The 144,179-nt window shown below is 51.3% G+C and overlaps 1 protein-coding gene and 1 long non-coding RNA gene across 2 annotated transcripts; both read left to right on the top strand.

The window, feature by feature from the left end:
• Window positions 1-6,757: 6,757 nt before the first annotated feature.
• On the top strand, window positions 6,758-91,695 carry LOC133356722 (dual serine/threonine and tyrosine protein kinase-like). The gene is made up of 14 exons (XM_061574365.1): window positions 6,758-6,926; window positions 37,009-37,173; window positions 38,394-38,839; window positions 43,287-43,983; window positions 45,902-46,137; window positions 46,745-46,828; window positions 47,937-48,113; window positions 49,002-49,131; window positions 71,276-71,435; window positions 74,234-74,366; window positions 81,683-81,796; window positions 82,629-82,767; window positions 85,893-86,027; window positions 86,729-91,695. The coding sequence occupies exons 1-14, from the start codon at window positions 6,758-6,760 to the stop codon at window positions 86,875-86,877; spliced, it is 2,934 nt and encodes a 977-aa protein (XP_061430349.1). The 3' UTR covers window positions 86,878-91,695.
• A 37,852-nt stretch (window positions 91,696-129,547) lies between these two features.
• Window positions 129,548-141,087, top strand: LOC133356645 (uncharacterized). Its single transcript, XR_009756879.1, has 3 exons — window positions 129,548-129,712; window positions 133,733-133,938; window positions 140,947-141,087. It is a non-coding gene; the product is annotated as an uncharacterized LOC133356645 (long non-coding RNA).
• The last annotated feature ends 3,092 nt before the right edge of the window (window positions 141,088-144,179 follow it).

Here is a 144,179-nt window from a genome sequence, read left to right on the forward strand (position 1 = left end):
AGCACCCTGAAATTAGTCTAAAACAGCTGCAAAAGTCCAGGCCAGAAAAAAACGTTTTTTAAATCCTTTATATTAAGTTCACTTGCTTGCTTGCTTGCGCGCTTACGACCGTGCACATCTTTCGGTCGTTTTTTAACCCACTTCCTGTGATCCAATCGAGCTGACATTTTGCACACATACTCGTTGTGCGTGACAATTTATTTTGTGAAAATTTTTTTCCAAAATTTTCCACTTTTTAGGAAAAATTTTTTTTATTTAATTTAAAATACCAATGTGATAAAAATGAAACTCTTACTCAAGAAAAACAGAAATGAATAATTAAATAAAACCGATGCCACGCATATAAAGAATTTATAGTGAAAAACTCAGTTTTTACGGGGTAATTTTTTTTTGTTGTTGACCAGTGATATCATCCACTAGGTGGAGACACTGATTCGGGTGTTGAGTTTTGAGTGCAGTGTCCACAAGCCAGGCTCCGTCCGACCTCGTGGTGCTTTGTTGAGTTTTAAGGTCCACACGACGTACAGTCGTTTCAATAATGGCATGGAAAGTAGATTCATATTCGTGGCTCTTTCGGTAAAGTCACGTAGAAGGGAAATAATAAAAACGTCGTGAGAATTGTATCTTAATATGTTTTATTTTTATTACTTTATTATTTCCCTTCTACGTGACTTTACCGAAAGAACCAAGAATATGGTTAGAAAATATTTACGTTCATCATCCGTACATTTATTTCTCAGAACCTTGTTGGGTCAGCCAAAGGGGGTACTCGGTTAAAACAAAATTCAACAAGGGGAGTAACAGAAGCCAAAATGAAGATTGAGAACCACTGATCTGGACAATATGGTTATTACTCTTTGGTTCTTTCGGTAAAGTGACGTATAAAGAGAAAATAATAAATTAAATACTAGCATACGACGTTTCGATTGCAACACAAGCAATCATCATCAGGTATAAATGAAAGAGAAAACAACCCTAGTAAACTTGGAAATATAATACAACACAGAGAGTCGGCTAACATAACAGTCAACACCCTACCTGGTTGATTACGTTCTTCCAGATAATGCTAAATTTGAGAGAGATATAAAACACAGAACCAGAATCTATATGTCTCCGGTTCTGTGTTTTATCTCTCTCTCAAATCTAGCATTCTCTGGAAGAACGTAATCAACCCGGTAGGGTGTTGACTGTTATGTTAGCCGACTCTCTGTGTTGTATCGCATTATATTTCTAAGTTTAATTGGTTTGTTTTCTATTTCATTTGTACCTGATGATGATTGCTTGTGTTGCAATCGAAACGTCGTATCCTATCATTTAATGTATTATTTTCTCTTTATACGTGACTTTACCGAAAGAACCAAAGACTAAATTTCGATTTAAAGCTTTCGTGACTGCAGGGATTCATCTTCTTGGTTCTTTCGGTAATGTCACGTAGAAGGGAAATAATAAAATAATAAAAATAAAAACATAATAAAATAATTCTGACCTGAGGACGGCTGCTTGCGTTGTAGCCGAAACGTCGTGAGAATTATTATGTTTTATTTTTATTATTTTATTATTTCCCTTCTACGTGACTTAACCAAAGAGTAATTCCTGCAGTCACGAAAGCTCCAAATTAAATATGGTTATTGCCAGTGAACGTGGATCGTGGGACCAACAGCTGACCCCATGTTTCCTGGCACTGCCATTTGCATCGGGTGCAAGAGCACGCACACTTAATAAAACGATGACCGTTTGTTCGGTCGCCGCGTTTAAATGAAATAAACTCTCCAGTAGTAGGAGTAGTAGTGGTGGCGGTGCGACTGTGGTCATCCAGAACAGACCGTACACACACATAATGACGCAATCACGACCCGAAAATACAAAAGGAGACATACTCTTAGGTTTTTTCGGTAAAGTCACGTAGGTAAAAATAAATAAAGAATAAAATATTAATATTTAAAATAATAGAAGCAATAATAGTAATACAATTTTATTATTTTATTTTATTATTTCTTCTATTATTTTTATTATTATTTATCTTTTATTATTATATTTTTTTACCTACGTGACTTTACCGAAAAAAAACCCAAGAGTATGAATCCTTGCAGTCACGAAAGCTTCAAATCGAGAACAAAAGGAGACGTCACAGCGATGATGATGCGACGACGCCGCTGGATCGACCACGTGACAGTGAAATTGTAGTTGTTGCTCGGAATCTACAATAGCAGCCGTACGAAAGAATAAGTTTAATAATAAGAAGAGTGAAATAAATAAATGCACACTCAACACATTCGTAAATAAACCACCGTGGCCCTTAAACGGAAGAAAAAAATGTTTGCGTCAAAGTTTATTTGGAGGGGAGGGGAGATTTTCTGTTGCGGTGAGACCCACGTTTTTTTTCCCATTTCCGTGACACAATGTTCGCATTACGCCCGGTCAAATATCCCGCTTGAGGCCAGCCTACATGTATGCGTACGGTCAGAAAGAGTTGTATTTAAAATTTGAAATCCACGTTGGGTCAGTTATGTTAAGTGAGGAAGTTACGCAATGCGTTCGCCTCTTGTCGCAGGGGTTTCACGGGTTAGAATCCGGCAGGCGGCCCTGGTTAATACTGGGCGCAACAGCGACTAGGAGATGTTAACTTCCTCGCCTGATATACAGGAGGTCGTGGATTCGATCCCGACCCTGACGCCTGCTGTGTATTTGGAGTTTGCGTGTCTCTCTCTCTCATCATCATCACAGTGGCTAGGAGATGTTAACTACCTCGCCTGGTATTCAGGAGGTCGTGGGTTCGGTCCCGACCCTGACTCCTGTATATTTGGAGCTTGCGTGTCTCTTTCTCTCATCATGATCACAGTGGCTAGGAGATGTTAACTCCCTCGACTGGTATTCAGGAGGTCGTTGGTTCGATCCCGACCCTGACGCCTGCTGTATATTTGGAGTTTGCGTGTCTCTTTCTCTCATCATCACGGTGGCTAGGAGATGTTAACTACCTCGCCTGGTATACAGGAGGTCGTGGGTTCGGTCCCGACCCTGACGCCTGCTGTATATTTGGAGTTTGCGTGTCTCTTTCTCTCATCATCATCACAGTGGCTATGCGATGTTAACTACCTCACCTGGTATTCAGGAGGTCGTGCGTTCGATCCTGACCCTGACTCCTGTATATTTGGAGTTTGCGTGTCTCTATCTCTCATCATCATCATCACAGTGGCTAGGAGATGTTAACTTCCTCGCCTGGTATACAGGAGGTCGTGGGTTCGATCCAGACCTTGACGCCTGCTGCTGCATATTTGGAGTTTGCGTGTCTCTCATCATCATCATCACGGTGGCTAGGAGATGTTAACTACCTCGCCTCGTATTCAGGAGGTCGTGGGTTCGATCCCGACCCTGACGCCTGCTGCTGCTGTATATTTGGAGTTTGCGTGTCTCTCTCCCCCTGGAGCCGTGTGGATTTTTCTCGGGGTCCTCCAGTTTTTCCTCTCCACATTTCGAAACATGCTTTCAGAGTATTTGGCTGCTTTACAGTTCCACATGATAAGCATGCAAACAAACCTCCTCTGGTAATATAGCCATTGTCTTCGTTAGCATGTTTTTTCCTTACAAGTTCGTGTAGTTAATAATGTAGACCAGCGGTTTCTTAACCTTTAGTGCAGCCTGCACCGTTTTGGTCCTTAGAAAGGGCATCCCGCACCAACCCCACCCCCCCAGGGATTGCGTGCACCCCAGGTTAAGAATCACTTGCTTAGAGAATTAAATGGGGGAGGGGAGGTCACAAGACATCTGGACCATCCTGTACCAGAGGTCGCAAACGGGTTTTGATTCCTTACCCGTACCCGGCCGCACAAGGGTCGCAAATGGTACAGCAAGCGTGCTGTGACGGTTCCGCCTGAAGACGGAAGCTTGTGTTGCCTCCGAAACGTCGTGATTTTTATTTTATTTTACTTTTATTAATTTAAATTAAAAAAATTTACCTACGTGACTTTACCGAAAAAACCTAAGAATAGGGTATCCGTTCCCTACCCGTACCCTACCCGAAATGAGTGACAAATGGTTACTCACCAGTGACTCACGGCCTACCCGTACCCGGCTGCACCAGGGTCGCAAACGGCTACCTGTACCCCGGCCGGGTACGAGTAGCCGGGTATCGGGTAGGGTACGGGTATCGGGTACCCGGTTGCGACCTCTGTCCTGTACAAAACAGCCGAAATAATTTAACCAAAGCCCACAAACCCCGCCCCCATCCCCCAGTTAACCCACAGCCCCTCCCCCCCAAGGCCATCTCGCCCCGCCCACTTCATCCCGCTGAGGTTTCCCAGATAAAGCCTCACCCAGTGCAGCCCGAAAGCGAAAAAAAAAATATGGGGCCGTCCATAAATGACGTCACGCGATTTTAGACGATTTTTGACCCCCCCCCCACCCCTCGTTACACGGCGTCACAAAAAGTCAGCCCCCCCCACCTCAAATATGACGTCACAAAGCTCTGCCCCCCTCCCCCCCCCCGAAAACCATGTTTGCATTTTGAAAATAAAACATGCTTCGAATCGCTTTAAATAATTGTCATTGTAGTGCGTATTTAATGTGGCGCTGCACTCTGATGTTGTAGGAGAAAACATTTATTTACAAGTCTATTTAAGTAAGTAGAACGTGTTGTCTATATTTATTTAAAGTTGCGCATTTTGATGTGACGTCACATTTCTCAACCCCCCCCCCTCGTCACACATCGTCACAAATGTCTGACCCCCTCCCCCAGGTGCGTGACGTCATTTATGGACGGCCCCTATGGTAGAGGGGACGTTTCGGGCAATGGCCCTTCGTTTGGCGCATTATGATAGAACACGGCAATAATTACACCTTTAAAACGTCTCCTCGTGAAGTGTGTTTATTATCACGTGAATAGTTACCTAGTATTCGCTCTCTACTAACGCATACAACCTCAAATAATTCAAACGTATGAGTGTATGACTAAATAAACTCAATTCTAGATTTGAAGTTTTCGTCACTGCAAGGATCCATGGCATCGGGTGGGTGAAAATAAGAATAAAAAATTAAAATAAAATAAAAAATTAAAATAACTAAATTAACGGGCGCAACACAAGCGTCCGTCATCAGGTTTCACCTACGTGACTTTACCGAAAGAACCAAAGAATATAAAACAGGACCCTGCGGGGTGGGCTGGTAGGAACTAATAACCAAAGAATATAAACATAATGTATTATTACACTTGTTTAGCCAGGAAAGCCCCACTGAGTCTAAAGGTTTGTAGGGTCCTGCCAAGTGTTTGCAGTAGGGGGCGATGTTGCTACACCTAATCGGACGATACGAAGGGAGAGTTTGAGGCCTAGTTCTAGGCTTTAGGCCTAGCTGGAGGCTTTAGGCCGCTGTGAGTTAATTTTTAATTTAAATGTTTTAATTATTAATGTAAAAGCTTTAAATGTAAATGTTTCTATTTTAAAAAAACATCAGGGAATGTAACATTGTAAAACATTAACTCCCTTTCACACACGCGGGGGTATGATACGAAGGGAGAGTTTGAGGCCTAGTTCTAGGCTTTAGGCCTAGCTGTAGGCTTTAGGCCGCTGTGAGTTAATTTTTAATTTAAATGTTTTAATTAAAAGCTATTTAGGGAATTATAAGGGAATGTTGCACTTGTTTAGCCAGGAAAGCGTCACTGAGTCTAAAGGTTTTTGTAGGGTCCTGCCAAGTGTTTGCAGTAGGGGGCGATGTTGCTACACGGACGGACGGACGGACGATATAATCTATTGTAGGCGGGTTCACTTCGTTCCTACCAGTATAAACTCAATTGTATTCAGAGACACATTGTCCAATCTCCCCCGCCTCTCTCCCTATTGCCCCACCCCTTTTCCCCATTGTGAAAAGAGCTTTACAGCTCATCGGATTCCTCATCTTGTCTAAATTCTAATTCTGAGTCAAATTGATCGCGCCCCTCCCCCGACTGCCCCGCCCCCCTAAATTCCCCCCCCCCTTTATTGACCACACCTCCCTCCATTGCCCGCCCCCCCCCCCCGTATTGCCCCACCTTCCCCAGCGCCCCGCCCACTCATTAGCCCACCCCCCTCCACCCATTGCCCCGCCCCCCTCCACCCAGTGCCCCGCCCACTCATTACCCCGCCCCCCTCCACCCACATTGCCCCGCCCCCCTCCACCCATTGCCCCACCTTCCCCAGCGCCCCGCGCACTCATTAGCCCACCCCCCTCCACCCATTGCCCCGCCCCCCTCCACCCAGTGCCCCGCCCACTCATTACCCCGCCCCCCTCCACCCACATTGCCCCGCCCCCCTCCACCCATTGCCCCACCTTCCCCAGCGCCCCGCCCACTCATTAGCCCACCCCCCTCCACCCATTGCCCCGCCCCCCTCCACCCAGTGCCCCACCTCCCCCAGCGCCCCGCCCACTCATTGCCCCACCCCTCCTCCTACATTACCCCGCCCCCCTCCACCCATCGCCCCGCCCACTTCCACCCATCGCCCCGCCCCCCTCCACCCATCGCCCCGCCCACTCATTACCCCGCCCCCCTCCACCCACATTGCCCCGCCCCCCTCCACTCATTACCCCGCCCCCCTCCACCCATTACCCCACCCCCCTACACCCACTGCTCCACCCTCCCCATTGCCCCACCCCTCATTACCCCGCCCCCCTCCATCCATTGCCCCGCCCACCCATCGCTCCGCCCCCCTCCACAGCCCCCCCCCCCCCCCTCATTGCCCCGCCCCCCTGCACAGCTGCCCCCCCCCCCTCCCGAGCCGCCCAGTTCATGATGGCGGACGCGTCGACTCGTTGGTTCGTCGCGTCGCCCGCGCTGCTCGCCCAGGAGCTGGCGCGCACTTTCCGCGCCTTCGGCCGCCTCAAGCAGCACTTCCAGAACAACCTGCAGGAGACGGAGGAGTACTTCGCCGAGCTGCAGGACTGCGGACACTACGACGAAGGCGAGTGCCGAGTTTGCCGAACGACGCCGCCGCAGTTCCAATTCGCGGCTTTTTTTTCTCCATTTTTTTGCTTCGCTTCGAACGGGGGGGGGGGTGGCCACGCCCTCCCTTGAGATTTCCCAGTGCAGATAAGCGTGGCATTACCACGCCCATTGGACGAACGCCGCGTCACGTGGGCCGCAGGGGCCAATGGCGCGAGGGGGGGTTGGAGGGGGGGGGGTCGAGCGCTTATGCGAGCTGGGAAATATGAACGGCACCGGCGATTGTAAACAAACTCCACGTTACTCCGTAAAGAATATGATAATTGTTTCGAGATTTGAAGCTTTCGTGACTGCAAGGATTCATATTCTTAGGTTTTTTCGGTAAAGTCACGTAGGTAGAACATCAAAATTAATAAAAGTAAAATAAAATATTTTATTTTTATTAATTTTGATGTTTTACCAACGTGACTTTACCGAAAAAACCTAAGAATATGATAATTGTTTTTTTTACCCTTCTATTTGGCAATAAAACTGACACTTTTTTTTACAAGGAGTCATGTTTGCATAGACCACAATACCTGCGGTCATAATGCAAAAAAAAACACAAGTCAGTGCACATTATCAGAGTTGTGTTTTTTGTTTGCATTATGGCTGCAGGTATTGTGGTCTATGCAAACATGACTCCTTGTAAAAAAGTGTCAGTTTTGTTGCCAGATAGAAGGGTAAAACAATTATAAACCTCCACGTTAGTTTATTAACGCGTAAGTCGTAGCAGCAGTGGTGGTGGTGATGGTTAGTCGGGCGTTTTGCGATCAATATCATCCGTAATGTAGGCAGTTTATTTCGATTTAAAGCTTTCGTGACTGCAGGGATTCATATTCTTGGTTCTTTCGGTAAAGTCACGTAGAAGAAGAAGGGAAATAATAAAATAATAAAAATATGAAACAATAAAATTCTCGCGACGTTTCGATTGCAACACAAGCAATCATCATCAGGTGTGAAAACCACAGAAAACTTTTTCAAATTGTCTTGCATTTTTTTTTCTTCAAATGTTCTTGCTGTGGTTTTCACACCTGATGATGATTGCTTGTGTTGCAATCGAAACGTCGTGAGGATTTTATCGTTTAATATTTTTATGATTGTATTATTTCCCTTCTTCTACGTGACTTTACCGAAAGAACCAAGAATATAGGTGGTTTAGTAAAGGTTTTTTGTCACGTAAACAGAACGTGCCCATTCGTTGCGAGGCACGGCAACCCACAACAACCCACAACAACCATTTGCGTGTTGGGGGTTTCTCTCTCTCCGCTGCTGGATGACGACCTCACCGTGCCCCCATCGATCACCCTCTCGGCTCGCGCGAGGTCACACACGTGTTGTGTCCCCCTTGCGATTAATCGATGTGTGCGCTTTAATCCGCTCGCTACGACTAATCGATGTGTGCGCTTTAATCCGCTCGCTACGATTAATCGATTTGTGCGCGTTAATCCGCTCGTTACGATTAATCGATGTGTGCGCTTTAATCCGCTCGCTACGATTAATCGATTTGTGCGCTTTAATCCGCTCGCTACGATTAATCGATTTGTGCGCTTTAATCCGCTCGCTACGATTAATCGATGTGTGCGCTTTAATCCGCTCGCTACGATTAATCGATTTGTGCGCTTTAATCCGCTCGTTACGATTAATCGATTTGTGCGCTTTAATCCGCTCGCTACGATTAATCGATGTGTGCGCTTTAATCCGCTCGCTACGACTAATCGATGTGTGCGCTTTAATCCGCTCGCTACGATTAATCGATGTGTGCGCTTTAATCCGCTCGCTACGATTAATCGATGTGTGCACTTTAATCCGCTCGTTACGATTAATCGATGTGTGCGCTTTAATCCGCTCGCTACGATTAATCGATTTGTGCGCTTTAATCCGCTCGTTACGATTAATCGATGTGTGCGCTTTAATCCGCTCGCTACGATTAATCGATGTGTGCGCTTTAATCCGCTCGCTACGATTAATCGATGTGTGCGCTTTAATCCGCTCGTTACGATTAATCGATTTGTGCGCTTTAATCCGCTCGCTACGATTAATCGATTTGTGCGCGTTAATCCGCTCGTTACGATTAATCGATTTGTGCGCTTTAATCCGCTCGCTACGATTAATCGATTTGTGCGCGTTAATCCGCTCGTTACGATTAATCGATGTGTGCGCTTTAATCCGCTCGCTACGATTAATCGATGTGTGCGCTTTAATCCGCTCGCTACGATTAATCGATGTGTGCGCTTTAATCCGCTCGCTACGATTAATCGATGTGTGCGCTTTAATCCGCTCGCTACGATTAATCGATGTGTGCGCTTTAATCCGCTCGCTACGATTAATCGATGTGTGCGCTTTAATCCGCTCGCTACGATTAATCGATGTGTGCGCTTTAATCCGCTCGCTACGATTAATCGATGTGTGCGCTTTAATCCGCTCGTTACGATTAATCGATTTGTGCGCTTTAATCCGCTCGCTACGATTAATCGATTTGTGCGCGTTAATCCGCTCGTTACGATTAATCGATGTGTGCGCTTTAATCCGCTCGCTACGATTAATCGATTTCTGCGCTTTAATCCGCTCGCTACGATTAATCGATGTGTGCGCTTTAATCCGCTCGTTACGATTAATCGATGTGTGCGCTTTAATCCGCTCGCTACGATTAATCGATTTGTGCGCTTTAATCCGCCCGTTATGATTAATCGATGTGTGCGCGTTAATCCGCCCGCTACGATTAATCGATGTGTGCGCTTTAATCCGCTCGTTACGATTAATCGATGTGTGCGCTTTAATCCGCTCGCTACGATTAATCGATTTGTGCGCTTTAATCCGCCCGTTATGATTAATCGATGTGTGCGCGTTAATCCGCCCGCTACGATTAATCGATGTGTGCGCTTTAATCCGCCCGTTACGATTAATCGATGTGTGCGCTTTAATCCGCTCGTGGGTTTCGCTTGGCGCGCGGTCGAGTTGACATTTGTCGATGGTGTGAAGAAGAAGAATAAGAAGACGGCAAAGACGACTCGATGCGAATTTTGTAAATTTTACGCGAAAGATTACGAAACTAAACAAGTTACTAAGTAAGCACCCACCCCCCCCCCCACTGAGCTTATGTTGTAGCTATTTTTACAGAAGACGACGACCTGGCTGTCACAAATGATAGTTCCACGAAGTTGGCGGCTTATTATCATCATCACGTGAAAATGTAAGCAACCAAATTAGTCTGAACGCGTGATAATGTGGAGGGGGCGCGGGGGGGAGACCGGAGAACCCAGAGGAAAATCCACGCGACCGCGGCGAGAGAGACACGCAAACTCCAAATATACAGCAGCAGCAGGCGTCAGGGTCGGGATCGAACCCACGACCTCCTGCACACCAGGCGAGGTAGTTAACATCTCCTAGCCACCGTGATGATGATGAGAGAGAGAGACACGCAAACTCCAAATATACAGCAGCAGCAGGCGTCAGGGTCGGGATCAAACTCACGACCTCCTGCATAACGGGCGAGGTAGTTAACATCTCCTAGCCATCGTGATGAGAGAGAGAGACACGCAAACTCCAAATATACAGCAGCAGGCGCCAGGGTCGGGATCGAACCCACGACCTCTTGCACACCAGGCGAGGTAGTTAGCATCTCCTAGCCACCGTGATGATGATGAGAGAGAGACACGCAAACTCCAAATATACAGCAGCAGCAGCAGACGCCAGGGTCGGGATCGAACTCACGACCTCCTGTATAATGGGTGAGGTAGTTAACATCTCCTAGCCACCGTGATGATGATGAGAGAGAGAGACACGCAAACTCCAAATATACAGCAGCAGCAGCAGGCGCCAGGGTCGGGATCGAACTCATGACCTCCTGCATAACGGGCGAGGTAGTTAACATCTCCTAGCCACCGTGATGATGATGAGAGAGAGAGACACGCAAATTCCAAATATACAGCAGCAGGCGTCAGGGTCGGGATCGAACCCACGACCTCCTGTATACCAGGCGAGGTAGTTAACATCTCCTAGCCATCGTGATGAGAGAGAGAGACACGCAAACTCCAAATATACAGCAGGCGTCAGGGTCGGGATCGAACCCACGACCTCCTGTATACCAGGCGAGGTAGTTACATCTCCTAGCCATCGTGATGAGAGAGATAGACATGCAAACTCCAAATATACAGCAGCAGGCGTCAGTGTCGGGATCGAACCCACAACCTCCTGTATAACGGGCGAGGTAGTTAACATCTAGCCATCGTGATGAGAGAGAGAGAGACACGCAAACTCCAAATACACAGCAGCAGGCGTCAGTGTCGGGATCGAACCCACAACCTCCTGTATAACGGGCGAGGTAGTTAACATCTAGCCATCGTGATGAGAGAGAGAGAGACACGCAAACTCCAAATACACAGCAGCAGGCGTCAGGGTCAAGATCGAACCCACGACCTCCTGTATACCAGGCGAGGTCGTTAACATCTCGCCGCCGCAGCACCCCATGTATGGTGTCATCATAACCAGCTGCCATTGTTGGCCGAGGGATCCTCCGTTCCCACGCCGTGCGAGTTGCGGGTCGGTGAAGGCTGGCGAGCGCTAGTCGTGGGAGCATAGAGGTGGCGTGCAACAATTGTTTTTGTTGTTGCTGTATTGCACTTGCGTGGCTGCTCACGCAGCACGTGAGCCTGCAGAGCCACTGTGGCAACCTGCCTTGTGCGTGCGTGTCGTCTCCAGACGGCGTGTGCAGCGGTTAGCGCTACGCTGCGCTACGAACCCGGCCACCCGAGTTCGATCCCCCCCCTCTCGCGGCCAACAGTGGTGGCGATTGTCTGAACCGGTCCTGGGCCTCCTCCCCTAGGTCGACTCGGCCTCAAATGAGTACCTATTGCGGTGTGTAGTCAACATCGCCACTGGGGACACAAAGGCGGCCGGGCGTGGTGGTGGCGGCCACCTATCCCCGTTCGCGTAGCGTTCAGGGCTTCATAGGTGCTCGCTAACAGCACTTGCCCCAACAGTCTGTTAAGGCTACCCGGGGGATCTCTGTCTCCCGACGGAGCGCCATGCAGGCTCAAAACTACTTAGCTTGCGACAACATCTCGATGGGGTCGGGTGGCACCTGCAGTCAGTCAGCCCCATGGCACCTGCCGAGTCTGACCTGTGACCTTCCTGCCAGCGGGCGTTGGACGCTTCACCTGCCCTTAAAGTGCACATAGCCTAGCACGAGCGCCGTGGATGACGTCACCGCCACTTAGTGGCGAATGGCGATTGTTGTTGTTGATTTGGTCATTTCTTGTATCGGGGAAAACAGACACGACCCTTGAGGCTTGATTCATGATTCATCGCAGTGATGCCGTGGTTGGTTGGGGTGACAAGTCTGTTGACGGAGGACTGACTCCCTCCGTTGTTTCTGGTCATTGCCATATTCGTCGGTCAGTCTTTAGACTCGGAAAGATCACACCGCCACTGTCGTATTATTATCATTCTTCACCGGCATGAGACTTCCCTGAAATGTGTTCTCATCGATTGTTGATTTCTTAGCACGTGTTTAATATTTCACCAGGCTCGTGTGTCTCGTGTGTTTTTTGTGTTAATGATTTGCGCCCCAGGTCTCCTTTACAATCCGAGATTTGTTGCCAAAAGGACTTTCACCCACTTAAACCGTTTTCTCTGGATTATACGGCGCTCTGGAAAGTAATCCGCAGCCCAAACTTGTGCGTTATGTTAATAAAGTTAGACGAATCTGGTCTCCCACGCAGGCACATCTTGTAAGACGCACTCCCCAACTTTTTGTTTACATTACAGGGGAAAAGAGTGCATGAGGATGCACAGAATCCGATGCTTAATTGCACCGTACATTATGCACCTGGGGTTGTGGCAGTGGTGCAGTGAGTGGTTAGCGCTCAGTTCTGTGAACTTGAGAGTGGAAGTGGATGCTAACGGAACGAAGTTGACAACTATGAAAAGATAAACGAGCAGCTAAACTTCAGAGATGTTGTGTCAAAGCAAAAGAAAAGTGAATGCATTATCTATCTCGCGAGGAAATCTACAGGAGCATCACAAACTCAAGGTGATAAGTGAGATAAAATAATTGACGAAAGGTCTTACGATGGAACCGGGTGTCATCGGGAAGGGGCAGTGTAAGCCTGCTGAAGGTTACTTGGAAGTGAATTCAAACGAGCGTAGCTTAATGTAATCGAAAGTAGACAACTTCCTAATAGGTGTCACAGTGTAATTTTTTAAGACATAATATAAAATTTCACAATTTGACAATTAGCGTGATATTCTTGGTTTTTTCGGTGAAGTCACGTAGACGGGAAATAATAAAAATAAAACAATAAAATTCTCACGACGTTTCGATTGCAACACAAGCAATCATCATCAGGTGTGAAAACCACAGCAATACTTTTTTTTAAAAGTGGCATGTTTTTTTTTCTAATTTTCTTGCCGTGGTTTTCACACCTAATGATGATTGCTTATGTTGCAATCTAAACGTCGTGAGAATTTTATTGTTTTATTTTTATTATTTCCCTTCTACGTGACTTTACCGAAAGAACCAAGAATATGAATCCCTGCAGCCACGAAAGCTTTAAATCGAAAATTATTGTGATATCAGTTTCTCGTGACTTTGTAATTCACTTCACATTTGTATTAGATTTTGTGTGCGTTGCTGCACTTTTGGTACGAATTTACATTGATTAAAAGTTATTCAACTACAGTTCACACAATACATCCTTGCCATGAGTCTCGGTGGCTAGGAGATGTTAATTACCTCGCCTGGTATACAGAAGGTCGTGGGTTCGATCCCGACCCTGACGCCTGCTGTATATTTGAAGTTTTCTTGTTCTCCCTGTGGTCGCGTGGATTTTTCTCGGGGACCGTCGGTTTTTCCCCTCCATATTTAGAGTCAACGTCACGCATTTAGAGTATTTGGCTGCTATACATTTTCGCTTGTTAAGCCACTTAGTTCAGCTATCATTTGTGGCCATGTTGCTTCTGAAAAGAGATATATAGCTCAGTGGGCCTTACCTGGTAACATAGCTTCAGCATTGCTTCTACATACTATTTACATTCCCTCCCTTTGTTAATGCTACCCCCTGCCCCCTCCCTTTGGTGCTGCTGATCCTGCATAATGCATGGGCATAATATGACTTTGAACCCCCCCGCCCACCTCCTACGCATTTCCCATGAATATGCTCAATTCCTCTTGATATGCACATTCTTTTGTTAAGGCGCTCTTCTTCCACCTCCAACGCAGCTTATATATAAGCTCCTAGCTTGGCAGTGTCTCATTCTTCACCTGAAGACGGCTGCTTGCGTTGTAGCCGAAACGTCGTGAGAATTATTTTATTATGTTTTATTTTTATTATTTTATTATTTTATTACTTCCCTTCTACGTGACTTTACCGAAAAAAAACCAAGAAGATAGTTTCATCAGTTGAATCATTAGAACTCATGATGCTTATACTTCGATTTAAAGCTTTCGTGACTGCAGGGATTCATCTTCTTGGTTCTTTCGGTAAAGTCACGTAGAAGGGAGGACGGCTGCTTGCGTTGTGGCCGAAACGTCGTGAGAATTGTATTTTATTATGTTTTGTTTTTATTATTTTATTATTTCCCTTCTACGTGACTTTACCGAAAGAACCAAGAAGATGCTTATACTGTCAGTGAAATGGAAAATAATCCAATATTTATATATAATGTCATCATCACCAAAACGTCAATTACTCCTGAAATATTTTAAAAAGCATTCTAATATAATACATATTTTTTTAATCACATTTAATTACGGTGTTATATTGTAGAATATGTTTCCAGGAAGTGGAATATGTAGAAACATTTGAAAGTGAAATGATACTTGCTATCTAACAATATTTTTCTAAGTGGACGAGATGTTGGATTAAGTTTGAACTGACATGTTTTTGTACAGTTATTTCCAGGCTACCCAGATTTCACATTTACCACACCAGGTCGGCTAAAAACAAAAAAACATCGGTAAAAACAAACTGAAATGCAATACAATATTAATTATATTAATGATAAGGTAGAAATTGAATAGCAAATATAGCTTGCAGTATAACTATAAGTACTTTTCATTAGTTTATTTGCACAATTAACACACGTACACACACGCTACATATGCCCCCACAACATACATATACATACAATGACACCATATACGTATGCAGCTAAGGTAGCCACAGGTTTGTTGATATTTTATTTTCCATTCATGTTAGTGGAGCGGCTAACCGGACTTTTCTGCTAGCAGTGCCACGGCTCTCCCCTCCGTATTAGTCTGGCTAGTGGAGGTCTCACTGGATTGCTATAACACATTCCTGCGGAGGGAGCTGGTAGGAACGTTGGTTTGCTCGGTCAATGGCCAGAGTCAACGGCGGCGTGGTGTATTCCGCAAATATGGCCGATGTGAGGGCGGGCACAGACCGGCGTGAGTAGGTTAAACTTTGAGTTTTATAAGGGCACCACGGGGTGACCAGCCCCTCCCCACCCTCCCCACCCAGCCCCTCCCCACCCTCCCCACCCAGCCCCTCCCCACCCTCCCCATCCAGCCCCTCCCCACTCTCCCCTCCCCACCCAGCCCCTCCCTCCCCACCCAGCCCGTCCCTGCAGGACGGACGGACACAATAATCCCCTGTGGGCTGGTGTAACCAGGAGGTTCCTACCAGTATCACAGCAGCCTTTGTCACGAAGGAGAAAGTGAAAAAAGGCTAAATACAAATGAAAAATACCAATGCACCTGGCGGTGATGATCTTGATGGTGATGATGAGGAGGAAATCGGTATCGAACAGAGCAAGCAATTGGGAGAATTAGGACGAGAAAAGTTTTCGTAGTTTCGTGCAGTGAAATTAAAAAAGAAGGCACATTTCAAAGCGAGATCGGAAAAGTCGGCCTTCGGTAGACTCGTACAAAGGAAGCAATGCAGTTGCGTGTGGCGATCACAGGACAGCTAGTCTCATGAGTCACGCAGCGGAGATCATGTTAAAAATTATTGGCAAACGATGACATTTTTATTTTGTAATTTATAAGCCCCTTTGTCAATCTACAGCTGGACAAATTCCCCTGGCCAAGCCACGTCGGTCATGGGGGAGGGGGTGAAGGGGGTTTGTTTTGACCAAACTGCAAGACATTGCTCGCCACTTGATATTCACCATCGCCGGGAAATCATAGCACAGGAGGACGACGTTATATACCCACTGCTCTCTCACTCGAGTCATCGGTGCTCCGAGGCCAAGTGAAATGAAAGGCACTTGATGAACTGTTAATGGGATAACCCGGGTGGTCGATTTTGACTGTCGGGGCCAGGCCAGGTCTCTGCATACACCCCACCGGTGCCGCGGTCAGTGTGTCCTCACGACTAAACCTCGCCGGGTCTTCGGAGGCTAAACAGGTCGGCGGCTGGTTCGTGCTCGCATGGGTGGCCACGGGGGCATTGTTCCGGTGTCGTCGGTGTGTGTGTGCGAGGCCGTGAGGTGTGGCCAAAAAGTTGGCGGGTGTCGAGGTTGTCACCCCTTTGTACGTAATTTACACTTGGTGGGTTTCGATTTAAAGCTTTCCTGACTGCAGGGATTCATCTTCTTGGTTCTTTCGGTAAAGTTACGTAGAATGGAAATAATAAAATAATACAATTTTAACATAATAAAATAATTCTCACGACGTTTCGGCCACAACGCAAGCAGCCGTCCTCAGGTGAAGAACAGGTCTGTCTTCAGACTCTTGTCTTCTCGACAGACCTGTTCTTCACCTGAGGACGGCTGCTTGCGTTGTGGCCGAAACGTCGTGAGAATTATTTAATGATATTTAATTTTTATTATTTTATTATTTCCATTCTCCGTGACTTTACCGAAAGAACCAAGAAGACTTGGTGGGTTTTCACTAGGTTCTCCAGATTCCTCTCGCACGGAGCCCAACTCTTCAATGTCGAACTGGTTTACTTTAAAATGTTGCAGTAACCTCCTGACATAAGTTTTGAGGCACACGGAGGCTTTTCAGTTGTAAAGCGCCGTGGATAAAGGCGCTTTATAAATTACGAGCTTTACTCATCGGCTTTGCCCGAGACTTGGATTCTTGCCTTGGATTAATACACGGCCTACGTGGAGGGTTGGGGGGGGGATGCGTGACGTCAGCAGGCACACTGCGTGACGTCAGCAGGCACACTGCGTGACGTCATCAGGCACGCTGCGTGACGTCATCAGGCACGCTGCGTGACGTCATCAGGCACACTGCGTGACGTCAGCAGGCACACTGCGTGACGTCAGCAGGCACACTGCGTGACGTCAGCAGGCACACTGCGTGACGTCAGCAGGCACACTGCGTGACGTCATCAGGCACACTGCGTGACGTCATCAGGCACACTGCGTGACGTCATCAGGCACACTGCGTGACGTCAGCAGGCACACTGCGTGACGTCAGCAGGCACACTGCGTGACGTCAGCAGGCACACTGCGTGACGTCAGCAGGCACACTGCGTGACGTCATCAGGCACACTGCGTGACGTCAGCAGGCACACTGCGTGACGTCAGCAGGCACACTGCGTGACGTCAGCAGGCACACTGCGTGACGTCAGCAGGCACATTACGTGACGCTGCCGCATTCGGGTGACATCATAGATGTGACATCACCGCTCACTTGCCGTGCAAAATATATCCATTATTGCGCCCCCCCCCCAAAAAAACAAAAGTCTATTTTTATACTTTTTGCATTGTGTACAGTCTGGATGCTACCCACATGCCAATTTTTTTCAAGTTTGTTGCATGTCGGGAAGTATGCTAAACATTTCGAACAGACACACATATTCACAAATTTCCCTTTTATATATATAGATAAGATGTTCTCCCCTTGGGCAATGAAACATTTATTTATTTACGTATCTGATGTATGCATCGCCTTGAGTACATTGTAGCATGGCGCTTTATCAATATCACGTATTGTTATTATTAGTTGTGGAGCTCTGCCGTTGGGTGATCTCAGGTCTCCATTCAGTGGCAAGAAACAACGCCATCTGTGGCTGTGCCGGTCATAATTATATGGAGATGTTGTCTTGAGGAAAGCCGTGTTATTTCTTCTCAGCTGCCTTAAGTTGAGTGTTGTTTCGATTTAAAGCTTTCGTGACTGCAGGGATTCACCTTCTTGGTTCTTTCGGTAAAGTCACGTAGAATGGAAATAATAAAATGATAAAATAAAACATGATAAAATAATTCTCACGACGTTTCGGCCACAGACCTGTTCTTCACCTGAGGACGGCTGCTTGCGTTGTGGCCGAAACGTCGTGAGAATTATTTTATTATGTTTTATTTTATTATTTTATTTTTTCCATTCTACGTGACTTTACCGAAAGAACCAAGAAGTTGAGTGTTGTTCTTCCTGGATTTGGTGTCGCTTCTGTGGCCTCCACCTTCCTGGCCGTCCTCTTTCCCTACGCATTCCTAAACCCGCGCCATATTATAATAATTGTTTTTCTACCCTTTTATCTGGCAACAAAACTTGACACCTTTTTTACGAGGAGTCATGTTTGCATTGACCACAATATCTGCGGTCGAAATGCAAACAAAAAACACAACTCTGATAATGTATGCACTGTCCTTGAAGTTGATTGGTCCACGCCCGAGACAGCTTTCCTTAGAGCCTAGTCTCACATGGTGTTGGACCAGATGACGCCAAAAGGCGCATAACTCAAAGACAATGCACCATCAGAGTATGAGAGCTCGGGGTTAAGCATTTACACCATTGGTACCTCATTTGCCAGTAAAAAAATATGATAATTGTTTTTTTACCATTTTTTTCTGGCAACAAAACTGACACCTGTTTTACAAGGAGGCATGTTTGCATTGACCACAATACCTGCGGTCGGAATGCAAACAAAAAACACAACTCTGATAATGTATGCACTGTCCTTGAAGTTGATTGGTCCACACTCGAGACAGCTTTTCTTAGAGACTAGTCTCACATGGTGTTGGACCAGATGACGCCAAAAGGCCCACAACTCAAAGACAATGCACCATCAGAGTATGAGAGCTCGGGGTTAAGCATGTACACCATTGGAACCTCCTTTGCCAGTAAAAAAATATGATAATTGTTTTTTTACCATTTTTTTCTGGCAACAAAACTGACACCTGTTTTACAAGGAGGCATGTTTGCATTGACCACAATACCTGCGGTCGGAATGCAAACGAAAAACACAACTCTGATAATGTATGCACTGTCCTTGAAATTGATTGGTCCACACCCGAGACATCTTTCCTTAGAGCCTAGTCTCACATGGTGTTGGACCAGATGACGCCAAAAGGCGCATAACTCAAAGACAATGCACCATCAGAGTATGAGCGCTCGGGGTAAGCATTTACACCATTGGAACCTCCTTTGCCAGTATCAAAATATGATAATAGTTGGTTGTTTTTTAACCAATTATCATATTTTGCTACTGGCAAAGGAGGTCTCAATGGTGTAAACTGCGCCATATTCTCCACGTCTACTCCAGTGGCCTTTACATCCTTCACATCCCTGGTTCATTACTTCCAACCAAATCCTTCTTAGGCCAGCTTCTCGGTACTCTGTCTTGGTACTTCGACATTCTTTGCTTTTCTTCTTCCAATGTGGTTTTCCTCTATTCTTATCGCGTGTGTCCCCCTGGCCAGCTGAGTGGACTTCCTCTCTGCGTTTCCGAGATGGGCACCACTAAACCCTAACCCTAACCAATAAGCTTCCCTGGCCATCTGAATAGATGTTTCTCTCTGCCTGTCTGTGGTGGCCACCATGAACCTCGAACTGTAACCCCTGATCGATATATCTTAGCCATCCTGAGTCAATTCTTTTACTCATTTGTCTGAGATGGGCACTGACCCGCTGGTTTGTTCCTCATCTTCTCGGTGCGGTGTTCGTCGGCAATAAAATAAATAATTCTACTTTGCATAGGTCATTTCCTCAATTCCACGATCCACACATCTGGGAGAGGCTTTCAGAAAATGTGGTGACCATTAGGGCCTGGGGGGGGCATGGGGTTGCTTCGCTTGGTGGTGAAGGCTCAGTGGTCATAGCACGTGTTTTCGGTACAGTGATCCCTCGTTTATCGCGGTTAATGGGGACCGGATCCCCTCGCGATAGGTGAAAATCCGCGAAGTAGGATTGGCCCCCTAGGAATTTCCATATATGTGTGTGTGGGTACCAGAATGTTTAAAAATATGTATATTTATACTTTATATATATATTTTACTTAAATCTATTTAATTGTAAAACCTTAATATTATACATTCACTCTCTCTCACGATACGTATTATGGTGTTCTATACTCACCAATGACAGTAGTATATTGAGACTTGACTCCAGTAATGACGACGACGACGATGACAATGACGACGATGAAAGACCTGTGCAGTTCGATGAATGTGATGATGAATGATGATGATGATGGTGTTACTGCACAGGTATAATGAGGCCTTAAAATCAGTTCGAAAAATCCGCGATGCACTGAGGCCGCGAAACTTGAACCGCGAAGTGGCGAGGGATTACTGTATTTCCAAATTATATTTATCCATGGTCATGATCCACCCACCGCTGGATGAAGACCTCCCCCGAACCCATCGACCTCTGTGTTGCCCATGCCCGTTTCGTCGCTGCATTTCCGCAGTCAACATCCTCTTGGGTGCGCTCATTCTCTTCGCTGCCACGCTGTCGTTATTTTCGACCACCGGCCACCGTCGTTTCTCGTGACCACCTCCACTGACCATGCCGGTCGGTAGGAAGGGGGAGGGGGGGCTTGAAGGCGGGCAGCATATACGCGGGAGCATAGGGGTACAGTTTGGCGCGTAGGCTTTTCGCGACCAATATTATTCGTAATTAGGTTTTTTTAAATCCTTTATATTAAGTTCACTTGCTTGCTTACGACCGTGCAAATCTTTCGGTCGTTTTTTAACCCACTTCCCGTGATCCAATCGAGCTGACATTTTGCACACAGACTCGTTGTGCGTGACAATTAATTTTCGTGAAATTTTTTTCCCAAAAATGTTACACTGTTTAGGGATAAATAAATAAATATTTAATTGCCAATTGCTTAATGGTGGCAGACAATCATCTGACTCATAGGTGGCAGCCATCTCAAGCCAGAGGACGAGAGGACTCTAGCCGCCCGTTTCATGATGACGCAAATGTTGACTAACCACATGGCATGAAATCCCTGCCCTCACGCTGTACACTGGAGACTTTATAGAGCAGTTACATTGAAGCCGCCAGGTTCTTGAAAGTGGTAAAACGGGTCAACGCTAGTGCCCTCGGGAATATACGGGGCATGTCAAGAGGTGATCTTACATATAAAGGATTTATAGTGAAAAACTTTGTTTTTACGGGTTAATTTTTTTTGGTTTAGATCACGTACGTGTAATTGTGTCGTAACTCTCCACCACCCGACACAGCCAGTAAGGTTCGTCACGTAAACATCGCGCCGATGAGTTACAACTTCAGCCCACCGGTGTGTTGGAGAGTAAATCCACAACATTTACAATTTGAGTATTACGACGTTTCGCTGGTGATTACATCCAGCGCGGTCTCGGGCGATTTGCCAGAATGGCAAAAAAAACACCTTCATTATGAGCATAGAAGTACAGTACAACAGTGTTTTTCTGCACTGTCCATCAGCTGTTCGCCAACGCAGCCCCACACACAGCACTTAGCCTATAAGACCTGTTCTGTATGGTGGTCACCCATCAGGAACTCTGTCCAGGCTCAACCCTAGTTGGCTTCTGAGATACACAAGTGGAAAATTAAGGCCTCGACACAGAGGCGTGGTTTCTCTGTGTGCCTATGTTTGTCTCTCTCTTTGTATCTCTGTGATATCTGTCTGCTTATATGTCTGTCTATATGTCTGGTTCTGTGTTTTATCTCTCTCTCAAATTTAGCATTCTCAGGAAGAACGTAATCAACCAGGTAGGGTGATGACTGTTATGTTATCCGACTCTCTGTTGTATTACATTACATTTCTTTCGGTAAAGTCACGTATAAACAGAAAATAATAAATTAAATACTAGCATACGACGTTTCGATTGCAACACAAGCAATCATCATCAGGTATAAATGAAATCGAAACACAAATCTAGTATACTTAGAAATGTAATGTAATACAACAGAGAGTCGGATAACATAACAGTCAACAATTCTAGATTTGAAGCTTTCGTGACTGCAAAGATTCATATTCTTAGGTTTTTCGGTTAAGTCACGTAAGTAAAACATCAAAATAAAAATAAAATAAAAATAAAAATCACGACGTTTCGGAGTGCCTCCGAAACGTCGTGATTTTGGCTTAACCGAAAAACCTAAGAATATAACAGTCAACACCCTACCTGGTTGATTACGTTCTTCCTGAGAATGCTAAATTTGAGAGAGAGATAAAACAGAGATAAAACAGAGATAAAACACAGAACCAGAGACATATAGACAGACATATAAGTAGAGACAGATATCACAAAGATACATAGGCACACAGAGAAACCACGCCTCTGTGTCGAGGTCTTAAATAGCTTTTACACTATGAGACCTCCTTTACCAGTGGCAAAATATAGTAGTAGGTTTTTACCCTTTAAACTGGTACAAAACTGACACCTTTATACAAGGCATCATATTTGCAATAACCGCAACACAAGCAGTCAAAAAGAAACAACTCTGATAATGGTAATGATATGCATATCATTACCATTATCAGAGTTGTTTCTTTTGCATTTTGACTGCTTGTGTTGCGGTTATTGGAAACATGATGCCTTGTATAAAGGTGTCAGTTTTGTACCAGTTTAAAGGGTAAAAACCTACTACTATACCTTAAATTGCTGTTGGAATCGCTCGGCGGCAAGGCCACTGTAAGGCGGCATGACCCAATCTATCATTGCCCGGGGACTGCTCCACTCGGGCAATTAAATACCGAATTGGTTTTTTACTTCGTTATTTCATATTTATTGGAATGAGGGAGGGGGGCCCCGGGGCCGGGGCTATTGTAGAACTGAAATTGAGGTTGGATGCAAGCCTGAACAACACGAGTTTTAGTGACTCAAGCGGCGTGGGTGTGGCACCCAAGCTGACTAAAATTGCGAACCAGCCTGTCACTATGGCTAGGAGCTATATAAGCAAGAGTGGCACTACTCGTTGGTCACGATGGGGGGTGGGGGGTGATGGTTTGGCAACGTTAATGCTGAAATATTTGTAGCAAACGAGAGAAGAACACAAGTGATTTAATTATCTTCTTGGTTCTTTCGGTAAAGTCACGTAGAAGGGAAGTAATACAATAATAAAAATAAAACATAATAAAATAATTCTCACGACGTTTCGGTCACAATGCAAGCAGCCGTTCTCAGGTGAAGCAGCCGTCCTCAGGTGGACCTGAGGACGGCTGCTTGCGTTGTGGCCGAAACGTCGTGAGAATTATTTTTATTATGTTTTATTTTATTATTTTATTATTTCCCTTCTACGTGACTTTACCGAAAGAACCAAGAAGATGAATCCCTGCAGTCACGAAAGCTTTAAATCCCCCGTTCCATGTCAAAGAAATGCAGATTTTTTTTTGGTACACCATACTTCACCACGCTGGTCAGTGCGAATTGGGGAAAAGGGATGATGCCCAGGGCCATATCAGATCTCCAAAGTTGTTCATTGAGAGTGCGGTGCACTAAACTCTGTGCCCGCTACCCACCCCCCCATGCCTCCTTCACACAAATAAACATGAATTTACAGTATTCTTGGTTCTTTCGGTAAAGTCACGTAGAAGGGAAATAATAAAATAATAAAAATAAAACATAATAAAATAATTCTCACGACGTTTCGGCCACAACGCAAGCAGCCGTCCTCAGGTGAAGAATGAAACACCACCAAGCTTGGAGCGTATATTTAAGCTGGGTTGGAGGGGGGGAGGTGGGAAGAAGAGCGACCTTGACAAAATAAAAATAAAAATGAATTTGCAGTGTTCATGTGAGCCGACGTGAGACAAATGCAATATAATAGACTGCGGGCATTGACTGGTAGAGACAGAGAGAGAGGGGGGGGAAGGGGAGAGCGGGTGCAGTGCGCGTGCTTGTTAGGTCTCCCAGAAGTGTTGTCAAGTCGATCTCATGACGATGAAATTCCGTCTTTACGATCCCGCCGAAGCTTCATTACAGTGGCCCGCACAGGGACGCATATTGTGTGCGCTGGTTTTAAGTGGCTTAGAGCGAGCGATTAATACAGGGTGCATACGCTTTTCACGCACGCACGCTCATGCTTGCATGCAATTGGTGTCACTCTTGCGGGAAATCCTGGTTCGGGGCATCGTCCGCAGCGGAGCTAAAACGTTTATGTAATTGTTTTATTTTTTTCATCGCAGCTCTTGAGCACAAGGCCCAAAGTGCCCAAGCGGCCTGTTACACACAACACCGCTTGTTGTAATTGATAACAGTCGGTACGTTTCTTGGGTTGAGAAAGGTCTTTGTGACCTTGGGAAAAGAGACGAAGGGAGGGAATTCCAAAGTCGGTCGATGCAAGGGAGAAACAGAAAGGGAAATGTTGTGCAGTACGTGAGTGTGTTGTTGTGACCTGCAGTGTGGTGAGTGGGTGAGTGTGTTGATGTGACCTGCAGTGTCGTGAGTGGGTGAGTGTGTTGTTGTGACCTGCAGTGTGGTGAGTGGGTGAGTGTGTTGATGTGACCTGCAGTGTGGTGAGTGGGTGAGTGTGTTGTTGTGACCTGCATGGTGGTGAGTGAGTGAGTGAGTTGTTGTGACCTGCAGTGTGGTGAGTGAGTTGTTGTGACCTGCAGTGTGGTGAGTGAGTTGTTGTGACCTGCAGTGTGGTGAGTGAGTGAGTGAGTTGTTGTGACCTGCAGTGTGGTGAGTGAGTTGTTGTGACCTGCAGTGTGGTAAGTGAGTGTGTTGTTGTGACCTGCAGTGTGGTGTGATGTGGTGAGTGTGTTGTTGTGACCTGCAGTGTGGTGAGTGAGTGAGTGTGTTGTTGTGACCTGCAGTGTGGTGAGTGGGTGAGTGTGTTGATGTGACCTGCAGTGTGGTGAGTGAGTTGTTGTGACCTGCAGTGTGGTAAGTGAGTGTGTTGTTGTGACCTGCAGTGTGGTGTGATGTGGTGAGTGTGTTGTTGTGACCTGCAGTGTGGTGAGTGTGTGTGTTGGTGGGACCTGCAGTGTGGTGAGTGGGTGAGAGTGTTGTTGTGACTTGCATGGTGGTGAGTGAGTGAGTGAGTTGTTGTGAGCTGCAGTGTGGTGTGGTGAGTGAGTGTGTTGGTGGGACCTGCAGTGTGGTGAGTGAGTGAGTGTGTTGTTGTGACCTGCAGTGTGGTAAGTGAGTGTGTTGTTGTGACCTGCAGTGTGATGTGGTGAGTGTGTTGTTGTGACCTGCAGTGTGGTAAGTGAGTGTGTTGTTGTGACCTGCAGTGTGGTAAGTGAGTGTGTTGTTGTGACCTGCAGTGTGGGGAGTGAGTGTGTTGTTGTGACCTGCAGTGTGATGTGGTGAGTGTGTTGTTGTGACCTGCAGTGTGGTAAGTGAGTGTGTTGTTGTGACCTGCAGTGTGGTAAGTGAGTGTGTTGTTGTGACCTGCAGTGTGGGGAGTGAGTGTGTTGTTGTGACCTGCAGTGTGATGTGGTGAGTGTGTTGTTGTGACCTGCAGTGTGGTAAGTGAGTGTGTTGTTGTGACCTGCAGTGTGGTGAGTGAGTTGTTGTGACCTGCAGTGTAGTAAGTGAGTGTGTTGTTGTGACCTGCAGTGTGGTGAGTGAGTGAGTGTGTGTTATGACTTGCAGTGTGGTGAGTGGGTGAGTGTGTTGTTGTGACCTGCAGTGTGGTGAGTGGGTGAGTTGTGTTGTTGTGACCTGCAGTGTGGCGAGTGAGTGTGTTGTTGTGACCTGCAGTGTGGTGAGTGAGTGTGTTGTTGTGACCTGCAGTGTGGTGAGTGAGTGTTGTTGTGGCCTGCAGTGTGGGGAGGGTGTGTGTGGGTTGGTGTGATCTGCAGTGTGGTGAGTGAGTGTGTTGTTGTGACCTGCAGTGTGGTGAGTGGGTGAGTGTGTTGTTGTGACCTGCAGTGTGGTAAGTGAGGGTGTTGTTGTGACCTGCAGTGTGGTGAGTGAGTGTTGTTGTGGCCTGCAGTGTGGTGAGTGTGTGTGTGTGTTGTTGTGATCTGCAGTGTGGTGAGTGAGTGTGTTGTTGTGACCTGCAGTGTGGTGAGTGGGTGAGTGTGTTGTTGTGACCTGCAGTGTGGTAAGTGAGGGTGTTGTTGTGACCTGCAGTGTGGTGAGTGGGTGAGTGTGTTGTTGTGACCTGCAGTGTGGTGAGTGGGTGAGTGTGTTGTTGTGACCTGCAGTGTGGTGAGTGGGTGAGTGTGTTGTTGTGACCTGCAGTGTGGTAAGTGTGTTGTTGTGACCTGCAGTGTGGTGAGTGGGTGAGTGTGTTGTTGTGACCTGCAGTGTGGTGAGTGGGTGAGTGTGTTGTTGTGACCTGCAGTGTGGTAAGTGAGTGTGTTGTTGTGACCTGCAGTGTGATGTGGTGAGTGAGTGTGTTGTTGTGACCTGCAGTGTGGTGAGTGGGTGAGTGTGTTGTTGTGACCTGCAGTGTGGTGAGTGGGTGAGTTGTTGTGACCTGCAGTGTGGTGAGTGGGTGAGTTGTTGTGACCTGCAGTGTGGTGAGTGAGTGTTGTTGTGGCCTGCAGTGTGGTGAGTGGGTGAGTGTGTTGTTGTGACCTGCAGTGTGGTGAGTGAGTGTGTTGTTGTGACCTGCAGTGTGGTGAGTGGGTGAGTGTGTTGTTGTGACCTGCAGTGTGGCGAGTGAGTGTGTTGTTGTGACCTGCAGTGTGGTGAGTGAGTGAGTTGTTGTGACCTGCAGTTTGGTGAGTGGGTGAGTGTTTTGTTGTGACCTGCAGTGTGGTGAGTGAGTGTGTTGTTGTGACCTGCAGTGTGGTGAGTGAGTGTGTTGTTGTGACCTGCAGTGTGGTGAGTGAGTGAGTGTGTTGTTGTGACCTGCAGTGTGGTGAGTGGGTGAGTGTGTTGTTGTGACCTGCAGTGTGGTGAGTGAGTGAGTGTGTTGTTGTGACCTGCAGTGTGGTGAGTGGGTGAGTGTGTTGTTGTGACCTGCAGTGTGGTGAGTGGGTGAGTGTGTTGTTGTGACCTGCAGTGTGGTGAGTGGGTGAGTGTGTTGTTGTGACCTGCAGTGTGGTGAGTGAGTAGTTGGTTTAATGCGGTGTGGTGAGTGAGTGAGTGTGTTGTTGTGACCTGCAGTGTGGTGAGTGAGTAGTTGGTTTAATGCAGTGTGGTGAGTGAGTGAGTTGTTGTGATCTGTGGTGTGGACAAAATAACTCCTCAATCCGTGAGGAGGAATCAAGGAGCAGAATTTTCGAGGAGAGCTGGTCGACGTGGAGTGACGTCACCAGCGTTGCACACAGACATTCTAGGTTCATAGTAGGCAATAATAATGGGGGGGGGGGGGGTGTCCATTTGGGGGACGTCACCTGCCCATGAATATTAATGCGTGGGGCTGGTCGATGTGGCGTGACGTCACGAGCGTTAAGGACATTCCTACGTGATTTTCGTAGGTATAAGGCAGCGGGGGGAGGGGGGTGTAGCGGGGGGGGATGCAAAATTAACCTCATGGTACAATGTCGAGAGCGCCATTGGGATTTTGGTAACCCACGTTATCATTAGACTTCCTTTGCCAGTACCAAAATATAATAATAGGGTTTTTCTCTTTTTTTTCCGGCAACAAAACTGAAACTTTTTTTACAAGGAATCATGTCTGCATTAACTACAATACTTGTGGTCAAAATGGAAAAAACCACACTCTGATAATATATGCATTGTCCTTGAAACTGATTGGTCCACACCAGAGACAGCTTTCTTTTGAGCCTCGTCTCAAATGGTGCCAAAAGGCGTTGTATTTATATTTGGTGTCACCCAGGCTAGCTTCGTCCGGGGACACGTTGTGTCGTATCATCTGCGTGCAGATATCTGCACAACGGATTAAACTATTCCCCTTCTCTGGTTCGCTCGAATGGGCCAGCTTTCAACAAGAGCCTGCTTTCGCAAATGATTACCTTGCGTGGTTTGTAAAAAAAAAAAAATCTGGTGCACCGTTGAATTGGGGTAAACCCCCCCCCCCCCCCCCAAAAAAAATAATCGATATTTTTGTAACATTTTACAAACTATTCTCTTTGGTTTTTTCGGTAAAGTCACATAGGTGAAAACAAAATAAAATACGCTACAGTAATTTTGCTGGAGCGGTCACACCTGATGACGGATGCTTGTGTTGCTTCCGAAACGTCGCGATTCAATTTAGTTCTTTTTTTCACCTACGTGACTTTACCGAGTATGGATCCTTGCAGCCACCAAAACATCAACTCTAGAATTTGACAAACCACTTCTAAAGCGGACTCGCGAGTCGGCGACAAAAACAAACGACAGCCGCACGGCTGGAACGGTAAGCGACGTTCGGCGCCCCCCCCCGCCGCCGCTGCGATCACGAGAAGGGTGACGTTGCTTCTCGTGCAGCACCGACACAGACATGCTCGTGAAACCTTGCGCTCTTTGGCTCTTTGTTTGAGTTTTTCGTCGGCGTCCTGCGACCAACGATTTTGTGCGCAAGCGAAAATCGTGCGAGCGTCCGCAGTGGAATCTCCCTTGCCGGGTAACTCCAAGGTTTTGGGTCAATAGTTGACCAGATTTACCGCTAACTTGTGAAGAAGTTGTGAAGGCCCTTTGGACGGGAACAAATGAAAGTGGACTGCCTTATGAAGTCCTGTCCACACACAGTAAATTGTCACGCATCGTCACACATTCCTCACTTGGCCCGGGAATGTGTCGTCCTGGCAATGATGAGTTTGCCGATGCTCTGCAGACATCTTTGCGAGTGTTACGTGCCTTAATTAACAACAACAAAAAGTGAAAATTGAGTGTGCGCTGTTGTATAACGTTTTTTGGTTAAGAACGTAAATAATCGGACTTTCTATCGTCTGGGTTTTTTGCGTGGTTGTGCGGGAGTTAATTCAGAAGTTGTTCCGTGACTCCTGGCGACGTTTTGCGGCGTGAGGCGGACAGCGCTGCGGCCGCGAGAGTTTCCGCGTGGACATTTCTGAATCTCGTGACACAATGATGCTGGTCGTCTGTCCGTCATGCTCGGTAATTACCAGACTCAATATCGAATAGAAATAATAACTTACAGCCCGTTATTCTTGGTTCTTTCGGTAAAGTCACGTAGAAGGGGCATTTTTTAAAATTATAATTTATTTCTTATTTATTTACTATTTATTTTATTATTTCCCTTCTACGTGACTTTACCGAAAGAACCAAGAATATGAATCCCTGCAGTCACGAAAGCTTTACAGCCCATTGTCATTCAACCACTGCAAGAGGGACTTTCCACACTTGCAGGCGATGAAAATTGTTTGGCTGTACGTCACCATACCGCTATGCTTTTCAGATGCGCTTCTGCGGCCGTCTGGAATGCTCTTCTCTTCTGATATTAGTCAGCCACTGGAGCTATTCACTTTAAAATCTAGATTGGAAACTCATTTCTTTAGAATTGTTTCTTTTCTTTAAACTTAATTTGGAGCTATCGTGACTGCAGGAATGACTCTCTGGTTCTTTCGGTAAAGTCACGTATAAAGAGAAAATAATAAATTAAAGAAAAGCATACGACGTTTTGATTGCAACACAAGCAATCATCATCAGGTATAAATGAAATAGAAAACAAACCTAGTAAACTTAGAAATGTAATGCGATACAACACAGACAGTCGGCTAACATAACAGTCAACACCCTACCTGGCTGATTACGTTCTTCCAGAGAATGCTAGATAATTGTCTCTTGATTAGAGTTGTTGTCCTCGCCCCGCACCTCCAATTAGCACGGGTGGCTACGTACAGTGTGAAAGAAGTTCAAAATACGTACATGCTCATTGCAGGTTGGTGAATGGGGGGGGCTCAGAACCGAATTAGTTATTACTCACCACTGGTTGGGAATCGAACTCAGGTTTCCAAGTTCATTGCGCTTACCGCCCTCGCCAACCGTTATCCAGGAGCGTTTTTGTTCAAGCGGAAAAATCCTGTGGCCCGTTCTCACTCGTTGTGGTCTCGTTTAGCAGAGTCAGGCTTTGTGAATCCTGCTGCTGTAAGGGTTTAATGTCACGACCACTCGCTCTAAAAGTCGTGTGGCGTGACCACACAAATGGATTTGCGAGGTAACGGATTAATTTGATGGAAATAAAACGGGGAATAAATATTGTGGAATAAAAATCAAATAAAAATCACGACGTTTCGGAGGCAACACACCGTCACAGCACGATAGCTGTATCAAGTGAGAAGCTCTCACTTGATACAGCTATCGTGCTGTGACAGTTCCACCTGAAGACGGAGGCTTGTGTGTTGCCTCCGAAACGTCGTGACTTTTATTTTATTTTTATTTTACTTTTATTAATTTTAATTTAAAATTTTTACCTACGTGACTTTACCGAAAAAACCTAAGAATATGAATCCTTGCAGTCACGAAAGCTTCAAATCTAGAAATATTGTGGATTCTCTAGCGGTATTCAATGTGAGTTTATCCGCAACAACAACAAAAAGATTTATATGTCCCGTGAAAATAATCCCCGAGGCAAACGCTAGTTAACAGCAGCACCCCCTGACTTGTTTTCTAAATTGGCGTTCGCTCCGTTGGAATGCCTCGATTGTGGTTTGGCTTTTTTTTTCGTGGCCTTAATCCAGGCGGAGCCAATCGGTTTTCCGCCTCGAAGTTGGACCAGAAAACAGTCGGAGAGTGCGAGCGGTTTTCCAGGCGACTGACAGAAAACTGTAATTTCACCAACGCCGTTGTGTTAATGTGATCATTGCACTTATCATCATCGGCAGCAGCAGTAGTAGTGCCACGCTGGCGAGATGTTTACTACCTCACCTGCTATCTAGGAGGTCGTGGGTTCCATCACAACCCTGACGCCCGTTGTATATTTGGAGTTTGCGTGTTCCTTCTATCCCAGTGGTCACGTGGGTATTTCTCCAGGCCCTCCGGTTTTTCCCCTCCAAATGTAGAATCAACGTTCGTTCATAGTATTATATAGCTGCTATGAATTTCCACTTCAAGAGTAACTTGTGATGGAGCTATCATTTGTAGTAGCCAGGTCGCTTCTGAAAAAGATCTACATATTTTCTTGGTTCTTTCGGTAAAGTCACGTAGAAGGGAAGTAATAAAATAATAAAAATAAAACATAATAAAACAATTCTCACGACGTTTCGGCCACAACGCAAGCAGCCGTCCTCAGGCGAAGAATGAAACACCACCAAGCTTGGAGCGTATATTTAAGCTGGGTTAGAGGGGGGGAGGTGGGAAGAAGAGCGCCTAAACAAAATAATTTTCATATCAAGAGGAATTCAGCATATGGAAAATGCGTAGGAGGTGGGCGGGGGGGGGGGTTCCAAATCAATACTATGCCCGTGCATTATGCAGGATTAGCAGCATCAAAGGGGGGGAGGGGGTAGCATTAACAAAGGAAAGGAATGTTAATAGTATGTAGCTGCAGTTACTAAACAACCACGTAAAAAACTAAAGTATAAACTGCATAACAAACTAAAGTATAAACTACATAGCATCATCAGTATACTTACTATACTCTACAATAAGCTGAGTTACTAACAGTAAGTAATACATAAAACATTTCTACGTTGTAAAAATTATATAATATGCTTCCATCTAAACTTTATTCTCTTACATAGCTCAGTAAACCTTGCCTGGTAAAATTTAAATAGTTTAGTTTTACCAATCTTGAAGCTTTCGGCACTGCAGGAATCCAAATGGGTACGGGTACCCATTTGCGACCCTGGTGCGGCCGGGTACGGGTAAGGAATCAAAACCCGTTTGCGACCTCTGATCAGCATACATCTGATGCTGGATTTCGGCCTCCTCCGCCAAGCCTCTCACGGTCCTGCAATGCCACGACTCGTTTGGCTGCTGCGCCCGAGCCGATCTCATCGTGCACAAGTTTGGGATGCACCTTCATTACCGGAGAAACTCACAAACACCTCGTGAAGGACTCAACGCAGACGATGCCTGGGTTTGATCTTCCACGAAGCTCATGGTCCATTCAAAATTCGTTCCATTGGTCAAACCGTGGCAGACGCGGATACCTGACGCACCAATGGAAAATTAAAACCCCTCCAGTGTGCGACTGTCGTCATTCAGAATAGACCGTACAACGGATAACAACGCAATGCACCGATCCGCAAATACGAAAGAGACATCACGGCGATACACTATTCCGCTGCTGCTCCTGACGCGCTGATCTGCTGGCTTGACCACTTGATTTCGAAATTAAAGTTGTTGCTTTGCATCTACATCAGCAGCCGTACGACAGAAAATTTCCGGAGCGTCCTATGATCCGATTCGGAGAGAGCATGGTCGTAACGACAATCGTGATAAAAATTATGATGATAATACTTAACTCTTAGTTCTTTCGGTAAAGTCACGAAGGTAAAAAATGAAATAAAAATTAATAAAAATATTGTTTTATTTTTATTAATTTTAATTTCATTTTTTACCTACGTAACATTACCGAAAGAGCTAAGAGTATGAATCCTTGCAGTCACGAAAGCTTCAAATCTAGATTATGATAATGCCCATTAAGGAGATGGTGAGAGGGAACTCCAAAGCCAGCAATGCCGCGTGTGTCATTTTATCGTGCTCGGTGACTTCTGACGTCGTCGCAAGGGATTCGTCGGTGATCGGTCGGTGCGCGCGTGCTGGTTAGCACACGTGGTTAGGCCTGCAATCCAGAGGTCGCCGGCTAGATTCCATTTCGTGGCACGTCAACGGTGCAGGCTTCTTCGGTCCTCTGGCATCGCCGTCCACACAGCCGTGTCTGTCGCTACGCAACTCCAGACGCGTCGCACGAGACGTGAAGCGTGAAACGAGTTGGGCGCTAACAGAGCGGTAGACGCGAAAAATGAAGGAATTTATACGACCACATTAAACACCCCCCCCCCCCCTCTGGTCTTCGCACCCGATTGACTCACAGTTGATGACGTCACATTTTTAAATCCTTTATATTAAGTTCGTTTGCTTGCTTGCTTGCGCGCTTACGACCGTGCAAATCTTTCGGTCGTTTTTTAACCCACTTCCCGTGATCCAATCGAGCTGACATTTTGCACACAGACTCGTTGTGCGTGAGAATTTATTTTAGTGAATTTTTTTTTCTAAAATTTCACACTTTTTAGGAATTTTTTTTTATTATATGTAATTACCAATTGCTTAATGGTGGCAGGCAATCATCTGACCCATAGGTGGCAGCCATCTCAAGCCAGAGGACGAGAGGACTCTAGCCGCCACGCATATAAAGGATTTATAGTGAAAAACTTTGTTTTTGCGGGCACATTTTTACCCACCTCTATTTGAGACCGCAACAGGACAAAGATTTCTCCACATATCTGCGGCTGTCCGCCTGATGACGCTGGTTGTTGTAATTTGCCGGCGAAACGTCACGGCACTCGAATTGTAAATGTTGTGGCTTTACTCTCCAACACACAAGCGGTGTGCTGTACTAGTAACTAATTGGCACGTTTCGTTTGCGTGACAAACCTTACTAATTGGCTGTGTCGGGTGTTGGCGGGTTTAACGACAACATTTACATTCACGCCATCTAACCCCAACAAAACAACTATTATGGACGCATGCCCACGAAAACAGATGCGCCTGTTTTCATGGGCAGGGTCTCAGCTGCGCTCGTTTCAAGCGGCCGAGATTTCCAGATCCCAGGAGCAGAAGCCGTGGTTGGAGCGGAAAACTCCTGTGGCGAGTCGACCGCGGATCAGAGCAACGGCTCGTCCCTGTCGAGCGTGGAAGAGTCGCAGCAGGGCGGCGGCGGTGGTGGCGGCGGGCCGGGCACGCCTGTGAATTGAGCAGCGTGGAGGCGAGGGTTGGTGGATCGCTCAGGTGTCGTGAAAGCCCCTTCCCGTGGACGTCGGGGTGCAAGCAAATGTGGAACTCGGCGTGCTGCACGGGGTCGGGTGTTGTCGCACGTGCGGATCTTCTTCGGGTACTCTGGTTTACCTCCCGCGTACAAACCGCCGTTAATTGGCTGAAAACATCTTAATACGTTGGGGATTGTAGAGCTGGGGTAACTGGTGGTGCCGGCTCACTGCCCGGCTGCGTTCCCACTTCAAGTTTCATTTCATTCAAGTTTCATTTATTTGGTATAGCCCTGTGAGCCATGCGGCTCTTGAGTCGGGTGCAACCGCAACAAACTAAATATGAACGAAGAACATCTTAAAGCGACGACGCGCAACAGAAACATCCTGTCTGCTTGGTTCTTTCGGTAAAGTCACGTAGAATGGAAATAATAAAATAATAAAATTAAACATAATAAAATAATTCTCACGACGTTTCGGCCACAACACAAGCAGCCGTCCTCAGGTGAAGAACAGGTCTGTCGTGAAGACAGCGGCTGAAGACAGAGAGACGCTGTCTACTCGACAGACCTGTTCTCCACCTGAGGACGGCTGCTTGTGTTGTGGCCGAAACGTCGTGAGAATTATTTTATGATGTTTTATTTTTATTATTTTATTATTTCCATTCTACGTGACTTTACCGAAAGAACCAAGAAGATGAATCCCTGCAGTCACGAAAGCTTTAAATCGAAAAGAAACATCCTGGATAAACCAGCAAATCTTCCAAAAAAAATTATCCCGTGGTTCCTCCCCGTGCCCCTTGAGTCGTGCTCTCTCTCTCTCTCTCTTTGAGGGCGAGCGAACGCTGCGTGTGCGTTACAAGTTGAAATGATTATCCATAGTGGGCCCAAAATTGCGTTGAGATGGGCTCTCTTCTGCCCCCTCTTGAGTTGTGAGGCCCCTTTCCTCCACCTTCACAACTGCTCTTTGTGTTTAGTTTGTTGTCCTTCCCCCGCACCTCCGATTAGCACGCTTGGCTACGTACGGTGCGAAAGAAGTTCAACACGTGCAATGCCGGTATGCCGCAGCGCTGCACGTGCGCCGTTTGTTGTATAATCCCGAGGCGTGTGTTGATATGTGGATTGCCAATAGTATCGGAGTATCTTGTTCGGCCCTTAGTAAGGAAAAGCGTTTGGCTGGTGACTTGGCTGAGTGATAGCACGTTCACCAGCTACCATCGTTACAGTCACCTTGTTATTGTTGTGGATCTGATAACCGTGATCGCCGTCAGCTTCACTCGCAACGGACGCGAAAGAACCCCCCGATGTCATTTGCAACAGTTGGTCATCTGCACCTCCAATTAGCACGGTTGGCCACGTACGGTGCGAAAGAAGTTCTACTTACACACACATACGTACGTGTGCGTCAGTATCCGAATGGGACGGCAGGTTACTCAATTGCATTACACGTGATTGAACCCACGACCTCCTCCGACTGGCAGACTAATGAAATGCCCTCGGTCACTCTCGCAAGTGACATTCAGCCTGGTCTCTTTGAGCTCTCGCCTTGGTTATCGCGAAATCAACTTGAAACTGGAAGGTTTTCCCCGCCCCGTGGTTTGGGGCTATCGGACAGAGCGAGCGCCGCTGCCATTTTGCTCTTTTTAAATCCTTTATATTAAGTTCGCTTGCTTGCTTGCGCGCTTACGACCATGTAAATCTTTCGGTCGTTTTTTAACCCACTTCCCGTGATCCAATCGAGCTGACATTTTGCACACAGACTCGTTGTGCGTGACAATCTATTTTCGTGAAATTTTTTCCCCATAATTTTACACTTTTTAGGAAAAAATTAATTATATTTAATTACCAATTGCTTAATGGTGGCAGGCAATCATCTGACCCATAGGTGGCAGCCATCTCAAGCCGGAGGACGAGAGGACTCTAGCCGCCACGCATATAAAGGATTTATAGTGAAAAACTTTGTTTTTACGGGTTAATTTTTTCTTTGTTTTGTCGCGCATCATCCCGTTGCCTCCACCCCGCCGTCGACAAATGGCGGTGCTCACAAAGCCGCTACTGTACTCCCGCCGGTTTGCGTGGCTGCCCTGCCAAGAAAGAAAAAAAATCCGACGATGAAGTTGTTGTGCGATTCCGCAGCGTCGCGTTTTGCTCGGGGGCCGGGTGACGGTTTAAGAGGATTTTTTGAGCAAATGATTTGAATGTTGTATTCTCCGGATTATGACGCACTTGTTTTTCCTCGTATCTTAAGGCAAAAGAAGGTTGGGGGGTGCATCGTTGTCAACTAAGAGCACTGACGATGTTACAGCAGACAGGAAAAATTATATATTTACTGACATAGGACACGCACACATCGGATTCATACGTTAATATAGGGCCCATAAACTCACGTCGGACCCATAGACTTACATAGGACCCATACCTTAATGTAGAATCCAAAGACTTATGCAGAACCCATACACTAACATAAGACGCATAGACTTACATAGAATCCATACGCAAACATTTGACCCGTAGACTTACAAAGAACCTCATTGGAATATGAACTTAAACACAGAAATGGTCAATCACGTGATGATGATGTCGTTCGTCCACTGCTGTGGCTGTGCGTGGTCACCGCAGTCCAGCGCATCACCTGGAGTTTGGCGATAATGACAATGATGATGTCAATGGTGATAATTCAGCCTCGTACGTGGTCCTGTGTGTGTGTGTGTCGTCACCACGGGCCAGTTTATCATCTACAGCTTGGAGATGATGATAATGTTGACGATGATGTTGACGACGATGACGATAATGATGACGACATTCATACATTCTCTTCACCGGTAGTCCTGGTGATGCCGTGCATGTTTTCTCACCGCAGGCCAATGCATCATCTACAGCTTGGAGATGATGATAATGTTGACGACGACGATGATGATGATGATGACATTCATACATTCTCTTCGCCGGTAGTCCTGGTGGTGCTGTACATGTTTTGTTACCGCAGCGCAATGCATCATCTAGAGCTCGGATATGACGACGACGGTTATCATGATGACGATGACGACGATGACGACGACCACTTTGATCCGCCCTCTCTCCGCCGCTGCTCGTGCTGGCGGATGCGTGTGTTGTCCGCGTCGACCAGTGCGCCGTCTAGAGCTCAGAAACAACGACGTTAATCCGCTCGTGTCCGCGTGACCCTCCCCACACCCCCCCGCAGACCAGCGCAGCTGCATCTCTTTCCCGGCACACGAGCTCGCCTACCTCCACTCGGTGGGCGACTGCGCCCCGTGCCTCCTCATCGCCGGCACCAGCGACGGCGCCAAGCTGCGTGCGCTCGAGTGCATCCTCGGGGAGCGCGTGCTGCCCGACCTTCCCTCGGACGGTGCGGCCCCGCTCTCGTCACTTGCGTTCAAACGACAAAGGGGCCGACCGTAAACTCGATCCTCCCCCCGTGCAAGGGAATTAATCCGCTTGTGCTGTACTGGCACGTATCGGCAAGCCGAGAGATGAATTGCGAGCTATTTTAAACTATTTGAACTGGAAGCTATTTTCTATGTTACCAGGTGTTAAGGCCCGCTGAGCTATGGAGATCTTTATCAGAAGCGATCTGGCCACGAATGAAAGCCCGATTAAGTGGCTTGTCATCATCACTCTAAACGCATGGTGTTCATTCTAAATGTGGAGGGGAAAACCGGAGGACCCGGAGAAAAATCCACGCGACCACGGGGAGAGGGAACATGCAAACTCCAAATATACAGCAGCAGGTGTCAGGGATCGAACCCACGACCTCCTGTATACCAGGCGAGGTAGTTAACATCTCGGCAGCGCGGCTTTCTGATGATCATTCAACACCCTTTGTTTAGCATTTTTGCGATTTTTGAAATTGCTGCCTCATACCACGGCCTGCCAGAAATTCCTTCACGAGGAGGGGCTCTAGGGGGCCCTTCTGGGGGGTGGGGGGGATATTTGGCCTACTCTAGCCCCAGGGGTTCAATGAGTTGCATCGGCTTTAGAAAATGTTTGAATGCACGCCCGTGCGTGAATATTCGGAAAAGCTTTCTCGTTGTGCGGACGACGCGTTTCAGCGCCTCTTCAAGCAGTCGTCCGCGTGCGACTAAGTGAACGTACTTGTACACGCACGAGCCCATTCGCCCAAGACCGACATACTTCGAATGTCTCGGGGACGAGACTGCATCGTGCGAAAGTGGAATTCGTCCCAGAGGTCGCAACCGGGTACCCGATACCCGTACCCTACCCGATACCCGGCTACCCGTACCCGGCCGGTTACGGGTACGGGTAGCCGTTTGCGACCCTGGTGCGGCCGGGTACGGGTAGGCCGTGAGTCACTGGTGAGTAACTGTTTGTCACTCATTTCGGGTAGGGTACGGGTAGGCCATGAGTCACTGGTGAGTAACTGTTTGTCACTCATTTCGGGTAGGGAACGGGTACCCGTACCCGGCTGGGTACGGATACGGGTACCCATTTGCGACCCTGGTGCAGCCGGGTACGGGTAAGGAATCAAAACCCGTTTGCGACCTCCGTCCCCAACAGCTCCCCCTCAACCGCACTCCGCTCTCTCTCCTCCCGGCCTCCCGGCTGTAGCGGACAATGCGGGCGGTGGAACTGCCGACGGCGTCGGGAACGGCAATGGCGGCGGCGGCGGCGACGGTGGCGGCAGCACGGGAGCGGCGTGCCGGGCAACGCGGCTGCGGCACGGCACGGAGCGTCGCGCCAGCCTCGTCCTGCCGGGGCAGTTTGAGCTGCTGCACCCGCAGCAGGCCACGCCGCCGCAGCAGCCTCTGCAGCAGCAGGAGCAGTCGCAACAGCCGCAGCAGCAGCAGCTGCAGCAGCAACAGCTACAGCAGCAGCTACAGCAGCAGCTGCAACAGCAGCTGCAGCAGCAGCAGCACGAAGACGACGACTGGGAGAGGACGCCGGCTGCTGTTGCCGCTACCGCCGCTTACCTGCGCATGCTCCAGCCCGAGTGCCAAGACCCGGCGTTCCGGCAAGCTCAGCTGGAGCTCAGCCTGCCGCACCCGCTGCTCAAGGTGACCGCGCGGGGCGCTGCTGGCGGTCGCACGGAGGGGTTGACGATCAACTGATCTCGAGGAGCCGTCCGTGGGGCGCGCCACGGTGGCGAGGAGATGTTAACTACCTCGCCTGGTATACAGGAGGTCGTGGGTTCGATCCCGACCCTGACGCCTGCTGCTGTATATTTGAAGTTTGCGTGTCTCTCTCTCTCTCATCACGGTGGCTAGGAGATGTTAACTGCCTCGCCTGGTACACAGGAGGTCGTGGGTTCGATCCCGACCCTGACGCCTGCTGCTGTATATTTGGAGTTTGCATGTCTCTTTCTCATCACGGTGGCTAGGAGATGTTAACTGCCTCGCCTGGTACACAGGAGGTCGTGGGTTCGATCCCGACCCTGACGCCTGCTGTATATTTGGAGTTTGCGTGTCTCTTTCTCTCTCATCACGGTGGCTATGAGATGTTAACTACCTCGCCTGGTACACAGGAGGTCGTGGGTTCGATCCCGACCCTGACGCCTGCTGTATATTTGGAGTTTGCGTGTCTCTCTCCTCATCACGGTGGCTAGGAGGTGTTAACTACCCCGCCTGGTACACAGGAGGTCGTGGGTTCAATCCCGACCCTGACGCCTGCTGTATATTTGGAGTTTGCGTGTCTCTTTCTCTCTCATCACGGTGGCTAGGAGATGTTAACTACCTCGCCTGGTATACAGGAGGTCGTGGGTTCGATCCCGACCCTGACGCCTGCTGTATATTTGGAGTTTGCGTGTCTCTCTCTCTCTCATCACGGTGGCTAGGAGATGTTAACTACCCCGCCTGGTACACAGGAGGTCGTGGGTTCGATCCGGACCCTGACGCCTGCTGCTGTATATTTGAAGTTTGCGCGGTCTCCCTGTGCTCGCGTGGATTTTTCTCCGGGTCCCCCGGTTTCCCCCCTCCGCCTTTAGAATCAACATCACGCGTTTAGAGTATTTGGCTGCTAGAAATCCCCACGTGATGATGACAAGCCACTTCGTTTGCCTATCATTAGTGCTAGCCAGGTCGCTACTCAAAAACAGCTGCGACCCAGAGGTCGCAAACGGGTTTTGATTCCGTACCCGTACCCGGCCGCACCAGGGTCGCAAACGGGTACCCGTACCCGGCCGTACCCGTACCCTACCCATACCCGGCCGGGTACGGGTAAGGAACGGGTATCGGGTACCTGATTGCGACCTCTGGGATGAAGCCATGTTGCAGGCGCGGGTGGGTTGATTCTAGGAACTTGAATTGTGAGAAGAGACAAGACGTTGGGAAATGAGTGACAAACGGTTACTCACCAGTGACTCACGGCCTACCTGTACCCGTACCCGGCCGCACCAGGGTCGCAAACGGCTACCCGTACCCGGCCGGGTACGGGTAGCCGGGTATCGGGTAGGGTACGGGTATCGGGTACCCGGTTGCGACCTCTGGCCTGACCTGGTAAAAGAAAAAGTGTATTTTGTTTTTGCCATGATGATAAATTACAAGCACCCACCAACGGGATATAATTAACGGCGCGGGAGTTTTAACAACGCGGTGCCGGAACGTCGCGGCGGGGCGCGCCACGCTGAAGCCAGGCGCCCACTCACGTGCGGAATGTCGCACGGGCAGGAATACTTCATTAGCACCGAGTCGACACGATCGCCAAGTGAAAAAAAACACCCAATAAACATCCCATATGTAATTTCGATTTAAAGCTTTCATGACTGCAGGGATTCATCTTCTTGGTTCTTTCGGTAAAGTCACGTATTTCCATTCTACGTGACTTTACCGAAAGAACCAAGAAGATGAATCCAATATATAATGTATGAAAATATATATATGAAGTACAACTTCGCATATCCGACCAGCTGGGGACTGAAGTACAGGCGGACAAGTGAGAAGGTCGGATATTCGAACGTGTGTGGGGAATGACGGTCAAACACAAAGGGTCCCTCATCAATTCGTCGTCTTTCCCCACCCGCCCTCCGACCGGCACGGTTGGCTACGTTACGGTGCGAAGGAAGCTCGGCGTACGAACACCGAGGGCCTCCCGAAGCCCGTCGCCATCCCTCACGATCGCACGATGCGGGAACCTGGCGGCCGCGTGCACGCGAGCGGATTTCACGGCTCCACGTCCCCCGCGGGAGTGGCCCCCTCCTTGGGCTCGCGTTCCGCTGTGAGGCACGACCCTCGGCCTTCACGACGTCTCTGGCCTGCGCGCGTTCTCTCGCCCCGGCCTGTCCTCCTCGCCTACACGCCTTGTCCCCCCCCGCCCCGACACACGCCCCTCAGTTTTCATCGCCCTCGCGAGCGCGCAGAGAACCCGCAGAACTGTCCCATTGTCACGAGCCGTAGTTCCTAAACCCAATATGTCGTCGCCTTCACGCCCCTCGCGGATTATTGCGGCCGCGTTGGCATTGTCATGGCCAGCGGGCGTCTTGCTGGCACAGCTGCGGCGATGACACAACGTGCGAGGCAGCGTGTTGTTGTTGTGGTTTGTGCGGGTAACACAACGTGCAAGGCGAACTGTTGTTGTTGTTGTGGTGTGTGCGGGTAACACAACGTGCAAGGCAGCGTGTTGTTGTTGTTGTGGTGTAGGCGGGTAACAACAACGTGCAAGGCAGCGTGTTGTTGTTGTTGTGTTGGCGAGTAACAACAACGCTCCCGTGTTGCCAGGGAAAGTTCATAGCGAGTAGCCTGCGGGCGCAAGGAATGCTGCGCGTGAGCTCCAATAATCATCTGCTTTGTTTTTAACAACATGTGTGGTTACCATGGCAACTGGGAAGTTTTTAAGTACTGGGCACCACGGCGGCTAGGAGATGTTAACTACCTCGCCTGGTATACAGGAGGTCGTGGGTTCCATCCCAACCCTGACGCCTGCTGCTGTATATTTGGAGTTTGCGTCTCTCTCTCTCTCATCACCGTCACGATGGCTAGGAGATGTTAACTACCTCGCCTGGTATACAGGAGGTTGTGGGTTCGATCCCGACGCCTGTACACACTTGGAGTTTGCGTGTGTCTCTCCCCGTGGTCGCGTGGATTTTTTTCCTGGTCCGCGGTTTTTTTCGCTCCACATTTCAGCAATGTCACGCGTTTAGAGAATTTGGCGGCTATACATTGGCACGTGATGACAGGCCACTTAGTTGGGCTGTCATTTGTCGCTAGGCCGCTCATGAAAGAGAGCTGCATAGCTCAGTGGGCCTTAGCTGGTGAAATAAAAAATAGTTGGTTCCTAATGGCAAAGCATGGCCTGTTGTATGTACGTATGTTAAAATTACTTTGCATCCTACGTAGCCAACCGTGTTAATCGAAGGTGCGTGTTGGTGTGCGTGCGTGTGTGCATTTACGAGTGGAGGGCGTGGGACGGTGGTTAGCGCAGTGGGTTTACTACCCAGCACACCTGTTTTACCTGCTTCATTGGTTGTCTGTCTACCTGTTTGACTGTGTCCGCCTGCCTGTTTTACTTTCTGTCTGCCCATCTGTCTACCTGTCGGCTTGCCTGCCTGACCATCGGGTCTGTACCTGTTTGACTGACTTTCTACCTACCTGCCACTCTGCCTTTCTTCTCTGGCTGCCTGTTTGTCTCCCTGTTCGCCGGTACATCCAAATGCCTTTCCATGAATATGCGTGGTATGCAGCAGTGCAGTGGTTGGCACATTGCGCTACGAACCCACCGACTTGCGTTTAATTTCCCGCTCAAGGCTAACGTCGGTGGAGAGTGGTATATGATCTTCTTGTTGTCCTCGGCCTTCTCGGCCTTAATTGAGTACCCGGCACGGACTGTTAAACAACACGGGCAGTCAGGCATGCTCCTGGATACACGCCACCCACAATTCGTACCGTGCCATCCTTAATAGGTGCTCCATGCGTCTGCGTCAGAGGTCACAACCGGGTACCCGATACCCGTACCCTACCCGATACCCGGCCGGGTACGGATACGGGTAGTCGTTTGCGACCCTGGTGCGGCCGGGTATGGGTACGGGTAGGCCGTGAGTCACTGGTGAGTCACCGTTTGTCACTCATTTCGGGTGGGGTACGGGTACGGGTAGGGAACGGGTACCCGTACCCAGCCGGGTACGGGTACCCGTTTGCGACCCTGGTGCGGCCGGGTACGGGTACGGGTAAGGAATCAAAACCCGTTTGCGACCTCTGGTCTGCATGCCCCTGTGTCTATGCATCTATGTGTCTGTGCTTATGTCTGCTGATATGCCCATGTGTCTGTGTGACCATGCGTCTGTGTGCCGGTCTGCCTGTGTGTGTGCGCGCCTGTGTACCTGTCTGCCCGAATGCCCACGTGTCTGCGTTTCTGTGTGTGCGTGTCTCTGTCCGTGTGTCTGTTTGCCCCTATATATATTTACGTACGCACGTGTGCGTTTCGCGCCGTACGTAGCCAAACGCGATGATCGGAGCCGTGCCGTGCTAACCGTACAACCCGCGTCACCCCGCGTGCCCGCCCCCGCCCCACCAGGAGGTGAGCGTGGTGCTGGCGCCGTCGCGGCAGCTGCAGCCGCTCACCGCCGCGCTGGAGGAGCTGCGCAGCCACTTCCTGCCCGTCGTCCTCTACGCCGTCGCCTGCGACCGGCTGTCCGACGCCGACGCCCTCGAGCTGGCGCACCTCAAGCAGAACTTCTCCGAGCCGGTCTTCTTCCTGCGCCTGCCCCCGCACACGCTGTCCGCGCCCGCGCCCCCCTACGCCCGCCTCACCACCACCTACGCCAAACTGGAAAGGGACCTCCTGAGCGCCGGCAACAACTGCGGCGGCACGGCACTGCACCGGCAGCTCGTCGGGCTGGACTACCTCGGCGGCGCGTCGGCGGGCGCGTCGGCGGGCCGGGCTCACAGCGCGCTGACGGACTGCGCCGACCGGCTGCCGCACTTCTCGCGGCTGGCGCTGCACGCTCGGCTCGTGGAGGCGACGGGCGTCCTGGGCGGGGTGCACGCCCGCGGCCTCGACCTGTTCATCAGCCACGCGTTCGACATGGCGCGCGACCTGCAGATCACGCCGCGCCGCCTGCAGTACACGCGCGCCAAGGAGGAGGAGCTGTACGCGTCGCTGCTCGAGATCGCCAACGAGAAGCAGGAGGAGATCCGCCAGATGATCGTCGACACGCTCGACAGCATGCGCAAGCAGCTGCTGGAGGAGGCGGCCACCACCGAGTTCGCCGGTTCGTCGGCGGGGAGGGGGGGTGGGGTGGTGGTGCGGTCGTGGCTGTGGGTTAGGGTTGCGGTTAACGGATAGGGTTTTACGGTTTAGGGTTAAGGGTTTGGCGAGAGAGAGGGGAGATGGCGGTCGTTACCGCGGGTTTGATGCGACAAATTTTTGCCGGGTTTTTTTTTTTGATCGCGGTTGTCAAACACCGGCCCCCCCAAAGGGCACAATCGCGAGCGTGTACAGGAGTTTAACACGCAGCAGTCGCAGGAGGAGGAGGGGGTTTTCGCCACCGATATAATCCATAAGAGAGGCTTTTGGGTTAGAGCGCGTAAATGCGTCGTTAAACCCGCCACCACCCGACACAGCCAATGAGTAAGGTTTGTCACGTAAACAGAACGTGCCAATTAGTTACTAGTTCAGCACACCGTTGTGTCAGAGAGCAAACCCACGACAACATTTACCATTCCTGTACCGTAAAGTTTCGCCGGCAATTACAACAACCAGCATCATCAGGCGGACAGCCGCAGATTTTTGGCGAAATCCACCTCCTGTTTCGGTCTTAAACAGAGGTGGGGATGATTGTGATGTCGTCACTTGCGAGCCAATCGGGTGGGGGTGGGGGGTGGGGGCGGTTAATGTCCAGCAGGTCACAAATCTTCTCGGCGTGCTACTTTCCTCGCACCGCTCCGCACTGGAATTCCCTCCCATCGTTTATTTTCCCACTTTCTCCTCGTAACCTGCTCACTTCAAACAAACCTCTCGACGATTGGCACTTTATCCGGATTACCAGAAGCTCTGCGGAAAAGTAAGACGTGCCCAAAACTCGTGCCCGGTGTCGACGCAGTTGCACGGATCTGGTTACGCACCTCCGATTAGCACGGTTGGCTACGTACGGTGCGAAGGAAGTTCAACGCACGTACGTACAACCAGCCCCCCCAAACCACCCGGCCACCTTCACAAGCCAACTTTTTCAACGACGTAAATTTTTCACGTGTTGACCCCCGTAGCTGTACGACCCCCGATAAATCGCACGCGGTCAAAACCGGCGCCCTCGGACATGCCAACTCCAGGTCTCAGCTGTGCCGGCTCTTACACGGCCATTATGAATCCTGACTACTCCCCCCACATCCCCCCCCCCCCCCTTTGTCCCTTGCCGTTAAACATATATTAAACATACATTTATACATACCCTTACACACACACGCACATCGACCCAATTATATTATTATTTTATTACTTCCCTTCTATGTGACTTTACCGAAAGAACCAAAAGATGTCCGGGGTTGACTGCGTGTTCTGTACTTGGGTCACGAAAGCTCTAAAGCGAAAAATATACCCCACATTTTTGGTCTGAAATACAGAGGCAGTGGTGCGTCTTACAATCAGCAGAATAAAGTGAGGTGTAGCAAGTTGACGTATCCTGAACTGGGCACAAATAGTACAAACTTCTTGTGAGAGAGGGAATTCCAAAGTGAAGGCAGAAAGCGAAGCAGTTTTGGCCTGCAGTGTGGTGGGTGCGTGGGTGAGTGGGTGGGTGCGTGGGTGGGTGCGTGCGTGGGTGGGTGCGTGCGTGCGTGCGTGGGTGGGTGCGTGGGTGGGTGCGTGCGTGGGTGGGTGCGTGGGTAGGTGGGTGGTTGCGTGGGTGGGTGGTTGGGTGAGTGAGTGGGCAGTTGGGTGGGTGGGTGGGTGAGTGAGTGGATATGAATCCTTGCAGTCACGAAAGCTTCAAGTCTAGAAGTGAGTGGGTGGTTGGGTGAGTGGGTGGTTGGGCGAGTGAGAAATACAAAAACAGCGGCGCCGTCTCTGCGCGGCCAGTGTAACGTACTGCGTTGGGAAACTTTACTTGCCGTTGTTATTGTTCTCCCGCCGCGTTGGGGAAGAGAAAAACAACAACAACAACCGGGCATCGCCGCCGTTGTCTTTCGTCGCAGACGTTCCTGTGAGCAACGGGGAGTCGGGCAGCGGACGTGGCGTCCAGCGCTGCTCCAAGCACATCCAGGAGCTGGTGCTGAAGCGTCTGAAGGAGGCGGTGGCCAGCAAGCTCATCGCCTCGGTGGACTACCTGCGCGAGAGCTTCGTGGGCACGCTCGCGCGCTGCCTCGACTCGCTCGAGAAGTCGGGCGGGGACGTCACCAGCAACAGCCTCACCAGCTCGCACCTCAAGCAGGTGGGGGCGGGGGGGGTGGTGGTGAGGTGTGCACTGTCTGCCTGTGTCTGTGTCCATTCATCCGTCTGTCCATCCATTTCTCTGCCTGCCTGTATGTCCGGGTTTTCAAGTGTAGTGTTCATTGACCGTTTCTGCCCAGGTCACCAATTAAATTCATAGAGACCCGTAGATGTACACAGAAAATCTATGGACTCAGAGCAGGAGACTTGTAGAAATTCAGAGACCCACAGATTCACGGTGAATGAGTTGTGATTCAACTGGGCGCTGGAGCCTAGCAAGTCGATCGTCTCGGCCTGACCACCACTGCAAAACAAAACCCTCGCGTTACATTCGTTTCTGCAGTGAATTTGGCCGAATTTCATCTCTGAGAATGAGAATGTGGGGCTGACGGTCAAGCGACGAACCCTCACTCGCTGCTGCCTGTGCCGGTGCGAGTGGGAAGTCGCTTACTTCTGCCCGCGCGTCACTTGAAGCGAGCGCTGCGTTATCTGCCTCCGCGACCCTTTTTTAAGGACTTCACGCGATCGGTTGTATGGAGGGGGGTGGGGGAGTTGCTCGCTCGCTCTGTCCTTACCGTGCCCCCCCCTCCCCACGCGCGTCCCGGCAGATCTTGAACGCGGCCTACCACGTGGAGGTCACCTTCCAGTCGGGTTCCTCCGTCGCCTACATCCTCTGGGAGCAGATTAAGCAGGTGGGCCTGGTCTAGTTTGTTGTGTTTCTTACGTCTGGTTCGTGCAGTGTTGTCCACTCTATAAGCCCGTACGTAACATCATCGCCCCGTTTGAATAATATTACGATGGCAGCGTCCCCAACAGAGGAGCGGCCCCACGAGTGCCGCCCCCTTGTGTTCATGACCCCTGGGGGTCAAGGGTCACGAGGCTGGGTGCCGCCTCCTTGTGGCCATGACCCTCGGGGGCCAGGAGTCACGAGGTTGAGTGCCGCCCCCTTGTGCTCATGACCCCCGGGGGTCAGGAGTCACGAGGCACAGGCTCGCCGGGCCGGCCGGCAGCTCGTGACTGCGTGCGGGGGGGGGGGACGGACAGTGGCGTTTGTGTGCCACCGTCCAATGTGACCCTCGGGGGGTGGGTGGCTGGGGACATTCTGCATTTTGGCGCTGACCCTAGCAAATAAAGCGTCGCGGTTCTAATTTGTATGTTGCGCGTTGCGTAATCTTAAGGTTAGCGATTAAAAAAAAAGTTATCTAGTTTAATTTGTATATTGTCAAGTGATTTGTTTAACTTTCCAATACTTTGCACTCCTATCATGTTTTTGTATTTTTTCCCAATTGTGAAAAATAGCTTCATAGCTCATCGTATTCCTCCTGTAGTATAAATTAATATTCTGATTTGTTTTTGAAAGAGCAGCAACCCTGTACACCGGAACGTCTCGGGAGCGCTTTTCCGCGCAATAAGCGGCTCACGTCACATCTTCATCTCGAACATTGGAAAGGGGCACCCCCAGTGGCAGCTGTCTCTGTGCAGCACAAGGTGACTCGGGCGCTTGACCTGAGTCTACCCGCAAGGGGTGCTGGCGTGTAGCCGCAATTGACTGATCTGCAGGTACATCTTTTTGAATTTGGCAAATTTACTGGAACGCAAAGGGTTTCACACCGACCCAAACGGATACTTTGTCGTGATCAGAATCGCGATAAAATTCGGGAGAAAATTTACGAAATACGGAAAACGCTAACAAGCCGGCTGGCGAGAGGCTCCCTTGCTGGACTGGCTTTGCGGCCTGGCGACCTGTTCCAACGCCACGCCGCGTCCCGTACGCGACCCTGCGTCTGTGCGGAACCACAGCTGATCCACAGCCTCACGTGGACGACGCCGCCGGCGCCCACGGCCGAGTGGAAACGCAAGGTGGCGCAGGACACCATGGAGAGCCTCAGCGCCTCCAAGCTCGCCAAGAACATCTGCAGCCAGTTCCGCGCGCGGCTCAACCACTCGCACGAGGCCTTCGCGTCCTCGCTGCGCCAGGTGAGACGCCGCCGCCGCCAAAGTGGAACAGTGAAGTCTGGGGTCGACGGGTGCCGTTGCGGAATCGCGGTGGGTCGTGATTTGGCGCGTTTGGTACGCGCGCAGATCTTTGAAGCGCAAGGCTGTCACGAAGGCGCCATGTCTCACAGACACGGGCTGCGGGGTAGTTTCGCAGGAGGTTGGCGATGTTGCGGCGCGGTGCAGTAAAACCTTGGACCGCGAGCATAATTCGTTCCGGAAACATGTTTGTCATCCAAAGCACTCGTGTATCAGTTGTGATCACGTGACGCTCGGCAGACAAAGCGTACACACGTACTATTCGTGTTGCAAGGCCTCGCTCGTTTATCAAATTAATGTTCATTTAAATTTTTTGCTCGTCTTGCAAAACACTCGCAGACCAAGTTACTTGCAATCCAAGGTTTTACTGTATTTTCCAATCGCGGAGTTTAATCGAATTTGGCAAATTTTAAGCGTGACGCCGGCACACGCACGGTGGCCTACTCTTTCCGAATGTCTCATGCGATCTTCCTCGTCCACCGTGAAGCGGACTGCGCGTGCGCGTACGCTTAATAACCGCGGTAGTAATAACCCAGAGCAACCTTCCGGATTCAAACCGCGAAACCTTCTGCGTCATGCCGGCGAATGCGCCACCGCTGGGCCGCGTCGCCCGGTCCACAGTCGAAGCTCGCGTCGTACCGCGCGAGCGACCGACCGACCGAGCGACCATCGATTATCTTCAAGTCGGTACACCGCCGTAGTTTTGACGGCGCCGTGGATTCTCCCGATCTGACGGCGACGACGGCGACGACTGCGACGACGGCGGCGGCGGCGTGCGAGTTTCCGTCGTGACCACCCCCTCCCACCCAACCCCGCTCGCCGTTTTCACAGCTGGAGGCAAAACATTCGGGCCGCCTGGAGCGCACGGAGGACATGTGGCTGAGGGTGAGGAAGGACCACGCCCCACGCCTCGCCAGACTGTCGCTGGAGAGCCGCTCGCTCCGAGACATCCTCCTGCACGGTACGCTGGCGCCCACTCATCCCCCGTGTCTTTGTGTCTTTAACTCCACCCGCCACCCTCCAACCGTGCTTTCGGCGTCACACCACGGGACGCTGAATACACACAATAGAGGGGTTTTTTTGGGTTCGATCGCTTAAATGTAGATGTGTGTCGTTAGTTCCCGCCACCACCCGACACAGCCAATGAGTGAGAGGTTTGCCACGTTAACAGAACGTGCCAATTCGTTACCGGTTCAGCACACCGGTCGTGCGTTGGAGAGTAAAACCCACTTGCAGCATTTGCCGTTGGAGTACGAGGAGTACTACGCAAATACGCAAATGCATCTCGCGCAACAGCGGGCGACCCGTTGTTTCATCGTCAATACCGCCATCCACACGATTCTTCTCTTACACATGTAACAAAGGTCGTGGAGGAGACTTCTGGAATCTTTCGTTCACAACACTCCCGTCTTACTCCTTCACGCTGCTGACAGACAGCGTGAGAGAGAGAGAGACACGCGCGGCCACGTGGCAGCCTGGACCACGTGGCAGCCTGGACCACGTGGCAGCCTGGACCACGTGGCAGCCTGGACCACGTGGCAGCCTGGACCACGTGGCAGCCTGGACCCCGCTCCAGCGTGGCCTCACCCTCCGTTCGTTCCAGATCTGACCACGTGTTGTCCGTCTCCACCCCTTTCAATACCCGGGTCACGTGGTACCTTTCCACCAATCCTGGTTAGCCTCTATGGAATCTTCTAGACTCCATGGTACGCTCCCAGGACCACGCCCCTGACTCGTCCCCCCATTGGCTGTGGCTAAAGCCAGCAGAACCAATTCTCTACTTACAGATGTCACCTTCCCATTACGTCAGGGCCACGCCCCTAGACTTCTCCCCATTGGCTATGGGCCAGGACCGGCAGAGCCAATCATCATACGAGGTGTAATCCAACAGCAACCCGGATATGTCCTCGCATTACACACATTTAACGTTAGAAATTCCCGACACGGGATGCGAACGTGTGTGAAGAGCCGGCTTTGAGGAGAGTTCCCCAAGGGACCGGCCCTGCCACCTTGACTTTACCGCCTCCCTCTACCCATGATGTGCGTATGTGTGTGTTGAACTTCTTTCACACCGTACGTAGCCAACCGTGCTAATTGGAGGTGCGGGGGAAGGACAACAAACTAAACACACGAGTTCTAAAAACCGATAGGTGCAGCATTCCCTGCAGCCCACTCGGTATAAATGACAAAAAGAGTCTAACCTAAAACGAAGTCAACTTTTTTTATTTTGCCACGTAAGGAAGGCCCACTGAGCTACGTAGCTCTTTCTCAGAAGCGACTTGGCCACGAATTACAGCTCTGCAAAGTGGATTATCGTCATCACAGCGGCCGAATTCGCTAAAACGCGTCGCGATGTTGATTCTAAATGTGGAGGGAACAACTGGCGGCCCCGGAGAAAAATCCACGCGGCCACGGGGAGAGAGACACGCAAACTCCAAATATAGAGCAGCAGGCGTCAGGGTTGTGATCAAACCCGCGACCTCCTGCACACCAGGTGAGGTTGTTAAATAACATACTGTAGTTTAGTTTAACGTCTTTGAGACATCCAGTTCTGAAACCCCGCCAGCAGGTGGCGACTGCCGTTCGCCACGCAGCCCAAGCCCTCACCTCCACCGCCGCTCGTAGCCCGTGGGGGGGGGGGGGGATATCCGTCTTCTGAGGACGCGCGCGCACTCGGTATATGCACACTCAGTACACACACACAGTACACACACACTCAGTACACACACACTCAGTACACACACACTCAGTACACACACACTCAGTACACACACACTCAGTACACACACACTCAGTACACACACACTCAGTACACACACACTCAGTGCGCACACTCGGTACACACACTTAGTACGCACACTCAGTACACACACTCAGTACACACACTCAGTACGCGCACGCGAAGTAGACCATCGGGCCGACGCGCAGTTCGGCCGCTCGTCAAACCCCATCGTTGACGACGTTCCCAAGCGTTTGCGCATCGAGCACAGTTTGCCCACAAGTGTCCTCTCTCCGTTTCGCGTGCCCCCTCTCTGCTCCCGTTCCCTCTTCAGCCCACCCTCCCTCCGGACCGTTTGCGAGCACTCGATGTGCGAATCGGAGCGCGGTCGTCGCCGTGGCATGGACGAGCAGAAGAGCCGTGTGTCTACCCTGAGGGCCCTTGTCGTCGTTATCGTTGTTGTTGTTTGTGTTGTCGTCGGCGTGCGTGCGCGACGCTTGTTTTTCGCGCTGCCGTCGTAATGAAGGGGGTCCCATCCCCGACGGATGCTCATCTTCACTCTCCGTCAGCGGCGCGGGTCGGAGAGTGGCTTTAAAAAAAAAAAACCCCGGCTTACGCACTCATCGCCTTTGCTTTAAGCGTGTAACGGCCGCTTCGTACAACTTGTGTCTTTTTTAAGATATTTTTTAAGATGGATCGGTGGTCCTTCACCGAGCTTGGCAGGCGATCTGCCCTTCAGATGTTATACACGCGTGCTAATTGTGCGAGCGGCATTGCGGTGGTGAGTGTACTTGCTCTACAAACCCCTTGACCCGAGTTCCATTCCTGGTCCACGGCTAATCTCGGCCAGAAGTCAAGGGTCAATGTGCGGGAAATGTGCGCTCATTTACATGAGCATTAGGGCATTTGGTTATAGCGAGGTACCAGAGTGCGTACAACGGGATTGGGTATCAATTTAGTCGAGTACGTCATAGCGAAAGTACGTCAAACGGAAAGGCGCAAATTGGATTATTGCTGTCTACGCAGTGACCCGTTGGTTGTATGATGTATGTATGTTGCACTTTCACACCGTGCTTAGCCAACCGTGCTAATCAGAGGTGCGGAGGAAGGACAACAAACTAATGCCAAAAAGCAGCTCTAAAGAAATGAGTTTTAAGTGTCGATTTAAAAGTGCATAGCTCCGGATGCTTCCTAATATCGGGAGGAAGAGCGTTCCAGACGGCCGTAGAAGCACGCGTCTGAAAGCGAGCGATGCAGTGAGCCAATGGCGTGGCTGCCACCACTTGAACCAGTCTCGTCCCCGCCATAGGATTATGGAATTTCAACAAATGGCTCCCGGGTTTGGGACGGTTACGGAGGCCTAGGATCTCCCGCCGCTGCGGTTAGCCGTGGCTGGGAATAGAACTCGGGTCTGCCACCTTCACAGCTAGCGGCGTTGCGCTGACCACTGCCCCCACCTCGGACGGTATATATGAATCCAAATTCTACTTTAATTGTGTTGTTTTTGCAATCCTCGTCTTATTTAAATCCCATTTCACATTTTGGCCCGAGAGCACTTAATACAAGGGCAGCCAGTAAATCACACCTCCCACTAGTCTCCACCATTCACTGATTTACTCAGGGGGCTTTTCCGTCTTAATAAGGCTGCGTCTGTTGTCGCGAGGTCAAGGTCCCGTGGGATACCATGGAGTCGCCGCGTCTGGCAGATGTTATGGCCACCCTTTGGATTTGCGCTCAGTGTTTCGCGTTCAGATTGTGTGCGGCTGCGTGGTTTGCCGGTTTGGCGCGCCGCGCGCTATGAAGCCAGCCGCCCACCCGAGTCTCTCTCTTCTTCCTGGCTACAGCGAACGTCAGCGGCGGGTGATGTCTGATCTTGGCCCTAGGCCCCTCCGCCTCTCATCCAGCATGCGCTGACCGGCGTGGTGAAGTATGCTTCAAGCAAAAACCTGTGACGGACTTGGTGTACGGAGGCCGTCATCCGACATGGTGGATAGACTAAGGACCGTGTGTTATTATTATTATTTGTACGATTAGTACGTAGACGACTCTGCGGACGTAAGCGGTCGCTGCACATAAATTAACCGACCAAGGCACCTTTTTGGGTTCTTGAGCCCGAGGCTCACAGAGGCAGAAATAAGGAACCTATTACTCATCGGATTTTGACATCCCATATTCCCAATCGCCAATATCCATGCACATTTTAACATGAGTGATGAAGTGAGAAAAGGCTACAAATGAGAGGGGGCCAGTGGCCTCCATCTCGTTAGCGCTAGATCGATTCTAGATTCTCCTTGCGGCACGTGTGATGTACGTTGAACTTTATTCGCACCGTACGTAGCCAACCGTGCTAATCGGAGGTGCGGGGGAAGGAAAACAAACTATGTTGAACTGAACACAAAAATCCAGTTCAAAAAAAAAAGTTTTTCAATCTGGATGATTTAAAAGTGCGTAGCTGCAGTGGGCTTCCTAATATCAGAAGAACGTTCCAGACGGCCACAGAAGCGTGCGCGATGCGGTTGACTGTCTTTGTTCGATGGTTAGCCAAAAGTTGCTGCTGCTGCAGAGTCCCAGTGAATCTCATGACGAGGCTGGTTGTAATAACCGGCGAAACGTCACGTTACTCGAATTGTAAATGTTGTAGGTTTACGCTCCCAACACACCGGTGTGCTGTACTAGTGACGGATTGGCCACGTTCTGTTTACGTGACAAACCTTACGAATAGGCTGTGTCGGGTGGTGACGGGTTTAACGACACATTCATCTTCTTGGTTCTTTCGGTAAAGTGACGTAGAAGGGAAATAATAAAATAATAGAAATAACACATAATAAAATAATTCTCACGACGTTTCGGCCACAACGCAAGCAGCCGTCCTCGCGTGAAGAACAGGTCTGTCGGAAAGACAGCGTCTGAATGAATGAAGTTTCATTCAGACGCTGTCTTTCCGTCTGAATGAATGAAGTTTCATTCAGACGCTGTCTTTCCGACAGACCTGTTCTTCACCTGAGGATGGCTGCTTGCGTTGTGGCCGAAACGTCGTGAGAATTATTTAATTATGTTTTTTTTATTATTTTATTATTTTCCTTCTACGTGACTTTACCGAAAGAACCAAGAAAATGAATCCCTGCAGTCACGAAAGCTTTAAATCGAGACACATTCATATTCACGCGATCTAACCCAACAACAAAAACCTGTATTATGGATCTCACGCGTTATTGCCCGCAGTGCCTTACCCATGTATTATTATTGTCAAGCGATTTTTCCCAAAACGCGTTTTTCTTTTCAGGAACGCAACTCCTCCAGCGTTACAGGAGAAACAGATGTGGCTGCATTTGGGCAACAATTGTTTTTGGAAATACAGAACGGCGTGGCAACGGTTGCCATCAACAATCGCCGCGAAATTGCACCGAATGCGTCAACAGCCTTCGAGGCCAAACAATAATCCTCGCAACTCAGAAATGCCGTGCGTTGATAACAGGACAGCCACGGGAACCCACGCGGGTAATGTAGCGATAACAGCGTGTCACGCGTTAGCAATGCCGCTGTAATGAAACCGACAGTTGCATTTCAGTAGCCGATACTAGTTACGTGAACTCTACCAAGCTCCACTTGCTCGTTAAATGGGAGAATTTGACTTCCTTGATTTTTGGATTTTCTCTCTCTGTGTGAAGTCTCTCCCCCCCCCGCACCTCTCTCTTCCCGTAAGGGTATGTCACTAATTACGGAACACTGATGAAAGAGTGAAATTCAAAACTTAACAGCTTGGGGTGGGGTGGGTTTAGAGGGGGGGGGAGGGGGGGGTGTGGGTTGGGGAGGGTCAATTTGACCGTGCAATTTAATGATTTCGCTCGGCATCGATAAAATCGTGAGCTTGTCCCGGCCTCGCTGATCAACGGCGGCCTCTCACGGGCTTCCGATGCCCGGCGGGGGTACGCGCGCTATAAAGAGTCGGGGATGAGTTGGCCGTGTAGCTCGTTAGCTGTCGTAATGGACATTTGCCGGGGCCTCATCCAGCCGGCCCGGGCGGTCCTTGGGAGGAAATGTAACGGACGCTGCCCCCTCCGCCTTGTAAATGGGAGCAGAGCTTTTGTTTTGGCCAATTTTCTTGCCACTTTCTGCTCCCTGTCCTCCAAGCCTCCCCCCCCCCCCCACCACCCCCACCCCCACCCCCATCACTACCCCCTGCCTCTTTCGGGAACAGCACCTGCCGGGAGCTGACAATTGCAAATGTCACCAGGGGTGGGTCAGAGCGTTCAGGGGGGCGGGCGGGCGGTAACGGTCAGCGTAGTTGTTGCCGCGTTATACCGCACACGTGTGGCGCTTGGCGTTGCTGTTGATGGCCTTGCGCCAGACAAACGGGCGCACAGATCAACGGTTGAATGAACGGGACGCGCAGATGGGTCGGTAGGGGAAATGGATAGACAGACGAGACGGGCAGGCAGGTAGGGTGGCATTCAGGCCTGCAGACAGACTGACAGACCGATTGATGGACAGACAGACTGATTAGATGGCTTAATCGATAGACAGATCAATTAACTTTGAAACAGATGGTTATATAGGCGAATGAATAGTAATAACAGCGGCTGCCTCTGCAGCGCTGTAACACGGCAAGCCGTTCATCGTAAGGGCGCCCTCCACGCTTCTTTGCGCGCATTTCAGCTCTCGTTCAACCCCAGTTCGTCTCGCTCGTTCGTCTGCCGCGTGTTGAGATTCCGTGCGCTCTTCCGATTCTTTCGCAGTTCCATTCAAGGATCGGTTCCCTCTCTCGTGCTTGCATTGTGGTGGTGTCGGTGGCCGCACCAGCAGTTGGCTGCAAAAAGTGAGAGCGTACAACGTAGGAGAACGAATCGCACCAAATTGCCGCTCTCGTAATGACGCCGGTGATGACACTAATTTACGTAAGTAAAGTGGAACATTTAAACCGTAGATCCCACCAATGCATGCCACCGTGTATGGAGAGCCAGGAGATAAACAGGACCTGCTGGGTAAGCGGCTAGAACTAGTGGGGGGTGAAGGCTAATTTTACCCACTCACTCACCCACTGACTCACCCACCAACTCACCCAGTCACCCACTTACTCACCCACTCACCCATCAACTCACACAGTCACTCATCCACTCACCCGTTCACTCACCCACCAACTCACCCAGTCACCCACTTACTCACCCATCAACTCACCCAGTCACTCATCCACTCACCCACTGACTCACCCACCAACTCACCCAGTCACCCACTTACTCACCCACTCACCCATCAACTCACACAGTCACTCATCCACTCACCCACCAACTCACCCAGTCACTCATCCACTCACCCACTCACCCACTCACTCACCCCGATTGTATAAAATCCAAGTTTGACAAGAGGGAAGACGCAGATGAGAAACAATATACGCCAGACAGAGATTTATATTGGCCGTTAAGAAAAAGCGAGCGGGCTTGGGAGGGTCGCTTAGATGTAATGGTGGCCGACGGTGGAGACTTAACTGCAAGAGTGTCGGCCAAATGAGGGAGTTATGCCCGGGAGGGTCACTACCCTCCGCGGAGATGGAGCGTTGAAAGCGACACTCGCCTGCAGGCGCTCGATGGTTTGCAGCATTGTGGGACCGCGCGTGGGAGAGGCCTTTGTCCAGCAGTGGATAGATCATGGCTGCTGATGATGATGATGTTGTTTAAAAACACGGGTTCAAAAGCATTTCTTATTATCTGGAGTACGTTGTATCTGTGTGCTTCATATGTCCCAGGACTCTTCTGAAAATTGCGATTTCTCCCCCCCCCCGTATGGAAAGAGAGACCTCCCAGTTAAATAAAATTGAACTGAATTGCCTCGAAGTCGCGATCCAAATTTACTGCGAGTTAGGACACGGAATCCAGCGGAGGGGCAGCCCCGCTGGGCGCCTCTCTCTCCCCCTCCGCCCGCCTCGGCACGGCGAGGTTTTTGCTTTTCGTTTTATTTTGTGGCGAGGGAGTTGTGTGAAGTGTCGCCCTAAAATGAACGGGATAAAAATGTAAAAATGTTGACTTATTTTCCCGCAGAGGAGGAAATGAAAACAGATTTGCGGAGGGACGCACGCCGTCGATTTGGTTCGCGTCGCGAGATTGCGATCACGGCCGTCCCCGTGGGGGGGGGGGGGGGGGGGGGGGCGTATTGTCGTTACCATTAGGCCTCGGCAAGGTAAGGTAATTTACCCTTTTTACCGGGTAAAAGGGTAAAGATGTCGACATGCCAAGGGGTAAGGGTAAAGGGTAGGGTCAAGGTAGCGCGAAGTATTACCCGGTAAATATGGTGCCTTGTTTACCGCTAGAAGCTCCGTGGCGCAGTCCATGGCCTCCATTTAACAAGTAATATTAAAACAAAGTTTCTTAAAAAGACGCTTTTATGAAATGTGCGAGTAATGGCAGAACTCCACGACTCCAGGAAGTGGCCCCGAAGCTTGGCACAACGTAAGTGGCCGTGGCCAATTACAGCCAACGTCAGATGAGCGTGGAAAATTAGACTCAAGCCGAAACATAACATATAAAAAAGGATTTTGTGATAGAATATAGCGTTGTCATCAGTGACATAGGTATACCAAGTTTGCAGTCGATACCTCATTAGGAAGTGGGTAAAAATCTAGTTACAAGATTTGAGGATACAACAACGACAACAACAATGACAACAACAAGCGTTTAAAATTGGAATCGAGAGTATTCTATATGAATAAAGCGCTCTACCTAGCATTTACCGTTATAAACCTTGTTCATGTGTAGTTCCCTAGTAATTACACGTGTAATGGGTCATTTGTTTTGGGGTAAGGGTAAAAGGTAGGGTTAAAGGTAGGCTCGTTGCTTTTTACCCTTTACCTTACCTGCTAAAGGATAAAATGTAAGGTTAGAGTGATTGTATTGTGGTAAGGTAAAAGGTAGGGTAAAAATAGGCTCGTCGTTTTTACCTTTTAACTTTCACCTTACCTTGCCGAGGCCTAGTTACCATGGTCACCCGCGATGTGGCGATACCAGGATGCATCGTACGATACGGGATCCACGATGTGAGTTTAAATGTTCTAAGACACGTTCCTTCGGAGTGGGCAGGTAGGAACTTGGTTGGACGGCGCATTCGTGCGATCCGTGTCACGCGGCGCGTCACGTCGTGCTGAGCCCGGCCGAAGGGCTCTGAAATACAAATCGAGGGCGTGGCTATGCACGACAGACAGACAAATAATACCTGGTGGGCAGTGTGGAACTGTTGTTCCTACCTGTATAAATAGATTATTATTGGTGCGAAGACGAATATCGGAACGAAGTCAGTCGAAGCGATTTACACGGGGGTGGTGGGTGGTGGTGGTGGTGGGTGGTGGTGGATGGTGATGGTGGATGGTGGTGGTGGATGGTGGTGGTGGGTGGTGGTGGTGGATGGTGGTGGTGGATGGTGGTGGTGGGTGGTGGTGGTGGTGGTGATGGTGGAGGCTGAGAGTCAACGGATAACGAGATAGGACGGGCGACGATGCTGCCAGCGACGTTAAGGCGATGCAAATCTGGTAGCGGTGTTAATAATAAAATGACAATGGTTTTCAAAAACTAGTATAACCCGTAAAAACAAAGTTTTTCACTATAAATCCTTTATATGCGAGGCGGCGAGAGTCCTCTCGTCCTCTGGCTTGAGATGGCTGCCACCTATGGGTCAGATGATTGCCTGCCACCATTAAGCAATTGGTAATTAAATAGAATTTATTTTTGTCCTAAAAAGTGTAAAATTTTGGAAAAAAATTTTCACGAACATTAATTGTCACGCACAACGAGTCTGTGTGGAAAATGTCAGCTCGATTGGATCACGGGAAGTGGGTTGAAAAACGACCGAACGAATTGCACGGTCGTAAGCGCGCAAGCAAGCAAGCAAGTGAACTTAATATAAAGGATTTAATGACGTTGAGGGATGTTGCTGTATCGCCACAGCAACCTGGTGCTACGGATGTACTGACGCCACGTTGATTCATGGTCCACTCGTTCACTCCGATCGCTTGCTTTTACTGGTGATCATATTCTTGGTTCTTTCGGTAAAGTCACGTAGAAGGGAAACAATAAAATAATAAAAATATAAAACAATTAAATTCTCAAGACGTTTCGACTGCAACACAAGCAATTAGTTTGCACATACTCACTTTAAGATGTTTTCTTGTTCATGTTTTTGTTTTTTGTTTGTTGCGGTTGCACCCGATTCAAGAGCCGAATGGCTCACAGGGCTATACCTAATAAATGAACTTTGAACTTTGATCATCATCAGGTGTGAAAAACACAGAAAGAAAATTTTTAAAAAGTGGCGTTTTTTTCTTAACGTCAGCACCACGAACAGCGATTTTGGCAGTTGTTCAGATGAACGAGTCCATCTATGTTCGCAAAAGAGGAGGGGGGAGAGGAAAAGAATGGAATGCGGTCTGAAAGTCACCGTAAGCGTGAACACAATCAAACAAGACCCGAAATAGTTTATCAAATCCTTACAATAATTGCCAAGCCAGAACTGGTGGTCAATTCTCCTCCTTATCACTCTTCTATAACTAGTGTTTGCATTCGTGCTGTCCCCTTGAACTTCACTCGCTGATGCGGGGAACTCGGTCTGCTCGACTCACTGGTTCGTCTCATGCTGTGTTCATCCACCAGCCCGCAGGTCACGACGACCACACTCATTCACCCATCCACCCACTCGCCAACCCGCGCCGTGTCGCCTGCCTGCACGACACGCACTTACGATGAGCACGATTGGCTACGTACGGTGCGAAAGAAGTTCAAAGTACGCACACGTGGCGGCACATGGCGTGGCCTCATTCACACGCTCGCTCATCCCCCGCTGGTCAAGCCTCTTGCCTTTCCGCTTCTTCCCTCACAACGCTCATCTTTGGAGTTTACTTCTCTCATCCAATTTCTGAAGCTCTTACAGTGACCTCGCTCGGCTCGAGAAACGCGTTCATCTCAAATCGATTCCGACTTCAAGAGTTCCGCTTGTTGCTGGCCGCTTTGTCGTTTTTTCGGTGGCTTGGGCTCGGCAACGAATGTTCGCGCACCTCCGATTAGCACGGTTGGTTTACGTACGGTTTGAAAGAAGTTCAACATACACACATACACTCACTCACCCACTCACTCACCCACCCACTCATTGACCCACTTACCCACGCATTGACCCACTCACCCACTCACCCACACACTCACTCACTCACCCACACACCCACCCACTCACCCACTCACTCCCCTACACACTCACTCACCCACTCACTCCCCCATACACTCACCCACTCACTCACCCACACACTCACCCACTCACTCACTCCCCCACACACTCACTCACCCACTCACTCACCCACACACCCACTCACCCACTCACTCCCCCACACACTCACTCACCCACTCACTCGCCCACGTACTCACTCACCCACTCACCCACACACTCACCCACTCACTCACTCACCCACGTAATCACTCACCCGCGGTTGGCTACATACGGTGCAAAAGATGTTCGGCGTACGTACACGCACCTAGAAAAGGATGACGCAGCGGGTCACCGTGGTTGCCACCGCCGGCGTGGCGGGGCCACGTGCGTGCCGGAGCGAAGGTCGCTCCGCTTCAGCCACGATTGACGTCGAGGGGCGAGGGGGCGAGCGTGCGAGGGGGCGAGCGTGCGCGCAGCGCAGCTGGGAGGCTCGCACCGGAACACGTGGCCGGTACCGCCAACCGACACTGCCGCTCATCGTTCCCTGTTGACGTGAGTCGCCGTGGCAGCAGACGCGCGCGCGCGCGCACATGCGCGCACACACATGCGCGCACACACATGCGCGCACACACATGCACGCGCGTGCGTGTGTGTATGGGCAGTGGGGAGCGGTGGTGTCACGGTCGGCGTGCTGCGCTACGAACCCGGCGACCCGAGTTCGATTCCCGCTCACGGGCCAGCACCGGTGACAATTATCTGAACCGGTCATGGGCCTCCTCCTATAGGTCTACTCAGCCTCAAATGAGTACCCGGTGCGGCGTGTAAACATCGCCACTGGAGAGACAAAGGCGGTCGGGCGTGGTGCTGTCCACCCACCCCCTCGTGTGCCGTGCCGGCCTTCATAGGTGTTCACTGACCACACTAACAGCCCTAGGAGTCTGTTTATATCGGCGTACGGGCACACGAGCAGATGTACGTGCATATGCAGGCAGGCCGAAAGGTAGACAGACAGACGCAGGCAGACTGTTGAGACAGACAGGCAGACACACGTATACACAGGTAGGCAGTCAGACAGGCAGACAGGCAGGCAGGCTGCTGGATGAATGTCTCCCCAAGCCGCCACCATCTGTCACGGTCTTGCGATGCGGCAATCCATTTCACTCCTGCACGTTGAGCCGATTGGATCGCTCCATCTCACTCCAATAGACATTCTCTCGGGCGTGTGTCCCCCCCCTCCTTTGGCTGCGACTCTGGTGTTAGCCTCGAACACTGGCCATTATCATATTTTTTACTGGCAAATGAGGTTCCAATGGTGTAAATGCTTACCCCGAGCTCTCATACTCTGATGGTGCGTCGTCTTGGAGTTGTGCGCCTTTTGGCGTCATCTGGTCCAACCCATGTGAGACTAGGCTCTAAGGAAAGCTGTCTCGGGAGTGGACCAATCAACTTCAAGGACAGTGTATACATTATCAGAGTTATGTTTTTTGTTTGCATTATGGCTGCAGGTATTGTGGTCTATGCAAACATGACTCCTTGTAAAAAAAAAGGTGTCAGTTTTGTTGCCAGATAGAAGGGTAAAAAACCAGTTATCAATTTTAACGTACGTACATACATACATCTCTCCGTGCTTATTTGAGCAAACGTTTCGGCTCGGATTCCAACCTCTTCTGGTTGGGTGTCCGTGTGTCGGACCCATCCACGTCACGGCCGCCGGTCATGCCCGCCGGTAAAACTTTCGTCTTTAGGCGCATTAATAATGGATGAAGATCAGAGCTCATTAATTCCGTGTGGCCCCACTCAATTCCCAACGCCGCTTAATCACAGTTCTCCGCGTATATATTCCCAGGCGCTTGGATAAACCGTAATTCCTCAAACTCTCCCCCCACCCCCCTCCTCCTTCTGTAAATGAGGCTGGGAATGCGTCCCATCTACAAACAAGATCTGCTCGTTTGCTCGCGAATTACAAATGAGGTTTAGGAGCGGGCGAGGAAGCCGCCTCCCGACCCTTACGCTCTCATCTCCGATAGCGAACGCACCGCTCAGAGTTTTGTCCTGCCTTGACCCACAGGCGCTGAGTCACGCGAACAGTCAAACGAGGCTTCGTCCACGTGCTGGGTTTGAAACCCGCGCGACCTGTTTGCGATCGACGCGGCCGAGTAGCGAACGCTTGAAGTTCGGCGGCTGGCAGAGGCGGCCTTCAGGCGCACACATCGCCGCCTAACGTGAATTATTAAGGCGCCGAAATTACTGTCAGGGGGGACATAATTGCTTGCTCCTGTCCAAAATTGCAAAGCGTCGAGTATCGAGCGAACGCGGTGAGAAGTCGGTTCAGGAGACTGCAAAAATATATGAAAGCGTTTTTTTTCCTTTTTATCCGAGTTGAGTGGCTGTCGTGTTTATTTCTTTTTTTTTGTCAAGAGTTGTCAGCCACAGTTGATGTCTTCAAAGAAGCATTCAAAGCAGCTCTGTTTAATGCTTTGCTTCATGCACGCGCACACGGACGGACGGACGGACGGACGAATGAGCGATCACATTTCAGCAGGACGTGCCGCAAAGCAACATAAAATGATTCCGAGATGAAATCGGCCTGGACGTACGCCAGCGTGCGTGCCATTTCGCCTCGGGCTGCCCTTCTGGCAAATCTGGAGAGTTACGGACGCAAAAACGCACGCGCTCAAACACTCGTGCAGACGGGCGCGCACGAACACATGCGCTCGAACACACTCGCACGAACACCCTCGAACGAACACACGGGCTCGAACAGACCCACACGAACACATGCGCACGAACACACCTGCTCGAACACACTCGCACGAACACACGCTCACGAACACACGCTCACGAACACACGCTCACGAACACACGCTCACGAACACACGCTCACGAACACACGCTCACGAACACACTCGCACGAACACACGCTCACGAACACACGCTCACGAACACACGCTCACGAACACACGCTCACGAACACACGCTCACGAACACACGCTCACGAACACACGCTCACGAACACACGCTCACGAACACACTCGCACGAACACACGCTCACGAACACACCCACACGAACACACCCAAACGAACACACCCGCACGAACACACGCTCGAACACACTCGCTCGAACACACCTGCACGAACACACGCGCTGAAACACACCCGCTGAAATACACACGCTCAAACACGCGCGGTCAAGCACACACAAGCACAAAAACAGGTGCGCAAACACACCCACACAAACACGTGCACAGGGGCCACTAACTTCAGCCATGGGCATGGGGGGGGGGGAGAGGGATTGGGGGAACAGAGGGGGTGGAGGAGACTGGGGAGGACAGGACAGCTCTGTGTGCCCAGGGCGCCGTGACCCCCCCCCCCCCCCAAGTCATGATCCGACCGAACAGAACCACCCCTTCGTCGCGAGACAAATCCTACCACCACCACCGTCGCAACTCTGCCATCTGCCCTGCCACCTTGTACTTTCGGCATTTGATTGCAGAGCAGCCGTGTGCGTGGCCGTGTGTGTCTCCGTGTGTCGCCGTGTGTGGGGAGCGGTAGTGTAGTGGTTTGCGCTACGCTGCGCTATGAACCTGGCGACCCGGGTTCGATTCCCGCTCATGGCTAACACCAGTGACGATTATCTGAACCGGTCCTGGGCTTCCCCTAGGTCGACACAGCCTTAAATGAGTACCTGGTGCGGTGTGTAAACATCGCCACTGGGGAGACAAAGGCGGTCGGGCGTGGTGCTGGCCACCCACGCTCTCGTGTACCGTTCCGGCCTTCATAGGTGCTCGCTAACAGCACTTGCCCCTACAGTCTGTTAAGGCTATACGGGGGATCTTTGTCGCTGCGTGCCGCACCCTCGCCTCGCCTCGTTTGTGCCGTCCGGCGCGCCCGTTTTAGCTCTCGGATAGCGCGCCATATCGCCAGCGGCACGGCGCTTAATCTGGAGTGTGCTTTGCATCGCCCACGGTGAATTTCTGTCTCTCTCTCTCTCGATCTCCCACTCCTCTCCCTTGTCTCTCTCTCTCTCACACACACAAGTGCGGATGTCCAGAATTCACCAAAAGGCTGTTTGACGCCGCTACAAGCCTTGCCGCATTCGCCCCGTGAATTATGAATTACAAATGTCCAATTTGCGATTATTTCCCCTTGCTCCGTGACACGTCTCCGTGTGTTGTACCTGGAGGGGATGGCTTTTAACTCGGTGGGGGCGGGGGGGGTGGTGGCGGGCGGGCAGGCGGGCGGGCGTGCAGGCGGGCGGGCGGCCTGCGTCTGCGTACGATTGTGCAGCTACAAGCGTAACCTCGACCCTCACGACCTCACGGCACGTCGCGAAATCCTCCCCGTAAGCTTCCGAGAATTGATACCAGAATTCCGTAGATTGCTCATTCACCCGCGACCATACACATCAGTCATGCAGGATTGGGGAGGTATGGATACCCCGACAGATGTTGGAGTGGGCTTGGCGACCAATATTAAGGGGAGACCTCGGAGTGTATGGCGGGATACTTTTAGGGCACGAGTGAAAATGATCTGAAACGGTCCTGGGCCTCCCATAGGTCGACTCGGCCTCAAATGAGTACCTGGTGAGCTGTGTAAATATCGCAACTCGGGAGACAAAGGCGGCCGGGCGTGGTGCTGGCCACACACCCCCTTGTGCGCTGTGTCCGGCCTTTGTAGGTGCTCGCTAACAGCACTTGACCTAACAGTCTGTTATAGGCAATACGGGGGGGTCTTTCTCTTTGCTTTGCAGCAGCTGTGGCTGTATCTGGCTGTTGAAAGTTGGACCGCGTTGGCAATTAGGTGTGGTGGTGGCGGCGGTGGTGGTGGTGGCAGTGGTGGTGGTGGCGGCGGTGGCAGTGGTGGTGGCGGTGGCGGTGGCGGTGGTGGTGGTGGTGGCGGCGGTGGTGGTGGTGGTGGCGGTGGCATGAACAGCTTCAGTCATGACGATCTTGATCTTGTCCCTTGGAAAACCATCTCCTACGACAAGCGAGACACTCGGAAGGTTTGAGTGTGATTGCTCATGATGATGATTATTTTTGTCTTTAACTCATTTCGCTGTTCCCTTATTCTCCAGATTATAAGGCTCTCTCGAAAGTTTGACGCACCCCATTCTCATGCCCGGTGTCGGTGAAGTTATACAATTCTGGTCACGCGCAAAGACGCACCTCCAACTTATTCATGAAAATTACATGTGGGTGGTGGGGTGGGGGAAATGCATGATAGTCCAGACAATACGGTAGTTTGTATCTGTAGCCGCGTATTTTGTTGTTTATGTTGCTTGTTTTACACGTGACTTGCACCGTAATACGCTTGCCGCGCTGGTCTCTCTAACCCCGGACCTCCCTGTAAAAAGTGGCTTGTATAAAGGTGTCAGTTTTTGTACCGGTTGAAAGGGTAAAAACCTATTACTCTGTTTCGCCACTGGTGAAGGAGGTCTCATAGTGTAAAGTGGCTTGCGTTCGTCTTGAAAATCGTGGTTCAGAGCCGGCTCTATGCCGAGAGCCGGCTCAATGGCTCTGAACACGGTGCCAGCCATGCCTCAGTATTTCCATGAGCCTGAACCTGAGCCAGGCCAAGGCTTGAGCCCACTCCCCGTGCCTATGAAGGCAAGTGAATCGCTCAAGCCTGAGCTGAGCCCGCTGTCTTGTGCGAGTCTGCGGGTCTCTTTGTGAGTCTGCGGGTCTCTCATGTAAGTCGGTGAGAAATTTATTCGCTCCAGGAGCCTGAGCCGAGCCGCTGATAAAAATATGAGCCCTCTGTTAATTACATAATAATACTACTACTAATTACAATTTAATTATTCATCCATGCGAGACACACTTACGCTTTTTCGTAGGTGTTTTGCATTGGGTTTTTTTTCGTGCCAACTAATGAGTACTTACACAAGTGGAAGGAAACCGGAGCACTCGAGAAAAAGAAAACAAACACGCGCGCGAGGGGGCAACGCTCGATCCCCCGTACAGATGGAATCAACAGATGGCGATTAGTCCACACTGCGCTGTATTGGCCTTTTCCTGGGGAGCCAGGAGTACGGCTTGCTCCTCGACGCCCACGGGAGAAAGTGGATTGTCACAACAACATCTCTGTGTCTTCTTGGTTCTTTCGGTAAAGTCACGTAGAATGGAAGCAATAAAAATAATAAAATAAAACATAATAAAATAATTCTCACGACGTTTCGGCCACAACGGCTGCTTGCGTTGTGGCCGAAACGTCGTGAGAATTATTTTGTTATGTTTTATTTTATTATTTTTAGAAGATGAATCCCTGCAGTCACGAAAGCTTTAAATCGAAATTTAACATATCTGTGGTGTCCACCAACCCTCGCTGCTGCTGCTGCCGCCGCCGCCAATGCCACCACCGCCCAGCTCAACGCGTTGTCCCAATGCATTCCCACCTGGCTGACCAATAAATAGGAACAATCAATCAAGCTGCCCTTCTTCTGACGCAGCTGACAAATTCGCGGTCTGTGAATTGGGCTCCGAAGCGGCGTCTTTGTGCTTGCGAGTATTGAATAACGCAAAGCTCCGGCCGACTTAGAATTAATTTTTTTTTGGGAGGGTTTTCATTTTTCCAGATAATTCTTGCTGCCCCGGGCAGAGATGTTAACTACCTCACCTGGTATGCAGGAGGTCGTGGGTTCGATTCCGACCTTGATTGCCTGCTGCATATTTGGAATTTGTGTGTCTCTCTCCACATGGTCATGTGGATTTTTCTCTGGGTCCTGCGGTTTTTCCCTGCACGTTTAGAATGAATGATCATCACGTGTTTAGAGTATTTGGCTACTGCTGTATATTTCCACATGATGATAAGCCACTCGTTTGAGCTATCATTCACGATAGCCAGGTCTAATTTTCGATTTAAAGCTTTCGTGACTGCAGGGATTCATCTTCTTGGTGCTCTTCCACTTTCAACCCAGCTTAAATATACGCTCCAAGCGTGGTGGTGTTTCATTCAGACGCTGTCTCCCCGACAGACCTGGTCTTCGCCTGAGGACGGCTGCTTGCGTTGTGGCCGAAACGTCATGAGAATTATTTTAGTCTGTTTTATTTTTATTATTTTATTACTTCCCTTCTCTCGTGACTTTACCGAAAGAACCAAGAAGATGATAGCCAGGTGTCTTCGGAGAAAGAGCTATGTAGCTCAATGGGCCTTACCTGCTAAAATAAAACATTATTTAGTTGTAGTGTGTGTGATGGAGGGGTCGGGGGGGGGGGGGCCTATTACTCCTCCGCGTGTCCAGCCCCGGTGTAAACCCCCCAATAGTTTTAGCCCAGCCGAGTCGTCGCAACGGTGTGGGTGATAAGGCAATCTTTTTTTTTTTAAATAGCCAGACCCATTAATACTCGCGTCTCTATTGTCACAGCTGAATGGTGTTGTTCCTCTTCTGCATGAATGGCGGTGCATTAGTCTACGTCCAGAGTAAGTGGACGTGCAGTGGATGGCTTCGATGCTTCCGTAGAATTTTTGGAGTTGGCAATGACTCGCACGGCTTGCGCAGAGACCCACAGACTCGCGCATTGTTCACAGCGGTTCACTACTGTGTGGTCTCACTACTATGTGATCTCACTCAGTGACTTGCAGGTTCACGTAGAGTCCCACGGACTCGGGCAGAGGCCCACGGACTCACTGCTGTGTGGTCGATGGTCCGGTCGGTGTCTCTGCGATTGCACGCCACGCTTTCCGTGAGCTTCCGCGGGTGAAGGTCACAGTGGGTGGATCTGCCATGATTAGCACAGTTGCATTGAACGCGGCTCATTATGTTTTCGAGGTGTACATTAAATCCCGTCGGTTCTTGAGTGCGCGATCGGCTAAGTGAAAAGCTCTCGTTTGGCCTTTGGGTTTGTTTTTGTTTACTTTTGTTGTCCGGCGGAGGCCCCGGCGCGGGATTTAATCTCGCGTGCGCTCGGGGTCGCCGCTCCCTGCACCGTGGGCGCCGACGCGACGTGATTTTCGGTAATCGACGCAATTAGCGGGCGGCGGCGTGGCCTCGCCGTGGTCGTAGATCGCCGCTGTCGGTTTCACGTCGATGCCGTTGAGACGCTCCGGCGGGGGCGGGAGCGGGGGTATTTAACGCCACCGCCGCAGCTCCTTTCCTAGGTGTGGTGCTAACGACCGCGGTGATGACGGCTCCCCGCCACGGGTGTATTGCAAACACACACGATTAGGAGAATCGATACGCGCTGCGCAGCGAACTCACGGGACACTCCCTGCGTGTGTATGAATGTTGAACTTAAGCCGACCGTGCTAATCTGAGGTGACGGGGGGGGGGGGGGAAGGACAACAAACTAAACTATGATGAGCAGTTCTAAAGAAATGAGTTTGTCAATCGAGATGATGATGATTTAAAAGTGCGTAGCTACCAGTGGCTTCCTAACATCGGAAAGAAGAGCGTTCCAAACCGCCGCGGAAGCGCACCTGGTTGCTGCCACCCAGCCCGCATCGCCGCCCCGATCGATGCGGTGCGCTCGCTCGCGCGCATCCGACCCGTCTGACCCGTCCGAGCGTCCGTCTGCCGGCTCGGACGAACGTCCGCGCTCACCCCCTGGGCTTAATTGACGTCAGCGCAATCACCACCGCGATCGGTCTTGGGGGGTGGGGGGGTGGGGGGGTCAGGCCTGCCAGAGGGGGTCGGCTCGCCAGGACGGCGCGCCCAGAGGAGCTGTCACCCCGGGACGATGACCGAGCGCCGCCACCGCCATCGTTTATTTGCATGAGTAACGGTTGTTGCACGTGTTGCTGCTGTTGCTGTTGTTGTTGCCACCCGGGGGACCGGGGGGGTGGGGGTCGACGATGTTCGGTCGCTGCTTCGATGGCAAAAGTTCCCGCTTTTGATCTTCCACAAATGCTCCGTGGTCCACCGTAAACTGCGTCCGTGCAAACCGCGGCAGATGCGGATACCTGATGCACAAACGAAAAACTCTCCAGTAGTAGTAGTGGCGGTGCGACTGCGGTCATCCAAAACAGACGGTACGCAAACGCGTAACGACTCAATGCCCCCGATCCACGAATAGGAAGGAGACATCACGGCGATGGTAACGCTACTCCGCTGTCTCCTGACGCGGTCGCCTGGCTTGACCGCCCGCCCGCACGTGAAGTCGTCGCGCTGCGTCCACATCGGCCGCCGTACGCCGAGACGGACGGGATCGACGGTCCGTTTGCGCCCACCGAGTGCGCGGTGCGCGATGCGCGATGCGGCGTTGGCTCTCGCGAGCGATTTCACCGTCGTGGTGCACACACCGAGACTCAACGTGTTCGGCGGGCGAAATGCAAATTCGCCGTTGCCGCCGCCGCCTTGAAGCCACGGGAAGTTTTGCCGGGCGCCGGGTGGGCGAAGTGAGTGCTGGTTTTCCTGCAACGCTCTCGGCTCTTGGGAGCTCCGTGTGGTCTTACACGAGGCTGAAAGCGGCGTCCGTGCAATGGGCGTCGAGGGGGAGCGGTGCGTCACCCGCCGCTTTGCGAGCAGCGCACCCTTTGGGGCGCCACGGTGGCTAGGAGATGTTGACATCCTCGCCTGTCATGCAGGAGGTCGTGGGTTCTATCCCAACCCTTGACGCCCCTGTCTATATGGAGTTTGCGTGTTTCTCTCCCCGTGCTCGCGTCGATTTTTCTCCGGGTCCTCCGGCTGTTCCCTCCTCATTTAGAATCAACAGCGCACGTTTAGAGTATCTGGCTGGTATGCATTTTCACGTGACGATAAGCCAACTGTGTTGAGCTATCATTTGTGGCCTGGTCGCTTCTGAAAAAGAGCCACATCGCTCAGTGGGGGGGGGCCTTACCTGGTAAAGATAAAAAATAGTTTTAAAATAAAAATTGGATCCCTGATTACTGCAGGGGGGGCTGATAGGGGGGGGGCGGGTGGGGTGGTGGAATTTGAGCAAAGACGGGGCAGAGGAGCGTTTTGATAACACAGGGGAATTTACCTGGTTGGATCAAATAATCCGGAAGACATTTGGCAGACTTCTTTTGCAAACCTGGTAAGGATGGAGACAGCCCAACGCCATTCCCCGGTTGTCCGGATCGTGAAGCGACGGGGGGAGAGCGGGCGAGCGAGCCGTGAGAGCCGCACAATGCCGAGGGGACTGGGGGACATTGTGTGGCGACCTTGGTGACCTCCGCACGCTGGAGATGAGTTGCCTGCGGGCCCGTGTCCTCGGGCACGGCGCGGTTACACCTTGACTAATGTGTAGCATTAGTCGCCTTCATGTGTCCGTGTGTGTGTGTGTGTGCCTGCCCCGTGACCTCCTGGCAGCGGGCGTTCGACACTTCACGTGGCCTCAAGGTGCACATGGCCTGGCACAAGCGTCGTGGTGACGTCACCGCCACTTAGTGGCGAATGGCGGTTGTTGTGCCTGTGCGTGCGCCGTGTATTCACGTACCTGCGAATCTACGGGACACGCTTTTATCCGCATATCGGCATAGCTGTGTATCTAAATGCATTTGTATCCACGTGACCTGATTTTGCACGCCCGTCTGCCTGTTCGCGGTGCTGTTCGTATGGGGAGCGGTCGTGCCGCTGCGCTACGAACCCGGGCACCCGAGTTCGATTCCCGCTCACGGCCAACACCCAGTGACGATTATTTGAACCGGTCCTGGGCCCTCCCCTAGGTTGACTCGGCATCAAATGAATGTCTGGTGCGGTGTGTAGTTAATACCGTCACTGGGGAGGCAAAGGCGGTCGGGCGTGGTGCTGGTCACCCACCCCCTCGTGTGCCGTTCCGACCTTCATAGGTACGGCTCACTAACAGCACTTGCCCCAACAGTCTGGTTTGGCTGGACGCGGGATGTTTTGTTTCTTTCTGTTGCAGACATTCTAAATCCACAAGTCTCTGTGTCTCCGCCTGCCCGTCGGTGTGTCCATAAACCCGTGTGACACCCTGCCCCATGCTGACCATTGCGGCCGTGTGTGTGTGCGTGCCGTGCGTATGTGTACGTGCTCGATATGCCCTTGCGGCACACGTTGTAGCGGTAGTCGTGGCAGTTGGCACGCTGCGCTACGAACCCGGCAATCCGAGGTTCGACTCTGCCCGCTGCAGTGTGTAAACAACGGCACGAGAGAGACAAAGTCGGCCGGGCGGGGTTCCAGCCGCCTGCCCCCCCTCACGTGCCGTGCCGGCCTTCATCGGTGCTAACGGCGCTTGCCCCGCCAGTCCGTTGAGGCTATTGACGTTAACTTTTGTCTTGCGCGTGTACCGCGTGGCGCTCGCGCGTGTAGGCATGCCGCGGCTGGGCCCCGAGCTGGGCCGCGGGCAGTACGGCGTGGTGTACGCCTGCCACGAGCCTTGGGGCGGACACGCGCACTGCGCCCTCAAGTCGGTCATCCCGCCCGACGACAAGCACTGGAACGACCTGGCGCTCGAGTTCCACTACACGCGGTGAGATTCGACAGCCCGGCGCCCCTCGGCCGCCCGCTCCGTCCGTTCGCTCGCTCGCCGTTCCACTCGTCCGCTCGCCAGCTCGCTCGCTCGCCCGGCCACTGGTCTGCTCGCCCATCTGCCCTCCGGCTCGCTTTCTCGCTCACCCGCTCATCCACTCGCCAGAGGTCACAATCGGGTACCCGATACCCGTACCCTACCCGATACCCAGCTACCCGTACCCGGCCGGGTACGGGTACCCGTTTACGACCGTGGTGCGGCCGGGTACGGGTACGGGTAAGGAATCAAAACTCGTTTGCGACCTCTGCCACTCGCCCACCAATCTTGGCTCATTCTCCTCTGTGCCCCCCATCTGTTCTGTCGACTCCCTGTTCCTTTTCAGGTCCAGGCTCAAGATCTCTATCGCCCCTTCTGCCTGTGACCGACTGATTGTGCCTCTCTTTCTGACCAACGTGCCCACCGTTGCGCCACAACTGCCTTGAGATGAATCTCCCATTAGCCGCACCTCTGATTTTATAGCGCGGTTGGCTACGTCACGTACGCACGCACGTGATGGTACCAATGAACCGCTGTACACAAATCCGCGTCGCGACCGTTATTCTACCGATTGATCAAAACATTTCCGCGGTAGGTGTACGATTCCAGCGGAGAGTCGCCGCCCCGCTCGATCCCTCGAACGCGTGGCATCTCATTAGCATCCCCGTTTGCGCGTTTGACGTGCTTCTCAAGAACGCCGCATCAATCTCATTCCCGCCGTCAGCGATCGATCGTCCACGCGTCACGCCTCGCTCCCATGTGGGCGAGCCGCGACGCGGGCCTACTTGACCATTCCCGGCCTTGGCCGTCGTTATGGCAACATCGCGGTAATTCTGCGCCGTACCTAATGTGCATTCAACGGTGGAGCGGTCTGATTGATACGTGCCCGCGTATGCTTGTGCGTGCGTGTAGATCCTTTCAGGGATGAGGATTTGTATTTATAGGTCCTTTAAACTTTAGACTCGGAGCCTCTTACGTCACATCTCGGTGTCCGTGGCCCAAGGGTGACGCATTCGCCGCTTGTTAAGTCGTTCACGATTCGAATCCGGCGGGTCGCCCTGGTTAATGCTGCCCGGGTGTGTCGACCATGAATACCCGCCCGTCTGCTTCAGGGTGAACTTTCAAGGTCCTCTAACGTCATTCGAAATGAGTAGGCCATTGTGAGGCCTGGCCACGCCACCCCCCCCCCCCCCTTCGTGTGCCGTGTCGACCCTGATGGGCTATTCGCGGGATCTTTGTCTTGTGCGTTCCTGTGTGTGTGCAATGACGCCCGTGTGTGTGTGCATGCTAGCGTGTGCGTAATACCGCTTGTATGTGTCAGTGTGTGTGTGATACCACGTGTGTGTGTGTGCGCGCGTGCGACACAACTCTGCCAACAGTGATAATTGTTTTTTACCCTTTTATCTGGCAACAAAACTGACACCTTTTTGACAAGGAGTCATGTTTGCATAGACCACAATACCTGCAGCCGTAATGCAAACAAAAAACATAACTCTGATAATGTATGCACTGTCCTTGAAGTTGATTGAAGTTGATTGGTCCACACCCGAGACAGCTTTCCTTAGAGCCTAGTCTCACATGGTGTTGGACCAGATGCACCACCTGTGCCATCAGTGTTGGCACAGGTGGTGCATCTGCCAGTCATCTCAGTCGGTCAACACCGACTGCACCTGAGTCTGTCCCGTGACCTCCTGTCAGCAGTGAGCCTCCCGCATTGCACGTGACGGCCTCAAAGTGCAGCTAGCCTGGCACAGGCGTTGCGAGGACGTCACTCGTTGGCGAACGTTGGCTGTTGTCGTTATTGTTTTGTGTGTGTGTAATTCTGCGTGCGTGCGTGCGTGTGTGATTCTGCGTGCGTGCGTGTGTGATTCTGCGTGCGTGCGTGTGTGATTCTGCGTGCGTGCGTGTGTGGTTCTGCGTGCGTGCGTGTGTGATTCTGCGTGCGTGCGTGTGCGATTCTGCGTGCGTGTGTGATTCTGCGCGCGTGCGTGTGTGATTCTGTGTGCGTGCGTGTGTGATTCTGCATGCGTATGTGATTCTGCGCGCGTGCATGTGTGTGTGGTTCTGCGTGCGTGCGTGCGTGATTCTACGTGCGTGCGTGCGTGATTCTGCGCGCGTGCGTGCGTGATTCTGCGCGCGTGTGTGTGTGTGTGATTCTGCGTGCGTGCGTGCGTGCGTGTGTGATTCTGCGTGCGTGCGTGCGTGTGTGATTCTGCGCGCGTGCGTGTGTGTGTGATTCTGTGTGCGTGCGTGTGTGATTCTGCATGCGTATGTGATTCTGCGCGCGTGTGTGTGTGATTCTGTGTGCGTGCGTGTGTGATTCTGCGCGCGTGCGTGTGTGTGTGATTCTGCGCGCGTGCGTGTGTGATTCTGCATGCGTATGTGATTCTGTGTGCGTGCGTGCGTGTGTGATTCTGTGTGCGTGCGTGTGTGATTCTGCGCGCGTGCGTGTGTGTGTGATTCTGTGTGCGTGCGTGTGTGATTCTGCGCGCGTGCGTGTGTGTGTGATTCTGCGCGCGTGCGTGTGTGTGTGATTCTGTGTGCGTGCGTGTGTGATTCTGCATGCGTATGTGATTCTGCGCGCGTGCGTGTGTGTGTGTGTGATTCTGCGTGCGTGCGTGCGTGCGTGTGTGATTCTGCATGCGTGTGTGGTTCTGTGTGCGTGCGTGTGTGTGTGTGATTCTGCGCGCGTGCGTGTGTGTGTGTGTGGTTCTGCGCGCGTGCGTGTGCGTGTGTGATTCTGCGTGCGTATCCTCACCCAGCTCGATGCCGCGGCACGACCGGCTCGTGTCTCTGCACGGCTCCGTAATTGACTACACGTACGGTGGTGGCTCCAACATGGCCGTGCTCCTCATCATGGATCGGCTGCTCCGCGATCTCTACACCGCCATCAAGGTGCGTGCGCATGTGCTCTTGTTCACGCGCGTGTCAGTGTGACCATACGTGCGTGCGTGCCATCTCGTGCGTCCGTGTGTGCGTCGGTGAGTGCGCCCACGCGCGCGTGCGTGCGTACATTCGTGCCTGTGTGCGTCAGACAGATCTTTGTCTCTGTAAATGTGGCCGTGCGATGCGTGTGTGCGTGCGCGTGCATGTGTGTGTGCATGCGCGGCCGATTCAGCGCTCGTTTGTGCGCCCCTAGCGAGCGATCGCGCCCATCCCGCATCCGCGCGACTTGCGAGGTCGCGCGGTCTGCGATGGACTTCCATTTCTGTCCGTTGTCCGTTGGGGATTCGTGACACCGTGCGTGGGCAAATCCCCAACTGCGGGCAACGCAGCCGGGAGTTCATTTGCGATCATTCTTTCCTTCGTGTCGTTTCCCCGTTGTTGTTTTTTTAATACCTGCTGCGTTATCGGCGCCAGTTTATGAAACGACGAAGGGTCCAGTCGCCACCCTCGCTGAAGGAGATGTCACAGAACTACTTGTGAGATCCATTCCAGCGACCTCTTGCCCGCTCACGGGGGCAGCACTTTCCCACCCGCCCCCACTACAAAGGTGCCCGTCGCGTCACGTTCAAAGCAACGTTTTATTATTAATATTACTCGACGAGCTGCAAGTTTAGCCGAATTCAGTAAAACAAAATATTAATACAAACAAAACAACGCGCGCCCGCCCGCCAAATGCACAAGAGGCATCCTTCACGTGTCCTTTGCATGTGTTTAATAATAAGAGGGGGACGGCTTTGAAGGGATTTGTTTTGTGGCCGATAAACAAAAAAACGCGTAATAGCCCAGAGAGAGCGAGACGCTGGGGGGTGGGGGGAGCGTCGGTTCTGACCCTTGCAAATGGAGCCTTATCTTTTCTGCTCTCAGGCCTAAATAAATAAATAAACGCGCCAAGGAGCTGAAAGATTCCGCGTGAGGCCTCTTAATTACGGCCACTCCACGCAGCTTGTGTTTATTAAAAAAAGATGCACTTGGGTTTGTTTTTTTTCTTTCCTCCGCCGCCGCGATTTTTAACCCATGAGGAGGAAAGAGCGACGGTCCGAGTCCGTTGCGCCGCGTCAGCTCTGCATCCGCGAGTTGTTAGCTACCTCGCCAGGTATACACACGAGGTCGTGGGTTCGATCCTGAGTTTGCGCGTGTCTCTCTCCCCGTGGTCGTGTGGATTTTTCTCCGGGTCCCCCGGTCTTTCCCTCCGCATCTTGAAGTGTGCGTGAAGAATATTTGGCTGCTGTAAACTTCCGCACGACAAGCCACTCCGCTGAGCTATCATTCGTGGCCAGGTCGCTTCTGAAGAAGAGCTACATAGCTCAGTGGGCCTCACCTGGTAAAATAAAAACAGTTTAGTTTGAGTTTACCCCGGAGATGGCTCGACTTCGCCCCGACTGCGAGCGAGCGTCTATCTCTCTGACTCTCCATTGGACCATTCCATCCATCCGTCCGTTCGTCCGTCTGTCCAACTGTCTGTCCATCTGCTCAGCCACAATTCGCTCGTCCGTCTGTCCATCTGTCTGACCATCCATACTTCTTCTGACCATCCATCCATCTGTCCGCCCGACTGTCGGACCGTCCGTCCATCTGTCTTTTCGCTCCCGTTCCACCGCTGTTGTCCAGGCAGCAGTCACTGCAGGGTGAATGTCAGGGCTTGAACGGATCTCACGCAGAACGGCGCAACGTCTCCCTTGTTCGCTAAACGTCGAAGTGCGGAAGCGGATATCGCAAAACTACTTGCGATATCCCTGCACCTGACCTCGTTCGTGCGGTAGGGCAGCGGTCCCCAACCTTTTTGGCACCAGGAACCGGTTTCGTGGAAGACAACTTTTTTCACGGACCGGGTTACCGGTCCACGGCCTGGTTCCTAACAGGCGGCGGACCTGTACCAGCCCGCAGCCTGGGGGCTGTGGATCCCTGCAGTAGGGGACGGAACTTTGCCACCCACCTCTGCCACCGTGAATAACATTTACATCACCCGACAGTCAGATCCGCAATTAAGCGCGGCACGGAATTGGACGTGCCCGTTGGTGCGGTCACGGGTGAGCCGGCTGAGAGAGAACGTCTGCTTCGCTTCGCTCGAGAACTCGTGTTCGATCACCCGGTGGCGGGCCGACGCCCGGATTCTCGCGACCTCACCGGCTCCGGCTCGGCATCTCCGTCGCGACCCTGGGCCGGGGCTCCCCACGCGGCCGTCCGGGCCGCCTCGCCGCGATCGCAAACAAAAAGTTCCCGAGGGCAGGAAAGGGTTAGTGCACCAGGCCGGCTCGGCCGTTGCAAGCTCCACATCCTTCCGTGCTTCTGTCCATCCTCGCGGCAATCGCCGAACAAAGGCGTTTTGTCCCGCGGACTGCTTTCCCGGTGTAGTTAGAGAGAAAAGGCCCAATCCCCCCCCCCCCCCCCCCGCTAAAATGAGAGAGAGTGAGGAGAGAGTGCCGCGCACCCCTTTGAAGGGAGTATTGAAGTTGCTGCTAAGTGCCACCCACCCCGACCCACCCGTTTCTCCGCCAGCGGCATTAACGCTCCCCGCCACGCTTTTGTGACGGGACAATGAGCGAGCCGCCTCTTAGCCGCGGATACCGACGCGCGAGCGTGACGGTCCCGGCGCTGCTTCTTCTCTGTCGTCGTCGTCATCGTAGCAGCAGCAGCAGCAGCCCGCGTCCGTATTAGTATTGTCATTCAGGTTGTGTTATTTATACATACGCGCGCGCGCGCGTGTTTCGAAACACAAGCACGCACTCGAAGCTGTGAGCATTTGTCTTCGTTTATCGACCAGCGGGCGCCAAGAGCTGCTCAAAGTGTGGATACAATCAGCAGCGCGCAGTTGAATCAGTGCGTGGGGTTTTGTTTGATCAGAACACTCGGGCCCGACGACATATTCAAATGAAAGTCTCGTGCTTGAGAGTGAGCATTTGCAAACGGAGCAGAGAAGTGCGTGTGTGTATTGTGTGCGAGCGTGTGTGGAGGAGCGGTGGCACAGTGGTCGTGTGTATTGTGTGCGAGTGTGTGTGGAGGAGCGGTGGCACAGTGGTCGTGTGTATTGTGTGTAAGCGTGTGTGGGGGAGCGGTGGCACAGTGGTCGTGTGTATTGTGTGCGAGCGTGTGTGGACGAGCGGTGGCACAGTGGTCGTGTGTATTGTGTGCGAGCGTGTGTGGGGAGCGGTGGCACAGTGGTCGTGTGTATTGTGCGTGAGCGTGTGTGGGGGAGCGGTGGCACACTGGTCGTGTGTATTGTGTGCGAGCGTGTGTGGGGAGCGGTGGCACAGTGGTCGTGTGTATTGTGTGCGAGCGTGTGTGGAGGAGCGGTGGCACAGTGGTTGTGTGTATTGTGTGCGAGCGTGTGTGGAGGAGCGGTGGCACAGTGGTCGTGTGTATTGTGTGCGAGCGTGTGTGGACGAGCGGTGGCACAGTGGTTGTGTGTATTGTGTGCGAGCGTGTGTGGGGAGCGGTGGCACAGTGGTCGTGTGTATTGTGCGTGAGCGTGTGTGGGGGAGCGGTGGCACACTGGTCGTGTGTATTGTGTGCGAGCGTGTGTGGGGAGCGGTGGCACAGTGGTCGTGTGTATTGTGTGCGAGCGTGTGTGGAGGAGCGGTGGCACAGTGGTTGTGTGTATTGTGTGCGAGCGTGTGTGGAGGACCGGTGGCACAGTGGTCGTGTGTATTGTGTGTGAGCGTGTGTGGGGGAGCGGTGGCACAGTGGTCGTGTGTATTGTGTGCGAGCGTGCGTGGGGGAGCGGTGGCACAGTGGTCGTGTGTATTGTGTGCGAGCGTGTGTGGAGGAGCGGTGGCACAGTGGTCGTGTGTTATTGTGTGCGAGCGTGTGTGGAGGAGCGGTGGCACAGTGGTCGTGTGTATTGTGTGCGAGTGTGTGTGGAGGAGCGGTGGCACAGTGGTCGTGTGTATTGTGTGTAAGCGTGTGTGGGGGAGCGGTGGCACAGTGGTCGTGTGTATTGTGTGCGAGCGTGTGTGGAGGAGCGGTGGCACAGTGGTCGTGTGTATTGTGTGCGAGCGTGTGTGGAGGAGCGGTGGCACAGTGGTCGTGTGTATTGTGTGTGAGCGTGTGTGGGGAGCGGTGGCACAGTGGTCGTGTGTATTGTGTGTGAGCGTGTGTGGGGGAGTGGTGGCACAGTGGTCGTGTGTATTGTGTGTGAGCGTGTGTGGAGGAGCGGTGGCACAGTGGTCGTGTGTATTGTGTGTGAGCGTGTGTGGGTGAGCGGTGGCACAGTGGTCGTGTGTATTGTGTGTGAGCGTGTGTGGAGGAGCGGTGGCACAGTGGTCGTGTGTATTGTGTGCGAGTGTGTGTGGGGGAGCGGTGGCACAGTGGTCGTGTGTATTGTGTGCGAGCGTGTGTGGGGGAGCGGTGGCACAGTGGTCGTGTGTATTGTGTGCGAGTGTGTGTGGGGGAGCGGTGGCACAGTGGTCGTGTGTATTGTGTGCGAGCGTGTGTGGGTGAGCGGTGGCACAGTGGTCGTGTGTATCGTGTGTGGAGGAGCGGTGGTACAGTGGTCGTGTGTATTGTGTGCGAGCGTGCGTGGGGGAGCGGTGGCACAGTGGTCGTGTGTATTGTGTGCGAGCGTGTGTGGAGGAGCGGTGGCACAATGGTCGTGTGTATTGTGTACGAGCGTGTGTGGAGGAGTGGTGGCACAGTGGTCCTGTGTATTGTGTGCGAGCGTGTGTGGGGGAGCGGTGGCACAGTGGTTGGCGCACTGCGATACGAACACGGCCGACGCAGCCTTAACCGAGTACCTGGTGTGGTGTGTAATCGTCAGCACTGGGGATACAAATGTGGCCAGGCGTGGCCCTAGCCACCTACCCATAGCCACCTACCCCCTCGTGTGCCGTTCCGGCCTTCATCGGTGCCCGTGAACAGCACTTGCCTCAACAGTCTGTTCGAGGCTATATATATGCACTAGCTGTACTACCCGGCTTCGCCCGGGACTTGTATCCACCACGGCCGGCCGCCTTTGTCTCCCCAGTGGCGATGTTAATACGCCACACCAGTTACTCGTTTGAGGCTGAGTCGACCTAGGGGAGGTTCAAATAATCGTCACCGGTGGTGGCCGTGAGCGGGAATCGAACTCGGTTCGCCGGGTTTGTAGCGCAGCGTTAAGCACTACACCCACCGCTCCTCACACACCACACACGCACAGACACACACACAGACACACACACAGACACACACACAGACACACGCAGACACACACAGACAGAGACACACACACACAGACACACAGACAGCACGCTAAGCACTACACTACCGCTCCCCACACACCACACACGCACACACACAGACACACACACAGACACACACACACAGACACAGACAGCACGCTAAGCACTACACTACCGTTCCCCCTACACAACACACGCGCGCGACACATAATACACATACATACACACACATACATACACAGAAACACATACACACATACATAGACACACACATACATACACACATACATACAGACACACAGACATACACATAAACACATACACACATACACATGACCCGCCTTCGCGCGGGACTTGGATCCACGATGGCCGGCCGCCTTTGTCTCCCCAGTGACGATGTTCACACACGACAGCAGTTACGCGTTTGAGGCTGAGTCGACCTAGGGGAGGCCCAGGTCCGTTTGAAATAATCGTGAGCGGTGGTGGGCGTGAGTTGGAATCGAACTGGGGTCGCTCAACCAGCTTAATGACTATTTGTACAAAGAACATATAAAGAATCGATTATAATAACCAGGCTACAGTCCACATTATAGACTGCCAGTACACGCACTCAGCTTCATAAGCAGGCTAGAGTGTACATGATAGAGTGGCAGTACGCTCAGCGAGCTTAATAAGCAGGCTACAGTCTACATGATAGACTGGCAGTACGCTGACCCAGCTTAATGACTATTTGTACAGTGAACATTTAAATAATCGATTGTTGGCGCGTTGGGTTTAAAAGTAATATTAATTGCACACATTGTGGTGGGGGTGGGTTGAAGAGGACGATAAACTTTGATGAATTTACCTCAGAGTGGCGTGGTGGGTGTCGAGGCCTAGTAGCGTGCAGAGCCTGCGGCCTCGCCAAAATTGTCCAGCCGGCAGAGGCAGGGTACGGGTGGCGTGCCTTCCCCCCCACCTAGCGCTCGAACAATACTGTGTAATGGCTATTATTTAATTATTTACTGAGCTTATGAAAGCGGCGAAGGCGTGGCTAGCCGTTGGCAGGGGCAACCGCCGTCCAATGAAATTGCAGCCCTTGGCGAAGGCGTCGCTAGCTGTTGCCAGGGGCAACCGCCATCCAATGAAAGCGGCGAAGGCGTGGCCACCTATTGCCAGGGGCAACAGCCGTCCAATGAAACTGCAGCCCGCGGCAAAGGCGTCGCTATCCGTTGCCAGGGGCAACCGCCGTCCAATGAAAGTGCGTATGGTCCGAAATCCACACACACACACACAGACGGACAGACAGACATTCACGATTTTATATATATAGATGGTGTCTGGTGGAGATCTGCATAGTGTATATATGGTGTGTGTATGTGGCATGGAGGAGGCGGGAGTGTAGTGGTTGGCGCCTTGCGCTATGAACCCAGCGACTCGAGTTCGATTCGCGCTCACGGGTAACACGAGTGACGATTTGACGGTCCTGGGCCTCCCCTAGGTCGACTCAGCCTCAAATGAACACCTGTGAAACGAAGGCGGCCGGGCGTGGTGCTGACCACCCACCCCCTTGGCGTGCCGTGCCCGTCATTCATAGGTGCTGCTTGCTACCAGCACCCTGAAAGTATGATCAGGCTATATGGAGGATTTCGATTTAAAGCTTTCGTGACTGCAGGGATTCATCTTCTTGGTTCTTTCGGTAAAGTCACGTAGAAGGGAAATAATAAAAGAATAAAAATAAAACGTAATAGAATAATTATGTTTTATTTTTTAAAGTCACATAGAATGGAAATAATAAATAATAATAAAACATGAAATAATTATGTTTCATTTTTATTTTTTTATTATTTCCATTCTACGTGACTTTACCGACAGAACCAAGAAGATATACGGAGGATCTTTGTCTTTTTGTCTGGGTGCGTGGACGGATGTGCCCCAAGCATCGCTAACCGTGAAATACGTAAAAAAACTTTTAAAAAACTGTCACCATTTCATTTATTTTAAAAATGTGTTTCCCCTTCAAGTGCTCGCTTGTACGTGTGCGTGAGATGCTCCTTGACTGCTCGTGCTTGCGCCGGTCTGTAAAGGCTTTGCGGGGGGGGGGGGGGTGGGATCTGTTTTGTCTCTTAGGGGGGGCTGGTTTTAGCGGCTCGGCTCCGGGTGGCGCTGGACGTGGTGGAGGGGATCCGATTCCTGCACAGCCAAGGCCTTGTCCACCGAGACATCAAACTGAAGAATGTGCTGGTACGTCCGCCCACTTGACCGCACGCTCCCCACCCCTTTCCCGGAGAGCGTCACCCTGGCGCACCTAGCCTGGCACAGAGTGCACCTTGCCTGGCAAGATCACTGCGGTGACGTCACCGCCGCCCGGTGGCGGATAACGGTTATTTGTGCTGTGTGTTGGGGTAGCTGGGGTGGTGTAGCGGTTAGCGCTACGCCGCGCTGCGAACCCGGCAGCCCGAGTTGGATTCCCGCTCACGGCCGACACCGGTGACGATTATCTGAACCGGTCCTGGGCCTCCCCTAAGTCGACTCGGCCTCAAATGAGTACCTGGTGCGATGCGTAGTAAACATCGCCACTGGGGAGACAAAGGCGGTCGGGCGTGGTGCTGACCACCCACCCCCTCGTGTGCCGTTCCGGCCTTCATAGATTGCTCGCTGACAGCACTTGCCCCAACAGTCTGTTTAAGCTGTACGGGGGATCTTTGGTGTGGGGTAACTGCTCGCTAACTGCACTTGCCCCAACGGTCAGTTCAAGGCTGTATGCGGTAATCTTTGTCTTTGCGCGTGTGTGCATGCGTGCGTGCATGCGTGCTTAATTCGTAGTTTCGTGGTACAAGCGTCGTGGTGACGTCACCGCCACTTATTGGCGAATGGCGGTTGTTGTATGTGCGTGCATGCCCCATGTGCGTGTGTGCGTCTGTGCGTGTGTGCGTGCCCCGTGCGCGTGCGTGCTTGTGCGTCTGTGCGTCTGTGCGTGTGTGCGTGTGCGCGGCTGTGCGTGCACTGTGTGCGTGCGTGTGTGTGCACCATGTGTGCCTGTGTGCATGCACCGTGTGTGCGTCGCTCTGTGTAGCTGGACAAGTCAAACCGCGCGAAGATCACCGACCTGGGATTCTGCAAACCCGAGGCGATGATGTCGGGCAGCATCGTGGGGACGCCCATCCACATGGCTCCCGAGCTCTTCTCTGGTGAGTTCGAGGGCAAACTAACAAGTAAGAAAAACCTTGCACTCGCATGGCTACGTGCAACGCTTCCCACCACCGCTCGGTCACCCTCCCTCGTGTTTAATTTGCGTTAATCAGAATGGTTATTCGTGCTGCGGGAGGAATCCGATGAGCATTCAAAGCTCTTTTTCACAGGTGTACAGCAGGGGCACGTGGTCAGAACGTGACAGCAACAAGCCAGGCAACGAGACGATAGCCACGGTAGCGCTGGCGCCAGGCTCGCAGCAGGACGCTCCGATCACGGCCGTCGACCCTTCTCTGTACAGTGCTGGGGTTTTTTTCTTATCTCTACCAAGTTCTGGTCTCCAATTTGGTTACTTTTCTTCGGGGTGAACGAGTTCCGAATAGTAACGCAACTTTATAACTACACTTTCATTAATTTTAGGTAATCTTTACAAGAGTTACCTGCCCCCCCCCCCCCCCAATTATGGATGGGAGCAACAGGCCAATGCCGAAACACTTTAAACTGTAGATGGAAAGCGTTCAAGCAAATTGTACTGTGCTCGCCGTCAGCGCTGCCTTTTAACGGAAATTATGATTTGGAATTCTAGAGCCTCCAAATGCGTCCGCCGTCTCAAGATGCCGTGCGGCAAATATTGGGGTCATCTGCGGCACGCGGGGAAGAGGAGGAGGCGTGCAGTGGTTGTTGTGAATGTCCGTATTTGTTGCCGCGCGTAATACATTTGAAGCAGTCAACTGTTTTCCAAGAATGACGCGCAGAGGATCTTGGTGACAAAGGAAGCCACTGGGGCTATGCAATTTCAAATCCAGATTGGCAAACTAATTTATTTAGAAATGCTGTTTGTGTTTTAGTTTTTTGTCGTTTCCCCCCCCCCCCCCCCCGCACGTCCGATTAGCACGGTCGGCTACGTAGGGTGCGAAAGAAGTTCAGCATGTGTAGATACGTACAAAAAACAGAAAGTTACAGCATGTAAGTCATAATTCTGCGGATGCTGGATAACGAGCAAGTGAAGCCTTGCTCTTTTCAAGTAACCCTGGAAGGTGATGCACTTCAACACTGAAGATCCACGTCTCACCGAGTCCGCGAACTACTTATGCAGGGATAGAGTACATATCAAATGAGAAAAAAAAAACTTTTTTTTTGCATTATGACTGCAGGTATTGTGGTCTATGCCAGCATGACTCCTTGTAAAAAAGGTGTCAGTTTTGTTGCCAGATAGAAGGGTAAAAAACGAATTATCAGATTTTTTACTGGCAAATGAGGTTCCAATGGTGTAACTGTTTTTTTATTTTACCAGGTCAGGCTCCACTGAGCTATGCAGCTTTTTTTCAGAAGCGACCTCGCTCTCACAAATGATCGCTCAACAAAGTGGCTTATCGTCACAGGGACATTTAAAGCCGCCTAATGCTCCAAACGTGTGATGTTGATTCTAAGTGTGGATGGAATAACCGGGGGACTCCACATGACCACGGGGAGAGAGGAACGCAAACTCCAAACAAACGGGCATCTCCAGGGGCCGGGATCGAGCCCACGACCTCCTGCATACGAGGCGAGGCAATTAACATCTCGCCGCCGATGCGGGAAGAGTAGCAGCAGTAGCGGGGGATGGGTAAGGGATGTAAGGGATGAGTGTTCAGGGAGGGGACGGGCAGCAGGTGAGTGAAGTTGAACGTCTTTCGCACCGTACGGAGCCAAGCACGCTAATCGAAGGTGCTTGCTTGCGACGCTTACGCGCCGATGCCTGCCGCTAGCGCACGGCAGGAGAACAGCCCCCTCCCCCCGCACGTGATTCACGCGCGAGTCCCAGAGTAAACATTTCGGAGGAGAAATAAAATTCCGAGCATTTCGTGCCGGTGATCCAGCATCGCACAGCGAGCGAGCGTGAGCCTTCCCGTAGCGCTCTTTAAATGATGGTGATAATAATAATAATCGCGCGTTTGCGATCGCTCCTCGTTTTCGCCGTTGCTACAAACGCGTTTATCCTTCCGCAGCCACCATTACGTCTCGTTGTCATTTTCCACGGGGCGCGCGTGTGGGGTGACCTTACCGATACCCCCCCCCCTCCCCGCACGACCCCCCGAGTGCGTTCGCTCACGGGAAACCGTGGAGAGGCGAGATGGATTTATCCTGCGTAGTCGCTGATTCATACGTTCAGTAGGGGGGGGTGGCCGTGATTGCTCTCTCTCCTCGAGTGCCCATCTCTCCCCCGTATCCCCCCGCTGAGTGAACGAGCGGCCTTTGTCCGTCGGTGACGAACGGCGGAAACGCAACGGACCGCAAACAAGCTCGCAGAATGCCCGCGCCGCCCTTTCTCTCGACAGCGCCCTCGTTAGTGAAGAGGCTCTCGCTGCTTAGGCAGCTTTGAATGTGTATCGATGACCGAAAACAAACTTCCTACGTACGTCAATTGGGGCAAGTGCTGCGAGCGAGCACCTATGGAGGCTGCCACGGCACACGTGGGGCGATGATTACGCGACGCGCCAGGTGCTCTTTTGAGGCTCGGTCGACCTCGAGGATGCCCAGGGCCGGTTCATTTTATCGCCGCCGTTTTTGGTCGTGAGCGGGAATCGAACTCGGGTCGCGGGGTTCGCAGGGCAGTGCGATAACCAGTGTGCCGCTGCTCTCCACCACACACACCAATAACAAACACGCACACACACCACACACACCCAACAGGCACACCAATAACAAACACGCACACCCACCACACACACCCAACAGGCACACCAATAACAAACACACACCACACACACCACATACACAAATAACAAACACACCACACACCACATACACCAATAACAAACATGCACACACACACCCACCAGGCACACCAATAACAAACACACACCACACACACCACATACACAAATAACAAACACACCACACACACCAATAACAAACACACACACAACATACAGGCACACCCTGTGCTTTCAGAAGCATTTGCTCCCCCCCCCCTCCTCCTCCCGCCCCCCCCACCACCCATCCCCTTCACCCCCACCCCTCATCTCATCCTCCCCCCCTCTTCCTCCTCCCCCCTCCTGCTCACAACCTCTCTGCGCCACCTTTTGATGGTACCTCCCCCCCCCCATCCTTCGTCTCTGTCTCCTCCCCGCCCCCGCAACCGCGGCCTTGGCGCGGCGCGGCGCAGGCAAGTACGACAACTCGGTGGACGTGTACGCGTTCGGCATCCTCTTCTGGTACGTGTGCGCCGGCGCCGTGCGGCTGCCCGAGGCCTTCGAGCGCTGCGCCACCAAGGATCAGCTTTGGACCAACGTGCGCAGGGGTGAGGCAGCGCACGCACGGCACCCGCACGACCCACGTGACCCACACGACCCACGTGACCCACACTACCCACGTGACCCACATTAGCATGGTCGGCTACGTACGGCGCGACAAAAAGTTCGACGTACGTACATACGTGCGTCATCAACAACGAGCCGCTGCTCGCCACTGAGCGTGAATGTCGCGCGCGACTGTGCCTAGGCGCCCGTCGTGCGGGCGTGCGCACGCGGCGACGTCACCGCGGCCTAGCTCGCGCCAGGCTAGGTTCACTTTGAGGCCGTTATGTGACGTGCGGAGGGCTCTCTCCGCTGGCAGGATTTCACGGAACGGATGCGGGTGGTGTTGGTTAATGTACGCGTCGCGAGTGCGTTGTGCGGCGCGGTGCCCTACGAACCTGGACACCCGAGTTCGATTCCCGCCCACGAGTCACCACCGGCGACGATTATCTAAACCGGTCCTGGGCCTCCCCTTCTTTGACTCGGCCTCAAACGAGTGCCCGGTGCGGTGTGTAAACACATCGCCACTCGGGAGACGGACGAGGCCGGGCGTAGTGCTGCCACCCACCCCCTCGTGCGCCACAGTGCCCGGCCTTCGTAGCTGCTACTCGCAAACAGCACTTTGCTCCGACAGTCCGTTAAAGCTACACGGTGTGGTGGGGGGTGGGGGGGGTGGGATCATCGTTGTCTCTGGTGCGGCGTGCAGGCACGCGGCCCGAGCGACTGCCCCTGTTCGACGAGGAGTGCTGGCAGCTGATGGAGGCGTGCTGGGACGGTGACCCCGCCCGCCGACCCCTCCTTGGCATCGTGCAGCCTCGCCTCCTCAGCATCATGCATCGCCTGTGCGGGTCGTAGCGCCGCCGCACCTGGTCGCCACCCCCGCCCCCTAAACCCCCCCTCCCCCCCTCTCTCCCTCCCTCCGCCCCCGCCGCACTGCCCTTCCCGCCGGCGGCCTCCTCTGCTCTCCCAACTCTCGCTCTGCGTGGCCGCATGTGACCGTCCGTCCGTCCGCCGGACATGTGCCCCGCCGGGTTTTTAAAGCGGCGAGGACCGGCGGCCGTTGTCAACGAGATGAGGGAGCCGGAGCCCGGATATCGTGCGAGGGGCTGGTGCCACAACAGGCGGTGGTCGGCGGAGAGAGGAGGGGGTGGCCGTTGAGGAAGTAGGAACCGGTTAGCACCGTCGTTAAGCCAGATCGGGATCGAGCCGCTGAGCCCAGGCTTGCGCCGCACCCACTTGCCGCTGGATCGGGCCCTGAGGCCACATCGGGGCGTCCGTCCGATTGAAGTCATCTGTAAATATGGGACGATGCGGCCAGGTCAAGTTTGTTCTGTTCGGATAGGACAATCCGCCGAGATCAGCGTCCCTTATCCGGATGAGACCTCACCATCCAGATTGGCCGAACTGGATCAGCCGCAAGCGGAGATCTCCAACTCAATTGGACAATAATACAACTTGGATCGGCTGTTCTCTCCAGCTGCACCATCCAGATGTCACCATTCTTTGTGGATTAAATCTTCCATCCACGTTGGACTCATCTGAATCTCGCCATTTATCTGCATCTCACCAATCATGTGGACCTTGCCAATAATCATCAACATCCATCCAGATAGGGGCCTTTCACGCGGTCCAACTCAGCCCGTCCAGGCGGATCAGAATCCTCTAGCCGGATTGAGCGCCCGCCAGTAGCTGGCTCCGTGCTCGGCAGCTGACGATCGCCTGCCGTGAGATCGGGGCGGACGCGGCACGTGCGTCGGGGCGGAGCGGAGCGGGCGGCTGGCACGAGAGGGACGAGGAGGGTGGGCCGACTGCACTGGCGCGCACGCTCCCTACCACGCTCGAACGCGGCGCCGTCGGATTTTTCCCGATCGTCGGGCCGAGTCGCCAGCCTTCGGCGAAGAAGAGAGGGCAAACAAAAGTAAAAGAACGGGGCCAGGCCGTGGGATGAACGACGCCAAGGCCCACCGACCCGGAATGTGGAAAAACTCGCCAGGCTTGCGCCCGCGACGCCGGCCTCTCTGGAGACGACACAAACCAGGGAACAGGGGAAGTCTGACTGTGAGGGGGGGGGGGAGGAGGAGGAAGAACAAGGCATGGATAGCGTCGCTACGGACCCAGGTTGCGATCGTTAGTGTGAGCCTCCAGAGCTCGGGGTCACGTTGACGCATTCTGTGCGCGCGCGTGCGTGCGTGGTGCTTTTTAATTGGCCCACGGCAGAACGTACCAGCGGAGGTAAATAAAACATTTGCACGCGGAACTTTTGACGCGCGTCTCGAGCTCGGACCATCGAGCGAGGAGGATTGCTGACTCCGGTTGCCTCCAGCGCCGGCGGGGGGAGGCACCAGCAGCACCCACCACTGGGGGGGGGGGGGGGACGAGGGGGAAGGGGGGAGGCAGTCGGTGGGGTCGGACTAACCACGTGAAGTTCTACGTTTTATTGCGGCTGGGGGAGCAGCTTTGAACTGCGCGAGTCGCACCCGTGTGTGTGTATTTTGTCACGACGCGTTCAGAGCGGACGGGCGGCGACTTCTTCCGGGAGAGAGTTTCTGTCGCTCGTTTGCCGGAGAGACGCGAGGTTATGGTTTACGTCGGATATCACTCCCCCCCCCACCCATCTACCTACCGGTGAACTCCAAACTCACGCAGACTGTGGATCGCACCTGGCCTTCCGAAAGCGAAACGGGAAAGTCGCCAAAAAATAAGTTTCATATTTTATTTATTTATTTTTGCTTTGCTCGCCGGCTCGCCAAGATTGCGGTTCCACCTCCTCCACACAGCGACGCGGCTTCTTGGCCCTCGGTGGAGGGTGGAGGGTGGAGGTGGTGGCGATCGGCGGCCAGACCGTACGACCACGAATCTTAAAAATCAAAAATCATAATCCACCCTGCCACTCGCTTCAGGTTATTCACACTGTAGAGTTTAGCACAAAAACATTTTTTTTTACAATTAAAAATAAGAATTAGTTTTACCCTTTCTCGCAATAAAACACGTGCTAAGATGTTCAAACACCAAGTTAGACACCTTTTGCAGGGAATCAACTCCACATTAATCACACGCGGTACTTGTGGTGAACATGCAACATGCTACCAAACATGCTATGATGATGATGTATGCATTGCCTGTGAAACCGATTGGCCTACACGCCAGAGACAAACTGCTTTATGGCCTAGTCCCACCAGTGTCAGACCAGACAACGGCGAAAGGGTTAACACCTCTTCTTGGTTCTTTCGGTAAAGTCACGTAGAAGGGAAGTAATAAAATAATAAAAATAAAACATAATAAAATTATTCTCACGACGTTTCGGCCACAACGCAAGCAGCCGTCTGCAGGTGAAGAACAGGTCCGTCGTGAGAATTATTTTATGTTTTATTTTTATTATTTTATTACTTCCCTTCTACGTGACTTTACCGAAAGAACCAAGAAGATGAATCCCTGCAGTCACGAAAACTTTAAATCGAAAGGGTTAACACCTATTCTCATTTTTCATTCTTTCACACTGGCCAAAAAAGTTCCAATGATATGTTTTTCAAGTGTTCGCGCTGCCGAGCGCCACAAATCCCGGAACGGATTCTGACCCGTGTTGTCTCCCCCCCGCCCCCTCCCGCTGGAATGGATTATCATGGCTTGGGCCTTGCCTTCACCGCCGGGCTTAACGCCACGAACCCCGAACGGAACGGAACGCTTCGGGGTGCCCCCCCCAGCTGCCTGCGTCGCCCTCCGGCTCCACCGCCCAGTGGGTTCCGGGCGACTGGTTCCCCCCCGTTGGGTTGTTCTCGTTTTATCGTTCCTCTTGCTGGATCGGCCCGTGTGTAGATGTCAAAATATCATGACGCTAAAACGTTCAAGCAATTCCTAATAACTGCAATAATAGGTAGTGTTTTCTTTTTTTACTTTACCATTGAGAAAAGCAGCTGTGTTTACAACAAATATATATAAAGACTACCTTCTAAGCGTCTTACAATGACCGCGTCGTCGGTATTATTTTCTCCGCCCTAGAACATTGCCCGTGTCTTTTGCAAAGGGGCGCATTCATTTCGAACGTGCCCTCGCCGAGCCCGCAACATTGCCGTGTGTTGGCGGCGCTGCGGGGTCGACACCGGGCGCTCTCTCGCCCGTCGTTTTGCATCGAAGGAGAGCCGGCAATTGTAAAGAGACACGCGCAAACAAACACTCGCTTGAGCGAGGGAGCGTTTGCGCCGCTGGTTACACGTGCATGCGTGTGTTTGTTTGTTTGCTACGATTGCCACGTTCTTATTGCGAGCGCGTCTCTCCGGGTGAGCGGCGGTGCTTCGCCTCGCTGGGAATTGATGCTTTGTGTGCGCCCACGCGTCCCAGGCTGCGGTGATGTGACCCAACCGTGTACCCACGCGTCCCAGGCTGCGGTGATGTGACCCAACCGTGTGCCAGCAGGCCCGTGTTGACGTGGTATTGGTAAGACGCGAATAGTCGGTTCGCGGCCTCGAGTTTGGGCCAGAGATTTTCTTGGTCATGTGAGGTCGTGATTCTTGAGGTCGCGATTAGTGAGCTCGAGATTCTTGAGGTCGCGAAGAAACGAGAGAGAGAGAGAGAAAAAAAAAACCGCGTGGTGGTTTTTTTTAGCGATGAGCACAGCCGTCGGTCACACTGAGCGAGGCGTAATGGGGACCACAGCTGGCACGTACTTTAATCTCATACTAATCACGCTGCCTAGTAAGTATCGTCGTTTTTGCCTGCCTGCCTGCCTGCCTCTGGCTGGGTCGAGGAGACCCCGGATAAGCGAAGGCCAGCGCAGCGGTGTCTTTTTTTTCTGCGTTTGGGCCACGGATGTCGGATTTTGAGGAAAGCTGCCGATGCGAGTGGATCCTTTCCACGAGCTTCAAGGCTTTCGGCATCAAGCTGAGCTCTCTAAAATTAAGGGTATAAGGGGGCGGTCCCAATTGGGAGACATGAATAAGTAAATTCTAGATTTGAAGCTTTCGTGACTGCCAGGAAAAAACCTAAGAGTACGAATAAGTAAATTGACGATGCTCCAGGAAGAATATGAGTTTCCCCAAGAGATGTTATGGGACAAACGCCGCAATCGATGCGTCTAGCGATCTCAGTCGCAACCAGTTTAATTCACGTTCTTATACACTTAACCACCCCCATCCCACCACCCCGTGTCGAGCGATGGGAGTTCATAAATTAGCGTGACGTTACTCGGGCGGAAGGACACGTGTCTGAGAGCTGCTTGACGCCGTTTCAGGGGACATCCGCGCTGACAAGTCGCTGTGGGCTCGCTCGCGACGAGAAGGGGAGGGGGGGTGAGACGACCCCGGCAGGGAGCGGCGGCTCAGTTGAGCGGGGCAACGCGGACCGAGAGGGAGATGGAGCGCTGGGCAATGCGACTTTGTGCGCGGGCACTAGATGTGGGTTCGTTGCACCACGAGGAACCCCTCCCCCCCCCCCCCCCGAATGACCGGCGGTCGCTTGGGATGCCCTTTGACAGTTCACGGCTGGTGATGATGATGTGTGCCGCCGCCGTGGTGGCGAGGCGTTAACTACCTCGCCTGGTATACAGGAGGTCTCGTGGTTTCGACCATCTTACGCCGGTTGGTGCTGGGTTAGTGTTGGGGGTGGTGTTGGTTGGTGGTTGGTGGTGGTGGTTGGTGTTTGCTGGTTAGTGCTGGGGGTGGTGGTGGTGTTGGGGGTGGTGGTGGTGGTGTTAGTGCTGGTTAGTGTTGGGGGTGGTGTTGGTTGGTGGTGTTGGGTGGTTGGTGGTGGTTGGTGTTGGTGCTGGTTAGTGCTGGGGGTCGTGGTGGTATTGGGGGGTGATGGTGGTGTTGGTGGTGGTGGTGGTGCTGGTTAGTGCTGGTGGTGGGGGTGGTGGTGCTGGTTAGTGCTGGGGGTGGTGGTGGTGGTGGTTTTGGTGGGTGGCGACTTCGTGGTCAGACCGAAACGGATTCTTGACCGCCTCCCTCCGAGACCGCCCGCGGCTCGGGAGTGAAGAGCCACAAGTCTGTAGCCGTGCAATACAACGATTTCGTTCTGACGAGCACTTGATTAAAAATGCCTCCGCCTACACGGAGCCCTCTTGCTGCGATCAAATAACCCCGAACAAAAATCCGTGGTGGCGGTGGTGTAGGGTTGTCTGCTCGTTTGGTTTATTTTAAACGTCCCCCCCTCCTTCCCTTTTACCCCGTCGAGGTGAAAGCGGTGGCTGTGTGCAATTGTGTCGCTCGCGGTTTATCGCTCGTCTCTACATGGTGTGTTTTATTTCTGAAAGCAGAAAACGGTCGCCTTGTGTGCGTGCGTCTTACAATCCGCTGGGCGTGTGGGCGTGTGTGTGCGTGCGTGTGTGCGCGCGTGTGTGTGCGTGCGTGTGTATGTGCATGTGTGCGCGTGTATGCGTGTGTGTGTGCGTGCGCGCGTGTGCGTGTGTGTGTGCATGCTTGGGGGAGCGGTAGTGCAGTGTAGTTTAGCGTGCGAGCCGAGTTCGATTCCCGCTCACGGCCAAGGCCGCTGACAATTGTCTGAACCGGTCCTGGGCCTCCCCGAGGTCGACTCGGCCTCAAACGAGCACCCCGGCGCGATGTGTCGTCATCAACATCGCCACTCGGGGAGACAAAGGCGGCCGGGCGTGGTTCTGTCCACCCCACCCCCTCGTGTGCCGCAGTGCCGCCGGCCTCCATCAGTGCTGCTCGCTTACAGCACTTGCCCCAAAAGAAAGTCTGTCCAGGCTGTACGGGGAGGGCTGGTTGGTGGGTGGTGGGTGGTGATTGGTGGGTGGTGGTTGGTGGGTAGTGGGAGCTCCTTGTGTGGGTGTGTGACCAGCTGTGTATAACGCTGTTGTACCGGGGCAACGCGTTTGAAGGGGTGGTGCGTCTTCTTTCCAGAGCAGTCGCCCTTACATCGCCCTTACGTCGCCCTTACGTCGCCCTTACGTCGCCCTTACGTCGCCCTTACGTCGCCCTTACATCGCCCTTACATCGCCCTTACATCGCCCTCACATCGCCCTTACATCGCCCCTACATCGCCCTTACATCGCCCTTACATCGCCCTTACATCGCCCTTACATCGCCCTTACATCGCCCTTACGTCGCCCCTACGTCGCCCTTACGTCGCCCTTACGTCGCCCTTACGTCGCCCTTACGTCGCCCTTACATCGCCCTTACATCGCCCCTACATCGCCCTTACATCGCCCTTACACCACCCTTACATCGCCCCTACATCGCCCTTACATCGCCCTTACATCGCCCTTACGTCGCCCCTACGTCGCCCTTACGTCGCCCTTACGTCGCCCTTACGTCGCCCTTACATCGCCTAACATCGCCCTACATCGCCCTTACATCGCCTTACATCGCCCCTACATCGCCCTTACATCGCCCTTACATCGCCCTTACATCGCCTTTACATCGCCTTACGTCGCCCTTACGTCGCCCTTACGTCGCCCTTACGTCGCCCTTATGTCGCCCTTACATCGCCCTTACATCGCCCTTACATCGCCCCTACATCGCCCTTACATGCCCTTACATCGCCCTACATCGCCCTTACATCGCCCTTACATCGCCCTTACATCGCCCTTACATCGCCCCTACATCGCCCCTACATCGCCCCTACATCGCCCTACATCGCCCTTACATCGCCCTACATCGCCCTACATCGCCCTACATCACCCTTACATCGCCCCTACATCGCCCTTACATCGCCCCTACATCGCCCCTACATCGCCCTTACATCGCCCTTACATCGCCTTTACATCGCCCTTACATCCCCTTACATCGCCCTACATCGCCCTTACATCGCCCTTACATCGCCCCTACATCGCCCTTACATCGCCCTTACATCGCCCTTACATCGCCCCTACATCGCCCTTACATCGCCCTTACATCGCCCCTACATCGCCCCTACATCGCCCTTACATCGCCCTTACATCGCCCTTACATCGCCCTTACATCGCCCTTACATCGCCCTACATCGCCCTTACATGCCCTTACATCACCCCTACATCGCCCTTACATCGCCCTTACATCGCCCTTACATCGCCTTACATCGCCCCTACATCGCCCTTACATCGCCCTAAATCGCCTACATCACCCTTACATCACCCTTACATCGCCCTTACATCGCCCTTACATCGCCCTTACATCGCCCCTACATCGCCCTTACATCATCCTTACATCGCCCCTACATCACCCCTACATCGCCCTTACATCGCCCTTACATCGCCCTTACATCACCCTTACATCGCCCTTACATCGCCCTTACATCGCCCTTACATCGCCCTCACATCACCCTTACATCGCCCTTACATCGCCTTACATCGCCCTTACATCGCCCTACATCGCCCTTACATCGCCCTTACATCGCCCTTACATCACTACATCATCCTTACATCACCCTTACATCGCCCCTACATCGCCCTTACATCGCCCCTACATCGCCCTTACATCATCCTTACATCGCCCCTACATCACCCCTACATCGCCCTTACATCGCCCTTACATCGCCCTTACATCGCCCTTACATCACCCCTACATCACCCTTACATCGCCCTTACATCGCCCTTACATCACCCCTACATCGCCCTTACATCGCCCCTACATCACCCCTACATCGCCCTTACATCACCCCTACATCACCCTTACATCACCCCTACATCACCCCTACATCGCCCCTACATCGCCCTTACATCACCCCTACATCGCCCTTACTCCCACTTACATCCCCTACATCGCCCCTACATCACCCTACATCGCCCCCTACATCGCCCTTACATCACCCTTACATCGCCCCTACATCACCCTTACATCGCCCTTACATCACCCTTACATCGCCCTTACATCACCCTTACATCGCCCTTACATCGCCCTTACATCGCCCCTACATCGCCCTTACATCGCCCTTACATCACCCCTACATCACCCTTACATCACCCCTACATCGCCCTTACATCGCCCTTACATCACCCCTACATCACCCCTACATCACCCCTACATCGCCCTTACATCGCCCTTACATCGCCCTTACATCACCCCTACATCGCCCTTACATCGCCCTTACATCACCCCTACATCACCCTTACATCACCCCTACATCGCCCTTACATCGCCCTTACATCACCCCTACATCACCCCTACATCACCCCTACATCGCCCTTACATCGCCCTTACATCGCCCTTACATCGCCCTTACATCGCCCCTACATCGCCCCTACATCGCCCTTACATCGCCCTTACATCGCCCCTACATCGCCCCTACATCACCCTTACATCGCCCCTACATCACCCTTACATCGCCCTACATCATTACATCGCCCTTACATCGCCCCTACATCACCCTTACATCGCCCCTACATCACCCTTACATCGCCCTTACATCGCCCTACATCGCCCTTACATCACCCTTACATCGCCTCTACATCACTCTTACATCGCCCTTACATCGCCCCTACATCGCCCTTACATCGCCCTTACATCCCTACATCGCCCCTACATCGCCCTTACATCACCCTTACATCACCCTTACATCGCCCTACACCCTTACATCGCCCTTACATCGCCCTACATCGCCCTTACATCACCCCTACATCGCCCTTGCATCGCCCTTGCGTCGCCCTTACATCGCCCCTACATCGCCCTTACGCGCCGTGGGAGTCGGGAACGGAGAACGTCGCCGCTGATCTCTAGAGGCGTCGTCTGGGTCCACGAGGATCCACGTGGTGATGGTGGTGGTGATGGTGGTGATGGTGGTGATGGTGGTGGTGATGGTGGTGGTGATGGTGGTGGTGATGGTGGTGATGGTGGTGGTGATGGTGGTGATGGTGGTGGTGATGGTGGTGATGATGATGATGGTGGTGGTGATGGTGGTGGTGATGGTGGTGGTGGTGGTGATGGTGGTGGTGATGATGACGGTGATGGTGATGGTGGTGGGGGTGGTGATGATGATGGTGATGATGGTGGTGATGGTGATGGTGGTGGTGATGGTGGTGGTGACGGTGGTGATGATGGTGGTGATGATGGTGGTGATGACGGTGGTGATGGTGGTGATGATAGCAATGCGTAAACGTGCGGCGTTATACTCGGTCCCCCCCGTTGGTTATAAATCATTAAAGAATAGCTCGTTAGCAGATTCATCTCTTCATAGGTAGCCTGGCACCTTGCCCCCCCTCCTCCTCCTATCCTTCTGGCATGTGGGGGTTGTTAGCGGTGGGGGGGGGAGGGGACGGCCGGTGCAGTTCCACCGCCTGCGCACTCGACGGCTGAGAGGTCACCGCTTGAGAGGGACGGGGCTTGGTGACCCCAGGCAGCTGTGGGGCAAGTGACAGAGTCACTGGGGTCGTGAACATCAGTTGCGGGTAGGAGGGTCACTAGAGCGAGACGAACGCAACGCACGCGGCTGGGTGTTCGAACGAGTCCGTTTCGTCTTGTGTGGGGAGCGGTGGTGGAGCGGTTAGCGCTACGGAACCCAGCAAAGCCGCTCACGGCTAACACCGGCGACGGGTATCTAAACCGGTCCTGGGCCTCCCCTAGGTCGACTCGGCCTCAAGTGAGTACTCGGTGCGGTGTGTAAATATCGCCACCGGGGAGACAAAGGCGGCCGGGCGCGATGCTGGCCACTCACCCCTTCGTGTGCCGTGCTGGCCTTCACATGTGCTCGCTAACAGCGCTTGCCCCAGCAGGCTGTCACAGGCTACACGGGGGGATCTTTGTCGTAATTTGTGTAAATTAAAAGTCGTGTAAGAGCAGCGAGGTAGAGGATTGGGGTGTGTGGGGGAGGTGGTAGCGGTCTCCGGCCCTGACGGTACGCAGAGAGAGACGTGTGAGACGTCAAACAAACAAATGAAACTCCCCTTCCCGCCTCGTCATGTTTACATTGCGGCGATCGTCTGTCTCTCGCGACTTGACTAGAGGTGTTGTGTGTGCCCGCCTGAAAGTCTGCTTGATGTGTGTGTGTGCGTATGTGGGGAGCGGTAGTGCAGCGGTTAGTGCGCTGCGCTATGAACCTAGCGACCCGGGTTCGATTCCCGCTCACGGCCAACACCAGTGACGATTATCTGAACCGGTCCTGGGCCTCCCCTAGGTCGACTCAGCCTGAAATGAGTACCTGGTGCGGTGTGTAAACATTGCCACTAGGGAGACAAAGGCGGTCGGGCGTGGTGCTGGCCACCCACCCCCTCGTGTACCGTTCCGGCCTTCATAGGTGCTCGCTAACAGCACTTGCCCCTACAGTCTGTTAAGGCTATACGGGGGATCTTTGTTTGTGTGCGTATCTGTGTGTGAAGGGGGAGCGGTGGGTGTAGCGGTTAGCGCGCTGCGCTACGAACCCATTCGAGCCGAGTTCGATTCCCGCTCGCGATTATCTGAACCGGTCCTGGGCCTCCTCTAGATCGATTCCGACTTAAATGAGCACCTGGTGCTAACAGCACTTGCCCATGAAAGTCTGTTCAAGGTGTACGGTGGGGAGGGGGATCTTTGTCTGCGAGCTCAGTGTACGCGTCAGTGTTGTACCATCGTAACAAACAAACGAGAACACATTTTAAAAAGTTGTCACCTTTTATTTTATTTTTAAATGCGTTCCCTCCTTTAAGCGCGAGGTTGCACGCACGCGCGCGACGGCTAGAAGTGATGGTGTCATGTGTGGGGCGCTGGGGGTTGTTAGGCCACGTGTGCACGCGTGTTGGTCGCGCGTATATTTTTTAACGAAAAAATAAAGTGAATATTTATGATGTCTTCGCGGTCCGGCATGTGTAATTCTTTCTAGATTTGAAGTTTTCGTGACTGCAAGGGTCCATACTGTTTGTTTTTTTCGGTAAAGTCACGTAGGTGAAAAAAATTAACTAAATAAAATCACGACGTTTCGGAGGCAACACAAGCTTCCGTCTTCAGGTGGCACCGTCACAGCAAAATTACTGTCGTGATTTAATTAATTTTTCTTGTTTTTTACCTACGTGACTTTACCGAAAAAAACAAAGACTGTGTAATTCTGCTGGGTGGATGTGGCTCCGTCGTGGTTATTTTTTTTGGGGGTTGCCTTGTCGAGTTGCAGTCGTCGCCGCGAGCATAGGGAAGTATTGGCCATCCATCTGAGTCCCATTAAGGTCGCTAAGATCTGTGGGGGGACGGCAGGGGGGGGACGGCAGAACTTCTCTGCATTGTCAGTTCGAGGCATCTTTGGGCTATGGGTGACCGAGTGATATCAGGAAATCTCTCTCTTGAGTCTGTGGACATTTTTTTTTAAACGCGCCTTAAAACATTTATATCGTTCTGTGCATTCAACATTTAGTTCGTTTAGTAAATGGATTGTTCAAGTTCAAGTTAATGTATTAGGTATAGCCCTGTGAGCCATTCGGCTCTTGAATCGGGTGCAACTGCAACAAGCAAAAAACAAAAACGTGAACAAGAAAACATCTTAAAGTGACTATGTGACTAAGTGCAAACAGAGAATCCAAGAAAAGGCAGCAAAATATTTCAGAAAAAACAGCATACACCAACGCTGTGCAAAAATCCCAGTGGGATGCAAGTCAAACAACATCAACAACCACAAGACAACTTAGATTAAGGCCATCAGTCTTACTCCGTACTACAACAAACAAACATGGCCAAACCAGTAAACTTTTCTTAAAATATAACTATAATATAATTTTCGATTTAAAGCTTTCGTGACTGCAGGGATTCATCTTCTTGGTTCTTTCGGTAAAGTCACGTAGAAGGGAAATAATAAAATAATAAAAATAAAACATAATAAAATAATTCTCACGACGTTTCGGCCACAACGCAAGCAGCCGTCCTCATGTGAAGAACAGGTCTGACGCTGTCTTCCCGACAGACCTGTTCTTCACCCGAGGACGGCTGCTTGCGTTGTGGCCAAAACGTCGTGAGAATTATTTTATGTTTTATGTTTTATTATTTTATTATTTCCCTTCTACGTGACTTTACCGAAAGAACCAAGAAGATATAATATAATTGTTTGTTTGTATGCCGAGTGTCCCGTACGGCGCTTTGAGATCCTTAATGAACAGCCGCTGTGTGCATGGAATTGTTCTTGTGTTGTGTGGGTTCGAAGCGTCACGGGCTGGAGGGGAACGATGACACGACCAGTCGGTCACCGCAACGCGACGCGTTCGGACGTGCTGCTTCTGTGGCCGTCTGGAACGCTCTTCCCTCCAATATTGATTAAGCCACTGGGAGATACGGCACTTTGAAATCATCATTTGGATTGACAAACTAATTTCCTTAAGACTGTTTTTGTGTGGTCGTCCTTCCCCCGTGCACCTCCGTTTGCCACGGTTGGCTACGTACGGCGCGAAAGAAGTTCAACGTACATGGACTTCCATGATAAACTGGACTTCCATGGTAAACTGGACTCCCATGGTAAACTGGACTCCCACGGTAAACTGGACTTCCATGGTAAACTGGACGTCCATGGTGAACTGGACTTCCATGGTGAACTGGACTTCCATGGTGAACTGGACTTCCACGGTGAACTGGACTCCCATGGTGAACTGGACTCCCACGGTAAACTGGACTTCCATGGTAAACTGCACCGTGCGAATGACCTAAATGAGGTCTTCGTGTAAGTCGCGTTGTTTGGTGAGAAGCGCGGACGAACCTGCGTGCCCCCCCCCCCTCAACCCCCCTGGCGTCGAGCTCGCGGTATTCCGAGGACACGTGCAGCCTGCGTGTCGTACCGCCCGCCGCTCTTCATTGCGAGCGATCGTTTATTTTTCATGTTTCGTGACCAGGTAGGTCACCGTGCCCCCCCGCCCCCCCCGCCCCCCCCAAAGAGAACCTCTGTCCAAAGTCTGCACCTTAAAGCAAACACAAAAAAAACTACACAAATCTTTTACACCATTGGAACCTCATTTGCCAGTAAAAAATATGATGATTGGTTTTTTACCCTTCTATCTGGCAACAAAACTGACACCTTTTTTTTACAAGGAGTCATGTTTGCATAGACCACAATACCTGCAGTCATAATGCAAACAAAAAACATAATTCTGATAATGTATGCACTGTCCTTGAAGTTGATTGGTCCACACCCGAGACCACACCCGAAACAGCTTTCCTTAGAGCCCATGTGAGACTAGGCTCTAAGGAAAGCTGTCTTGGGTGTGGACCAATCAACTTCAAGGACAGTGCACATCAGAGTTATGTCTTTTGTTTGCATTATGACTGCAGGTATTGTGGTCAATGCAAACATGACTCCTCGTAACAAAAAAGGTGTCCAGTTTTGTTGTCAGATAAAAGGGTAAAACACCAATTATCATATTTATTACTGGCAAATGAGGTTCCAATGGTGTAAATTCTTACCCCGAGCTCTCATACTCTGATGGTTCATTGTCTTTGAGTTGTGCGCCTTTTGGCGTCATCTGGTCCAACACCATGTGAGACTAGGCTCTAAGGAAAGCTGTCTCGGGTGTGGACCAATCAACTTCAAAGACAGTGCATATACATTATCAGAGTTGTGTTTTTTGTTTACATTCTGACCACAGGTATTGTGGTCTATGCAAACATGACTCCTTGTAAAAAAGGTGTCAGTTTTGTTGCCAGAGAGAAGGGTAAAAAAACAATTATCGAGCCGTAGAAGGTTGAGGCTCCAATGTGCTGGAAGGCGATGGCGATGCAGACGTTTTCTTGAGAAAGATATCCATTGTAGATTGCACGGTGCGTTTTTTTCTCGTTCGTCGTAAATCACTCTGTAACATGCAAGACTGTCTTGGATTTGATAACTTCTATGGTGAACTGGACTCCCATGGCAAACTGAACTCCCATGGTAAATTGAACTCCCATGGTAAACTGAACTTCCATTGTAAACTGAACTCTCATGGTGAACTGAACTCCCATGGCGAACTGAACTCCCATGGTAAACTGAACTCCCATGGTAAATTGAACTTCCATTGTAAACTGAACTCCCACGGTGAACTGCACTCCCATGATCAACTGGGCTCCCATGATAAACTGGACTCCCATGGTGAACTGGACTCCCATGGTAAACTGGACTCCCATGGTGAACTGGACTCCCATGGTAAACTGAACTTCTATGGTGAACTGGACTCCCATGGTAAACTGGACTCCCATGGCAACCTGAACTCCCATGAAGTTCGATTTAAAGCTTTCGTGACTGCAGGGATTCATCTTCTTGGTTCTTTCGGTAAAGTCACGTAGAAGGGAAATAATAAAATATCTTTCGGCCGAATTTCGAGTGACACTGAATTTGGCTCCGCGCCTCCCAGAGCCGTGCTCGTTGATGTCCGTGAGAAATCGTCTTCGTTAGAAATCGCTGAATTATTATTATTATTATTTTAAATATTGATCTCTCCATCGCATTCAACGTAGTGCCGTTGGTTGACTCAACCGTTTTTGTTGTCACAATTTTTTTTCCCATTTTACCAGATAAGGCCCCCACTGGGCTGTGTTGTAGCTCTGTTTTTTCAGAAGCCACCTGGCCAACAACAAACGATCGCTCAACGAAAGCGGCTTAGCGCCGTCATCACGCGGAAATGTATTGCGGCCAAATACTCTCAAACGCGTGATGTTTGTTTTAGTTATTTTATAAACGTGGAGGGAAGAGCCGGAGAAAAATACACGCGACCACGAGGAGATCGTGCAAACTCTAAATATACAGCAGCAGGCGTCAGGGTACGGATCGAACATACGACCTCCTGCGTACCGGGCGAGGTTGTTAACACCCCCTGCCCCCACACCCCCAACAACAACTACTTGCTCAATTCCAGACCTGCGTTGAACTTCTTTCACGCCGTACGTATCCAACCGCGCTAATCGGAGGTGCGGTGTTCCACTCTCCCAATGTGGTCGTGCTGCTTGTCGCCGGCCGCTTGACGTATTTGGGCCATTGGCCACTGAGGCATTGGTACCCAGAGCTATCCAGCAGTGGATTGATTGACAGCGAGTGTGAGTGAGTGTGGGGGGGGGGGGTATTGTCACTGCTTGTGATTGCCGAGCGAGCATGGACGGAGGTTGTGTCGAGGCGTCCTAACACGGAGACCGCTGGCTGCCCCCCCCCCCACCAGGTCCCCAGACCCCCCCCCCCCCCAGGTCCCCAGCCCCCCACCAGACCCACATCTCCTCGCAGAGCCACGACAGCGGTGCGCCGTGTCCTGGACGCGCGGGCACCCAGAAGGACGAGGAGGTGGTGGTGGGGGGGGGGGTCACGTGGAGCGACGTAGCAACAAAGGGCGAGGGGGAGAGAGAGAACAAAGGGAGACTTTTTGACTTTAAACAACTTTTATTGCCGCCAGCAGCAACAGCACTGGAGGCGATTCCGATACGAAAAACACAGTGACCAGCCAAACAAAGAAACAAACACTACAGATATTCATAGTATTGGTTCTTTCGGTAAAGTCACGTAGAAGGGAAGTAATAAAATAATACAAATAAAACATAATAAAATAATTATCACGACGTTTTCGGCCACAACGCAAGCAGCCGTCCTCAGGTGAAGGTATTCATATTCTTGGTTCTTTCGGTAAAGTCACGTAGAAGGGAAATATTAACATAATATAAAACAATAAAAATTCTCACGACGTTTCGACTGCAACACAAGCAACCATCATCAGGTGTGAAATCCACAGCAATAATTTTTTTTTTACTTTACCGAAAGAACCAAGAATATGAATCCCTGCAGTCACGAAAGCTTTAAATCAAAACTATACAGGTAGTCCCCGACTTACGATGGAGATGTGTTACGACGACCCCATCGTAAGTCCGATGAACTGCGAAGCTCAATTTTTGTGTTTCACAGATGTCCATCCTACGTTCAGTCCGGCCCAAACAGTGCCCGATTCGGGTTACGAGTGGCTAAAATGCCAATATTGGGCCAAGCAGGCACCGTACTGAATTACATATTGCTAAAGAAAGTGTAGGAAGTCATCGAACGGAGCTGTGTATTTACCGATGTGAATGTTGTCAGTGGTAAATTGTTGTGGGTTTTAGTCTCCAACACACGGGTCCGCTGGCACGTGTTGTTTACGCGACAAACCTTACTCATTGGCGACGTCGGGATTAACGACGCACACCGCACACACACCACACACACACACAACACACACACATACACCATACACACACACACCACACACACATACACCATACACACACACACCACACACCACACACACACCACACACACCACATACACCATACACACATACACCATACACACACACACCACACACACATACACCATACACACACACACCACACACCACACACACACACACCACACACCATACACACACCACACACCATACACACATACCGCACACACACACCACACACATACACCATACACATACACCATACACATACACCATACACACCACACACACCACACACACACATACACACCACACACACACACACACCATACACACCACACACACATACACACCACACACACACCATACACACCACACACACACCACACACACACACGCCACACATACACACCACACACACACACCACACACACCATACACACCACACACACACCACACATACATACACCACACACACATACCGCACACACACACCACACACACCACACACACACACACCACACACACACCACACACACATACCGCACACACACACCACACACACCACACCACACACACATACACCATACACACCACACACACCACACACACACCGCACACACACACACCACACACCACACCACACACACATACACCATACACACCACAAACACACGCCACACACCACACACACCACACACACCACACACACACGTACACCACACACACACCACACACACCACACACACACCACACACACACCACACACATACACCATACACACCACACACACACCACACCACATACACCATACACACCACACACACACACGCCACACACACCACACACACACACCACACACACATACACCACACACACACACATACACCACACACACACCACATACACCACACACAGCACACACACACCACACACACATACATCACACCACACACACATACACCACACACACATACACCACACACACACTCCACACACACATACACCACACACACACACACACACCACACACAGACACCACACACACACCCCTCTCCACCAGCCACTCAACGCGTGTTCCCGACGGATGATGGAATTATTATTGTTTATTTAAATAAAAAATGTATACAGTCATTCCAATTTTATTCTAATTGCGATGCTTCCAGCGGCGTGTTTACAGATGGAGAGCGCAAGGAAGCACGTCACGGTATACTCAGCACTCGCAGAGAGCCACTGCGCATAGCGAAAGTTCCCTGATGCACACGTGGGGTAGCTGATGCACACGTGGGGTAGCTGATGATTACGTGGGGTAGCTGATGCACACGTGGGGTAGCTGATGATCACGTGGGGTAGCTAATGCACACGTGGGGTAGCTGATGATCACGTGGTGTAGCTGATGTACACGTGGGGTAGCTGATGCACACGTTGGGTAGCTGATGATCACGTGGGGTAGCTGATGCACACGTGGGGTAGCTGATGATCACGTGGGGTAGCTGATGCACACGTGGGGTAGCTGATGATCACGTGGGGTAGCTGATGCACACGTGGGGTAGCTGATGCACACGTGGGGTAGCTGATGATCACGTGGGGTAGCTTATGATCACGTGGGGTAGCTGATGCACACGTGGGGTAGCTGATGCACACGTGGGGTAGCTGATGCACACGTGGGGTAGCTGATGATCACGTGGGGTAGCTGATGCACACGTGGGGTAGCTGATGCACACGTGGTGTAGCTGATGATCACGTGGGGTAGCTGATGATCACGTGGGGTAGCTGATGCACACGTGGGGTAGCTGATGATCACGTGGGGTAGCTGATGCACACGTGGGGTAGCTGATGATCACGTGGGGTAGCTGATGCACACGTGGGGTAGCTGATGCACACGTGGTGTAGCTGATGCACACGTGGGGTAGCTGATGATCACGTGGGGTAGCTGATGATCACGTGGGGTAGCTGATGCACACGTGGGGTAGCTGATGATCACGTGGGGTAGCTGATGCACACGTGGGGTAGCTGATGCACACGTGGGGTAGCTGATGATCACGTGGGGTAGCTGATGATCACGTGGGGTAGCTGATGCACACATGGGGTAGCTGATGCACACGTGGGGTAGCTGATGCACACGTGGGGTAGCTGATGATCACGTGGGGTAGCTGATGCACACGTGGGGTAGCTGATGCACACGTGGGGTAGCTGATGATCACGTGGGGTAGCTGATGATCACGTGGGGTAGCTGATGCACACGTGGGGTAGCTGATGATCACGTGGGGTAGCTGATGCACACGTGGGGTAGCTGATGATCACGTGGGGTAGCTGATGCACACGTGGGGTAGCTGATGCACACGTGGTGTAGCTGATGCACACGTGGGGTAGCTGATGATCACGTGGGGTAGCTGATGATCACGTGGGATGGCTGATGCACACGTGGGAAATTTAAAACACTCCACCAGCAGTGCCGGATTATCGTAGTAGTACAAGTAGCTACATATGCAGTAGCTGCACGTGTAGTAGTAGCTACATATGATGTAGTAGCTACGCGTGATGTAGTAGCTACGCGTGATGTAGTAGCTACGCGTGATGTAGTAGCTTCACGTGATGTAGTAGCTACATATGATGTAGTAGCTACGGGCCCCGCACTTTCAAGGGCCCCGCGCGAAATGCTTTCAAGCTATCAATTCCGGTGCAGTGATTCTGCACTTTCTCTATGACTATAGTACTATACCGCCTTCAACTTTTACGAACGACCGGGTGTTTAAGGTTAGCGATTTGTCGTATCATCTGGCTGTATAGCAAATGTAACAATATAATGACTTTACTATGCAAGTAAAAAAATGTGTGTTTTAATATTTACGTGTTTTTATTTTTATTTTAGGGCCCCTTTCTAACAGATGCGATTCCTCCAGGACATAAAGACGCGTGCTGGTCTCGCTCCATCCCTGCCTCTCGTCTACACCTCTCTCTCTCAGATCGCATCTCGATCTCATCTGCATCAGTCTGCTGATGATGATGATGATGATGGTTAATTTCGTGGGTAATTGCTGCTGCTGATGATGATAATGGTTAATTTCGTGGGTAATTGTTGCTGCTGCTGCTGATGATGATAATGGTTAATTTCGTGGGTAATTGCTGCTGCTTCTGATGATGATAATGGTTAATTTCGTGGGTAATTGCTGCTGCTGCTGATGATGATGATAATGGTTAATTACGTGGGTAACTGCTGCTGCTGCTGCTGATGATAATGGTTAATTTCGTGGGTAATTGCTGCTGCTGCTGCTGATGATGATGGTTAATTTCGTGGGTAATTGCTGCTGCTGCTGCTGATGATGATAATGGTTAATTTCGTGGGTAATTGCTGCTGCTGCTGCTGATGATAATGATAATGGTTAATTTCGTGGGTAATTGCTGCTACTGCTGCTGCTGATAATGATGATGGTTAATTTCGTGGGTAATTGCTGCTGCTGATGATGATAATGGTTAATTTCGTGGGTAATTGCTGCTGCTGCTGCTGCTGATAATGATGATGGTTAATTTCGTGGGTAATTGTTGCTGCTGCAGCTGCTGATGATGATAATGGTTAATTTCGTGGGTAATTGCTGCTGCTGATGATGATGGTGGTTAATTTCGTGGGTAATTGCTGCTGCTGATGATGATGATGGTTAATTTCGTGGGTAATTGCTGCTGCTGATGATGATGATAATGGTTAATTTCGTGGGTAATTGCTGCTGCTGATGATGATAATGGTTAATTTCGTGGGTAATTGCTGCTACTGCTGCTGCTGATAATGATGATGGTTAATTTCGTGGGTAATTGCTGCTGATGATGATGATAATGGTTAATTTCGTGGGTAATTGCTGCTGCTGCTGATAATGATGATGGTTAATTTCGTGGGCAATTGCTGCTGATGATGATGATGATAATGGTTAATTTCGTGAGTAATTTCTGCTGCTGCTGCTGCTGCTGATAATGATGATGGTTAATTTCGTGGGTAATTGCTGCTGCTGCTGCTGATAATGATGATGGTTAATTACGTGGGTAATTGCTGCTGCTGCTGATGATGATGGTTAATTACGTGGGTAATTGCTGTTGCTGCTGCTGCTGATGATGATGATGGTTAATTACGTGGGTAATTGCTGTTGCTGCTGCTGATGATGATGATGTTTAATTACGTGGGTAACTGCTGTTTCTGCTGTTGCTGCTGCTGATGACGTCGGGATGTAATCGGCAAACGGATGGTGATCATTCCTGCTGCTGCTGCTGACGAAGATTGTTATACATTGAAGCCACCCTCAGTGACAATGCTGATGCCGGTTAATTACACTGATAATTTTTCGATCCCACCGCTGATGATGTTTATACGGCTGGACCCTCAACCCTCCCCCACCCACCCTTTGTTCATTCACGTTCTGTCCCTAATTAACTCGTCCAATGTCCCTCCACAGCCTTGGATCACACCGCGCGCGTGTCAAGGCCACATCAACACGTGTAGCCAGGAGGCACGCGTGGGGGGTGGGGGGTGGAGTAGGGGTGGGAGGGTTGACCCCCCACCTCCCCTTCTTTCTAAATTCCTAGAACCAAGTGAAACAATTGGTGCTCATTACAGGAATGCTATGAAGAGGGCGCGTGGCTCCGAGGTCAGAGGTCAACGCGTGGAGGCCGCCGACCCCTGAGATCTTCTGGGTTCCAATTCGGGGTTCAGCCGCAGACTTTGACTCAGCCGCGTTCACACGCGTGGCGGGGTTGACGGGCTTAGGGGCCGTCCATAAATGACGTCACGCACCTAGGGGAGGGGGGGGGGGTCAGACATTTGTGACGATGTGTGACGAGGGGAGGGGGGGTTGAGAAATGTGACGTCATATCAAAATGCGCAGCTTTCAATAAATATAGACAACACGTTCTACTTAATTAAATAGACTTTACACTATGGGGACCTCATTTGCCAGTAAAAATATGATAATTGGTTCTTTACCCTTCTATCTGGCAACAAAACTGACACCTTTTTACAAGGAGTCATGTTTGCATAGACCGCAATACCTGCAGTCATAAATACAAACAAAAGACATAACTTTGGCGTCTTCTGGTCCAACCCATGTGAGACTAGGCTCGAAGGAAAGCTGTCTCGGGTGTGGACCAATCAACTTCAAGGACAGTGCACATTATCAGAGTTATGTCTTTTGTTTGTATTTATGACTGCAGGTATTGCGGTCTATGCAAACATGACTCCTTGTAAAAAGGTGTCAGTTTTGTTGCCAGATAGAAGGGTAAAGAACCAATTATCATATTTTTACTGGCAAATGAGGTCCCCATAGTGTAGATGTTTGCCCCGAGCTCTCATACTCTGATGGTGCATTGTCTTTGAGTTGTGCGCCTTTTGGCGTCTTCTGGTCCAACCCATGTGAGACTAGGCTCGAAGGAAAGCTGTCTCGGGTGTGGACCAATCAACTTCAAGGACAGTGCACATTATCAGAGTTATGTCTTTTGTTTGTATTTATGACTGCAGGTATTGCGGTCTATGCAAACATGACTCCTTGTAAAAAGGTGTCAGTTTTGTTGCCAGATAGAAGGGTAAAGAACCAATTATAAATAGACTTTGTAATAAATGTTTTCTTCTACAACATCAGAGTGCAGCGCCACATTAAATACGCACTACAATGACAATAGTTTAAAGCGATTTGAAGCATGTTTTATTTTTTTGGTGGGGGGCAGAGCTTTGTGACGTCATATTTGAGGGGGGGACTGACTTTTTGTGACGCCGTGTGATGAGGGGGGGGGGGGGGGGGTCAAAAATCATCCAAAATTGCGTGACGTCATTTATGGACGGCCCCTTAGTCCGGTCGCCAATGAATGTGTAGGGGTTATTACGGGAGAAACGGCGGACAACAAACACAAGGCTGTCGGCACTCACATACACGGGTGGTCACACCGACGTCCGCATCAGTTATTGCCCACGCCCCCAGCCCTCGGAGGCGATCCCTATAAAAGGTGGAGACCCAAAGAGCTCGAGGCAGTTCGACACGAAGCTGACCAGTGAAGATCCAAGACTCGGAGATTAGGCCCTGGGACTCCCCGGTCTCGCCGTCCTTATAAGGGCCGAGCCGGGTAAGCCAGTGGCGCGGCCCAAGAGCTTCCAGACCGCTGCCCTTATCAGGGCAAGGCTGGTTAGCTGGTGCCGAGATCTGTGCTTGCCAGGGCCAGATCAGTCAGCCTCCCGTAGCCCAGTAGAGGAGGACTGGGGGACAGGACAGAGGGCGTAGTACTAGGGTGGGTTTCCCATAGTACGGGTGAAGGGGCCGATACCCCTTCAACTATTGTACCTGTCCCGGAGTTAATAAACAGAGTGTGCCTCAACTTCAACATCGTCTCCTCGAACTTACTACAAATGCACAAGGAGGCCCGCAGACTCGCATGGAAACCCGTGGACTCACACATACACCCATAGACGTGTAAAGTATGAACTTGGCGAGAGACGACTTCGCGGGTTGCACACCTTTTTATTAACGTCAACTTCTCTTACACGGGTGGCTAAGTACAGCCTGACACACAAGGCTCCCTAACTTCTCTTTACACGGGTGGCTAAGTACAGCCTGACACACAAGGCTCCCTAACTTCTCTTTACACGGGTGGCTAAGTACAGCCTTACACACAGAGCTTCCTAGGCTACACCCTTAAGGGCTCTTACGCCCCGTAGCTCTCGGAACCCACCTAACCGGGGTATCCGTCTCGACTCTGGGTCCCACGGCCTCGTCCCACATGGACGTCAGACCACGGGTCCCACAGCCTCGCCTCCGAACCACACAGCGTCCTGGCCCTTATAAGGACCGCGGGACCAGGGGTTTCGGGGCCCTATCTCTTCAGCTTCGTCTTCGATCTTCAACTGGTTATCAACTCCCCGAGTGCTCCCTCGCGTCCTCCTTTATAGCCCTAAATGCGGACGTCGTTGAGAGCACCCACCCCAGTTGGCCAATCACTGCGTACTTCCTACGATCCTCTTTCCCACATGCTGTCAGCGCGCACAACCACGCACCTCGCGCCGCCCCGTGATCCATCACTGTCGGCGCGTGTCAACACCAACCCTCTTGACGTAGCCACGCCCGGCGCGCTCATACGCACGCCGCCCCTTTTGTCAGCACGTACCACCACTACAGACGCACACAGACACCCATAGACTCACACAGACACCCATAGACTCACACAGAGACCCATAGACTCACACAGAGACCCATAGTCTCACACAGACACCCATACACTCACACAGACCCCCATAGAGTCGAGTTGTCATGAAAAGTGAACACGTGGCATGGAGGACTTACAGAGGTTAAGATTCCCAGTCGCCCCTCCCCTCCACCCCCCACTCTCACGGCCGCCCCTCCCCTCCACCCCCCACTCTCACGCCCGCCCCTCCCCTCCACCCCCCACTCTCACGCCCGCCCCTCCCCTCCACCCCCCACTCTCACGCCCGCCCCTCCCCTCCACCCCCCACTCTCACGCCCGCCCCTCCCCTCCACCCCCCACTCTCACGCCCGCCCCTCCACCCCCCACTCTCACGCCCGCCCCTCCCCTCCACCCCCCACTCTCACGGCCGCCCCTCCCCTCCACCCCCCACTCTCACGCCCGCCCCTCCCCTCCACCCCCCACTCTCACGCCCGCCCCTCCCCTCCACCCCCCACTCTCACGCCCGCCCCTCCCCTCCACCCCCCACTCTCACGCCCGCCCCTCCCCTCCACCCCCCACTCTCACGGCCGCCCCTCCACCCCCCACTCTCACGCCCGCCCCTCCCCTCCACCCCCCACTCTCACGCCCGCCCCTCCCCTCCACCCCCCACTCTCACGGTGGCCCCTCCTCTCCACCCCCCATTTTCACGCCCGCCCCTCCCCTCCACCCCCCACTCTCACGCCCGCCCCTCCCCTCCACCCCCCACTCTCACGCCCGCCCCTCCCCTCCACCCCCCACTCTCACGCCCGCCCCTCCCCTCCACCCCCCACTCTCACGCCCGCCCCTCCCCTCCACCCCCCACTCTCACGCCCGCCCCTCCCCTCCACCCCCCACTCTCACGCCCGCCCCTCCCCTCCACCCCCCACTCTCACGGTGGCCCCTCCTCTCCACCCCCCACTTTCACGCCCGCCCCTCCCCTCCACCCCCCACTCTCACGCCCGCCCCTCCCCTCCACCCCCCACTCTCACGCCCGCCCCTCCCCTCCACCCCCCACTCTCACGGTGGCCCCTCCTCTCCACCCCCCACTTTCACGCCCGCCCCTCCCCTCCACCCCCCACTCTCACGCCCGCCCCTCCCCTCCACCCCCCACTCTCACGCCCGCCCCTCCCTCCACCCCCCACTCTCACGCCCGCCCCTCCCCTCCACCCCCCACTCTCACGCCCGCCCCTCCCCTCCACCCCCCACTCTCACGCCCGCCCCTCCCCTCCACCCCCCACTCTCACGCCCGCCCCTCCCCTCCACCCCCCACTCTCACGGCCGCCCCTCCCCTCCACCCCCCACTCTCACGCCCGCCCCTCCCCTCCACCACCCACTCTCACGCCCGCCCCTCCCCTCCACCCCCCACTCTCACGGTGGCCCCTCCTCTCCACCCCCCATTTTCACGCCCGCCCCTCCCCTCCACCCCCCACTCTCACGCCCGCCCCTCCCCTCCACCCCCCACTCTCACGGTGGCCCCTCCCCTCCACCCCCTACTCTCACGCCCGCCCCTCCCCTCCACCCCCCACTCTCACGCCCGCCCCTCCCCTCCACCCCCCACTCTCACGCCCGCCCCTCCCCTCCCCTCCACCCCCCACTCTCACGCCCGCCCCTCCCCTCCACCCCCCACTCTCACGGTGGCCCCTCCTCTCCACCCCCCACTTTCACGCCCGCCCCTCCCCTCCACCCCCCACTCTCACGCCCGCCCCTCCCCTCCACCCCCCACTCTCACGGTGGCCCCTCCTCTCCACCCCCCACTCTCACGCCCGCCCCTCCCCTCCACCCCCCACTCTCACGCCCGCCCCTCCCCTCCACCCCCCACTCTCACGCCCGCTTCTCCCCTCCACCCCCCACTCTCACGCCCGCCCCTCCCCTCCACCCCCCACTCTCACGCCCGCCCCTCCCCTCCACCCCCCACTTTCACGCCCGCCCCTCCCCTCCACCCCCCACTCTCACGCCCGCCCCTCCCCTCCACCCCCCACTCTCACGCCCGCCCCTCCCCTCCACCCCCCACTCTCACGCCCGCCCCTCCCCTCCACCCCCCACTCTCACGCCCGCCCCTCCCCTCCACCCCCCACTCTCACGCCCGCCCCTCCCCTCCACCCCCCTCTCTCTGTAGCCGCCAGGCGGCGCTCCATCGCTCATCACCCCAATGACCGCTCCCGTTCCCCCCCGCACACAAACAACAACAACAACACAAACAACAACACACAACAACAACAACACAAACAACAACAACACAAACAACAACACACAACAACAACACACACAAACAACAACACACACAAACAACAACACACACAAACAACAACACGCACACAAACAACAACAACAACACACACAAACAACGACAACACACAAAAACAACACACAAACAACAACACACATAACAACACACACACAACACACACACAATCACACAATCACACACACAGTAACAACAACACCCACAAACAGCAACACACACACAAACAACTACAACGCACACACACAAACAACAACACACACAAACAACAACAGCAACACAAACAACAACAACACACACGCACACACACAAACAACACACACACAATCACACAATCACACACACAGTAACAACAACAACAACACAAACAACAACACACACGCACGCACACAAACAACAACACACACACAATCACACACACACAGTAACAACAACAACACAAACAACAACACACACGCACACACACAAACAACACACACACAATCACACACTCATACACACAGTAACAACAACAACACACACAATCACACAATCACACACACAAACAACAACAACACACACACAAAAACAACACACACAGACAACAACCACACACAAACAACAACCACACACAAACAACAACAACACACAAACAACACCAGGCGAGGTAGTTAACATCTCCTAGCCACCGTGATGATGAAGAGAGAGATGATGAGAGAGAGACACGCAAACTCCAAGTGTACAGCAGGCGTCATGGTCGGGATAGAACCCACGACTTCCTGTATACCAGGCGAGGTAGTTAACATCTCCTAGCCACCGTGATGATGATGAGAGAGATGATGAGAGAGACACGCAAACTCCAAGTGTACAGCAGGCGTCATGATCGGGATAGAACCCACGACTTCCTGTACACCAGGCGAGGTAGTTAGCATCTCCTAGCCACCGTGATGATAATGAGAGAGAGAGAGAGAGACACGCAAACTCCAAATAGACAGCAGCAGACGTCAGGGCCGGAATTGAACCCACGACTTCCTGTACACCAGGCGAGGTGGTTAACATCTCCTAGCCATCGTGATGATAATGAGAGAGAGAGAGAGATACACGCAAACTCCAAATAGACAGCAGCAGACGTCAGGGCCGGAATTGAACCCACGACTTCCTGTACACCAGGCGAGGTGGTTAACATCTCCTAGCCATCGTGATGATGATTATGAGAGAGAGAGACACGCAAACTCCAAATACACAGCAGCAGGCGTCAGGGCCGGAATCGAACCCACGACTTTCTGCTACCTAAATGAATAATTTACAATTTAAGGGAAACTCATCCGTGATGACCACGTGACACGCATCCACACAGCTCCACATCTCCCTTACCACCCCCACCACCACCTCCACTCCCACCCACTTCAAACTTTATTTTGAGCTTTCGTGACTGCAGGAATTATTCTTTGGTTCTTTCGGTAAAGTCACGTATCAAGATAAAATAATAAATGTAATAAAATACTAGCATACGACGTTTCGATTGCAACACAAGCAATCATCATCAGGTATTAATTAAATAGAAACACAAATCTAGTATACTTAGAAATGTAATGTAATACAACAGAGAGTCGGATAACATAACAGTCAACACCCTACCTGGTTGATTACGTTCTTCCTGAGAATGCTAAATTTGAGAGAGAGAGATCAAAGACAGAACCAGAGACATAGACAGACATATAAGTAGAGACAGATATTACAGAGATACATAGAGAGAGAGACGTACATAGGCACACAGAGAATAACAGTCAACACCCTACCTGGTTGATTACGTTCTTCCTGAGAATGCTAAATTTGAGAGAGAGAGATCAAACACAGAACCAGAGACATATAGACAGACATATAAGTAGAGACAGATATCACAGACATACATAGAGAGAGACGTACATAGGCACGCAGAGAATAACAGTCAACACCCTGCCTGGTTGATTACGTTCTTCCTGAGAATGCTAAATTTGAGAGAGAGAGATCAAACACAGAACCAGAGACATAGACAGACATATAAGTAGAGACAGATATTACAGAGATACATAGAGAGAAAGACGTACATAGGCACGCAGAGAATAACAGTCAACACCCTACCTGGTTGATTACGTTCTTCCTGAAAATGCTAAATTTGAGAGAGAGAGATCAAACACAGAACCAGAGACATATAGACAGACATATAAGTAGAGACAGATATCACAGAGATACATAGAGAGAGAGACGTACATAGGCACACAGAGAATAACAGTCAACACCCTACCTGGTTGATTACGTTCTTCCTGAAAATGCTAAATTTGAGAGAGAGAGATCAAACACAGAACCAGAGACATATAGACAGACATATAAGTAGAGACAGATATCACAGAGATACATAGAGAGAGAGACGTACATAGGCACACAGAGAATAACAGTCAACACCCTACCTGGTTGATTACGTTCTTCCTGAGAATGCTAAATTTGAGAGAGAGAGATCAAACACAGAACCAGAGACATATAGACAGACATATAAGTAGAGACAGATATCACAGAGATACAGAGAGAGAGACGTACATAGGCACGCAGAGAATAACAGTCAACACCCTGCCTGGTTGATTACGTTCTTCCTGAGAATGCTAAATTTGAGAGAGAGAGACCAAACACAGAACCAGAGACATATAGACAGACATATAAGCAGACAGATATCACAGATGATCAACTTCTCTTTGCGGATTGCTCGCTTGCGCCGCCTTGCCGACATCGCATTTGACAGACAACTATTACAGGTTATTGATAGACAGCCAGGCTTGTTTTACCATGTTTAGTTCTTCTTTTTTCACACTATTGTTATGTAGGCCAGGCTTAGTCACAAACCGTACCTCTCCATAACAAAGGCTCACCCTCTTAAGCCTCACCTTACCATATTAATAAAAAAGTGTGCCGTACTTGGCCCTTCCCCCGTCTCCAACCATTATATATACGGAGTGGTAGCTCTTGTAATCTCTCATTTACTTGATACAGCTGTCGTGGCTGTGACGGTTCCATGTGAAGACGGAAGCTTGTGTTGCCTCCGAAACGTCGTGATTTTTATTTTATTTTACTTTTATTAATTTTAATGTTTTACCTACGTGATTTTACCTGAAAAACCTAAGAATATGAATCCTAGCAGTCACGAAAGCTTCAAATCTAGAATCATTGGTGGGTGGGTGGATTGACAATCGTCGTGTATGGGGCCATCCATTTAGTATTTGATCCCCTGCTCCTAATCTCAGCTCGTTACCTGTATAAAAGACACCTGGGAGCCAGAAATCTTTCTGATTGAGAGGGGGTCAAATACTTATTTCCCTCATTAAAATGCAAATCTATTTATCACATTTTTGACATGCGTTTTTCTGGATTTTGTTGTTGTTATTCTGTCTCTCGCTGTTCAAATAAACCTACCATTAAAATTATAGACTGATCATTTCTTCAGTGGGAAAACGTACAAAATCAGCAGGGGATAAAATACTTTTTTCCCTCACTGTACGCATGGAGGTGGGGGAGGGGGGTTAACCCAAACGTGTATGGGGGGGTCTACTGACAATGTACGTACGCATAGAAGACGGGGGGAGGGGGGGGTGAAGCCTCGATAATAATAATTTGTCTACATTGGCCTTCAAATGAGTTAGATAGTCCGGCGGTGGACTGTCTGTTTGCTCAAACACGTGAATTTTATTAATCCTTGATCGTTTCTGCGTGGATTAAATATCGGCCGTTCTATAGAATTCAGGTGTGGGTGGGGGGGGTGTAAAAAGTCCGCGTGCGTACAGGTAGGGGGGGAGGGTTCAAGCTTTGACAGATTTGTGGATTCATCTTCTTGGTTCTTTCGGTAAAGTCACGCATTTTCCATGTGCTAAATTCCTCTTGATATGCAAATTATTTTGTCAAGGCGCTCTTCTTCCCACCTCCCCCCTCAAACCCAGCTTAAATATACGCTCCAAGCTTGGTGGTGTTGCATTCTTCACCTGAGGACGGCTGCTTGCGTTGTGGCCGAAACGTCGTGAGAATTATTTTATTGTTTTATTTTTATTATTTTATTACTTCCCTTTTACGTGACTTTACCGAAAGAACCAAGAAGATGAATCCCTGCAGTCACGAAAGCTTGAAATCGAGATTTGTGGGTACCTACTGAATGGATGGCACCTATTGTTGTGGGCTACACTCAGGGTCACGTGGGGGGGAGGGGGGGCTTGCAATGCGGGACACCGTGGCACACACACACAAGACAGCTCAGCTCTTCTAGATTTGAAGCTTTCGTGACTGCAAGGATTCATATTCTTAGGTTTTTTCGGTAAAGTCACGTAGGTAAAAAATTAAAATTACAATTTATTAAAGTAAAATAAAATAAAATACAAAAAATCACGACGTTTCGGAGGCTGTATACAGCAAGCGTGCTCTGACGATTCCACCTGAAGACGGAAGCTTGTGTTGCCTCCGAAACGTCGTGATTTTTATTTTATTTTTATTTTATTTTACTTTTATTAATTTTAATGTTTCACCTACGTGACTTTACCGAAAAAAACCTAAGAATATAAGCTCCGCTCTTGCAAAGATGAACTCGTGTCGCGCCAAATGTTCCCCACTTTCACGTAAACGACGCTCGCGAAAGCAGAAGGGGGGGGGGGCAAGTTGTTGCCGCTGTGTAGGGGCAGGGATCGAGGTCAGTGCTCTGACGAGGAAACGAGTGGCATCAATTCCACGGCGTTCGCCTCTCCGCATCAATATTGACCGCTCGCCGACAGGGCTCCAACCCACGGGATGTAACGGCGGCGCAATGCATTAGTCATCACACACACACACAGAGAGGCGGCTACGGGATTCGTGGCTTAAAACCACGGAATGCCACGCAGAAAGCACGTGGCCCTGTCGCCTGCAACTCGCCACGGTGGCTAGGAGATGTTAACTACCTCGTCTGGTGTACAGGAGGTCGTGGGTTTGATACCGATCCTGACGCCTGCTGCTGTATATTTGGAGTTTGCGTGTCTCTCTCTCATCATCATCACCATGGCTAGGAGATGTTAACGACCTCGCCTGGTGTACAGGAGGTCGTGGGTTTGATACCGACCCTGACGCCTGCTGGTGTATGTTTGGAGTTTGCGTGTCTCTCTTTCTCATCATCATCACCATGGCTAGGAGATGTTAACGACCTCGCCTGGTGTACAGGACGTCGTGGGTTTGATACCGACCCTGACGCCTGCTGCTGTATGTTTGGAGTTTGCGTGTCTCTCTCATCAGCATCATCACCATGGCTAGGAGATGTTAACTACCTCGCCTAGTATACAGGAGGTCGTGGGTTTGATACCGACCTTGACGCCTGCTGTATATTTGGAGTTTGCGTGTCTCTGTCTCTCTCATCATCATCACGGTGGCTAGGAGATGTTAACTACCTCGCCTGGTATACAGGAGGTCGTGGGTTTGATACCAACCCTGAAGCCTGCTGCTGTATATTTGAAGTTTGCGTGTCTCTCTCTGCTCGTGGTCGCGTGGATTTTTCTCCGTTTTTTTCCCCTCCACATTTAGAATCAACATCACTACGCGTTCAGAGCATTTGGCTGCTATCAACTTCCACGTGATGATGACGATGATAAGCCACTTCGTGTTTCGCCATGTCGCTTATGAAAAAGATCTGCGTAGCTCGTTGGGGCCTCACCTGGTAAAATAAAATAAAAACATGGTTTAGTTTAGTAATTCTGCTGAACGCATGCAACTCACAGATGATCATGACGATGACGATATTTTGTTAATAACAAAAAACACTTCAACATGTGTCTATTGTTTTGTAAGTGGGGAGACAAATTTGGGACGGATGCGTTCGTTATTTTTGTAACGAGATTATCTCTCTTTAGATCTCGAGAGCACTGCGGTTGTTGGTGTGTAAATAATACTAATGATGATGATGGTGAATAATAATAATGATGATGATGATGCTTCTGTGTGGACAGAGAGGGCAGCGGATTTGAGAGGCAAGGGTCACGTGCTCTCGTTCATAGTGGAGGGAGGGTGGGAGGGGGAGGGGGGAGGTAGGGAGGGGGAGGTAGGGAGGGGGAGGGAGGGTGGGTGGGAGGGGGAGGTAGGGAGGGGGAGGGAGGGTGGGAGGGGGAGGTAGAGAGGGAGGGTGGGAGGGGGAGGGAGGGTGGGTGGGTGGGGGGAGGGTGGGAGGGGGAGGGAGGGTGGGTGGGTGGGGGGAGGGAGGGAGGGGGAGGGAGGGTGGGTGGGGGGAGGGAGGGGGGAGGGAGGGGGGGGGGGAGGGTGGGAGGGGGAGGTAGGGAGGGGGAGGGAGGGTGGGATTGGGGGAGTCAGGGAGGGGGGAGGGAGGGAGGGTGGGAGGGAGGGAGGGTGGGAGGGGGGAGGAAGGGGGGGAGGTAGGGAGGGGGAGGGAGGGTGGGAGCGGGGGAGGGAGAGAGGGTGAGAGGGAGAGAGGGAGGGGGAAGGGTGGGAGGGATGGAGGGCGGGGGAGGGAGGGAGGGGGAGGAGGGAGTGAGTGTGTTACGAGTAATTAATTTTAATTGAATGAATATCGCTGATGAGAAGGGTGAAACTGAATGAAAGGCGATTGTCAAAGAAACCATTTATGCGCGTGTTTTAAAATGACAACAATGCACCCAGCCTTTGTCAACCCACCACTCATATGAAAGCAACCGCAGGACGAGTTGTTGTTGTTGCTGCTGTTGTTGTTTGTCGTGGGAGGTTCTTTGACCATACTTCACCACGCTGGTTTCAAGCGACGGTTGGGGTTTAGGTTGAGGTTGGTGACAGTCAGGGCACCGGTTTAGATATCGCTCGCCACTGATGGCAGCCGTGATCAGGAGTCGAATGCAGGTTGTATGGGATTCCACGGTGGCTCGGAGATGTTAACTACCTCGCCTGGTATACAGGAGGTCGTGGGTTCCATCCCAAACCTGACGCCTGCTGTATATTTGGAGTTTGCGTGTCTCTCTCTCATCATCACGGTGGCTAAAAGATGTTCACTACCTCGCCAGGTATACAGGAGGTCGTGGGTTCCATCCCGACCCTGACGCCTGCTGCTGTATATTTGGGGTTTGCGTGTCTCTCTCTCATCATCACGGTGGCTAGGATATGTTAATTACCTCGCCAGGTATACAGGCGGTCGTGAGTTAGATCTCGACCCTGACGATGCCTGCTGTATATTTGGAGTTTGCGTGTCTCTCTCTCATCACCACGGTGGCGAGGAGATGTTAATTACCTCGCCAGGTATACAGGAGGTCGTGGGTTCGTCCTCGACCCTGACGCCTGCTGCTGTATATTTGGAGTTTGCGTGTCTCTCTCTCATCATCACGGTGGCTAGGAGATGTTCACTACCTCGCCTGGTATACAGGAGGTCGTGGGTTCGTTCTCGACCCTAACGCCTGCTGTATATTTGGAGTTTTCGTGTCTCTCTCTCATCATCACGGTGGCGAGGAGATGTTCACTACCTCGCCAGGTATACAGGAGGTCGTGGGTTAGATCTCGAACCTAACGACGCCTGTTGTATATTTGGAATTTGCGTGTCTCTCTCTCATCATCACGGTGGCTAGGAGATGTTCACTACCTCGCCAAGTATACAGGAGGTCGTAGGTTAGATCTCGACCTGACGCCTGCTGCTGTATATTTGGAGTTTGCGTGTCTCTCTCTCATCATCACGGTGGCTAGGAGATGTTAATTACCTCGCCAGGTATACAGGAGGTCGTGGGTTAGATCTCGACCCTAGCGATGCCTGCTGTATATTTGGAGTTTGCGTGTCTCTCTCTCATCATCACGGTGGCTCGGAGATGTTAATTACCTCGCCAGATATACAGGAGGTCGTGGGTTAGATCTCGACCCTGACGATGCCTGCTGTATATTTGGAGTTTGCGTGTCTCTCGCTTCCCGTGGTCGCGTGGATTTTTCTCCGAGTCCTCCAGTTTCCCCCCCCCCCCTTCCACTTTGAGAATCAACATGACCACGCGTTCAGCGTATCTGGCTGCCAAAGATATCCACAGCGATGATGATGATGGTAATGCTGAGCCAACTTCGTTGATCTCTCATTTTCGAATAGCCAGGTCGCTTCTGAGAGAGAGAGCTACATGTCTCAGTGGGGGCCGAACCTGGTTAAATACATAAAAAAATAGTTTAATATTTACACCATTGGTACCTCATTTGCCATGACTCCTTGTAAAAAAGGTGTCAAGTTTTGTTGCCAGATAAAAGGGTAAAAAAACAATTATCATATTTTTTTACTGGCAAATGAGGTACCAATGGTGTAAGAGCTGAGCTGTCTTGTGTGCCGCGGTGTCCCGTATTGCAAGCCCCCCCTCCCCCCGCGTGGCCCTGAGTGTAGCCCACGACAATAGGGGCCATCCATTCAGTAGGTACCCACAAATCTGTCAAAGCTTGAACCCCCTACCTGTACGCACGCGGACTTCTTACACCCCCCCCTCCACACACCTGAATTCTATAGAACGGCCGATATTTAATCCACGCAGAAACGACCAAGAATTAATGATATTCACGTGTTTGAGCAAACAGACAGTCCACCGCCGGACTATCTAACTCATTTGAAGGCCAATGTAGACAAATTATTATTATCGAGGCTTTACCCCCCCCCCCCCTTCGTCTTCTATGCGTACGTACATTGTCAGTAGACTTCCCATACACTTTTGGGTTAACCCACCCACATCCATGCGTACAGTGAGGGAAAAAAGTATTTGATCCCCTGCTGATGTTGTACGTTGGCCCACTGACAGAGAAAAGATCAGTCTATAATTTTAATGGTAGGTTTATTTGAAAATAAAACATAATAAAATACAATTCTCGCAACGTTTCGGCCACAGGACGGCTGCTTGCGTTGTGGCCGAAACGTCGTGAGAATTGTATTATGTTTAATTTTTATTATTTCATTTATTTCCCTTCTACGTGACTTTACCGAAAGAACCAAGAAGAAGATTAAGAATAACAAGATTAAGAAGAAGATTAAGAAGGGGAGGCCGCCAGGGAGTTGACGTTTTCCTTCCCGACGACCGCCCCCTAGAGCCGTTATCAACTCAGACCGCAACGGTGCCCGCCTCCTCCTCGCAGCAGCCAAACTCACATCGCGGCCTCCCCACCCACCCACATCCCACCCACCCCACCCACCCACCCCCCCCCACCCCACCCCCCCCACCCCACCCACCCACCCCACATCATCGCACCCACCCACCCCGCCCACCAAACCCACCCCACCCACACCATCCCACACCATCCCACCCACCCCACCCACCCACCTCACCCACCCCACCCACACCATCCACCCCACCCCACCCACCCCACCACACCCCACCCACCCCACACCATCCCACCCACCCCACCCACCCACCACACCCACCCCACCCACCCGACCCCATCCACCGCACCCACACCATCCCACCCACCCCACCGACCCCACCCACCCCACCCCACCCACACCATCCCACCCACCCACCCCACCCACCCACCTCTTTCTGCTAGACGTCCACAATAACAACCACCTCGTTTATTCGAGACCCCAAACCTCCTCCTGGCTATGATATCCATCCTCCTCCTCCCTCTCCGCCTCCTTCTCCTCGAAGGAAAGTGGCGGTGGAAGCAACATCAGCGTCAGATCGATCATCAAGAGCAGGGCTCATGCGCACATCGCACCTCCGATTGGCACGGTGGGCTACGTACGGTGCGAAAGAAGTTCAACGTACACACGTACATAGACTCACACAGTCACTCACTCACTCACATAGTCACTCATCCACACACTCACCCACCCTCCGATTGGCACGGCTGCCTACGTACGGTGCGAAAGAAGTTCAACGTACAAACATCTTCACGAGTGGGAAATCGCAGGCACAGCCAACAGTAGATGCGCGACTGAGGCCATACAACACAGAACAATGGACCCAGAGACGCGTAGGGAAACGTGGAGACACATAAGAGGCAGAGAGAGAGACCGATAGAGACCCACAGCGACTCATAGAGATGCGTAGAGACCCATAGAGACGCGTAGCAAATCATACTCAGAAAACCGTGGAGACAGAGAGAGATATAGACTCATATAGAGATACAGAGACTCATACAGAGACACAGATACTCTTACAGAGACACAGCGACTCATACAGAGACACAGAGACTCATCCAGAGACACAGAGACTCATCCAGAGACACAGAGACTCATCCAGAGACACAGAGACTCATACAGATACACAGAGACTCATCCAGAGACACAGAGACTCATACAGAGACACAGAGACTCATCCAGAGACACAGATACTCATACAGATACACAGAGACTCATCCAGAGACACAGAGACTCATACAGAGACACAGAGACTCATACAGAGACACAGAGACTCATCCAGAGACACAGAGACTCATCCAGAGACACAAAGACTCATCCAGAGACACAGAGACTCATACAGAGACACAGAGACTCATCCAGAGACACAGAGACTCATCCAGAGACACAGAGACTCATCCAGAGACACAGAGACTCATACAGAGACACAGAGACTCATACAGAGACACAGAGACTCATACAGAGACACAGAGACTCATCCAGAGACACAGAGACTCATCCAGAGACACAGAGACTCATACAGAGACACAGAGACTCATACAGAGACACAGAGACTCATCCAGAGACACAGAGACTCATACAGAGACACAGAGACTCATACAGAGACACAGAGACTCATACAGAGACACAGAGACTCATACAGAGACACAGAGACTCATCCAGAGACACAGAGACTCACACAGAGACACAGAGACTCATCCAGAGACACAGAGACTCACACAGAGACACAGAGACTCATCCAGAGACACAGAGACTCACACAGAGACACAGAGACTCATCCAGAGACACAGAGACTCACACAGAGACACAGAGACTCATCCAGAGACACAGAGACTCATATAGACACACAAGTTTAAGTTCAAGTATTAGGTACAGAGCCCTGTGAGCCATTCGGCTCTTGAATCGGGTACAACCGCAACAAACAAAAAACAAAAACATGAACAAAACACATCTTAAAGTGAATATGTGACTGAGTGCAAACAGAAAATCCAAGAAAAGACAGCAAAATATTGCAGAAAAATCACCGTACACCAACGCTGTGTGCAAAAATCCCAGTGGGATGCAAGTCAAACAGCAACAACAACCACAAGACAACTTAGATTAAGGCCATCAGTCTAACTCTGTACTACAACAAACACACATGGCTAAACCAATACACTTTTCGAAATCACCAAAATAAAGCCATGAAAGCAATGAAAAAGCAATCATAGGAACTGTGACGGAATTTTCACAATAAACGACATAAACAACATGTACTACCAACACCCTGCAGCCATAGCTGGCTGCATGAGTCACTCCACAACAGCAGGAGCATCAATCGGAGTATTATAATTTTTCAATGCACCTTTAAGATCAGCACACTAAATCAAAACACAGGTCATACTTTGTAGCGATCATCCGGAGCGAAACATTTTATTTTAGGCCACTGAATAGCACTGGCAGCTAGGGGTGTACAACTCCTCGAGAGCAGTTTTGAGTGAAGATCTCATAGGTAGTGACTCAAGTTTCAATTTATTGGCAACAGCATTCCAGACCCTGGGGGTATCAATAGCAAAGGCCCTTCCTCCAGTATATGTACGGCAATAGGGAATATGAAACTGGTAAATGAGTGTAGACCTTAAGTCAAATTTGTTCTTGGAAACAGAGATGAGATCCAGCAGATAATCTGCGGATTTTTTTGCAAGTACATCATGAATAAATAAGATCTGGTGCACAAGCCGTCGAACATTCAGAGATGTTAAGTTTGACCCAATGTAGAGATCACAGTGGTGAGTCCTATATGGGCAGTTCAATGCAAATCTTAAGGCCGAGTGATACATTGAGTCAAGCTTCTTCAGTACAGGACTTGGGGCTGATTTATACACAAAGACTCATATAGAGACACAAAGACTAATATAGAGACACATATACTCATATAGAGACACAGAGACTCATACAGAGACACAGAGACTCATACAGAGACACAGAGACTCATATAGACACACAGAGACTCATACAGAGACACAGAGACTCATACAGAGACACAGATACTCATACAGAGACACAGAGACTCATACAGAGACACAAGGACTCATATAGAGACACACAGACTCACATAGAGACACATAGACTCATACAGAGACACAGAGACTCATACAGAGACACACAGACTCACATAGAGACACAGAGACTCATACAGAGACACAGAGACTCATACAGAGACTCATAGAGACACAGAGACTCATACAGAGAAACAGAGACTCATACAGAGACACAGAGACTCATAGAGACACAGAGACTCATACAGAGACAAAGGGACTCATATAGAGACACAGAGACACATACAGAGACACAGAGACTCATACAGAGACACAGAGACTCATACATAGACACAGAGACTCATACAGAGACACAGATACTCATACAGAGACACAGAGACTCATACAGAAACACAGATACTCATACAGAGACACAGAGACTCATATAGAGACATAGAGACTCAGAGAGACACAGATACTCATACAGAGACACAGAGACTCTTACAGAGACACAGAGACTCATACAGAGAAACAGAGACTCATACAGAGAAACAGAGACTCATACAGAGACACAGAGACTCATATAGAGACATAGAGACTCATAGAGACACAGAGACTCATACAGAGACATAGGGACTCATACAGAGACACAGAGACTCATACAGAGACACTGAGACTCAAAAAACTAGAGACCCATGGAGATACGAGAAAGATCAAGCCACAGCAGTGCGATTGTGGGCATCGAAGCCACACTACGGACCCACAGTAAACGCACTGTGGTCTGAGTTCTTTCAGCAGAGGGGGAGGAGGAACAGCGACACGACACGAACTCTCTCTCTCTGCTGAAGCCCTCTCGTCGTGGCAGCAGCAGCAGACCTCAACATTGGCACTTCGCTCCTGAACTACAGCGCTGCCACACGGCAAGAATAACATAGTCTACGGGTCCAGTGTTAGTCTATGGGTCCAGTGTTAGTCTATGGGTCCAGTGTTAGTCTGTGGGTCCAGTGTTAGTCTATGGGTCCAGTGTTAGTATATGGGTCCGGTGTGAGTCTATGGGTCCAGTGTGAGTCTATGGGTCCAGTGTGAGTCTATGGGTCCAGTGTTAGTCTATGGGTCCAGTGTGAGTCTATGGGTTCAGTGTGAGTCTATGGGTCCAGTGTTAGTCTATGGGTCCAGGGTTAGTCTATGGGTCCAGTGTGAGTCTATTGGTCCAGTGTTAGTCTATGGGTCCAGTGTTAGTCTATGGGTCCAGTTTAAGTCTATGGGTCCAGTGTGAGTCTATGGGTCCAGTGTTAGTGTATGGGTCCAGTGTTAGTCTATGGGTCCAGTGTTAGTCTATGGGTCCAGTGTTAGTCTATGGGTCCAGTGTTAGTCTATGAGTCCGGTGTTAGTCTGTGGGTCCAGTGTTAGTCTATTAGTCCAGTGTTAGTCTATGGGTCCAGTGTTAGTCTATGGGTCCAGTGTTAGTCTATGGGTCCAGTTTAAGTCTATGGGTCCAGTGTGAGTCTATGGGTCCAGTGTTAGTGTATGGGTCCAGTGTTAGTCTATGGGTCCAGTGTTAGTCTATGGGTCCAGTGTTAGTCTATGGGTCCAGTGTTAGTCTATGGGTCCGGTGTTAGTCTGTGGGTCCAGTGTTAGTCTATTAGTCCAGTGTTAGTCTATGGGTCCAGTGTTAGTCTATGGGTCCGGTGTTAGTCTGTGGGTCCAGTGTTAGTCTATTAGTCCAGTGTTAGTCTATGGTAAACCCACTGTGGTCTGCACTCCTTCAACGGAGGAGGAGGAACAGTGACACGACACGAACTCTCTCTCTCTGATGAAGCCCTCTCGTCGTGCCAGCAGCAGCAGCAGGAGCAGCAGCAGCATGAGCAGCAGCAGCAGACCTCGACATTGTCACTCCGCTCCTGAACCTCTCTCGCTGCGATCATGCGCAACGAATGTCTGATTGTCAAACCACTGCTGGGGGAAAAAAGGGCCACTCCTATCCGTGTCGGTCCTGGGGGTTGTTTGACCATACTTCACCACGCTGGTTGGGTGAAATGTGTGGGTGGCAACCGAAAACGCGTTCAGGCGTCACTCAGCCAATTGATGTTGAAGCCTTTGGCCGGGAATCAAAGTCACGTGGCCGGATTCGTAGCGCAAGTGCCCTTACCATTGAGCCACCGCTCTCCACCCACACACAAAGACAACACAATCGCCCGCATTGCCTCTTCTCGTTGTTAGTCAGGATAACACTGGTCAACAAAACTGAAACCTTTTTTTACGAGTAATCATGTTTACATCAACCACAATACCTGCAGTCAGAATGCAAACAAAAACACAAACTTTGATAACACTGGTCAACAAAAAAGAAACATGTTTTTCTGGCCTGGACTTTTGCAGCTTTTAATTTCAGGATGCTGATTCCAAATCTGATCTCAGGTTTGCTCTATCACATCAAATTTTTATGCTATCGGCATACCCCATTTTCATTGATTTTACCCGAAATTAACTCTGTCACTTATGATTGCAAGTTGTTGCGGTCAGTGACTGCTTTAGTGTTAAAATATGGTGCTGTACTTTTTACGATAGTGTGTTTATAATATCATTTTGTGTAGATATCCACATTTATTTAATATTTTTCTTCTGCAGTTTTTATTGAAAAATTAATATTTTATATCTCAAAAACCTGATGTGATAGACACAAACTGATGCCAGATTTGGAATCAGTACCCCCAAATTACCTTAAAACCGTTGGAATACCTTATGCCAGAAAAAAGTGTGTTGACCAGTGTAATTAATACTCATCACTTCGGTTATTTTCTCGCGTCATTCGTGCAATTGCCATCCCACAACGCACCAATTCGCTGGTCCCTTACGCAGACGATACAAAAACCAACCCCCACTCCCAACTTAGCAAATCATAAACAAACAAACAAACAAAAAAATGAATACATAAATAACGAGCGAGAACAAAATATATATATGCGTACCGACAAATAAAAAATTTACGAAAAAATACAGACGACGAGAAAATGATCGTCAAAGGGACAATCCATTGAGATGAACAAATCGGTCCGGTGTTGTTCGCGAGCACAAACCAAGGCCGGTACACCACGCCCGGCCATATTTGTCTCCCCAATACCGATGCTTACACACCGTACTAGGTACTCATTTGAGTCTGAGTCGACCTAGGGGAGGCCCCGGGAACCCGTCTCAATATCCGTCATTCACTGACGCGGGTGGACGGGTTCATAGCGCAGTGTGCTAACCACTGCGCCACCGCTCCCAACTACCACACAAAGAGAAAGATCCCCCGTATAGCCTTAACAGACTGCTGGGGCAAGTGCTGTTAGCGAGCACCTATGAACAGGGAAGCCATCCCGACGCGCGCACACACACACAATTATCCACTACACACATAAAGACAAAGATCCCCCGTATAGCCTTTATCGACCGATGGGGCAAGTGCTGTTAGCAAGTACCTATGAAGATCGGAACGGCACACGAGCGGGTGGATGGCCAGCACACACAGACACATAGACAAAGATCCCCCGTATAGCCTTAACAGACTTTAGGAGGCAAGTGTTGTTAGCGAGCACCTATGAAGGCCAGAAACGGCACACGAGGGGGTGGGTGGCCAGCACCACGCCCGGCCGCCTTTGTCTCCCCAGTGGCAATGTTTTTAGGCACCGTACCAGGTACTCATTTGAGGCTGAATCGACCTAGGGGAGGTCCAGAACCGGTTCAGATAATCATCACTGGTGTTGGCCGTGAGCGGGAATCGAACCTGGGTCGCCAGGTTCGTAGCACAGCGTAGCGCTAACCGCTGCACCACCGCTCCCCACACTCACAGAGACACGCAAAAGATCCCCCGTATAGCCTTAACAGACTGTAGGGGCAAGTGCTGTTAGCGAGCACCTATAAAGGCCGGCACGGCACACGAGGGGGTGGGTGGCCAACACCACGCCCGGCCGCCTTTGTCTCCCTAGCCGCGATGTTTTCACATCGCACCAGGTACTCATTTGAGGCTGAATCGACCTAGGGGAGGCCCCGAACCGGTTTAGATAATCGTCACTGGGTGTTGGCCGTGAGCAGGAATCGAACCTGGGTCGCCGGGTTCGTCGTGCAGCGTAGCGCTAACCGCTGCACCACCGCTCCCCACACTCACAGATACACACACACACAGTGACACACACACAGACTCATTCACACAGACTCGCACACACAGTGACACACACACAGACTCATTCACACAGACTCACACACACACAGACTCGCACACAGACTCACAAAGATCAAAGACAAAGATCCCCCGTATAGCCTGAACAGACTGTAGGGGCAAGTGCTGTTAGCGAGCACCTATGAAGGCCGGAACGGTACACGAGGGGGTGGGTGGCCAGCGCCACGCCCGACCGCCTTTGTCTCCCTAGTGGCGATGTTTACACACCGCACCAGGTACTCATTTAAGGCTGAGTCAACCTAGGGGAGGCCCAGGACCGTTTCAGATAATCGTCACTGGTGTTTGCCGTGAGCGGGAATCGAACCCGGGTCGCCAGGTTCATAGCGCAGCGCGCTAACCACTACACTACCGCTCCCCACGACACAGACTCACACACACAGTGACACACACACAGACTCATTCACACAGACTCACACACACAGACTCGCACATAGACTCACGCACACAGTGACACACACACAGACTCACACACACAGTGACACACACACAGACTCACACACACAGTGACACACAGACAGACTCACACACACAGTGACACACACACAGTGACACACATACAGACTCACACACACACCGTAACACACACACGGACTCACACACACAGTGACACACACATCGACACTTATCCTCCCACACACAGACGCACGCAGGCACCCACACCTCCACCCACACCCCCCCACTGCCACTCAGCCCCCTCCTCCCTCTCCTTCTGGAAATCCTATAAATGTGGTCCGAGCTCAGAGCACGCGGAGAGAGAAGAGGAGGAAGAGGAGGAGGAGGACGAGGAGAAGGAGGAGACCAGATAGCATCGGCAGCATCAGTTAGAGCCAGGGAGAGGGGTACGTGGTGGTGGTGGTAGAGGAGGCAGTGGCGGAGTGGTTGAGGCGGTGGAGTAGACAGCTGAGAGTCGTGGTATCGCCTCTTATTGCAGGTGCGTATCAACAGGTGCCTCTCCATACACACGCAGATACACGCCGATACACAGATACACACAGATGCACAGAGATACACACAGATACACACAGATACACACACACAGATACACAGATACACACACAGATACACACACAGATACAGAGACACACACAGATACACAGATACACACACAGATACACACACAGATACACACAGGTACGCACAGATACACACACAGATACACACAAATACACACAGATACACACAGATACACACATATACACACACAGATACTCACAGGTACACACAGATACAAAGAGAATCACACACATTCACAGAGTTACTAAGATAGATACACCCACATAGACAAAGATCCCCCGTATAGCCTGTAACAACCTGTTGGGGCAAGTGCTGTTAGCGAGCACCTATGAAGGCCGGCACGGCACACGAGGGGGTGGGTGGCCAACACCACGATCGGCCGCCTTTGTCTCCCCTAGTGTAGATGTTTACACACAGCACCAAGTACTCATTTGAGGCTGAGTCGACCTAGGGGAGGCCCAGGAACGGTTCTGATAATCGTCGCTGGTGTTGGCCGTGAGCGGGAATCAAACCCGGATCGCCGGTACTCTACGACTCCCCACAGAGTACCTGGTGCGGTGTGTAAACATCGCCGCTGGGGAGATAAAGACGGCCGGGCGTGGTGCTGGCCACCCACCCCCTCGCTAACAGCACTTTGCCACAACAGTTTGTTAAGGCTATAGGGGGGATCTTTGTCTTGTGTGTCTGTGTGCGCGTGAGGAGCGGTGGCACAGTGGTTAGCGCGATATCGGCTCACTCCTCACCCGACTCACCACCACCCACACCTCACCACCACCCACCCCTCACCACCACCCACACCTCACACCACCACCCACCCCTCACCACCCACACCTCACCACCACTCACACCTCACCACCACCCACCACTCACCACCACCACTCACACCTCACCACCACCCACCACTCACCACCACCCACATCTCACCACCACTCACCACCCACACCTCACCACTATCCACCCCTCACCACCACCCACATCTCACCACCACTCACCACCTCACCACCACTCACACCTCACCACCACTCACCCCTCACCACCACCCACCCCTCACCACCACCCACACCTCACCACCACCCACACCTCACCACCACCACTCACACCTCACCACCACTCACACCTCACCACCACCCACACCTCACCACCACTCACCACCCACACCTCACCACCACTCACACCTCACCACCACCCACACCTCACCACCACTCACCACCCACACCTCACCACCACTCACACCTCACCACCACTCACACCTCACCACCACTCACACCTCACCACCACCCACACCTCACCACCACTCACACCTCACCACCACTCACACCTCACCACCACCTCACACCTCACCACCACTCACACCTCACCACCACTCACACCTCACCACCACCACCTCACCACCACCACACCTCACCACCACCCCACACCTCACCACCACTCACCACCCACACCTCACCACCACTCACACCTCACCACCACTCACACCTCACCACCACTCACACCTCACCACCACCCACACCTCACCACCACTCACACCTCACCACCACTCACACCTCACCACAACTCACCACCCACTCCTCACCACCACTCACACTCACCACCACTCACACCTCACCACCCTCACCACCACAACCCACACCTCACCACCACCCACCCCTCACCACCACCTACATCTCACCACCACCCAACCTCACCACCACTCACACCTCACCACCACTCACACCGGGGGTTGCCACCTGTACGGGTTGAACCGGGTCGTTTGTGAGTTGGCATCCGTGTGGTCTTCAAGGGCGGCATGAGTTGATTTGTACCGCGATCTGGCATCGGTTTTGCGTTTAACTTAATTCCAGTATTATACATGCATTTAAGTATTTATTTTACATTCCCCGTCTGTTATCCAGGAATCCTCATCGAATTTAATCACTTTCTTTGTTTTTTCAAGCGGGTCCCGCCAAACTTTCGCAGTTAGGCGGCTGTAGTAAAGGTGGCAACTCTACCAAATCTTCTTGGTTATTTCGGTAAAGTCACGTAGAATGGAAATAATAAAAGGAGCGGTGGCACAGTGGTTACCGCGATATCGGCTCACTCCTCACCGGACTCACCACCACCCACACCTCACCACCATCCACACCTCACCACCACCCACCACTCACCACCACCCACACCTCACACCTCACCACCACTCACACCTCACCACCATCCACCAGTCACCACCATCCACACCTCACCACTCATCACCACCCACACCTCACCACCACCCACACCTCACCACTCACCACCACCCACACCTCACCACCACCAACACCTCACACCTCACCACCACTCACACCTCGTGAGAATTATGGAAATTTAATTCGACCAAAGGTAAATATTCCACCGTGTAGCCTTCGGCCAGACTGTTGGGGCAATTGCTGTTCGCGAGTTGCACCGATTGAGGCCAGAACGCTCCACCGGAGTGTGTGGATGGGCAGCATCACGCCCGGCCGCCTTTGTCTCTCCACCGAGTACTTTATTCGAGGCTCAGTAGAGCCAACGGAGGGCCCAGTGACGAGATATACACTTCGATTTAAAGCTTTCGTGACTGCAGGGATTCATGTTCTTGGTTCTTTCGGTAAAGTCACGTAGAAGGGAAATAATAAAATAATAAAAATAAAATTATTCTCACGACGTGTCGGCTGCTTGCGTTGTGGCCGAAACGTCGTGAGAATTTTTTTATTATGTTTTATTATTATTATTTTATTATTTCCCTTCTACGTGACTTTACCGAAAGAACCAAGAAGATGAATCCCTGCAGTCACGAAAGCTTTAAATCATTATTTTATTATGTTTTATTTTTATTATTTTATTATTTCCCTTCTACGTGACTTTACCGAAAGAATCCAAGAAGAGATATAAACTATTCGTAATCGATGTCGGGAATCGAACACGGGTCGCCGAGTTCGTAGCGCCAGTTGCTTTAGGTCAGCTATTTGTTTTTATTTTACGAGGTAAGCCCCCACTGAGCGATGTTGTTCTTCATCAGATCACAAATGATAGCTCAGCGGAGCGGTTCATCATCACGTGGGGATTTATAGCAGCCAAATACTCGAGATCCGGAGGACCCGGAGAAAAATCCACGCGACCATCACAGGGAGACAGAGACACGCAAACTCCAAATATACAGCAGCAGGTGTCAAGGTCGAGATCGAACCCACGACCTCCTGTTTACCAGGCGAGGTAGTTAACATCTCCTAGCCACCGTAGTGATGATAAGAAAGAGAGACACGCAAACTCCAAATATACAGCAGCAGGCGTCAAGGTCGAGATCGAACCCACGACCTCCTGTATACCAGGCGAGGTAGTTAACATCTCCTCGCCACCGCGGTGATGATAAGAAAGAGAGACACGCAAACTCTAAATATACAGCAGGTGTCAGGGTCGGTATCGAACCCGCGACCTCCTTGTATACCAGACGAGGTAGTTAACATCTCCTAGCCACCGTGATGATGATGAGAGAGAAACACGCAAACTCCAAATATACAGCAGCAGGCGTCAAGGTCGAGATCGAACCCACGACCTCATGTTGTATACCAGGCGAGGTAGTTAACATCTCCTAGCCACCGTGATGATGATGAGAGAGACACGCAAACTCCAAATATACAGCAGGCGTCAGGGTCGGGATAGAACCCACGACCTCCTTGTATACCAGGCGAGGTAGTTAACATCTCCTAGCCACCGTGATGAGAGAGAGAGACACGCAAACTCCAAATATACAGCAGCAGAAGTCAGGGTCGGGATCGAACCCACGACCTCCTGCACACCAGGCGAGGTAGTCAACATCTTCTAGCCACTGCCCTCACAATCACTCACTCACTCATCCCTGACTTACCCGTGTCTCTGTCTCTCTCCCCGTGTCTCTGTCTCTCTCTCTCTCCGTGTCTCTGTCTCTCCCCTCCACGCCCGTCAGCTCGCCATGACCGCGTGCGCGCTGTGGCTGCTGCTGCTGCTGCTGATCGCCGCTCCCACGTGGGGGTTTCAGCAGCTGCGTGGACCCGCTGATCGTTCCCAGCCGGGCCCCGCGGGGCGCTACGACGGCCCCTCGGAGCTTGACCTCGTACTGCGCTTCCCTGCTTCGAGCCGCTAGCAGCGGTGCTCCCAGCGGAGCCCTCCTCGGTACGCGTTGGCGTCGAAGTGAGAGGGGGGTTCATCTCTCGGCCCCTTCAGCATCAGCGCTTGCTGCTTCACCGCTCATCTTTATGCTATGAACATTATGGCGGTTTTTGAAACGCTGAAACTAGCCACGACTTGCTATAAATTCTTGGTTGTAGGTAGTGTCATCGTGGCGTTTCTTCAGGTCATCAAAAAGCGTACGCGCCTTTTCTTGGATCGTCAGGAGGTTGAGCGGCATACGCTTTTGTATCTGATCCTCCATCCACGTTACCAGTAACTGCTCAATTTCTTTCAAAGGTCATATCCTCTTCCTGGATATTATTGAAGAATGAACTGAAGAAGATGAATTTCGATTAAAAGCTTTCGTGAATGCAGGGATTCATCTTCTTGGTTATTTCGGGAAAGTCACGTAGAAGGGATAATAAAATAATAAGACTGGTCAACAAAAAAAAAATATTTTCTGGCCTGGACTTTTGCAGCTGTTCTAGACTAATTTCAGGGTGCTGATTGCAAATCTGGACTCAGATTTGCTCTATTACATCTCATTTTATGCTATCGGCATACCCCATTTTAATTGATTTTACCCGAAATTAACTCTGTCACTTATGATTGCAAGTTGTTACGAGTCAGTGACTGCTTTAGTGTTAAAATATGGTGCTGTATTTTTAGGATAGTGTGTTTATAATATCATTTTATGTAGATATCCACATTTATTTAATATTTTTCTTCTGCAATTTTTATTGAAAATGCAATTTTTGATATCTCAAAAACCTGATGTGATAGACAGATTTGGAATCAGCACCCCAAAATCACCTTAAAACCGTTGGAATACCTTATGCCAGAAAACGTGTGTTGACCAGTGTAATAAAAATAAAACATAATAAAATACAATTCTCACGACGTTTCGGCCACAACGCAAGCAGCCGTCCTCAGGTGAAGAACAGGTCTGTCGGAAAGACAGCGTCTGAACCTGTTCTTCACCCGAGGACGGCTGCTTGCGTTGTGGCCGAAACGTCGTGAGAATTGTATTTTATTATGTTTTATTTTTATTATTTTATTATTTCCCTTCTCCGTGACTTTACCGAAAGAACCAAGAAGATGAATCCCTGCAGTCACGAAAGCTTCAAATCGAAATGAGAGGGGGAGTTGAATCTTGGCTGAGCCACGGAGCCGGCCACCCGGGTTCGATCCCCCCTCTGCCCACCCCCCGCCGCTCTCACGGCCGACATCGGTAACGATTCTCTGAACCGGGTCCCTGGGGAGTGATGAGCAGGTGATGAGCGGGTGGGTGGGTGGGTGGGGGAGCGGTGGTGCAGCGGTTAGCGCTACGCTGCGCTATGAACCCGGCGACCCAAGTTCTATTCCCGCTCACGGCCAACACCGGGGAAAATTATCTGAACCCGGTCCCTGGGGCTCACCTAGGTCGACTCAGCCTCAAATGAGTAGCCGGTGCGGTGGGTGAACATCGTCATTGGGGAGACAAAGGCGGCCGGGCGTGGTGTTGGTCACCCACCCCCTGCGGTTGCCGTTCCAGCCTTTATAGGTGCCACTCGCTAACAGCACTTGCCCCAACAGTCTGTTACAGGCTATACGAGGGATCTTTGTATTTTTTTGTTATAACCAGTGAACACGTGGCAATGCATTTCTTTTGAATGAGAGAGAGAGATCCGATTGGCTGATGACACCGTTACCGTATTCTCTGAATTATACGACGCTCTGGAAAGTAAGACGCACCCAACACTTTTTGCGGTAATTTTTGTAAAAAAAAAAACAACGCAGCGCGTCTTATACTCGGGAGAGAGAATACGGTATTCGCTTCCGACAGTTGTTTTCACAATAAATAATGTATCCACGTATCGGTCTCTCCGCGTAAAAAAAAGATAAATATCCCTTACATGCTCTGTGGTTCTTTCGGTAAAGTCACGTAGGTAGAAAAAAAAATAGATCACGACGTTTCGATCGCGACCGCTTTGCTGTTGCGTTTGAAACGTCGTGAGCTATTAATTTATCTTATACCTACGTAACTTTACCGAAAGATACCATTTGGTTTTTTTCGGTAAAGTTACGTAGGTTAACAAAAGAAAAACAAATAAATTAAATCACGACGTTTCGGAGGCAACACAAGCCTCCGTCTTCAGGTGGAACCGTCACAGCAAAATTACTTGATGCAAAATTACTTTTTGATTTAAAGCTTTCGTGACTGCAGGGATTCATATTCTTGGTTCTTTCGGTAAAGTCACGTAGAAGGCAAATAATAAAATAATATTAATCAATACAATTCTTACGACGTTGCGACTGCAACACAAGCAATCATCATCAGGTGTAAAATCCACAGAAAAAAAAAAACGTCGTGAGAATTTTATTGATTTGTATTATTTTATTATTTCCCTTCTACGTGACTTTACCGAAAGAACCAAGAATACAAAATTACTTGATACAGTCATTTTGCTGTGACGGTTCCACCTAAAGACGGAGGCTTGTGTTGCCTCCGAAACGTCGTGATTTTATTTAGTTGTTTTTTATTGATTTTTGTTGCCTAACTACGTGACTTTACCGAAAGAACCAAAGAGTATGGATTCCTGCAGTCACGAAAGCTTCAAATCAAGATTAATATACCGAACACCTTCCGGCCTTCCTTCTGGGAGTGGTTAATGTCAGCAGCATTCATTCAAGACAAGAAAAACAAACTCTGGACCGTTGTCCACATCCAGTCAATTTCTCGGCAGCAGCAGAGTCCGGGCTTCCCCTGAATCAACGCTGGTGGACTGCCAGATGTTTATATTGGCAAGGACTTGCTTCGACACCCAGTGTCTCATCAGCAGTCCTGCTCCAGCCAATGCTGGTGAACTACCAATCGTACCAACAAGTGCCCCTCTGTTTAATATACGGGTCCAGACGATGATTATGAAGGTGTCGGAAGCTCAGTTTATAGACGGGCTTGCCCAGCTTGCCTCTAGATAATAACACCAAGGCTCAGTTGATAGACGGGCTTGCCCAGCTTGCCTCTAGATAATAACACCGAGGCTCAGTTTATAGATGGGCTTGCCCAGCTTGCTTCGAGATAATAACACCGAGGCTCAGTTTATAGACTGGCTTGCCAGCTTGCTTCGAGATAACACCGAGGCTCAGTTTATAGACGGGCTTGCCCAGCGTGCTTCGAGATAATAACACCGAGACTCAGTTTATAGACGGGCTTGCCAGCTTGCTTCGAGATAATAACAACGAGGCTCAGTTTATAGACGGGCTTGCCCAGCTTGCTTCGAGATAATAACACCGAGGCTCAGTTTATAGACGGGCTTGCCCAGCTTGCTTCGAGATAATAACACGGAGGCTCAGTTTATAGACGGGCTTGCCCAGCTTGCTTCGAGATAATAACAACGAGGCTCAGTTTATAGACGGGCTTGCCCAGCTTGCTTCGAGATAAAAACACCGAGGCTCAGTTTATATACGGGCTTGCCCAGCTTGCTTCGAGATAATAACACCGAGGCTCAGTTTATAGACAGGCTTGCCCAGCTTGCTTCGAGATAATAACACCGAGGCTCAGTTTATAGACGGGCTTGCCCAGCTTGCTTCGAGATAATAACACCGAGGCTCAGTTTATAGACGGGCTTGCCCAGCTTGCTTCGAGATAAAAACACCGAGGCTCAGTTTATAGACGGGCTTGCCCAGCTTGCTTCGAGATAATAACACCGAGGCTCAGTTTATAGACAGGCTTGCCCAGCTTGCTTCGAGATAATAACACCGAGGCTCAGTGTATAGACGGGCTTGTCCAGCTTGCTTCGAGATAAAAACACTGAGGCTCAGTTTATAGACAGGCTTGCCAGCTTGCTTCGAGATAATAACACCGAGGCTCAGTTTATAACGGGCTTGCCCAGCTTGATTCGAGATAATAACATCGAGGCTCAGTTTATAGACGGGCTTACCAGCTTGCTTTTAGATAACACCGAGGCTCAGTTGATAGACGGGCTTGCCCAGCTTGCCTCTAGATAATAATACCGAGGCTCAGTTTATAGACGGGCTTGCCCAGCTTGCTTCGAGATAATAACACCGAGGCTCCGTTTATAGACGGGCTTGCCCAGCTTGCTTCGAGATAATAACACCGAGGCTCCGTTTATAGACGGGCTTGCCCAGCTTGCTTCGAGATAATAACACCGAGGCTCCGTTTATAGACGGGCTTGCCCAGCTTGCTTCGAGATAATAACACCGAGGCTCAGTTTATAGACGGGCTTGACCAGCTTGCTTCGAGATAATAACACAGAGGCTCCGTTTATAGACGGGCTTGCCCAGCTTGCTTCGACTGTCGCTGAGACCTGAAGGTCGATCTCGCGTGTTCAGAACTCACCTGCATTTTGAAAGTAACGCCACCCTGGCATCCATTCTCTGCTGAATGTCCACGGCTGTGTAGAAGGGAGTGGTGGGGGAGTGGTGGGGGAGGTGGGAATATCCCCCTGTTGTCAGCTGGTGGGGGGTGATGACAGGAGTGATGGTATGATGCTGGAGGTGATTGTGGGTGATGGTGGTGGTGGTGTTGATGACGGAGTTAATGTTGGTGATCGTGATGATGATGCCCTCCAGCAACGACGGAGGGCAGAGGAGCGACGCTCACAACAACGAGTGGAGCGCCGGGCGGTTAAAACACAGCAAGTTGGCACAGTAGGGGGCACAGGTGGGGCATCGGCCACTCATCTCAGTCAGTCGACCCGTGGCACCTGCTGGGTCTGCCCCGTGCCAGCGGGCGTTCGACACTTCACGTAGCCTCAACGTGCACGTAGCCTGGCACAAGCGCCGTGGTGATGTCACCACCACTTAGTGGCGAATGGCGGTTGTTGTTGTTGATAATGTAGTGATGGTGGAGGTGATGATGGTGGGGTTGATGATGATGATCGTAATGGAGGGGATGGTGTGAATGATTGTGTAGGTGATGGGGGTGGTGATGATGGTGGTGATAGTTGATGATGGTGGAGTTGATGATGGTGGGGTTGATGATGATCATATTGGAGGATGATGGGGGTGGTGCTGATGGTGCTGATGGTGGTGGTGTTGATGGTGGAGATCAATGTGTGTAGTCCCATCTCTGTTGTTTCCACATTCAACCAACCCGCACTGACCAGCGTGGTGAAGTATGGTCAAATACCCCCCCCCCCCCGTGGTGTGGGGAGGCACTCATCCAGCAGTGGACTGACGAGAGAGCTGTAGGCGTGATATCGCGTGAGTTTGTGTGTGTGTAAGCATGAGCTCTGGCAAGTAACTGGGGGCCGCTATCACAACAACTCTCACAGAGATCATTCTGGGTGACTACGGTGGCTAGGAGATGTTAACTACCTCGCCCGGTATACGGGAGGTCGTGAGTTAGATCCTGACCCTGACGCCTGCTGTGTATTTGGAGTTTGAGCGTCTCTCTCTCATCAACATCACGGCGGATAGGAGATGTTAACTACCTGGCCCGGTATACAGGAGGTCGTGGGTTCGATCCCGACCCTGACGCCTGCTGTATATTTGGAGGTATGGGTGTCTCTCATCATCACGATGGCTAGGAGATGTTAACTACCTCATCTGGTATACAGGAGGTCGTGGGTTCGATCCTGACCCTGACGCCTGCTGCTGTATATTTAGAGTTTGCGTGTCTCTCATCATCACGATGGCTAGGAAATGTTAACTACGTCGTCTGGTATACAGGAGGTCGTGGGTTCGATCCCGACCCTGACGCCTGTTGTCCATTTGGAGTTTGCGTGTCTCTCTCTCTCTCTGTGATGGCCGCGTGGATCTTTCTCCAGGTCGTCCGTGTTTTCCCTCCACGTTTAGAATCAACGTCACGCATTTAGAGTGTTTGGCTGCTATAAATGTCCACGTGATGATGATGATGACCAGCCACTTCGCCGAGCTCTCATGTGTGATAACCAGGTCGCTTCTGATAAAAGGGTCTCAACTTAACTCACCTTAACGGAATTTACGTAGCAATTTAACAACCAAGGCGCTTTTCGATTTAAAGCTTTCGTGACTGCAGGGATTCATCTTCTTGGTTCTTTCGGTAAAGTCACGTAGAAGGGAAATAATAAAATAATAAAAATAAAACATAACAAAATAATTCTCACGACGTTTCGGCCACAACGCAAGCAGCCGTCCTCAGGTGAAGAACAGGTCTGTCGAGAAGAGAGTCATTCAGACTCATTCAGACTCTGTCTTCTCGACAGCTCTGTTCTTCACCTGAGGACGGCTGCTTGCGTTGTGGCCGAAACGTCGTGAGAATTATTGTATTATGTTTTATTTTTATTATTTCCATTTTACGTGACTTTACCGAAAGAACCAAGAAGATGAACCAAGGCGCTCTACGGAAGAATTAAGAAGGGCACAACGAGTCGGGTGTCAATGTTCTAAGGGTGGAGATGAGGCCAATTGAGTGGACCAGAGGAAGCGATGGGGGCGAATCTGCGATGATGCGTGACGTCGGTAGCAGCGAAACTGACGACGGTGAATGATGACGACCCGTTGAGAATCAACCCCTCTAGCTGACCACGCTCTCTCCTCTCTATGATCTCTCTCTCCTCTCTTATCATCTCTGTCACCTCTCTCTCCTCACTAATATCTCACTCCTATCTTTCTCTCTCTCCTCTCTCTATCATCTCTATCATCTCTCTCTTTCTCTCTCACCTCTCTCATCTCTCTCTTCGTCATCTCTCATCTCTCTCCTCTCTATGATCTCTCTCTCCTCTCTTATCATCTCTGTCACCTCTCTCTCCTCACTAATATCTCACTCCTATCTTTCTCTCTCCTCTCTCTATCATCTCTCTCTTTCTCTCTCACCTCTCTCATCTCTCTCTTCGTCATCTCTCATCTCTCATCTCTCTATTATCTCTCACATCTCTCTCTATCATCTCTCTCATCTCTCTTTATCATCTCTCTCATCTCTCTTTATCATCTCTCTCATCTTTCTCATCTCTCCTCTCTATTATCTCTATCATATCTCTCATCTCTCTCATCTCCACCATCTCTCTCCTCTCTCTCCTCTCTCAGCTCCCTCCTCTTCCGAGGCCCGGGACGCGAGACCCTCGCCGACGAAGCGGCAGCACCCGGGCCGGAGGGCCACCGCCGCCGCCACCGCCGACGAGGAGCCGGGGTCCCCCTGGCGGCCGAGTCCCCGCAGCAAGCGGCAGCACCCGGGCCGCAGGGAGGCAGAGCTGTGGGCCCTGACGGGGCCCCGCGCGGGGCCACACGCGGGGCCACGCGTCCACCCGGAGAAGCGGCAGCACCCGGGCCGCAGGGCTCTCGGCTCCCTGCTGGGGCCCGCCTGTGGCCTTCGAGCGACGGCGTCGTCGGTGGCGCGTGGCGGTGGCGGCGTCGATTGCGACGGAGCTGCGCGACTGTGGAGCGAGATTCTCGCCAGCGGCCTCCGTCGCGAGCAGCAGCAGCTGCAGCAGTGGCAGCAGCAGCAGTGGCAGCAGCAACAGCGGCAGCAGCAGCAGCGGCAGCGGCTGCAGCGGCGGGGCTATCGGGGTCGGCGTCTGGGTGGCGGCGATGTTGATGATGGTGGAGATGGCGAGGTTGATGATGGTGTTGACGACGACGATGTTGTCGTCGATGATGATGGTGATGATGATGCTGGTGAGCAGGAGGAGGAGCAGCAGGAGGAGCAGCAGGAGGAGCAGCAGGAGGAGCAGCAGGAGGTGGTGGTGTTGTGAATGTTGGCCGGAGAGCGGAGCTTTCGAGCCTTGGGCCATCGTCGCCGTCTTGATGACAGCCTCCAGCATCATCATCAACACCGTCAATACCATCAGCATCACCAGCATCATCAACACCATCATCATCAACACAATCATCATCATCAGCACCATCAACACCATCATCATCAACACCATCATCATCACCAGCATCACCGTCACCAGCATCACCATCAACACGATCATCATCACCACCATCAGCACCATCAGCGTCAATACCATCATCATCAACACCATCATCATCAACACCATCATCATCAACACCATCATCATCAACACCGTCAATACCATCAGCATCACCAGCATCACCATCAACATCATCAACACAATCATCATCATCACCAGCATCACCATCAACACCATCATCATCAGCACCATCATCAACACCATCATCATCAACACCATCAACACCATCATCATCAACACCATCATCAACACTATCATCATCAACACCATCACCATCAACACCATCATCAACACCATCAGCGTCATCGCTGTTTGTTATTTTGAAAGTGGCATGCGATGTCCGTTTGCGATCACGATGTTCAACACCGCGTGGCACATTCCGTAGAGGCCGAAGGTTACTGCCCCCAGCAGATCGAGCAAAGAAACCTGCCCTCAGACACCTCCAGTCCCTAACCCTGGGTCCCGATACGAATCCCTGCACTACAAACCATCAGCCACCACCCCTCCCCTAACCCTAGCCCCCTATTAATTCTAGATTTGAAGCTTTCGTGACTGCAAGGATTCATACTCGTAGGTTTTTTTCGGTAAAGTCACGTAGGTAAAAAATAAAACAATAAATTACAATTAATACAATTTAAATTAAAATCACGACCTTTTCGGAGGCAACACAAGCTTCCGTCTTCATGTGGAACCGTCAGTCGTGCTGTGACGGTTCCACCTGAAGACGGAAGCTTGTGTTGCCTCCGAAAACGTCGTGATTTTTATTTTACTTTTTTTTTCCTACGTGACTTTACCGAAAAAACCTAAGAGTATCTAACCCCCTAACTAACTCTAAATCCCCGACCCATAAACTCTATCGATGACCCGATCCCTTCAACACTAACCTCGACTCATAAACACCCCCAACCACATGTACCCTCGCTCCTAAACGCCAACCCTTGACCTGAAATCCCTAAACTCTCACCTCGAACCCGAATGCCCTAAAAACGCAAATCCCAAAACCCTACACCACAAACCCTCTAAACCCTAAACCTCCCTGCCTCTAACCATAAACCCTCTGAACGCTAAACCCCAACCCTAAACATCTAAACGTTAAGCCCCCACCAACTCCTAACCCCTAAATGCTCACCCGAAAACCTAAAGCCGGAACTCCGATCAGCCACCCACCCAACTAGAAATCCCCGAACCAGATGGACCCCAACTCCGACGAATTTGTTTTGATTCCGTCGATTGAACCCCCAAGGAAGATTTCTCCCTGTCGGTAGATGCCATGTCTGGTCTCTGTAACACGGTGGCTAAGAGATGTTAACTCCCTCGCCCGGTATACAGGAGGTCGTGGGTTTTATCCCGACCCTGACGCCTGCTGCTGTATATTTGGAGTTTGCGTGTCTATCTCTCTCTCTCTCCCCGTGGTCGCGTGGATTTTTCTCCGGGTCCTTCGGTTTTTTTCCCCCACCGCATTTAGAATCAACATCACCACGCGTTTTAGAGTGTTTGTGACTGCAATCAATGTCCACGTGATGATATCAGCCACCACTTCGTTGATTTATCATTTGTGTTTGCCAGGTCGCATCTGAAAGACAGCCACATATAACTTCAGTGAGGGGCCTTACCCGGTAAATTAAAACAAATATATTGTTAAAAGTTTTTTTCCCATGTCATTATAGTTCAGTAAAATTCCTTGCTGGAGAGAGTGGCCGCTGCGAATCTCCCCACGAATAATTTCCTGCTGCTCACTCCCGAGTCCCCCTGCTGCTACTACTGCTGCTGCTACTGCTGCTGCTGCTACTGCTGCTGCTGTTGTTGCTATTGCTGCTGCTGCTACTGCTGCTACTGCTGCTACTGCTGCTGCTGCTACTGCTGCTGCTGCTACTGCTGCTGCTACTGTTGCTGCTGCTACTGCTGCTGCTGTTGCTGCTGCTACTGCTGCTGCTACTGCTGCTGCTGCTACTGCTGTTGCTGCTGTTGCTGCTGTTGTTACTGCTGTTACTGCTGCTGCTGCTATTGTTTTACCAATCGATCGTCTCCCGACCCCAGCCGGATCTACGTTTAAAAATCCAACTCGAGTCAGACCGGCGACTGCTCTCCGCTCGGGATCTTGACCGACGGTGAATTCTCTCGATTGGATTTTCATCGCAACAATCCAATCGCCCCCCCCCCCCCCCATTTCACAGTGCTTGTACAGTCTTCTGTATGATATTATTATGATGACGACGATTAAATACGATATTTTAACCTGTAGCCTTTATTTTGGGGAAATATACAAAGAAAAATAAATATTATAAACCTCGACGCTGAATCTTGCTTTCGGCTGCATCGTTTCGTGCCTCCGTCTGAAATGTC

Source organism: Lethenteron reissneri, chromosome 55, assembly GCF_015708825.2.
Source record: "Lethenteron reissneri isolate LAM-NWPU_2019-01 chromosome 55, ASM1570882v1, whole genome shotgun sequence".
Taxonomy (NCBI): domain Eukaryota; kingdom Metazoa; phylum Chordata; class Hyperoartia; order Petromyzontiformes; family Petromyzontidae; genus Lethenteron; species Lethenteron reissneri.

Excerpts from the sequence above, each read along its gene's own strand:
- LOC133356722 (XM_061574365.1), top strand. The coding sequence starts at position 6,758 with ATGGCGGACGCGTCGACTCGTTGGTTCGTCGCGTCGCCCGCGCTGCTC. Across the intron at positions 48,114-49,001 it reads TCGCGTCCTCGCTGCGCCAG|CTGGAGGCAAAACATTCGGG; the intron begins GTGAGACGCCGC and ends CCGTTTTCACAG. Across the intron at positions 86,028-86,728 it reads TTGGACCAACGTGCGCAGGG|GCACGCGGCCCGAGCGACTG; the intron begins GTGAGGCAGCGC and ends TGCGGCGTGCAG.